The sequence below is a fragment of the Tilletiopsis washingtonensis genome (assembly GCF_003144115.1).
Source record: "Tilletiopsis washingtonensis strain MCA 4186 unplaced genomic scaffold FA09scaffold_3, whole genome shotgun sequence".
Classification (NCBI taxonomy): Eukaryota; Fungi; Basidiomycota; class Exobasidiomycetes; order Entylomatales; genus Tilletiopsis; species Tilletiopsis washingtonensis.
Genome location: NW_020312000.1, coordinates 7,616 through 120,045, shown reverse-complemented (window position 1 = coordinate 120,045; position 112,430 = coordinate 7,616). Strand labels below are relative to the sequence as shown.

Genomic DNA, 112,430 nt, shown 5'->3' with positions numbered 1-112,430 from the left:
GTTGTTGTGGTAGTCGCTGAGGATGGCGTCGAGGAGCGATGGGATGAGGTTCGAGTTGACCTGCTCCAGGTCCTCGGCGCGCTTGACGTACGTCTCGACGAGACGCAGAATGTCCTTTTTGATGGTGCGCAGGCCGCGCACCAGCGGCGTCTTGGTCGCCACGAGGCCGTCGGAGTCGACCTTGGCGCTGATGACGCCGCTCACGCTGCGGTACAGCGCCAGCATGTCGAGGTAGATGCGGCCGATCTGCGGCAGGAAGAAGGTGCCGACAGAGGAGCACGCCGAGACGTTCGTCTTGAGCACGTTGGAGAGAATCTTGATGTTCTCCGGGTTGCCGAGCACGTCGACGTTGCTGTGTGCCTGCGCCATGAGCGAGTCCCACGCGTTGTTCGGCAGCTCCATGAGCTTGGCGATGAGGCGCTCCTGCGTCGGCTTGTTGGGCTGCGCGGCGATCATGTAGCCGATGGCCTCGTAGAACGTGTGCACCTGCAGCGGCGACAGGTCGACGGTGATGCGGTGCAGCGTGCGCAGGATCTCGTCGATGAAGGGCTCCTGCTCGCCCGACTGCTGCATGACAAAGTGTCGCCGGCACTTTTGTGCAATCTTGATGAAGGTGTCGCATGCCATGTCTTGCACGCCTGTGGAGCGAGTCGGGTCAGTAGCTGCGTGCTCGGACGCACGCTGTCTCCACTCACCCTCGTGGGTCTCGTGCATGAACTCGAAATTCTTGTTGACGACCGTCTTGAGGAACTTCCAGTGCGCCTTGAGGAAGCGCGGGTACTGGCCGACGATGTACATGATGTTGCTCGCCACGACCGCCTTGTTGTCCTTGCCGCGCTTCATCTCGCACAGGCCCAGCAGATCCTTGATGACGGTGACCAGGAAGCGCTTCTCCGTCTCCTCGCCTGGAGATAGCTGTCAGCCGCCTTTGCGCGCATGGCACAGCCACAGCAGCACTCACTCATAGCACCCGAGATGCTGCCAATCGCCCAGCACAGCGTGTTCAGGTTCGCCCAGCTCCACTCGCTGCCGTCGACCTGTTTTGAGAGCTTCTCCGTCATGATCGTCTCCGTGTCGGCGACGTCGAGGTGCGTGAGGTACACGAGCACCTCGCGCATCGACTTGTACAGCACGATGGTGTCGCTCTCCTTCATGAACTCGCGCACAATCTCGCCCTCGTCGTTCTCCACGATCAGCACCTCCTCGGGCTTGACCATGCGCTCGATCATGACGAGACGCAGGTTGCTGAGGATGTCGGCGTACGTGTGCTTGCGCAGGTTCATCGCGTTTGCGCCTTGCCCTGCGCCGTTGCCGAGGTTGAGACCGAGCAACGGGTTCATCTCTGGCATCGGCAGCTGCTGGATCTCCTCGTACAGCTGGGACACACACCACCGCATCAGCATGCAGCGAATCGCACGTTCGCACGCAGCAGACTCACCTCGGCCACCAGCTTGCTCCAGTACTCCAAGCAGATCTTGAACACTTCCCGCTCCGGCACCTGCGACACCTTGATGAGGTAGAGGTGGGCGTTCAGCAGCACGTCGCGGTGCTCGGTGTGCTCGACGAGCTTGAGGTGCGCCTGCAAGAAGTTGCAGAGGAAGAGCGCCAGGTTGAGCACCAGCTCCTGGTCCGAGTCCGACGACGACTCGTACGCGGCAGCGATGTCTGGCAGCGCCCGCGTCAGCCCTGACCGCACCAAGTGCAGCGCGCCCACTCACTCGTGCTCGGCGGCACCATGCGGTTCACCGCCGTCATGACCATGTTGAAGAGCACGACGAACTTGGCGTCGTACTCGGGCCCGACGTTCAGGCCCGCAATCTCCGACAGGCACTTGAGCGTCACGTTGCGGAACTCGGGCACCTCGAGGAACTGGCGGCAGGGCGTCAGCGTGGGCCGAAACGTCTGCGGCAGCGGGAGCTTTGCCAGCCCGGACCTGCCTGTTGCGCGAGCTCGGCGGCAGCCCATGAGCACCCAGCGCGCAGAGCATGCGCGACACAGCTCTGCCCGTCCCGTCACATATTCTCCGACCTTTGCCCTTCCCTCGCCACACTCGCCACGCTACTCACCCGCCCGATGAGGTGGTCAATCACGCTCGTCTCGAAGATGTAGCCCAGCGGGATCCAGTTCAGGAAGCGCAGCATCGTCTCGAGCGTGGCCTTGATGAGGCTGGGCTTCTGTGCCTTCTCCAGCACCTCGATGCAGAGCTGGAACACATCGGCAAACTCGCCGCAGATCTGGTTCTTCAGGTTCTTCGTCTTGGCCTGCGTCATGGCCTCGGCCGAGTAGTCGAAGATCTCCTCGGAGAGCAGGCGCAGAATCGCCATGTTGTTCTCGCAGATGGAGAGCGAGGTGCGCGACGACGAGACAATGTCGCTGATGAACGTCGGCCAGCGGTGCGGCCACTCCTGCTTCAGGATCTGCAGCGGGCTGTCAGCACGAGGCGCCGGCAGCCATCAGCCTACTGCTGCACGCACCTGCACGAGCGTCACATCGAGCTTGTTGATGTACGTCTTCTGCGTGCGCAGCGCCGCCTCGTCGGACGAGACGCTGATGATCGTCTCGACGATGAAGTTGCGGATGCCCTGCTGCTGGTCGACGGGCAGCACCTTCCAGCGCGTCGTGATGAGCTTGTCGAGGATCTGCAGCGCAATGTACTGCAGACAGCGGCAGTCAGCGCAGCGCTCGCTGAGAGGCACTGAGGGCAACATCAAGCCGTCGGTGCGCTTTGGGCTAGCTGAGCCCGACCACGCTTTGTAGGGCACAGCGGGTCGGGTTGCTGCGCCTGCGCGCGTGCTGCCTCGCTCGCGGGACCTTGCTCGGCCGCTGCCACTCACCTTGGTCTGTGCGCTGGAGCTCTGCTGCAGAATGGCGGGCACGCGCTGCCACGCCTCTGGGTGCTCCTGGAACTGCGCCAGCACCTGCTGCGCCGTCCTTTGCTGCAGATCGCGAAGGGGCCGTGCGTCAGTGCTGCGCTGTGCGTGCAAGAGGTGGCAAGCGGCAGCAGTGCACTCACGTCTGCGCCGACGGAGGTGTACATGGCACCCACGACACGGTCCATCAGACCGATGTCGAGGTCTCGACTGAAGTCAAGAATGCCCTGTCGAGCGCGAGAGGGATCAGCGTGGCACGAGCGCAGAGGAGCTGACGCGGCACACTCACGTCCATCGTGGCGGAGCCGCGGGCAGGAGGAGACGCTCAAAGGCAGCGAGATGCCAGCCGACTGAAAAGCAGCGGCGGCGAGCAAGCAGCGAGGCTGCGACGAGAGCTGCGCCCGTGTGGCGTGTGCGCAAAGGCACGAGCAGCAGGCGAGGGCGGACGCGCCAGCTTCAGCCAGAGCGCGGACGACGCGGAGTGGCGGCGCAGCGGCAGGCGATGCCGGCGGATGCGTCGGTGGGCGCGCGAGGGTATGTGCGAGCACAGGCAAGAGTGAGCACTGAGCTGGCGAGGAGGAGAGCGAGGGAGGTGGTGGAGATGACGTGCACCTCGCGCGCGCGGCCCGACGCTCTGCTTGCGGCTTGCGCTTGATGCCCGTGCTGCGCGGCGCGACGGCCAGGCACGACGCACCGCGCCGCGGAATGCACTCGCGACAGCGGCACAGGAGCAGTCGAGCGGCACACGCGTCCAATCGGCTGGCCTGGCTCGCCCACTCCTCGTCCCAGCACCAGTGTATGCTGCCCAAAATGCAGCGGTAGCAGAGAGCTTCCTCTGTGCGGCTTCCTGGCTGAGACGGACGTGCGAGCAGGCCAAGCCGGGCGGCACGCCCCCCTCAAGCCGCGGCCGAGCGATGCGCGTTGTGGTCGGACCCGAGATGCTGGAACGCCAGCCGCCCAATTACTGCCCTCGGAGGAACATCGAGAGCGTCCTGGCATCCTTAGCTCCAGTTTGTTCACTCTACTGCAGCACCCTGTGAAGCTCTCGACGTCAGCCAGGCAGATCCCAGGCATCTCGGCATCGTCGGCACGGCGCGCTCAGGCCAGCATGCGGGAGGGTTGCTCTCTTGGACCCCGAGGCGGCGCTTAGTCAGCAGGGCGCATGTCGCGGCTTGATGGCGGAGCCGCGCCGGAGCTGGGCAGCGTGGGAGCTCGCGCACGTTCGCTGTGTCCGAGCCAAAAGCGCGCGTCCGAGAGAGAGCTCGGCGAGAGCGCCGTGGTGCGCATCTCTCTCGCCGCGCATGCAGAGCGACGTATGGGCGGGTGCAGACGGAGCGGCAGAAGACGGTGGATGAAAGAAGCGCAGCGTCTGCGCGGCGAGGAGCTGGCCAGGAAGCGTGAACGGCGCCGGCGTGCGGGCGAGCGCGGCGCTCCTGGCCCACCCGCCGCCGCGCGGTGCCTGTGCGCGCCCAAAGCTGCACCTGGCTCACGGCGCTGCTCGGCGGCGGCGGCCTTCTTCCAGACCGCCATCGCCGCCGCCTCGCCTCTCCCTCCGCACCGTGCTCCCTCCGCACCGGCGCACCGCTGCGTCGTCTGCTGCGCCGCGACAAGTTCCTGTCGAGCCCACGAGCCGCGCTGCCCGGCGCCTCCACGCTCCTTGCCGCGCGCCCACGCTCTCCGCTGCGCCTGCGTCTCGCCGGCCGCTCGCGCGTCTCGCGCCGCAGCTGCCCCGCGCAGCCGAGCCGAGGCCAGCACAGCAGGCACTGCTCCGTCTAGCGGCGCCCTTGGCGCTCGCTCGAGGCCGCCGCCATGAAGGTGCGCCGCCCGGCCTGGCGTGCCGTCGAAGCGCCGAGTGCTGATGCGCTGCGTCGGCCCGCCGGCACCCACAGTTCGGCAAGCAGATCCTCTCGCAGCAGATCTCGGGATGGGGCTCGTACTACCTGGACTACAAGAGGTGAGCTGGACTGCTGAGCAAAGTGATCGGAGCCAACGCTGATGCCTCGGCGCCTTTCCAGCCTGAAGAAGGTACGCCTGCTGCGATGCGATGCTGCTCCTCTATGTGTGCTATGGCCCACACCACCCTCCACACCAGATCATCAACTCGCTCGAAAAGGGCCGGCTAGGTGATGCGGCACTCTTTGCCTCGGGACTGCGGCCGAGCTTCTCCAGCTCCTCGTCGGCGAGCGACGTGGCCGCGCACCCGCTGGATGATGCCAGTGCTCAGCAGCAGGCCATCTCCACGCTCACTGCCGGCGGCGAGCCGGCGGCCATGAACGGCGTCGGCACCAATGCGCAGATTCTCGCGCCTAGCGCCAACGGCCGCAGCGGCGGCGCTCGGCATGGCGAGATGGGTGACGAGCTGCGCATTCACAAGGCGGCCTTCTTCTTCAAGCTGGAGCGCGAGCTGGAGAAGGTGCGCCTGCTAGATTAAGAAGGCCGCGCCGAGCTTGCGCTGATAGCATTCGCACAGATCAACGCCTTCTACCTCTCCAAGGAGGCCGAGCTCAAGGTGCGCCTGCGCACGCTCGTCGACAAGCGTCAGGTGCTTCTGGCGCGGCGCGGCGGCGCGGCGAAGATGACGAAGGAGTCGCCGAGCTTCTATGCGCTGTACGAGGGCTTCCGCTACTTTGAGAAGGACCTCAGCAAGCTGCAGGTGAGTGGTGTGCGGGTCGGGCGGAAGCGGCGCTGCAGCTGGCGCGTCTCGGCGTGTCTCCTAGCTCACACCCGCCGCAGCAATTCATCGAGATCAACGCGACGGGCTTCCGCAAGATCCTGAAAAAGTGGGACAAGCGTTCGAAGAGCCAGACGAAGGAGCTCTACCTGGCTCGGCAGGTGGAGGTGCAGCGTGAGCAGCTGCCGAGCGGCACTATCCCGGCGCGGCCAGGCTGACGTGCTTCTCTGCAGCCTGCTTCAACCGCGAGTTCATCGCCGAGCTCAGCGATATCGCCGCGGCCAACCTGCTCGAGCTGGAGCACATCTCGGAGCGCGGCGTCTCGCGCGGGCCCGACGGCATCTCGCCGAGCGGGCTGATGCGCGACGACCTCTCGTCGGAGAAGCGTCTCGACTTTGCCGCGGCGCGCAGCCAGGAGGTGGACGTGCTCTCGGACCTCGAGGAGAACCTGCTGCAGGCGGTGCGCTCCGGGCGCACCGCCGCCGCACGCGAGATGGCCACAGCGGCGTGCCAGAGCGAGGATGCAACCAGCGTGGCGCGCATCGTCTGGCGCGCACTGCTCGACGCGCCGCCAGCAGCAGTGCAGGCGGCGATGAACAGCGGCCTGCCCGATTACGCCTTCGTCGACGACATCAACTCGCGCACGTCGCTGCACGAGACGGCGCTGGCGGGCAACCTGCAGCTCGTGTGCGCATGCGTGCAGAGCGGCATCGACGTGCGGCGCCGCGACATCTACGGGCGCACGGCGCTCTCGTATGCCGCCATGAGCGGCCACGCAGACGTCTGCACCTATCTGCTCTCCCTCGACGCCGTCGATGCCTCGAGCGCAGATCTGGACGGCTTCTCGCCGCTTGTGCTCGCCGTCATGAGCGGGCAGGTCGAGGTCGTCCGCATCTTGCTGGCGCACGGCGTCAGCGTCGAGGCGGCAGGCACGTCGGATCTCATTCCGCTCTGCCTGGCGTCGCAAGGCGGCCATGCCGAGATCACGCAGATGCTGCTGCAGCGCGGCGCCAAGCTGGCTGTCGCGAATCCGGAGGGCCTCACGCCGCAGGCACTCGCGGCACGGGAAGGGCACGCCGAGTGTCTCTCGCTGCTCATGAGCGCCGGCGCCGACCGCGATGCGCTCGAGAAGGGCACGCTCTGGACGCCCCTCTTCTTTGCCGCCGAGAGTGGCCACGCGTCGTGCGTGCGCATCTTGCTTGACGCCGGCGCGCGTGTCGACGCGAGCGATGAGAAGAGCCGCACAGCAGCGTTCTATGCGGCATGGCGGGGGCAGATCGACTGCTTGCTGCTCCTCCTGGATGCAGGCCGCAAGGCTGCCGAGGCTGCAGCGGCGGCCGCAGCGGCGGCTGGCTCCAAGTCTCGGGGCCGCGATGAGCTGTCGCCCAAGGCGGCGCGCAAGAAGAGCCGGGAGTCCGAGGAGCTGGAGCAGCTTGATCTCGACATGGAGATGGACGGCATCCCGTCGCTCTCGCTGCCGCCGCCCATCATCCCGTTCCGCACGTACGGCCACAACTACCTGGACAAGCGCGCGCTCGTCACGGTGAGCCTGACGAACTCGTCGGTGAAGCTGTACAAGCTGCAGGACCCAAACCGGCCAGAGCAGTTCTCGACGTCGTCGCTCAAGCTCGTCATGACGTCGCGCCCCGACGCCTCGACGACGACGATTCCGCACACCATCTTCCTTCCCCTGGCCGACGACCGCGAGGTGTTCAGCTTCCAGGTGGACGGCCTGGAGCGCTTCTACCTCGAGTGGGAGCTCATGCCGACGTTTGGCTCCAAGGTCATCGGCAAGGCCGTGGCGCTGCCGAGCTCGTTTGACGGCATGACGGACCGCAAGCGCTTCACGCTGCCGCTGCAGGACGTGTACCTCAAGATCGTGGGCGAGGTCAGCTTCGAGCTCGACTTTGTCAAGCCCTTTGACGGCGTGCAGCTCGAGATTGGCGGACGCGTCGAGACATACTGGAAGAGCACGCTGCCGACGTCGGCGGCCGCCGCTGCTGCCGCCGCGATGGACTCTGCGACGCCGAGCGGCAGCCGGCAAACACCCACGTCGCTGTCTGCCAGCACGAGCGATGCGCCCGTGGCCGTCTCTGCCGGCGGCGCCGCCGCCAATGCCCTGGCGGCCGAGTCGTACGTCACTGCCTCGTCGCTCTCGGGCCAGCACCTGCGTGTGGCGGTGCAGGTGACCAAGGACGGCGTGGCGGTCGTGTACCCGGCGTTCACGCTGCCTGTGCAAGAACTCGACGTCTACGTCGGCTCCGTCACGGGCGCGCAGTTTGCCAGCTTGGCCAAAAGCACGGGCCGCGCACTGCAGGTGCCGCCAGAGCGGCGCGACTCGCTCTCGCTGCAGGAGTGGAAGACGGCGCTGCAGCGGTCCATGGTCACGCTCGACGAGCTTCTGGAGGTGAGTCCGCCGGCCGCAGCACGTTTCCTGTATATCTGACCGGCCCGCTCGCAGATGCTGCCCGTCTCCGTCGGCATCGACCTCGACGTGCTCTACCCGTCGTCGGCCGACGTACGCGGCAACCCGAGTCTGCCGAAGATCGAGGTGAACCACTTTGTCGATGCCATCCTGCACGCCGTCTACCGCGCCGGCACGCAGAATCGGCAGCAGAGCCGCAAGATTCTCTTCTCGAGCCGCAGCCCGACGGTGTGCACGGCGCTCAACTGGAAGCAGCCGAACTGTGCGTGCCGTTGTGCTCCGCTCTGCAGCCACCTCGCTGACACGTCCCTCGGCACTGCAGACGCCGTCTTCTTTGCCTCGTACTGCGGCCTGGCACGCACGAGCGACAGCGACACGCTGCTTGCGCCGTGCGACCGCGGCGAGCCGGACCCGCGGCGGCAGAGCGTGGCCGAGGCGGTGCGCTTTGCCAAGAGCAACAATCTGCTGGGCATCATGGTCGACGCCGTCATCCTGGTGAGTGCCCGCCAGTCTCGCCGCATCTGCAGCATAGGCACTGACTCGCCGGCGCAGAACCACGTGCCGCAACTGATCCACAGCATCAAGGCCGCCGGCCTGCTCCTCATCACCATCGGCCAGCTCGACGCCGCCCTGCTGCCCACTGCCGGCGACAGCGCAGCGGCGCGGCATACGGCCGACGCCCCGACAGACGCGCCGTCGCCCGACGCCAGCGTCGATGGCGCCGTGCAGGACGGCATCGTGTCGTGCTGAGCTGCCGGGACGGGCCGCACACGCACACACACACACCACCTGGAGGAGACGCATGGCCCCCTACCACCTTGGACCCACCGATGCTGCGACGCTCCCAAGAGCGCGCGCACTTTCACCATTGACGAATGCATATACACCCTTCACACCCGGCTTCCGATGGACGAAGACGTCCGGGTCATCGACAGGATGGCGCCGCAGGCCGCAAGGCTGGCGCAACGCATGGCACGCCATGTTCCGACGCCTCTGCACCGCCCTCGCCAATCGCCTGCTGGTGCCGCAGAGGCGCTGGCGACGCTCTGCTGCGCGCCTCGCCGAGCAATCACACGACTTGCCGCATGTCGCGCGTGCGCAAGCGGTTTTCTTCCAGAACATCACCGGTAGTCCTCACGAAGGAAGGCGAGGCCAGCTAGCGTCGATTGCGTACACGAGACGCAAGAGGCAGGACGGCAGACGCCGCACGCTGCGTCGGCGCGCATGACGCCGGCGGCCCGCACGGCAGATCATCCCGCGCTGCAGCAGCGACAGGTGCCCCGAGAGGCTCAGCCTGGCCGCGCAGCGTCAGCGCCAGCAGCACGGCGCTTGCAGCGGCACCGAGTGCGGGAGCGATGCGGCGTGCGGCGGCCGTCGCTGTGCCCAGCGTGCGGCGCTGGCCCCGTCTGACGGGCCGTGGCGCTGCTCCCACGCTAGACGCGCCGGGCCTTGCTGTCCTGCCGGCGCCCGCCGCGGGTCCTGGCGCCGCCAGATCTTCTCTCCTCATCACCGTCTCCACTCTCACCTGCCGGCGCGCAGCCCGCAGCGCCGCCCGCCCTGCCTCTCTCGGCCATGTCAAGTCTGCCACACGCCGCAGCGATGTGCCCGAAGGCGGCGCGCTGCCTGCCGCCCGGCCAGCTCGCGGCGGGTGCGCGCCGCGCGCCACCGCGCGCCGTGACGCGCGGGCCGTTGGGCTGGGCACGCGCGGCCTTGCGCACCCTGATCTGCCATCTCCACCGCCGGCATCCGCCATCTCCCTCGCCCGAGTCATGCGCCGCAGATCCCGCAACGGCTGCGCTGCGCCACGAGCGCCGAAGCATCGGCCGTGCGCACACCTTGCGCTGCCTGCGCATGCGCCGTTGTGCGCCGCCGCCCTCGACGCCGGCTGCCGTGTGCGCTGCCTCACCGCCTCTCGCGCCCATCACACGCCGCCACCACACGGCCCTCTGTCCGCGTGACCGCAGCCTGCAACGGCCGCCTGCGCGCCAGCGGCAGTGTGGCCGCGCGCGCTGCACCAGAAGCCTGCGCTGCCGGCGCCCGTCCTTTCTTCGCACCGCAGGCCGCTCAACGGCCACGCGGCCCTCGGCCCAGCTGCGCGTGGCCGAGTGGAGCAGGCGAGGCATCGCGATGGCGCGCACTCGGCCTATAAGATGCTCGGCCTGCGTCTCGCCTCCCTCTGCCTCTCTATCCAAGCACCACTCCCCTCCCCTCTCCCCACTTCCCAGGTCCCCTCTACGACGCAACACTAACGACCTCAAGCCTCGACGCTCCACCCACGCCCACACCGCACTCCACTCACCTAACGAACGTCTCCACAACTCCACTCCACACTCCACCCACTAGTCTCCAGCCATGCGTGTCTCCTCTTCCTTCGTCGCCCTCGCGCTCGGCGCCGGCTCGCCCATCCTCTCCTCGGGCTTCTTTGCCGCCGCGGCGCCGCTCAGCGCCACCGCCGACGCCAGCCCGGCCGCCAGCCCGAACCCGGCCGGCAGTAGCGAGGGCTTTGCCGCGCCCGAGGCCATCTCGCAGCGCGGCCTGCTGGGTCTCGGCCTGAACAACGAGTGAGTCGCAGTTGCACACGCTCTAGGCGGCGACCAGTGCGCTGACACCCTGGCGCAGCGCCTCGGCGCCGCTGCTCACCGGCGAGCTCGGCCAGAACACGAGCAAGGGCGACGTCATCGACGCCGACCTCAACCTCTGCGGCCTGCTCGGCATCGGCTGCGACAAGTCGGCCACCGCCGGCGGCAAGGTGAACAGCAACGCCATTCCCAAGAAGACCAAGTCGACGTCGAAGCCCAAGAAGGTCGTCCAGCAGTCGCTGCCCAAGCAGTTCAAGCCGCGCCCCAACAACATCGGCAGCGGCAAGAAGTCGTCGTCGACCAAGAAGGTCGGCGCGCACAAGGTGCAGATCAACGACAAGCACGACTCGCACGGCGGCTCGGCCACCGGCGGCAACGGCGGCCACGCCGAGGGCGGCGCCGCCGACTGCTCGACGAGCGGCAGCCTCATCGGCGTCAATGCGCTCAACTTCAACTCCTGCAACGGCGGCGCCGGCGGCGAGGCCAACGGCGGCATTGCCACGGGCGGCCGCGGCGGCGACTCGCTCAACAGCCTGCTTTCGCGCGACGGTGCCGCGCACGTGGATGCCAACTCGGCCACGGCGCAGCTGAGCCAGCGCGACGGTGCCGCCCACATCGACGCCCAGTCTGCCACGGCGCAATTCCAGCAGCGCGGTGTCGCTGCGGCGGCCAAGCCCGAGGGCATCGTCGCCAGCGCCGACGACGTCGAGACCAACGTGCGCCGCGGCGTCGCCCACATTGCCGTCGTGCCGGCGTCGCAGGCCAAGCTGCTGCCCGCGCGCCGCGACATCAACGCCGCCACGACGCCCGAGGGGATCCAGACCTTTGCCGCCACGCACGAGCCGGCGGCACCGGCGGCGCCCGCTGCGCCCGAGGCGCCCGAGGCGCCCGCTGCTCCGGCCGCTCCCGGCCAGGCCATGCCCAAGCGCGACCTCGACGCCACGGCGTCGCAGCAGCAGGTGCAGGCAGCCCTCTCGCACGCCGAGCGTGGCCTGCCCGAGGCGACGATCCCCACGGACTTCAACGCCAAGGCCGCCGAGCTCGCTGCTGGTGCTCCTGCCGCCGCCAAGGTGCCCTCCGCCAAGGCCCCTGCTGCTCCCAAGGCGCCGGCTGCTGCGAAGCTCCCGGCTGCGGCCAAGGCGCCCGCTGCGGCCAAGGTGCCCGTCGACGCCCCTGCTGCCGCCAAGGCACCCGCGGCGCCGGCCGTGCCCGCCTCGACGACGCCCTTTGGCAGCATGCTGCGCCGTGCCCTCACGGCGGCCACGAGCCCGAGCAGTGTGCAGGCGCAGGCCAGCAAGTTCAACCCGCGCGGCACGACCGACTACGCCGTGCCTGCCGATGAGGCCGTGTCGCACTCGGTGCTGGTCCAGCGCGACGTCGACGCCACGGCGGCGCCCGAGAGTGTCGACGCCGTGCTGAGCCGCCGCGCCAAGGGCGGCAACGCAAAGTCGGGCAACGGCGGCTCGGCCAACGGCGGCAAGTCCGACTCGAGCATCACCGACTCGCTCATCGCCGTCAACGCGCTCAACTTTGGCAGCAACAACGGCGGCGCAGGCGGCCTCGCCAACTCGGGCAAGGCGGCCGGCGGCCGTGCGGGCAAGTTTGTTAACAAGGCCGAGACGCACCACGCCAAGCTCTCGACGGCCAAGAAGCTCACGGGCCGCGACAGCGACGCCTCGGCCGACCCGAGCGAGTTCCAGGACGAGGACGGCGAGGACCTCGACGAGCGCGACGTGCTCGTCGAGTATGTGCCGGCCTCGCTGCCCACGGAGCGCGACGTGCTCGTTGAGTACGTGCCCGCGTCGATTCCGACTGAGCGCGACGTGCTCGTCGAGTACGTCCCCGCCGGCCTGCCCACGCGCGACCTCAACATCGAGTACGTGCCGGCCTCGATCCCCACCGAGCGCGATGTCGACGTCGTCTACGGCGCCGCCGCTCCGGAGGCTCCCGCCGCGCCAGCCGCGCCGGCGACGTCGGACGTGCACCAGCGCGCCACCAACGTGGCCTACGACGCGCAGCAGCAGCAGCTCCAGGCCGTCAACAGCGCCACGGACTCGGCGGCCGAGGTGCAGCGCCGCAGCAGCAACAGCGCGCAGATTCACGCCGGCAAGGCCGACCACGGCCGCGTCACCGTCGCCAACGCCGGCAACGGCGGCGATGCGACGTCGGGCAACGGCGGCCAGGCGAACGGCCACTCGAACAGCCACTCGAACAACCACGGCTCGGCGCACGCCGACAGCAGCCGTGCCAGCGGCAGCTCGTCGCAGCAGCGCGCCAAGAGCTTCGCCACCAAGGCCTCGAGCGCCAAGCCGCTCACGGCCGCCGTGGCGAGCGAGCACAACCTCGTCGAGATCGACCTCGAGATGCTCTCGCAGCTGCTCACGACGGACCAGTGGGACTTTCTCTCGTCGTCGCGCAAGACGTACCACAAGGCGCAGAGCCACGCCGTCAAGTTCAACAAGCTCGCCGGCGGCAACAACAAGAGCAGCCTCGGCAGCGGCCTCGGCCGCGGCAACTCGGGCGGCGGCAACGGCGGCTCGGCCAACTCGGGCAACGCCACGGGCGGCCGCGGCGGCGACGCCATTGTGAATGAGCACTGAGGGAGTGCTGCTCTCTGTCCGCTCGTCACCCTTTCTCCTTCTCCCTGCTCCGTCTTTCCCAGGCCTAGTTTACGTGTCCGCTCTAGCTCTCCTCTGCACGACTTCCCGATCCGTAATGACACTTCTCTCACTGGCTGCATTACTCGCCGAGCATGCCGCGCACCTTGCCCAGCACCTCGCTCCGCCGCAGCTTGCGCACCTGTGCGTTCTCCTCTCCGGCCTGGCGCTTGCCCGACGCTGTCTGCAGGCGCGCCTGCCACGCCGGACGCCCCTCCACGTCTGTCGCCAGGTATGCGCAGAAGGCGCGATGCTCGGCACGCACATCGAGCGAGCGCCCGGGCGACGCCGTGAAGCTCCAGAGGCCCAGGCGCCGGCCGCAGCAGTCGCAGCTGAGCAGGGTGCTGTCGAGTGCGGTCGGCGCAGTCTTGCCGCCGAGGTGCCAGCCGAAGAGGGCCAGCGCTGTGAGAGATGCGGAGAACGGCAGCGCCAGTGGCTCCAGCGGCGGGTGCACGACGGAGAGCTGCTCGATGTTGGGTATTTGGGAGAGCGCCGTAGCCTGCGCAGTGAGCTCGGCGAGCAGTTCCGTTCGTGATGGCGACGGCAGGGCGTACATGTCGGCTGCAGCTGTCTCAGCTGCAGAAGGGCCATACTGGCGCTCTCGACTCACCGTCGCAGCCCCTCACGCGCCACGGGCACCACTCCTTGTGCTCGCGCTCGTCGCTCTGCCGCGTCCACGACGCCTGGCACGCCTGGCAGCGCACTGCGTCGCCGTGCCAGTCCCACCCAGCCCGTGCCGATGCGACCGTCTCGTCTGGTGGCGTGTGCGCAGCGAGGGCACAGACGCGGCGGCGCAGCTCGCTCCGGGAAAAGGGCGTGTACGCCGGCGAGGCCTGCTCCTTGGCCCTGGGCGCATCCTCACGACTCTCATGCCGCCGCCGCTCCTTCTGGAAGGCACCGAGGCGCACGCCGGCAAGAGCACGGAAGGTGCGCGACGTCTGTGCCGGCGTCCGTGGCGAGCTGCTGCGGGGAGCGGGCGGGTCGAGGGCGCGCAGCAGCGGCGCGAACGAGGACGCCTTTAGATGGGCGTACGACGGCCCAGCGCTGGACGAGGAGGCGGACGGGTCGGACATGGCGTGAGGTGGTGGTGGGACGCTGAGAGCGGCCGCGGGCCGGGTGCGTGATCCACGTGGAGGGTGCGGGGCAAAAGGAGGCTCTGAACCGGGCCGCTGGGGGGCAAAAGAACTGACCACAGGCGGGCTCGAACCGCCGGCTTTGGAGTAATACACAGGAATGCCTTATATTAGCTCCACACTCTGGCCAACTGAGTTATGCGGCCCTGGGATGGTGTGGGCAGCAGCACATGTGTACATACGGGGTGTGCACGCATGGCAGGACTGCTGCTGCCATGCCTGGCACTGCCACGGCGCAGGCATGCACATCTGCTGCCGGCAGCAGAGCTTGTGCCTCTCACTGGCAGCATGCCACTGCGCCTGCACGGCTGGGTGCAGCAGCACAGCCCACTCCTGTCACACATGCTTGAGGCGCTGCTGCCTGATGCGTACATCACTGTGCTGTACAATGGCATTGCATTCTAGGGCAAGAGCTCTCTGCACTTGCGCTGCACCGCAACATGGCCGACAGAGGCAACCAGCTCCCAGGCAGCTGCACCCTTTGCATGCAGCTGTGGCAGGGCCTGGAGAGCAAGGGCTGCATGAATGAGTCAAGCAGCACTGGCAGCAGCAGCACTGCCTGATGCTGACCTCCTGCCCAGGACCAGGCCAAGGAGGGACAGAGGCTGGCGCTAGCAGATGCTGATGCACCCTACAAGCGCAACATGCACAAGCAGAAGGTGCAGCTGCAGGATTGGTACACTGGCAGGCTGCTGGCTAGGCCAAGAAGGAGCCATTGAGCCCTGAGGGGTCAAGCCAAGCCTGAAGCACAGGCTCTGACTTGAAATTGAGCCTCAGCCTATTTTTAGTGAGCGCGCCTGAGACAGGCGTGTGACTGTCTTGTGGCGCGCACGAGCCTCACAAGCACGCGCCCCGCTCCTTCCCCGAGCCCCACCACTCCCTCGCGCGGCCGCAGCCATGTCGTCTCGGGCGCGCCTCGTCACCACATACGTGCCGCAGCGGCCCGACGGCGTGCACGCGCAGCGCAGTGCGCCGCCGCACGCGCGCCGCCTGGCCACGCTCAGCTGGCGCCGCACGGCCGCGGCGTGCGTGCGCGACGACGATGGACGGGACGCTGCGGTGGTGAGTGGGACGAACGAGGGCGGCCATCGGCGCACTCTTACCTCCGCCAGAACGTCGTCCGCTGCGCGCTGCTGCTGCTGCACGCCAAGCTCTCGTCGCGGCGCCGGCAGCTGTCGCCGATCTCGCCGCTGCTGCTGCTGCTGCTCTTCCAGCCGCGCACGCGGCGCCTGGCGCTGCGCCGCCTGCTCGTCTTCTCCGAGGCGCTGGCAGGCGTGCGCCGTGCGCTGCTGATCATGCGGTGGGCGGCCGTGCCGGTCGCAGCGCACGACGACGACCCGAAGGCCGAGGCGCCCGAGGGCGACGATGCCGAGGAGGGCCAGCAGCAGGCCATCGACTCGTGGCGCCAGACAATGGCGGCGCGGCTCGACGACGTGGCGGCGGCGCTGGGCACAACGGCCGACGCTGCCGAGCTCGCAGCCTTTGCTGGCGGCACGTCGGTGGCATGGCGGCTGCGCGCAGGCATACGAGGCCGCAGCCGGCTGGGCCTGGAGCGGATAGGCGTCATGTGAGTCGCGCCCTTTTGCCCATTCTTGCCCCCACTGATCACATGCCCAGCCTCTCGCTGATCGCGCAGGTCATCACCCTAGTGCGGCTGCAGCTATGCATGCGGCTGTGTCGCGCACAGCTCTCGCGAGCGAACCGGCGGCTCATCGCTGCGACGGACATGCTCGACGTGAGCGGGCCCGCGGCGTCTGCGGGCCTGCTGCGCGGGCGCCGCCTGAGCGTGTTCGAGGCGATGGGCAAGCAGCCGCTGCCCGACAGTGCCAGCTCGTCGCGCAGCGCGTCGCCCGACTCGGTCTCGTCCTCGTGCTCCTCGGCCACGGCCAAGGGCGCGCCTCGCTCGCGCGCCGAGCCGCTGCTGCGCGCCGCCGAGGCCGACATCGGCCGGCTGCGCCGCGAGATGCGCCAGCTGCGCCTCGAGCGGCTCTCGGTCCTGCCCGAGACCGTCTTTGCCGCGCTCGAGATCTTCGGGCGCGGGCAGGACTGGACCGTCATGGAGGGCTGGTGCGGCGTGCTGAGCTCGCTGGCGACGCTCGCACGCGTGGGCGCCGCGGCAGAGGGGCACTAGATACCCGGAATGCATTTTGTCAATACCCGCCAGACGGCGTGCGCGGAGCAGCATACAGGAGAGCCGCAGAGCAGCGCACAGAGGCAGGCGTCGAGCAGCCCTTGTGCGGGCGCGCGCTAAGACGCAGCAGGATGTCTGCACGATGCAGAGTGAAGAGATAGTAACCTGATCTGGGGACGCCCTTCACCCCTTCTCGGGCGCCAGGATCGGCAGCAGCTCGGCGTGGCCAATCGTGTGGCAGCCCCGGGCACGCGCCTTCAGCCGCAGGTTGCGGTCGAGCGTGACGAGCACGGCGCGTGCCTTGTCCGGCGTGACATCCTCCATCGGTGCGGCGAGCAGCGCGCGGCGGTCGACAAAGTGCGCCTCCTGCCACTCGACGGCGCGCAGGATGATCTCGTCGAGGCTGCGCGCCGCCGCAGTGGCATCGTCGGCGGGCGCGCCAAAGTCGATCTCCTCGGTGCGGAAGCTGAGGTCGGGCAGGTAGTTGCCGCGGCTCGTCTGGATCTTGAGGCACTTGGCGTGCGTGGGCAGGCGCGTCTCGAGATACTCGATGGCCCGCGCAGCGTCGGCGCCTAGAGGCGTCGCGTTGCGCTTGAGTCCGTCCAGCTCAGTCACGACGCACAGCGGCACGACCACGGTCCAGCGCGCCGAGTCGACGAGCTGCTCCAGCACACTCCCGGCGGTGAGCACAATGTTGGTGTCGAGCACGAGAATCGTGTAGCCGGGCAGCAGCGGGACGGGAGCACGGCGAGCAGGTGCCGACGTCTTGCGGCGCGAGGGCGTGGCCGGCGAGCGCGTGTGCGAGCGTGCGGCTCGGAGGATCGCCTTGAGCTTGCGCCGACGCGCCTTGAGCTCGACAATCTCGGGCGAGTCGTTGGCGTCGTCGGGCTCCTCCTCGCTGAGCGAGTCGTCGTCCTCTTCGCCATCGTCGACGGCCTCGCTCGGCAGAGCCTGCAGCTGCGCACGCTTGCTGGCTTCGCGCGCCTCGAGGTCCTCGGCCAGCCAGGTGGAGCACTTGGCGCTCAGCGGGTCGACGAGCACGAGCGCGCCGCGTCCACCTGCAGCATCGGCATCAAAGTCAAGGCCCGGCACCGTCTTGGCAAGCACCGTCAGGGCGTAAGCCGCACGCCGCCAGCGCAGCGTGGCCAGGCTCGGCTCAGCCTCGTCCTCATCCGCCTCAAAGTCGCGCGACAGCACGTCGACCTCGGACTCGAAGCACAGCGCCGGGCGGGCGCCGCGCGACTTCCAGAAGCCACGCTCGTACACTCGCCGGCCGACCCAAGCCATGCCACGCAGACACCAGTCCTCGGGCAGCGGCATGTCGGTGCTGATCTTGCTGGCGATCTCGCAGCGCGGGTCGATGGTCTCGGGCGCGCGCGACGCCAGCGCCACGAGCGCCGCCCACGGAATGGCGCGCTCGAGGAGGCGCAGCGAGTGCGGCTGCTTGAGTGTCGAAGCGAGAAAGGTCAGGAGCATCGTGACGTAGGCGCTCGGCGCAGCATCCAGCGAGAGGGCGATCTCGAGGATGGCAAACGTGAGGCGGATCGCGTGCTGCAGCACCAGCGGCGGCTCCTCGCTATCGACCGGCAGCGGCTTGGCTGGCTCGGCAGGCGGGCTGCCTTTGCCGTCCTGCTGCGCGGCCTTGTTCTCCGGCGGCGCAAGCAATGCGTCTTCCGCGCCATACTGCAGCAGCGCAGCGATGTTGATGGCCGCCAGCTGCATCCAGCACGCCGGCGTGCGGCTGGCGGCATGCGCGCGCAGTGCCTCGGTAAAGCGCTCGAACGTCGCATCCCAGTCATCAAGCTGCACGCGCGTGATGAGCATGCCGTGGAGGTGCACGAACAGGTTCGAGGCGCTGGCGTCGGGCTGCACGCGGCGCCGCTGGTGCGCGCCGTCGAACATCGGCAACAGGCTCTCGCGCGTGGCGACGTGCGCGTGGGCGCTCGTGAGGCTCTTGCAGAGGTGGTGCAGCGTGCGCAGCTCGTCGGGCCGCGCCAGCACGCCGAGGTGGTGGTGCAGCCGGCCCGTGCCGGGCGTCTCGGCCAGACCCTTGGCGTACCAGTCGCGTGCCGTCACGCGCCACGTCTCGACCTCGGACAGCTCCCAATCGCCCAGCGCGGCCGTGCCAATGCTGGCCTGCTCGGCCCGCGCGTCGGGCCGGCTCTTGTCCGCGTCGTCGTCGTCGATGCGCGCAAAGCTGACCTGTGGGCGCGGCTCGGCGTTGCTGCGCGACGCTGCGAGCCCGGCGACCGCCATGCGGTAGCGCGCCAGGTCGCCCAGATTCTCGATCCACGCGCCGCGGAACGTGCGGAACGTCTCGGCCTCGAGTAGGTTCGAGTAGAAGGCATACGCAAAGTAGATGAACTCGGTGAGGTGGTCCAGCAGCGCCGCGTGGGTCGCGGCAGCGGCAGGCGCCGAGGGCAGCGCGTGGCGCAGCCGCTCGAGCATCACGTGGAAGCCCGTGGCCCATAGCCGGCTCGGAATACTGTACTGCTGCGGCAGCGAGTGCAGCGACGAAGGAAGGCCGGGCCGCAGCGCCATCTCCATGAACGCGGCATGTGTCTCGGCGAGCCTGCAGAAAGTGTCAGCAGCGAATGCGCCTGGGCATGCGCGCCACTCACTGGCGATGCTGGCTGGTCAGACGCAGCCAGAACTCATGCTCCAGGCTGCCGTCTGCCTTTCGGCCTGCCGCACGCTGCTCGCGTTCGTCCGTCTGGTGCTCCTCCTTGAGCTTCGTCTCGAGCGTTGTAATCTCGCGGTACGTGCGCTTCAGCTCCAGCACGTAGCTGTTCGTGTCGCTCTGCGGCTTGCGCGCCTCGGCATCGGCGTCGGACGTGTCCGACTGCGCAGCGCCGCGGCGGCGCCGGCGCTCGCGCGACGCCTCGGACGAAGTCACCGACGGCGGCGGCGCAGTCGAGGCGGCGCTGCTGCGCGCCTCTGACGCAGACGCCAGACTGCCGCCGGCACTCGTAGTGGAGCCGTGCGTGCTGGACATGCCCGGCTTGGCGACGCCCGGCGCGCGCTTGGCCAGCGCGGCGAAGCGCACCGGGTCGTCGCGACGTGGGTCGAAGAGCTGGCCACCGCCGGCACCGCTGCGGCTGCCGCTGTGCTGGCTGTCGGACTCGCGCGCCACATGTCCGCCTGCATCATCGTCGCCGCGCCGGCTGCCCTTGCGCGGGGCCGGCCGGTCCTTCTTGGGCCCCTCGAGCACGCGCACTCGCAGCTCCTGGCGCTTCTGCTTCTCCTCGAGCTGGGCGCGGTCGCGGTCGCGCCGCTCGCGTGCCCGCGCCTCGTCGTCAGCAGCGCGCGGGATGTCGTCCCGCTCGGGGTCGAAGAGGCGCACAGCGCCGCCGCTGCCGGCCGGGCCGCGTACGACGGCGCGCAGCGCGCCATCACGGCCCGTGGCGGGGCGGGAGGCGCTGCGCTCGCGGGCGGCATCAGCAGCCTCCTGCTCGCGCTCGCGCTCCCGCACACGTCCGCCGCCGGGCCGCCGCGGCGCGCTGCCTGCCTCGCCACTGTTGGCGGCACGCGCCTGCTTGCGCTGGTAGGCAATCATCAGGCTGGCGGCATCGCCTGCGGGTGCGCCGCCGGCAGCGGCAGCTGCGGCGGCCATGGCGGTGCGCGACGGGCGCGAGGGCTTGGGCGGCGACGTGCTGGCGGGCTGCGCAGGCGGCGGCACGGCGAGCACGGCGCTGCCAGAGGGCGCGGCCGACGCGTGCATCGGCGGCATGCGGCAGAGCAGCGGCGTCGCAGAGCTCAGGGCGAGAGGGAGGCTGCAGCGGCAGCAGCGCAGCGAGAGGCTCGGTGCGTCGGCAGCGGGGCATGCATCGTCGCAGCGCGCCGAGAGCGAGGAGTCCGGGTGTGGCGGCGCGGCCGGGAACGCAGCAGGGGTACGTGGGCAAGCGTCGGGTAGGCGTGGGGGCAGAGCAGCGGGCGGGAACGGGTATGAGTGGTGGTGGCGACACAGCGGGAAGTGCTGCGCGATGTGGACGGGAGAGAAGGAGCAAGGCTGCGCTCGAGAGGAGAAGGAGGCGGCCCCGGCGGGTGCGCAGTGGGCTCGGGGAGCGTGGGAGCAGCGGCGCAGCAGCGCGCAGCACCGTGCGTCATGCGCCATCATGCCACCTTGGCCTTGCTGCGCATCCCGGCGGGCCGCAGCTGCGCATACATGCGAGTGTCGTCCGACAGCGGGCACCCCGCAAGGACTCTCCGTGACATCGCTGGGAATATGTGAGGCAGGCACGCTGCGACGGTCGCAGGCCGGCCATGGTCCGCTTGCACCGGCGGGCGGTGGCACCGACGCTGCTCCACACGGCGCCGCGCCACGCGCCGCGCCGGCGCCCTCTGGCCCTCACCGAAACGTCTCGCTCGCCGTGCGCAACAAGCAGAATGATTCGTGATTCAGTACAAGTGGCGAAGTCAACTACATCAGCCGGGCCACGCAGGCATCTAGGCGCGCAGGGGGATGAGGGCCATGAGCGGGCATCTACGGCGCACGGCGATGGTGAGGGGCCGCGCCGGCGTCGAGCCGCATGATCCGCCCATCGCTTCCGTCCGCTCGGCCTGCCCGCTCCATCCACAACGCCGATCCCCAAGCGTCTTCCTCCGCGCTCCTCCCTCCATCCCCTCGCTGCGCACACACACACACGTCTAGCTGCGGATGCGGATGCCGCGGTCCTGCACCGCCGTCGTGAGGCGGCCCGTCTTGAACGCGCGATCGATGTGGTCGAGGCCGAGCACGTCGTCGGGCTGGTACTTGTGCTCGTAGCTGCGGGGCGAGAGGTCAGCCTTTGCAGAAGAGACAGAGCGGTCACAGCGCAGGAGAGGTCATGTGCCGCGCAAGACTGGCATGTCATCGATGACAGGTGCAGCGCAGCACTACACATGCTGCTCCGCTGGTCTGCGTCGCATAAGAACGACGGCGCCAGCAGGGGGCCAAGCCCGCACCTCGCCGCTTTGACTTGCTCTCCTCAGCACCGCCTCTCTGGCACACTCACATGACGTCCGAGTCCTCCAGGTACGACGGCTGCTTGTACCCGCTCGACTGCACGAGGGCGAAGCGGAACTTGGCAAAGTCCTTGTCCGCCACGGCGAGGCGCGCCTGTATCCGCTTTTTTGTCTCGGTGAACGGCTCGTTGGGGCGCACGACGAACTTGAACGGCACGCCGTGGGTGCGGTGCGCTTCCTTGGAGAAGTGGAAGACGTTGATGATCTTGTCCTCCTCGCCCGCGTGCAGCTCGTCCAGCGGCACCTCCTCGCCGAACAGCTCGACGGACTCGGACACGTTGCCGATCATGTCCGTGCCGCTCATGGCGCGCTGCTGCCGCCCGCCGGCGACGACCTCGAAGATGCGGATCGTGCGCGAGCCGCCCTCGTCGAGCGTCACGAGCTTTGCCAGCTGCTCCGACACGTCGTTGAACGACGTCGTCTTGGGCAGCAGGAACGAGTGCGCGGCCTGGCAAGACACGTCAGCCCAGTGTGCAAGCCACACGCCCGCACGCAAACTCACCTCCTCCTTGTTGTGCGCGCCCGTCCACCAGATCTTGAGGCTCCGTTTTGTCTCGAGCTCCACGATGCTCACGTCGAGCTTCTCGTAGTAGAGCAGCGAGGCCTGGCCCTGGATGTAGCTCGGCGACACGATCTCGTTGACCGTCTGGTTGGCGGTGCGCTTGAGCACCGTCTTGGGCGTGCCGTTGGGCCCGTTGGCCGTCGTGAAGCGCAGCTTCAGCGGGTCGTGCTTCAGCCGCTCGGCGAACTTGGCCGCCATCTGCAGCGGGAGTCAGCACGAGACAGCGCGCAGCCTCGCATCGCGGTCACGCACCATGTCGTACGTCATCTTCTTGCTGAGCGTAATCTCAAACTCGCCCTTGTAGTCGTACTCGTCGGAGCGCGGCTTGAAGAGCACCTTGATCTGGTTCTGCAGGAAGTCGTAGAACTGGATCGGGTTCGAGTAGAGCGACTGCGCCTCGTAGTCGTGTGCGCTGTGAGAGGCGCCGTGTCAGCCAAGCGCGCATCGTCTGCCTCTCCATGCACACTCACTCCTTGTCCGACATCTCGGACTGGAAGCAGATGACGTCGCCATCCTGGATCTCCGACTGCTGGAACGTCGCCTTGGGCTTCATCTGCTCGATCATGCCCGGCTTGATCTCCTCGTAGAGGCGCACCTGCACCGTCGGCGGCCAGCGCATGAGCTGGTTGATCGTGGGCACGAGCTCCGAGACCTTCATGCTGCGCTGCACGTAGACGCGCCCCTGGCCCGTGAGCGTCTGGCGCGTCACGTCAAAGTACTTGAGGAAGATCATCAGCGGCGGGCTGGCTGTGTCGTTGTAATTCACGTCGGGCGAGAGCACCTCGAGGTAGAGGCGCAGGTCGTTCTGCCGCGACGCCATGCGGTCGCGCACCGTCTCGAGCGTGAGGTTGGGGTCCGTCTCGGGGATCACCGTGTCGGGCCGCACCGTCTTGTTCTGCCGGTTCACGAGCACCCAGAGGCGCATCTGGTCCTCGGAGAGGTTGTACTGCTGCGCCAGCCGGGCCTTGAAGTTGAGGTACAGGTCGCTCTTCAGCACGCGGAACGACGGCAGCTCCGACGCGGGCAGGTTGCGCTCCTCAAACGTCGCCAGATCGAAGCCCTGGTGGCCCTTGAACGTGTCCTCGGTGATGAGCTGGAGGACGTGTCAGCGCGTCTGTGCAACGGCAAGCCTCTCTCACCCGCTTACCTTGACCGTCAGGTACAGGTGCTGCTCCTCGCGCTCGCGCTTGCGCGCCTCGAGCTGCAGGCGCTCCTCCTCGAGGCGCTCGCGCAGGTGCGCCGGCGTGTCCTCGATGGTGAAGGGCTTCAGGACCTCGGGCGCCGACGTGTCGCGCACATACACCAGCATGTAGGCGTTGGTGAAGCGCTTCATGGCGCGCACGGGCGCGCGCGCGCCAATCTGGCCGCCGAGGTGGCCGTTGGGGATCTCGCCGCCGTAGTTGTCCTCCAGCACCTCCTTGTCCGTCACGGGCGTGACGCGGTCGTCGTCAAACTTGAACCAGCGCCCGTCGCGCTCGGGCTTGAGGAGCGCAAAGTAGTGGCCGCCGTGCAGGTCGCCGCTGTGCACGAGCACGCCGTGCAGCGAGTAGCGCCAGTCCTCGCCCTTGACGGGCGAGTCGCGGTCGAGGAACTCGGCCAGGTCGATCTCGAGCGGGAACTCGTGCCGGTCGTTGATCTTGACCATGGCGTCCTTCTCAATGTCGTACTCGAAGCGCTTCAGCTGCAGGTGCAGCACGGGCGGGAAGCGCTCGAAGATGACGCCCTTGCGCGCATCCTGCAGCCCGTGGCCCTCGGCCTGGTATCGGTTCTCGCCCTCGAGCGTCTCGACCTGGATGTAGTCCTTGAACGACTCGCGCAGGTTTGCCATGCCCTTGACGTTGAGCTGGATGTCGTAGAAGTCCTCGGAGCGCGCGCTCTCGTAGTCGACGTTGACGCAGCGCAGGTAGCTCTTCATGCGGCCGACAAAGAGCCGCGTGATGGCGCCGTCGGCGTCGGTGCCCTGTGAGCGCGCAGAGCGTCAGCTAAGTCGCCGCGCGCGCTGCACGCCGGTGCGCACCTTCATCTTGCCCTCGAGCTTCTCCTGCAGCACGCGGTTGAACTCCTGCACGTCGTGCTGCATGAACGAGTCGAGGCTCTTCCAGCCGAAGCTTTTGGTGAGCTCGTTGGTGCCCACGGGCTGGTCCGAGCTCTGCAGCAGGTAGAAGACGCGCTGCAGCGCCAGCGCCACGCTCTCCGACGGCACGTCGTTCTCTGTCGGGATTTGATACACGGCCTGCAGAGGTGTCAGCACGGCGCCTGTCGCCACGGCCTGCGAGCGCGCTCACCCTTCGGAAGTAGTGCGTGCAGAAGAGGGACTGCAGCAGCGAGTTCATGTAGCACGTCGCGCCCTGGTTCTTGAGGCCCACGTAGCCCGTCTCCTTCTTCGAGTCGTAGCTGCGAGGGGCCAGGCGTCAGCTTGGCGGCAGTCTCGCACCTGGCGCGCAACGCACTTGATGAAGTTGTGCCACAGCACGCCCGTCGGGTCCTTCAGCACGCGCACAAACGCAGTGATGCGCGCGCCGTCGGCCTCGATGATCGGGTGCTGGCGCCCATCGCCCGGCGAGATGAGCTTGCGCAGCTCGTTGAAGCGCGTGAAGCCCCAGTCCATCTCCTCGGCCGTGAAGCGGTGGTGCGCCTCTGCAGACGCAAGGCACGCCGTCAGTGTGCGTCAAGAGCAGTGCGGCAGCCGGCGTCACTCACGCGAGGTCGAGGCAATGGTCGGGTCGTGTAGATTGGAGATCACGAGTGCGAACTGCGCGCACACGTGCCAGCCCTCAGGCCGGTCCTTCGGGTTGGCGTAGTCAAGGTACACCGAGACCATGTCGTTTGGCTGGCCGTTCGAGTTGCCGAACGGGAACAGCAGGATGCGCCTGCAGCAGAGAGACAGCATCAGGGCTGAACCGCTCACTGACGCACGCTCGCGATACGCACCATCGGTGCCCTCCACACTCGAACTCTGGGCCCGTCAGGCGCTTCTCGAGCGAGCGCCAGCTCTTGACCTCCCAGTGGCAGACCTCAAACGCATCCTCCTCTTGCCCGAGATCTGCCAGGTGCTTGGCCGCAAATGCCCGGTCTGAAGGCACGCAAAGGAGAGACTCGGTCAGCTCGGTGGCTTCGGCAGCGCAGCAGCAGCGGCAGGCACGCACGATCAAGGACCGACACCGGCTCGTCGATCTCCATCGGCGCCAGTGCGCCGTTCTCGTCGACGCCACCGGGCGCGGCCGCGGCATTTTGGTCGTGAGACGGGTCCTGCGCAAAGACATGGCACGCGTCAGCAGCGCACACGCCCAGCCGTGCCACCTCGCAGAAGACGTACCATTGTGGCAAGCGGGTGGAGCAGCCGACTCTCGGCGCGCACGGACGGCACGCGAAGGTCAGGTGTCTGCGGCCTGCGGTTGCCAGCAGAGGCGGTCTATGCGCGAGGCTCGGACGCTCTTGTCGCTAGGCTCGCTGCAGCTCTGCCCTCGGGTAGGCGGGGCGCTGCAGTCGCAAAGCGTGTGACGTCGCCGCAAAGAGGCGCTGTCGCAGCTGAGTCGGCCTGCGGATCAGCGCGCGCGCGGCAGTGGCTGCGTGCGAAGATGCGCACCGATGTGCAACGCAGCCTCTCTGGGTGTGACGGACGTGCGGGCGCAGGCGTGCGAGACGGGCGGGTGCCGGGTGCTGCAAGCGAGACCTCGAGGCGGTGCGGCTGTGCCGTGCGCGCCAGAGACGCAGTGACGATCTGCCGTCGAGGCGTGCGACGGTGCTCGGACCTGGGCGCAGCAACGGCGAAGATGCAGAGCGAGAGCGAGGTGCGAGGCGGGAAGCAGGAGTGCACGGACGCCGGAGGGTTGTGAGCAGGAAGGAAGCGTAGAGCCGCACCGGGAGGAGCAGCAGCGCGCACAGAGCAGGCGTCGCAGCGCAGCGGCAGCGGCGGCCGAGAGCCCTTCGACGGCAGCGGGCCGGCCGGCGGCGGGCCAGCGGCACAGGCGCCGCGCCCGCCGCGTGCGACAGCGACGGCTGGCAGGCGCGTCTCGTGCGGGAGCAGCAGAGAGGCGGCGTGCCTGCTCTGCCGCTGCTTCGCCCCGCCCGCCCTCGCGTGGCAGGAGCGCAGCAGCAGGGCAGCAGCCACACAGCAGCAGAGCCGTGAGCCACGCCGTCTCGACTCGACGCCGAGCTCTCGACATTTCGCGGCGCCAAAAGGCATCAGCTACAGCATCGCTCGCTCTGGCTGCGCGGTGAGAGAGCTCGCGAGACAGTGAGGCCCAGCCACGCCCTGCCGGACGGCGGGCGGCGTCTGCCCACGCTTCTGCTCGCGCTGCCGCGTGTCTGTCTTGGCCATCCGCAACGAAGCTCCACACAGATGGACGCCGCCCTCTTCGCAGCGATCTCCGCAATCGCAGCGAAAGTCGCATTCGCTGCGAGGCTCGGCAGCATCATGCACGGAACAAATACAGATTGCAGACCAGGGTGGCCGATGCACGGCCGAGGTGAAAGCAGGGTATACGGGCAAGCCACGGCGAGACAGCGCATCCCCTCCCTTAGGCCTGCGTGGCGGCAGCCGCGTGCTGCTGCCGCTCCGCGTCCTCCAGCGACGGCACGGCGACGTACGCTGGCGCGTGTGGCGGGCGGCGATGCAGCGAGCAGAGCGCATCGCTCGCCATCTCGGCCACGGCGGCGGCGGCAGGCAGGCCCGGCAGCGCTCGCCGCGTGGGTCTCAGCGCCGCCTGGATGGCCTCCTTGACGACGTCGTCCGTCGCGAGGCCGCCGATCTGTCGGCCGAGCGGCGGCAGGGACAGCTTGGCCAGCACACTCTCGACGCTCGGACTGCCGCGCCCGCCGGCGTCGTATGCCGTGGTGGGGATGTAGCAGCCGCACCAGCGCTCCGGCCGCTGCGAGCCGCTCGAGACGCGGCCGCTGGAGATGCGTGCTTGTCGGCTGCTTGGAGAGCCTCGTGGTGGTGAAGCTGCGTCGGCGATTGCTACAGCCTGTGCTACGGCAGACGATTCGGCTCCTGCACCGGAGCTTCGTGTGGGACACGCGCAAGAGCCCGCGTCGGGTCTCGCGCTCGCAGAGAGGTCCTCCGGCTCGGCAAAGCACGCGCCGCTGAGCCAGTCTGCACGCTCGGCCGCTGTGTGCGAGGTGCGGACGCCCGTGTGCCAGCGGCGCACCTCCCACGCGCCGGGCGGCATCGTCTGCAGCGCCCGCGCCGCCTGGAGCATCTTGCGCAGCGTCTTGCGGTCGTTGCCGTCGCGCACGCTCAGCACCGTCGTCGCCGGCATGAAGGGCGTGATGGACAGCAGCGCCGGCAGGAAGAAGTCGAGCGCGGGCAGCGTGCTGAGCACGAGCTGCACTGCCGTCGGTCCTCGCGTGGAGCCAGGTCCGTCTGCTGCACCAGCGGCGGCAAGCAGGCTCTGCCATGCTGCCGGCTGGCTCCACACGCAGTGGCAGCCATAGATGGTGAGCGCCTCGGGCGCGAAGAGCCGCAGGACCTGCGGCTGCACCGCGTCTGCGCCGGAGAGCGCCAGGTGCTGCAGCGGGCAGGGCGAGGCCACCTCGGCCGAGAGCACCGAGGCCGGGCTCGGTGCCTCAGGGAACGTCGTCAGCAGACGCACGAGCGCTGTGCTGGAGAGCGCTAGCGAGCGCAGCTGCCCGCGCGCTGCCAGACGGCGCAGCAGCGCGGCAAAGGCGAGCCAGGCGGCGCACTGCTTGCGCTCCTCGACGGTGCCGCGCTCCAGCACGTCGGGCGCCGGCGCGTCGCTCCACGAGGCCAGGCCGCCGCGCGAGCGGTCCTCGAGCGCGAGCTCGCGTACCAGCGGCTCGAGGCTGGCGTTGCCCGCGAGCGAGCGCAGGAAGAGCGCCACGCCGTCGCCGTGCACGAGGTGCACGCGCCCATAGAGCGCCGGCAGCGCGGCCCGCCGCACGCGCCGCGAGACGCGCGTCAGCAGCAGCGCCTGCTGCCGGTCGGCGGCGGCAGCGTGCGCCACAACCTCGAGCTGCAGCTCCGTCGGCAGCTGCGCCAGGCCGAGCATGGCGGGCTGGCGTGCGGGACGGCGATGCGCCGGCCAGTCGCGATAGGCGGACAAAGGAGGGGGCCGAGCGGCCGGCCTGGCTGGCGTGCTCGAGCTGCCAGGCGACGAGGGCCGTGAGAGCGGTGCAGCGCGAGTCTGTGCCGACGGCGTCCGCGTGCGAGTGTGTGTGGTTGAGGAGGTGGCCGGAGATGCTTGTGGTGCGGAGACAAGCGTCGCAGCCGGGGGAAGCGCGCGTGTTGCAGCCCGCACGCGTTGCTCCACCTGCTCCCACGCCCGTCACGCCTGTTGGACCCGCGTTTCGCGCCGCGAAGGAGCACCCGGCCGGCGAGAGCAGGTCGCCTCTCACACTTCGATGCATGATGCTTCAGCAAGCCAGACTCATGGTGACAGCGATGCCATTGACCTAGTCCCATCGCCGCCCTAGTCCCTCGTCGCGGCACGCTCCTGCTGCGGGCTGGCGCTGCGGCGCTCGGCCACCGTCTTGGCCTGAGCACGAGTCGTGACGCCCTCGTCGAGCTCCACCTTCTCGGGCGGCGCCGATGCCTCCTGCGCCTTAGACGCCGCAGCGTCGTCTGCCTCTGTCTCCTGCTCCGTCGGTGCAGCGGTCGCGCCTGCCTCTGCCTCCTGCTCCGCCGGCGCAGCACCGTCGGCTTGCTCTTCTGCCTCCTCGCCGGCCTCGAAGTACTCGGGCGCCAGGCGCTCGTACACGTCTCTGTCCTTCTTGCTGAACGTGCAGAACACGACGAGCTCCGTCTGCCGTGACACAGGGCCAGTCAGCAGCGACGCTTTGCAGCAGTCAGAGCAAGGAGTGACGCACCTCCGCGCCCTCAGAAGCAGTCAGCCACTCGCCGACGACGCGCAGCGCCACGCGCGTGGCGTCCTCGATGGGGTAGCCGTACACGCCCGTGCTGATGCTCGGGAAAGCCTGGAGTCGTGGAGAGAGGTGAGCATGCAGTCAGGAACCGCTCTGACGGCCAACGCACCACGCTCCGCGCGCCCACGGCCGCTGCCTCCTCGAGGGAGCGGCGATACGCCGAGCGCAGCTGTGCCTCGCTCTGCTCCGGCTTCGTCTTGCTGTCTGTGGGTCGATTCAGCATGGAAGCAGCGGGCCAAGCGCACGTCGCCGACACTCACAGACCGGCCCGACGGTGTGCACAATGTGCTTGCTTGGCAGCTTGAACGCGCCCGTCGTCTTGGCGTCGCCCGTATCGCAGCCGTCGAGCTCGCGGCAGGCCTCAAGCAGCTCCTTTCCCGCGGCGCGGTGGATCGCTCCGTCCACTGAGCGGGCAAGGTGAGCTGCGTGTGTGACAAGAGCTCCTGGCCGACAGCCACGACGCACCTCCTCCACCGCCGAGCAGCGAGCGGTTCGCGGCGTTCACGATGGCATCGACACGCACTGGACTGCGTGTCAGTGAGGCTGCAGGGGCACTGCAAGCACTTTGGCTCACGAGTGGTAATGTCGCTGCCAGACGCAGAGGGCGTCAGCCATGCCCCACTGGCGCGCTGGGGGCGGCACCGAGCTGTTCGCCACCACACCTGCCACGCAGCACTCACGCCTGCAGCAGGCCGACTCGGTCTGCACACGCGAACTTGGCTGCCTTGCCCTGGCTGCCCTCGGCGGCGTCGGACGCCGGCGAGCGGGCACGGGCGCCACGCAGCACGGCCGCTAGGCGCGGGATCTGCGCGAGCGCCACGACGGCGCTGCCAGCGGCGGACGAGGGGGGCGACGGCATTGCTGCAGCGGACGGAGTGTCGGCCAGACTAGGTGGCAGCAGGTGTGCAGAGTGGGTATGCTAGACACGAGGGGCGCAAGGAGCAGCTGGTTGGGAGGCAGGAAGGAATGGACGCGCGGCAGCGTGCACGGACGCGCGCTGAAGTCAGAGTGGAGGGGCTGCTCCGCGCCCAACCCCTCACCGTGACCTGCCTCTGCCTCAGCGGCTCTGGCCATGCGCCCGCCTCACAGCCCCGGGTCATGGATGGCATCCCTCAGCACAGCTCCTGCAGAGCGGAACAGTAGGCACAGGCATCTGCATTGCTATGTGCCCTGCCCCTCGGCGCCCTCTGCGGCAGGCTGCGGCTCCTCGGGCAGCTCGCGCACCTTGCGCCAGTTGGCCTGCAGGAAGCGCCGCGGCAGCTTCTGTCCCGTCTTGCGGTTGAAGCCCTCCTGGTGCACCGCCTCGATGCTGCCCTCGAGGCCCGCCAGCTCCGCCAGGCGGGCTGCAGGGGGCGAGTCAGTGCAGTGTAAGGGTGTGCGCGGCGCAGAGTCACTGACCGAGGTCGTGGGCACGGAAGTATGTGGTGAAGGTGTTGTCGCCTGGTGGAGAGGTCAGCACGGCCCTGGCAGCAGCTCCTCTCACAAAGCAGCAGCAATGTCTTCCACAACCCAGCAGCCACGTCCCCCACGCCATGACAGCACCGCTCTCCGCCGTGACAACCGCGCCCTTCCTGACGTGACAGCAGGCGTTGCACGCACCTCGCCGGTACAGCGCCGCCATGTCGCCCTCCTCGTCGCGCAGCAGGCTCGGCTCCTCCCACGTCTTGTCCTTGCGCATGTGGTAGCGCAGCTGGCTGAGGTCGCCGTGCGCAAAGTCGCGGAAGATGAGGCTGCCGCCGAGCGGCAGGCAGCGCGCCAGCTCCTGCATGACGTGCGCGTGCTGCCGTGGCGGGATGGCCGAGAGGACGAAGATGAGCGAGACGACGGTCGGCCGTCCGAAGGGGTGCGCTGCCAGCGTCGACGCTAGCGGGTAGCTCGTGAGGTCGGCGACGAAGGCATGCATGCGTGCTGGGTCGTATGTCGGGTGCTCCTGCGCTGGGGTGAGCGGAGCAGCACGGCAGCAGGCACGGCGCACGCACCAGCACGAGCTCGATGGCCTTGCTGGAGAAGTCGCAGGCATGGGCTCGCATCTTCGGGCGCTTGCGCAGGGCCTAGAGGGCAAGGAGGGGTTGGCAATTCTGCATGTCTGTGCTCTCTCAGTCCCGGCACTCACTGGGAACAGCATTGCCCCCGGCCCGCAGCCCACCTGCGGGACAGCACAGCCTGATCAGCGCTGCCTCGCGCTGCCCATACCGCTGTGCTCACCTCCAGCAGCACTGTATTCTCATCCGATGCCCCTGCTGCCTCGTCGAGCTGCGCCTCGGCTGCTGCCGTCTCGTCGGCGCCGTCCTGCTTGGCCCCTGCTGGTGCGGCTGCCGGCGTGGATGGCCCTGCGGCATCGCTGCCTGACGCGCGCAGCTGCTCGAACTCGCGGTCCGTCCAATTCTTCGGCCGGAAGAACTTGTCTGCGCGCAGCATCAGCGTCAGTGCTGCGCCATGCTTGCCCTGATCGCGCCCGCTGCGCACCGCGGTTGTTGGTGTAGAAGCGGTCCCAGTTGCGCGCCGCCTCGCGCTCGCAGCGCGCCACCATGAATGCGCTCGCGACGCGCCGGTTCTGCTGCAGCACGGCGGCGTCGGCGTCGCTCATGGCGGGCGCGGGCAGCGGGTGCAGCGTGCGGTCGATGGCGGGCTCGGACATGGTGCGGGGAGAGGGGGCAAGGTGGTGGTGGTGTCACGTGAAGAGGCCCAAAAGCTGGCAGCGGCCGGCACTCGGCCTTCCTGCCCATCGCCATGCGCGCCGCCAAGCTGTGGCGCGCCGATGACGCGTTAACGCCGGCCGATCCCGGCCACTCGCCGGACTTACGCCATGCTCCTGTCGAGGCCTCGTCGCGGCATCGCACGCCCGCAGCACGATGGAAGCATGCGCATGACTGTGAGCGACGGGACGACCCTCCGGCAGCTGGTCTGCTTACGGGCGCAAGCGGCGCGGCGCTGCGGGCGTGCTGAGTGTCTGCTGCGGTCGAGCGCAAGCTTGGTGGAGGAGACGGCAACGCGCGCATGGCGGAGCAACGTGCTCGGCGTTTCGCGCGCGAAGCTTCATAAGCGGCACCGTGCCCGCTCTTTCCCTCCTTCTCCACCACGTCCTCAACCACCGCACATCCAACACACAACCCAACATGTCGCAGTCTCCCCAGCGCGTCCTCGTCTTCCTCGCCACCGGCAAGCAGGGCCGCGGCGTCGTCTCGGCGCTCTCCGCCGCCGGCGGCTACACAGTGCTGGCGCAGACGCGCTCGGCCAAGTCGGGCGCCGCAAAGGCGCTCGCCAAGCTGCCCGGCGTGCAGCTCGTCGAGGCGCCGTACGACGTGGCGCAGGTGTTCGACAAGGCCGCGCAGCTCGGCCTCACCACGGGCGACGCCGTCTTCTCGTGAGTGTGCTGTACTGTGTCGTGGCGCAGTGCGATGCTGTGTGATGCGCGCGGGGCGGCGGAGCTGTGTGTTGTGCGGCATGCGAGCTGTGTGCGATGTGCCATCTGTCGCCGTTCTCCCGCCTCGCTTATGCCGCGCTGTGTGCGTCTCGCCGCTGCATCGCTGACACATCCATCCACACAGCGTGCAGAAGTCGTTCGACAACCCCGAGAAGGGCCTCGAGGGCGAGGTGGCGCAGGGCAAGGCCATCGCCGACGCCGCCGCCGAGCGCGGCCTGCACCTCGTCTACTCGTCCGTCGGCATGGGCTCCGGCTCGCCCGAGGCGCGCGCCAGCGCCGAGCGCGTGCCGCACTTTGAGAGCAAGATGCGCATCGAGGCGCACATCGACGAGCTGCGCAAGAGCCACGCCGACTGGAAGGTCACCGTGCTGCGCCCCGCCGCCTTCTACGACAACTTCGCCCAGGACCAGGGCTTCATGGGCCGCCTCTCGCTGAGCGCCTTCGCCGGCAGCGTGCACAAGCCGCTGCAGCTCATTGCCTGGTGAGTAGTGCTGCATATGCTCTGGCGCGCGCAAGTGCAGTGCATGCTTCGCGCAGGCAGATTGCACCCTTTCGCTCTCTGACACCTCCCACGCAGCTCCGACATCGGCGGCTTTGTGCGCCTGGCGCTGCAGGCGCCGCAGGAGTACGACGGCCTCGAGATTGCCGGCGACGAGCTCACGATGGAGCAGCTGCAGGAGCAGTTCAAGGACGTCAAGCACCGCGGCGCGCCGATGAGCTTCGGCTTCCTCGGCTGGGCGCTGGCCAAGGGCGTCAAGGAGATGCGCGAGATGATCCGCTTCTTCAACGAGGTGCGTGCTGGTGGTGCGAGTGTGGCGTGCAGGTGCTGACGTCTCGCTCCACAGACGGGTTACGCGGCCGACATCGCGGCGCTGCGCCAGAAGAACCCGGAGCTCAAGACGTGGAAGCAGTGGCTCGAGCAGGAGTACGAGGCGGAGCACTCAGCCTGAGCGTGCTTGGCCCGTGCGTCGTGTGCATCCCGTCTATACCTCTGCGCATGCCTCCTGAATGCGCACCAGCTCGAATGAGATGACCTCCACTCTGCTCGAGCGTGAGTTGGCGAAGGCGGAGGGCTTTGAGGGGTGCGCATCGGCGGCCCTATCGCGGCGCACGGAGGCCCTATCGCGGCGCACGGAGGCCGAGTCCCGAGGCGCGAGCCCGTGCGCCGGCGATGCGCCTCCGAGCCACCCCTCCCTCCTTCCTTCCACCACCACCGCCGCCTCTTCGTCAGCTCAGTCGCGGCTGTTTCCTCCTGCGCCATGCAGCCCCTCGCGCTCACGCTGCACGCGCAGCAGCACGCTGTGCCGCCCGCGCACCACGTCCTCTCGCGCTCGGCACTGCTGCCGCACTGGCGGCCCGTGCCCGTCGCAACTCCAGGCCCATCCATTGCACAAGAGGGGGCAAGCGAGGGCAGCAGCAGTAGCAGCGGCAGCGGCGGCGGCGGCGGCGGCGGCGGCGGCGGCGGCGGCACCCTTGTGCGCACCGGCTTCCGCAACCCGTGGCCCAGCTGGCACACGCCGACGCTGCGCGAGATCTGGGACGGCCTCTCGTGGCGCGCCGACGAGACGCAGAGCAGCAGCGCGGCTCCAGGCGACGCAGAGGAGCAGCTGCATGCGGCAGCCGCCGACGATGACAAGCAGGCCGCGGCAGAGCTGGCGCCGCTGCGCGTGCTCGCGCCCGACTTCCACGCCCCGGCGACGCAGAAGCGGCGCGTTGGCGCCACCTGGCTCGGCCACGCCGGCGTGCTGCTGCAGCTGCCGTCGTTGCGCAGTGGTGCGGCCGACGCTGGTGAGGACGACTGTGTGCGGCTGGTGTGCGATCCGATCTTCAGCGACCGGTGAGTGTGCCGACGGCGCGGCGTGCGCGGGACGAAGGGGCAAGAGCATGCGCGCTGCGGCACCCTGGCGCTGGCCGCACTGCCGCGAGCTGCGCGCACGTCGCAGCTCCGCGTTCTCGCCGCTGCCCGCTGCTACCGCACTGACGCCCGCTGCGCTCAGCTGCTCGCCGTCGCAGTACTTCGGCCCGCTGCGCAGCTATCCGGCGCCATGTGCGCCCGCCGCACTGCCGCCCGTGCACGGCTGCCTGATCAGCCACTCGCACTACGACCACCTCGACGTGGCGTCGCTGAGCGCGCTGTGGACGGCCAACGCGGAGCACCTGCGCTTCTTTGTGCCGCTCGGCCTGCGCGCCTGGTTCGGCGAGCTGGGCCTCGGCATCCCTGAGGAGCGTGTCACGGAGATGGACTGGTGGGACGAGGTGCGGCTGTATGCACCAGACGCGGACAAGGACGACGCAGATGCGCCGTATCTGCGCATTGTGTGCACGCCGGCACAGCATGGCTCAGGTCAGTCGACTTCGCGAGCCGACGAGATGGTCTGTTGACATAGCTGTGGCAGGGCGGTGCGGACTCGACTCGGGCGTCTCGCTGTGGAGCAGCTGGTACATGCAGCACGTGCCGCGGCCTGCGCCGCCTGCTGCGTCCCAGCGCTTCTCCGCCTTCTTCGGCGGCGACACGGGCTTCCAGTTCCACGGCGCGCGCGAGGAGGAGGAGGCCAACGCCGCGCTCTCGTCGGCCGCGACGCCGCTGCTGCCGCCGTCGCGCGCCGCGTACCCGATCTGCCCGCTCTTTGCGCAGGTGCGGCGGCGCCTCGGCGTGCCGGACCTGCTGCTGCTGCCCATCAGCGTCGGCGCCACGCTCTCCTTTCTCAAGAGCTACGAGCCGCCGCTGCCCGTGGCGCTGAAGCTCTTTCCCAGCATCAGCGACGGCCTCACGGGCGCCAACCACATGGGGCCCCGCGATGCCGTGCGCGCCATGCGCATCATGACGGACGCGCAGCACGGCGAGGCCGACGAGGCGGCCGACGAGGCCGGCGTGCCCGACGACTGGCAGGCGCTCGACGCGACGCCGCCGGCCGTGCGCGCGCCCCGGGCGCCGCTGGCGCTGGCGGTGCACTGGGGCACGTTTGTCGCCGACGCCGCCGAGGCCGAGGCGTCGATGCGGCAGCTGCGCGAGGCGTGCGACGCCACGGGCACCGGCGGCGTGCGCTTCTGCCGCGGCGCCGCCCAGACGCAGGCGTGGCTTGGCAGCCGCAGCGAGGCCGACGGCGGGGCGTTCGCAGCGCTCGACCACGGCGAGACGGTGTGGCTGTGAGGCGTGTGCGCGCTGGTGTGATACCCTGCCTGGAATGCAGCATCTGCCTGGACGATGCGCCCAGAGACGTCTGTGAATGCTCTGCGACGCAGCCTCTTGATGCCATGTCGTGTGAACGGTGCGGAGGCTAGAGGGTGCCGGTGCCGGCGGCTCTGCTATCGCGGCGCCGCTGTGGCTGAGCGGCTGCCCGGCGCTCGGCGAGCGCGGCACGGGCGCGGACGCGGACGCGGGCCCAGACCAGCGCAGCACCGCCGCCGCGCGCTCGCCGCTCGGCCATCTCCTCCACTCCACGCCGCCTCGCGCTTCCTTCCTGTCCACGCCTCGCACCGCCGTCAAGCTCGCTCCTGTCTCTGCCCTTTGCAGGCCGCACGTTCGCCGTCTTGTCTCCAGCGCAGCTGCGTCGCAAGACCTCCACGCACCGCCCAGCATGCCGCGTGCGTCGCCCACTCGCCGCTCACGCTGCGCACACACTCACCCGGCCACACAGGCATCACGCTCGTCAACGAGACACAGCTGCCGCTGCACCTCTCGCTGCGCCACATCTCGCCGCTGCACTATGCCAACAGCGTGCGCGCCGGCGAGAGCGCGCAGCTCAACTGCGGCCGCGTCTGGTTCACAGTCGAGGCCCGCGGTGAGTGCGCGCAGCGGGCTGGGGGAGGGAGATGCGGCGTGGATGAGCGTGCAGATGGAAGGGCCAAGCAAGGAGATGCGGCATACATCTGCAGCGCTGTCCTGCTCTGGCAGCAGGAGCATTGCGACAGCGCATCATACACTGGCGCAGCAGTGGCTGACCTACCGCCGCAGTCGACCGCGGCGACGGCAACGGCTACACCAAGATCGACACCTTCGCTGCGCCGGTGGCCGTGACGCTGACGGCGCTCTCGCTCGGCGCTGGCGCCATCTACGTCGCCGGCGCGGCGTCGGCGGCGGGCGGCATGTCGGCGGCCGTGGCGGCCATCTCGGCGCGCGTCGGCGCAACGGCGGCGGCTCAGGCGCCCACGGCGCGGCGGCTGTACAAGTACGCACGCAAGGGCCAGCGTGTGGTGCAGATCGGCCAGGTGCTCGGCATCGGCGGCGGCGCGCTCGCCGGCAAGGCGCTGGCGGGCAAGGGCGAGGCCGGCGAGGCGCCGCAGGGCCACACCGAGGTGACGAGCAAGGTGGGCGATGGCAGCGCCAAGGGCATCCTCGGCGGCCTGCTTGACTGGAACGAGAACAAGCGCGTGAAGGAAGCCAAGAAGACACTTAAGAACCTGCTCGAGGGCAGCGTCGTCAGGTGCGTTCCAGCACGTCCTCCCATGTTCCCCTCTGCTCACTCCTCTGGCGCACAGCTCGCCGGGCTGGTACATGTCGCGCGACCGCACGCTGCGCATCCGCGGCGGACCGCGCGCAACCGAGCTCGACGGCGTGCTCGTCATCGAGACGGATACGCTGCAGCCGTTCGAGGTCGTCGCCGACGAGCCGGAGGTCAAGGACGGCGAGCTCGCGTCGGGCGGCAATGAGCTCGGCGATGACACGCACTCCGCCGGCGAGGGGCTCAAGAAGTGGCTCAGCTTCGGCCGCGCGAGCGGCAAGGGCAAGAACAAGGAGGCAGCAGCTGCCGCCACGGGCGCTTCGGCAGACGAGACCAGCGAGACGGCGTCGCACCGCCCGGCCTCGCTGCACAGCAAGGTCTCGGCTGACCGCGTGGTGTCGCCGCCGCTCAGCCCGCGCTCCTCCGACGTCTCGTCGCCCGTCTCGCGCACGTCTTCGCCGTTCCCGCCGGGTCCGGACTTCCACAAGGCCGGCGCGCCGCCGGAGGTGCCCGAGATGCGGCGCAACCAGTCGGGCGAGTCGCTGTACGCGCGCATGCGCAAGGCTCGCGCCGACCGCGCCGAGCAGATGGGCGCCCTCTCGGCGTCCGTGTCGCGCGCATCGCTCGCCGGCAGCTCGACGCCCGCGGCGACGTCGCCGCCGCTGCCAAAGGATGTGCGCGAGCTGCGCCAGTCGATGAGCGACGACGAGACACCGCTGTCTGCCGACGAACGCGCCGCGGTCGCCGCCAGTCCGATGCCGCCGCCGGACGACGACCCGCAGCACCCGCCGAGCGTCGAGGCCGTGCTCACGGACATGGGCTTCAGCGCCGAGCAGGTCAGCGCGGCGCTGCAGGCCGTCGGCACCCCAGACGCGCGCCCGTCCGAGGCCGTCGGCTCGTCAGAGGCCGCCGAGGTGGCGCGTGCCGAGCGCGAGGGCACCATCGAGGCGGCGATCCGCTGGCTCTTTGAGCATGCCGACCAGCAGGTGCCGTACGTCAAGAGCGAGACGGCAAAGATGGGCCACCTTGCGCCTTCGGACGCCAGCACGTCGGGCGCGCCGAGCATCGCAACGCCGTACAAGAACTCGCCAGCCGCGTCCAAGCAGCCCTCGCCGCAGGCCTCGGGTCGCAGCTCGCCGGCACCGCCGCTGCCGACCGAGCAGAAGACCATCACGCCTGCCGCTGGCAGCGAGAGCGCTGCTGCCTCCTCGTCGGCGCCCATGAAGGTCGTCGGCGCCGAGAGCGTGACAAAGCCGCACTGGACGGAGCGCGCCAAGCAGGCGGCCGACGCGAGCGGCGCCACGAAGCTCGTGACGATGGGCTCGGACCTCGTCATGGGCCACGGGCACAAGTGGCTCACCGGCGACGCCAAGGACAAGCCGGCGGCGAAGAAGTAGATGCAGCGGCCACATTCTGCCTGCACCTCTGCTCTACCATTGCTCCAGTCCCCGCTTCCGATCGCTTGTCGCCGTGCACATACCTCCTGTCCCGTATCCGGCGCAACCATAGATCAGCACGACGTCCGGATCTGCGAGTGACTGCGTATTCGGCATCAAGGCCCCCTCTCAGTGCTGCGAGGGTTTTGTGTACAGAGGGATGTGGTGGGAGAGATGTGTGTGTGTGTGGTGTGCGTGGAGTGGCTTGGCATAGCGACGCACGGCGCGCCAGAGGCTGCACACGGCCCTCGAGGCGAGCACGTGTGCGCCCGGGATCATGGGCAATGAAAGGCGAGCGGAACAACGGAATGAATGACGGAAGAGCGCGATTAGATTCCGTCGGCGTCCTGAGCGAGCAGGGTGTCAGGACGAGCGGTCTCCATCATGGCCGGCCCTGATGCAGTCCGGCTTATCTCTCCTGCCACTCTGCCGTCCGCTCCGCTTCTCCCTCTGCTCTCTTTACACTACTCACCTTGAACATGAACGTGACGTCCTTGCCCGTGAGCTTGCGGTACACGGACGAGAAGCTGTCGAGCTTGTACTCGAGGCTCGTGGCGTCCTTGGAGTCAAGGAAGCACTTGACGAGCTTGCTGCCGTCGGTGGCGACGCGCACGCGCTTGCCGGTGATCTCGGTGGGGAACACGAGGTCCTCGAGAATCGAGTCGTGCACGGCCGTGAGGGTGCGCGAGCGCGGGCGCGGCTGCTGCACGCGCGAGCGGCGGCTCGGCTTGCCGAGGATGCGGCGCTGGGCGATGAACAGCACGTGGCGGTCCGAGAACTTCTTCTCGAGCTCGCGCGTGAGCCTGCGGCGCCAGGTGTGAGCATGAGTCGCCGCACAGCATGGTGCCCAGCTGCCTGGTCCCGACGGCCGCTGCGCATGCTCCACCTGTCCGCCCTGCACTGCAACCTCTAGCGCTCTCCTGCTCTGCTGCACCACTCACCGCTGCTGGATCTTGTGGTAAGCCTTCAGCTGCGGCACGGGCACGAAGACCACAATGGCCTTCTTGCCGCCCTTCACGTCGACCTCGCGCGCGGCGCTGAACTGCAGCGGCCGCAGCTCGGCCTTGAGCTCGGGCACGTTGGCCTCGAGGTCAAGCAGAGCCTGAGCAACGGTCGTCTCAATCTCAGACGGCGCACCCGTCGGGGCGTTGGCGGTGCGGAAGATCTTGGCGCTGACAGAGGCCATGATGTCTGCAGGGTGCGTGCGTCAGCATGCGTGTGCGAGAGGAGCATGGCGTGCCAGCCCCGCGCAGTCTCGCCGGTACCGCTCTGCGACGTCTGCATCGGCACACGTCTGGCGCAAGTCGCTGCGGCAAGCACCGCCGCCTGCGCGAGCTCGCCGCTCGGGCACCCCGTTTGGCAGCATGCCTGCAGTGCCTGCGCGAGTTGCAGCGCAGTAGCTACGCAAGCCGTCTGTGCGTCCGATGTTGCGCAAGCAGCCATCGCAGTGCATCGCGCATCCTCGAGCCATTGCACAGGCGACGCCGCAGCATGGTCGCCGAGGGGCCGAGCGCGGACTTCCTCAGCCGCCGCCATGCCAACATGCGGGCGTGCTGCGCTCTGTTCGGCTGGACGTGTCTCTCGACGTATCGCCTCCAAGCGGCAGCACATCGCCGGCCGGGCGCGTGTGGCAGCGCACGCAGCGCTCGGAGCGCGTCGAGGCCGCCGCAAGAGGGCAGAAGCGCTGCCAGGCCGCACGGTGCGCTGCGGCAGCCCGGAACGCAGGTGCAGCACGACGGCTGCAGCAGTCGACGACGCCGGCGGCGGAGCGGAATGCGGCTGCGGGCAGGACTAATCACCTTGAGGCGTGGGGTGCGACGGGACGGGATGGGTGGGAGGCGGGAGGCTGGAGACGGCGCGCCAGTGCGAAGGTCGCGCGCGGCGCCGCCGTCGACGACAGCTGCTGCACGGCAGGGGAGTCGCACGCGCGTCGTTCGTTCTCCTCCAGCGGCGGCGCTGCAGCTCTCTGTGCCGCGCGGCGCCGCAGCCGCAGCGTGCGCAGGGCGGCCACGTGCACGTGACACACGTCTCTGTTCCCACGCGTGTCACATCGGATGGCAGACGAGCATCATGCATTTGGCGGCCCGGGTCACAGGCGGGGGTATGTGTGCGAGAGGCGCGGCGGTGCAGTGCATGGGGGAAGAGGGACGGGGGTGTGCTATCGTCGCGCAGCCGACGAGGCGGAGCGCTGCGTCGGCGCCATGCTCGACGGCGTCGTCGGCCGGCTCACGGACGCGCTCGCGCCCGCCAGCGTGCCAGGTGCGGCGCCGGGCCCGCGCCCGCGCCCAATGCCGGCCTGGCGCACGAGCTTCGACGCATTGCGCGAGAGCGAGCGCAGCGAGCCTTCCTTGAGCTTGACCGAGAGGGCGCTGCGGAGGGGCCGAGAGTCAGTGCTGTGGACAGGCCGCTGCGCCGCGCCATCACGGCTCACCATTCAATGACGTGCTGCACCGAGAGCTGCGAGTGCGGGCCCGGGTGCAGCAGCAGCTGCAGCGCCTCGCCGTGGCCGGGCACGGCGCGTGCATCCATCAGCGAGTCGCGCACGATGCGCACAATCGCCAGCGCCGTGCGCAGGATGAACGGCGGGCCCTCAAAGAAGAAGACGTCCCACACGCGCAGCGTCGTGCCCCACGGCAGGATGCGGCAGAAGAGCCTGGAGGGAGGATCGGCGTGAGCGTTGGCAAGCAGGGGCAGTACGCATGTGCACGGCACTCACGGGAGGAACCAGTTGGGCGTAAAGGAGATGGGCTCGATGTCGAGGTCCATGAGGCGCTCGGCGAGCGGCGCGTCCATGGACTGCAGCAGCTGCCCAAACACGATGCCGTCGACGTGCAGCTGCTTCAGGTTGTTCGAGTAGTAGCCCTCCATGTGCACGTCGCGCAGCATGGCGCACAGCAGCCAGAAGGCGTCCTCGGCGGGCATGAGGATCAGCATGAAGCCGGCGATGAGATTCATGCCCTGCGTGTAGCCGATGATGGGGTCTGGGCGGCAGGAGTCAGGGCGCTGCGCTGCGGGCAATGAGCGGCGCGACTCACTGTAGTGCACGTAGGCCTTGAGGATCGCCTCGAGATCGGCACGGCCGGTGCTGCCCTCGCCGCGGAAAAGCTTGTGGTCCGGGTAGCTGCGGTCGATGTCCTTCTCGATGGCCTCGTACAGCGCCTCCTTGCCCTTCATCAGCTTCTTGTCGCGGCTCTGCTTGCACAGCTGCTCGAAGAGGCCCGCGCGGCGCCGGTGGTAGCTGTTCGCGAGAAAGAGCCACACCTTGGCGCGCTGCGAATGCGGCACGCCCGCCTGGATCATCTTCTTGACCTTGCGGCTCTTCTTCGCCGCCGCGACGTCGTTCTCGGCAAGCAGCTTCTGCCACTCCTTGACGGCCTCCGGGTCGTCGCGCGGGATGATGGCGCCCGGCGCGTCAGGCGTCATGACGAAGCCCAGCGCGTCGTACGCAACGGGCCGCCCATCGTCAACAGGAGGTCCAGCCGACATCGGCGAGAGCTGCGGTCGTTCACCGACGGGCGAGCGGGCACTGCCGCCGCTGTTGGCCGAGTTGATCGAGAGCGGGCTCGGGCTGCGCGAGGGACCGGGAGCGCCGAGCAGGCCGGGCGCCAGGCTGCTCATGCCCAGCGGCATGCCGCCATGCGTGCCCGGCCCGGGGTTGCTCGGATTCTTCTTCAGCAGGCCGCTGCCCACGCGCTCACGCACGCTGGAGCGGTCGGACGAGGAGCGCACGGGCCCAAATGACGGGCTCTGGCGCATCCCTTGCGGCGGCTCGCCCCCGGGCGAGACGTCATACGGAGATCTCGAGCCAGTGCTGCGGCCGGATGCAGGCCCAGGAGGACCGACGAGGCCCTGGGCTGCGGCCACGTCGATGTTGGACACGGACTGCGAGCGCCTGCGGTTGTCGCTGTAGCTCGCAGGCATCTGCAGGCGCGGCTGCGGCCCACCCGGTGCGGCGCCCGGCGGACCTGAGCCTGTCTGCGGCGCACCGCTGACGGAGCGCGGCGCCGCGAAGGCGTCAGCGCGGTAGCCAAGCGGCGGCGACATCGGCCCGCCGGCGTGTGCAGGGCTCGTTGCGTCGAACGAGTGGTTGCGAGTCATCATCTCCTGAGGGCCGCCGCGAGGACCGTTCTGTCGCGCACCAGGCGGTGGCATGGCGCCTCCCGAGGGTCGCCGAGCTGGATCGAAGGCCGCAACACCCGGCGGCGCGCTGCGCGGGTTGACCGGAGAGACGCCCGCTCGCGGCGGCGAAGCCATCAGCGGCGGAGTGTTGCTCGACGCGGCGTTCGCCTCGACCTTGCGCCGAATGCTGCTTGCCATGTTGTTGCCGCCCGGGCCGGGGTTCGCGCGCGGATCTGGCGCGGCACTCGGCCGCCGGCCAGAGGGCGAGCGCAGGGCCAGCGACTGTGCGCTTGCCTGAGACGGGTCCGGCAGCAGCTGCGGATGACGGTCGACCGGCGTGCGCGGCTCTGGCGTCGTAGAATTCGAGCGCGCGTCGCTGCCGCCGCCGGGCGCGAGCGAGTCAACAGAGCGGCTCGCCGGGAGCGAGCGGTTGCTCTCGCCGCGCGGCATGCCAGCACCGAGGCGGCCGTTCGCTTCGGTGTAGTTGAAGTTGGGGAACGCCACAGAGTCACGCCCGTACACGTCGTAGATGCTGAACGTCTGGTCGCGGCGCCGCGTCGCCTCGTCGTCGCCATCGCCCGAGTCCGACGTGGCCGAGGTCTCCAAAGACGAAGCAGTGGAGAGGTGCCCGCGCCCTGCGCGTGACTGCGGCGGAGTCTTTCCCGAGCCCATGATGCGCTGCTGCTGCTCTGTCGGCCTGCTTGTGAGAGGGGACTCCTGCGATGAGATGGGAGATGGCGGCAGATGGCTGCCCAGCTGCTGCTTGACGCCGTTGTGCCTCTGAGCAGCAGGCCGCTCGTAGATGTGCTGCGCGCTCTCCTGCGCCTTTGGGGCGCCGTCTTTGCTGGCACGCGCCCAGGGCAGCATCGTCTCGCTCTCGTCCGACTGGTCAGATGTGTATCCGCCGGCAGCGCGATTGCGCGCGTGCGTCTCGTCAGACAGTGGCGGCGTCGAGACGCCGAATGCACGCGCCCGCGAGGTCGAGCCGCTGGCCAGGCCACTGGCTGCCGGTGCGTTGCTGCTGGACAGGCGTGGTCAGCAAGTCCTGCCGCCAGTATGCTTCACGAGGCGCTCACCGAGAGGTTGAAGGCCCCTTGGCCGGCGGCGCACGAGCGTGCGAGCTGCCCGAGCCGCCCTCGCTCGTCCTCCTGCTGCCGTCCATGCTGAGCGTGGACGTGCGCGCGGTCAGGCGGCTCATGCTCGATGCCTCTTCGCCGTCAGAGTCGACCGCTGACACGGGCATGCCCGGCGGCACCTGCGAGGCATGCAGTGTCGCAGCTTCTGACTTGCTCATCGGGCGCGTGCTCGACTCGCGAATGCTGCCAGCACCGCTGCGGCGCATTAGCACGGGCTTCTTGAGCTTGCCGTGGAACTGCACATGGCCGCCCTTGAAGCGCCCGACGACGCCCTCGCAGTAGCCCTGGAGCAACGCAGCGGTCAGCAGCGGGCCTGACTGGACGCGCCAGCCTGGGGAGGTCGAGCGTGCTGCCTGCACAGCCCGAGGCTGCGACGCCCTCTCCATCGCCACGCCTGTGCAACTCACCAGGAACCACGTGTCTGCGTCTCCATGCCCGCTCTTGCGCTTCGCAGCACCGCTGCCCTCTGCGCCGCCCTCTTCGTCGAGGCGGCGCAGCACGACGATCTTCTCGCCCGTCATGAACATCAGATCCTCCGGCTCCGTCGCCGGATTGTCGATGAGGGCCGTGCAGCTGCCAATGCCGCCCTTCTGCAGCGCGAAGCGCGTCCACGCATTGAGCGTGTGTGCGTCCATGGCGATGCAGCGCTTCTCAAGCTAGCTCTGCTGTCGTCTCATGTCAGTGACCTACGCGGAAAGCGCCCCGCGAGCGCCGGGAGCGTGGCGATCGTCGCGGCACTGCGCGCCGCCGAAGCGCAAGACACTCACTGTGCTGGTTGCGCAGCTACGAAGCCTCTCGAACGTCTGCCGCGCGCGGCAGGCAGTCCCAGGCGAGGCTACGTGCGCGGACAGATAGTACTACGCGCGAGAAGAGGTGACGCGAGCGCGGCCAGGTGGGATCTGCGATGCGAGGTGGTGTTAGTGACGATGGAGCGGATCGCGGCCGGAATCGATCTTGGCTTGCTTGTGCCGTTCGTGCCGTCAGGGCACAAGCTGATGCCGCGCGCGGCATGTCACACCGCTGTCCTGGCCCGTCAAAGTAGAGTGCGCCACTACGGCGCGCTCTGCTAGGTGCTGAGCCCTGGCTGCGGACGCCTCCTCGCGCACCTCATGAGGCAGTCCTCGGTGCAGCATTGCTTCGGGAAGCTGACCCTCTCGCGGAGTGGACGCAGACGCGACGTGGCGAGCTCTTGCACCGCAGTCGAAGTCTATCGCGATTTCAGCCGGCGGCGGCGCGCGAGAGGCCCGAGGCACGCTCTGTGTTGGTGTCTGCAGCGCCACACGGGAGGAGCCCCTGACGCTCCCGCATCTAGACGCCGGCGAGCCGATGCGGCCAAGACGACGCCGCGCCAGCGCCAGCTTCCTCTCGAGCGCCCCTGGTGCTGCCTGCGTCTTCTGCTGTTGTCCGAGGCGAGCTGCGGTGCGCAGCGCCTGGCACTCACCGGTGCTGTGTGCAATGCGGGCTGCTTCCAAGGCTTTCGCCGAGGCACGTCCGGCGGCGTGCTGCTGCGGCTGCTCGTGCAAGGCGAGGCAAGGGCGACAGCCTGGTGCGACTCGGAGGCGCGGCGAGGTGAGGAGCTGTGGATGGAGCAGCAGGTGGGGTGTGGTGAAAGGAGACGCAGAGCGGGCCGCTGCACCTGCACATGCTATGTGTGTGTCGATCGGCCGCCCCGAGACGCGCGCGCGGCGACACACGCGCGGCGCAGGCGCAGCGCCAGCCCCCCATCAGCCCCAGCAACGGCCTCGCCGCGCCGCGCCGTGCTTTCGCGCCCCGACACGGCGCGGCGACAGCGGCCGCGCAGCGAAGGATGCGCCTGCAGCGTCTGAACGCTGCCATGCAACACGAGCCGCACGCACGCAGCAGCCCGGGTGCACCCCAGACGCAGACGCAGCACCCTCCCGCTCGCTGCTTTCCTTCATCATCACGATGCGTGCGGTCGCCGCGAGCGAGCCTCAGACGACGTGCGGCCTTCTCTGCACGCGCGAGCGCACCCCATGGCGCAGATGGGAATCTCCTCATCAGCATCGCGAGGCCCTCCAGACGAGATGAGCTGCGGCTCGCGGTCACCGCCGTGTGCCAGAGATGCAGCACGTGGATCCCGCTCAGCATCAGCAGGCGGCGCCTGCGAGACGAAGCGGCGGCGCAGCTGATCCCGACCGGCGGCCGGGACGCGCGGGTCTGCCAAGCACGCCGCAGCACCGTCAGAGAGAGCAGCGTTTGCCGGGCCACTTGCCCCGTCGAGGGCGCCAATTCGATTGCACGAAGACGCCTGCCTCGTCGGGGTGCTCCAGCGTGCCTCTGTTGCTCGAGGCGGTGGCCAAGCTGCCCGCCGGGCGTGCTTCGTTGCCAGCGTCCGTCGCGCCGGCGGGAAGGCGGTGCGCGCCGGCGGGCAGGCGCCAAGCACCGCGGCCGCCTCGAGGATCGCGGCCCTCGGCCGGCGATGCAGCAGCGCAGATGCAGATCTGCCGTCTGCATCTGGCGGCGCAGACATGCTTCACACGCAGGTACAGCCGCCAGCGTGCAGCGGTGCTGGTGCTTCCGGTGGCAGATGAAGCCGCTCGGTACCGCACCGCCCTCGCCGTCTCGCTGCGTGCTCTAGGCTGCGCTGCGAAGCGGTTGCGCCGCGCCGACAAAGGGACGATCTCGGCTGCTGCGTGCTGCGCCTCGCGGCGCGCGGAGCACGCCCGGCGCGGTGACGCAGCGCGTCGGAGGGGCTCGCGGCGTGCCGGCGCCCGCGCCTCGCTCCCACGGGCCGCGCCTTGGCAGCGCCGCCGCCCGCTCCCGCTCACGGCACCCGGGAGCACACCGGCAAGGGCCGGCGCACGGCTCGCTCCAGCGGGCCCATCGACGCGACCATCACACCCAGGGGTGGCGAAGGCGTCGGGGCCATGCTCGCAGCTGCTCATCAGCGCTCCCAACTTGTGCGTTCGGGCCTCTTGAGGGCCGCTAGACCCCGGGAGGATACGCTCGGCTGAGGTCGTGTGATCGCCCTGACCCTGGCTCTGGCGGCCCGAGCGCGAGCCAGATCGTTCTGTGGTCTGGCGCTGCGCCCACTTCGCCTTCACGTCTTCATCGAGATGCATTCTTCGGCCGGCTTTCGGCCACCCAGCGCAGCCCGATGGGCCCCTTGGCAAAGCTGACGTCGTCGAGCGTCTGCAGCGTCTTGGAGCCCTGCACGAGCTCGACGCGCCCAGCCGGCGCCGAGTCGAACGGCGCGGCGGCCGTGTGGGCACACAGCTCCGGCGCAAGAATGACGAGCCGGCGGGCGGCTCGGCGCACACGCTCACGCAGCCCGGGCGCCGAATGCAGCGCCGTGTAGAGGGGATGGCCGTTAGGCTGATCCTTCTCGCCGCCGTCTCCCTCGGAAGCTTGGGTCTCGGCGGGCCAGTGCGGACGGCCTTCCTCCAACAGGCGTCGCTCCACGTCCTCACACGTGGGCGCGACCTTGACGCCGTTGCCGTCGTGCGCCACCGCGAGGACGGCGAGCTCGGTCCAGCACTCGACGTCGGTGCTGCACGTCTCCGCCTCTTCGTTCCTCTCCGAGCTGCGCGCCAGTGCAGTTGCCAGCGGCGGCTCCTCGGGTCCGCATGACCAGCGTGTGCGTCGGCCGGGACGCTGAGACCGGCAGCCGTCGGAGCAGAGCTTGATCTCGCTCCAGTTCTTCGCCCACTTGGCTCGCGGCGTGATCACGCGGCCGCACGTCTGGCAGAGCGGCGGGTCAGTGGTGGAAGAGTGGAGGTGCACACTCTCCGTCTCACATGGCACGGCTTGGGAGAGAGGGATGCTACCGATGGCCCTTCTGCCGTAGCGGATGAGGATGAAGCGCGGGGCATGCCTGCACACAGAGATACTTGAGGTGCTCGCGGTGATTTGACCCAGGAAGCTCGGGCTGAGCGAGGGCGCTGAAGGGCAAAAAGTGGAGGACGGGAGACGCAGGTGAAGAAGTGCTGACGAACCAAGCACGCGCGCATCACCCGGGCCTCGGTCTTGTGGCGCTTCGAGAGTGGCAAATCCAATGCAGAGGAGCTATTGCAGGATTTTTGCAGCAATACGAAGAGCGAGCCGTCGACGCCGGGCCGAGTTGGTGAGAGTGAGGTGAGAGGACAAGGCCGGGCGGCGCGCGTAAGCACAGCCGGAGGCGGAGCGGCGCAGCTGCTGCACGGACCCGCGCCGTGCCCGAGACCCGAGACGCCGCGCCTCGCACCGCTGCTCACCTCCACGACACCTCCGGTCCCACCCTTCTCAGCCCTGCCGCACGGGCGTGCCCGCGCACATGCCGCTCTCACACCCCACGCTCGAGTGGACGTCGCTGCAGGATGTCTTCTACCGCCGGCAGGACGTGTACGAGCTGCCGTGGGCGCTCGACAACCTCGGCGAGCACCTCGTCGCCGTCGCGCCGAACAGCGGCCTCGTCGCCCTCGTGCGCGACCCCGCACGCCTCGTGGCGCTCGGCCGCGCCGCGCTGCTCAAGCCCAAGATCCAGATCTTCACCGCCGCCGGCGTGCTGCTCGATGCCGTGCCGGTGAGTGTCTGTGCCGATCATGGACGCCTCTGCAACACGCTGAGAGACGATGCCGCAGTGGGACGCCTCGAACCGCATCGTTGCGCTCGGCTTCACCGCACAGGAGCGCCTCGCCGTGGTGATGGAGGAAGGTGTAGTGCGCCTCTACACATTCCTATCGCCGTGCCCGGCGTCGGCGCCGCAAGGCAGCAGCGACAAGGACGCGCCAACGCCCGTCGAGGCCGGCCCGACGAGCTACTACGTGCAGTACACACTGGGCAGCGAGGCGGCGGACACGGGCGTGCTTGACGCGCGCATCTGGAGCGAAGGCCTCGTGGCGCTCACCGGCGGCAACCGCTTTGTCGAGTGGTCCTTCCCCAGCCGCGAGGTCGAAGAGAGCAGCTGGTCGAGCCCGCCCGTCGTGTCTGCTCCGACTCTGCTGCCTCCTGCGGTGATCTCGGGGCCGGGACCAAGCATGCGGCCGGCGAACGGGAGTGCAGCACCTACAAGCGAGACACATCCCGTCGGCCCGCCTAGCACATGGGCGGTCCGGCCGCCGCACATGTCTGCCTCTGGGCTGCTCGAGATTCTCGTCTCGCCCGCAAGCGACGGCGGCGGCACGCTGCTTTCGATCGACTCGCTCAGCGGCTGCACCGACCTGCGCCTGACGCGCGGGCCCTTCCACGCCGTGCGGCCGAGCCCCAACGGCAAGCTGCTGGCACTGTTGACCTACGACGCCAAGCTCTGGGTCGTGAGCGCGGACCTGCAGCGCAGTCTGTCCGAATTCGATGTGGCAGACGCGGACGCATTCGAGGAGAACCGCGGGCGCGGCCTTGGTGGGACTGGCGTCGAGGCCGTCGAGTGGTGCGGCGACAATTCGGTCGTGCTGAGCTCCGAGTCCGAGGTGCTGATGTTTGGGCCGTTCGGTGACGTGCTTCGGTGAGTGGCGATCGACGCCGGGCGAGGCCTCTGTTGCTCATCCCAAGTGCTGCAGCTTCCCGTACGCCGGCTCCGTGGTGCTGGCGCCCGAGCTAGATGGCGTGCGGATACTGAGCGCCGACCGGCACGAGTTCCTGCAGAAGGTGCCCGACGCCTCGAGCGCCGTCTTCCGGCCTGGCAGCACCGACCCCGCGGCGCTGCTGTTCGATGCCTCGGAGTGCTTCGCGCAACGCAGTGCCAAGGCAGACGAGGGCATTCGCGCGATCAAAGCCCAGCTCGCGAGCGCCGTAGACACCTGTATCGAGGCTGCAGGTCACGAGTGGGACCCCGCCTGGCAGCGCAAGCTGCTGAAGGTGAGTTCTGCCGGTGCTGCCAACTGCGGCGCGTGGCGCTGATGCCGTCTTCACGCTTAGGCTGCTTCGTTTGGCAAGGCCTTCATCGACTCGTACGACCCGACGATGTTCGTCAACATGGCCCGCAGCCTGCGCGTGCTGAATGCGGCGCGGCAGGCCGAGATCGGCGTGCCGATCACCTTCGAGGAGTGAGTAAGATGAAGACACAACTTGACGGCACTCGCGCTGACCCGTCCACTCCAGGTACGAGCGCATCGGTGCCGCAGAGCTCATCGCCCGCCTCACAGCGCGCAACCATCACCTCTTGTGCCTGCGCATGTCCGAGCACCTCAATCTCCGGCCTGACGCGATCCTCAAGCACTGGGCGCGCGCCAAGATCGCTCGCTCACGGCCGCCGCCGGGCAACACCTCGGCGCAGGTCAGCGCGCAGACGGACGACGACATCTGCCGGGCCATTGTGGCCAAGTTTGAGAGCCAGCCGGCCGTCAGCTACGCGGAGATCGCACGCACGGCGTGGAATCAGGGACGCACGCGCCTTGCGACCAAGGTGAGCAGCCGTAACTGCCGACACATGATCTCCATCACTCACAGAGGCACCGCAGCTGCTGGACTACGAGCCGCGTGCGGTCGACCAAGTGCCACTGCTTCTCAACATGCACGAAGACAAGCTTGCGCTCGTCAAGGCGATTGAGAGTGGAGACACTGACCTCGGTGAGCGTGGCCGCAGTCGACTGCCCGTGCACACAGGCTCATCACGACTGCATCAGTGTACCACGTTCTTCTGCGCCTCAAGTCGCAGCTGTCGCGCGGCGAGTTCTTCCGCATCGTCCAGGCGCCGGCCATCGAGGCGACGGCAGCGTCCGTGCGCGAAGGGGCGGCACGACCGGGCAGCCACATCTACCTCGCCGCAAACCTGCTGGAGGTGTATGCACGCGCGGAGGACCGCGAGCTGCTGCGCGACTTCTACTACCAGGACGACCGGCGCACGGAGAGCGCCGTGCTGAGTCTGGAGGAGGCATCACGAGAAGTCGAGCTCACAGATCGCATTGCCAAGATCAAGCAAGCGCAGCGCCTCTTCTCGGAGGACACTGACCGGAGTCTCGAGGCTAAGGTACGTCTAGCGCTAGCCGCGTTTCGCTTGATGGCGCTGAGACCTTCCTGCGTTGCAGATGACCGAGGAGCAGGTGCGCCTGCTGGGTTTCCAGGCCGCTCTTGAGAAGGAGGAGGGCGGGCGGCCTGGCATGGTCGGCCTGAGCCTCAACGAGACGATCCGCCAGTGCTTCATCAGGGGCAACGTCAAGAAGGCCGAAAAGCTGCGCGGCGACTGGAAGGTGCCCGACAAGCGCTACTGGAGGTGCGCAGGCGTCCGCAGCCACATGCATGCTTTGCCTGCACTGACACGCGCTTGCGCCCACAGCATCCGGATATCAGCGCTGATCGCTACGCGAGACTGGGAGGGCCTGTGGACGTTTGCCGGGTCCAAGAAGAGCCCGGTCGGCTACACGGACTTTGTGTCGCGCCTCGTCGCTGCGGGACAGACGAAGGAGGCGCTGCGCTACGTACAGAAGTGCGCGAGCGACAAGGCCGACCGTGCGCGGCTAAGGTGAGCACGTCTGCGCTGCGAGACGAGCTGCGGTCGCTGACGCCCTATGATCCGTGCCGCAGCGCCTTGATACACAGGCTGCCGGCAGCGCAGTCGCAGCCCTTGGCCGAGAAGCTCGAGGAGGTGGTTGGATGATGGAGTTGCTGTCTGAGGCCACTGCAATTGAGACATGTCACCCAGGCGTCGACCGGCCCGATTCGTCGGAGCGCAGCCAGCTGGCGACCACGCGGTCCACGCCGAAGCCGTCGCGCCAGATCTCCACTCGCTCGCTGAAGGGCTCGACGAGCAGCTGCACCGCCGGTGCTTGGCCCTTGCCCACCTCCAGCACGATGCTGGGACATTGGCGCGGCGCGTGCGGGCGACGCAGCAGCCTGCCCTCGGCCAGAAGCGCGGCGATGCGCCTGTAGAAGATCAGTCCGTCTGGCGCATCGGCGTCAGCGCCAGCGCCCGCGGGAAGCTCGCCGATGAGGGCCAGCCGATCCTCGAACAGGCGCACGCTGGCGTCGAGCGATGCGTGATCGCGCGCGGGAATGTATGGCGGGTTGCACACGAGCAGGTCGAATGGCCCGTTGCGCACGAGCCCTGCCATGTCTCCGTCGTCGAAGATGTCCGCCCGCACGACAGAGGGCTGAGCGAAGCTCGGCAGCGTATGCATGTTCTCCGCTGCGAGTGCCAGAGCCGACGGCGAGACGTCGGCTGCCACCACGCGAGTCGCGGCTGCGCCCGGCGCTTTGCTCAACGTATGGGCCAAGAGCATAGCCAAGCAGCTGGAAGTAGATGGAGGTCAGCAGCATGCTTCACCAGGCGGCCAGGCGGTCTTGCTCACCCGCTGCCGGTGCAGAGGTCGAGCACCCGGATGCCCCTCTCGCGCTCTGGCAGTGTCGCAAGCCAGCTGCGGGCGAGGTCCGCCACGCGCAGGCCCCACTCTTCCGTCTCGGGCCGAGGGATGAGTGTGGGCGCGCGACACTTGAGCAGCAGGCCGGCGAAGGGCTGCGTGCCCAGCACGTACGCCAGTGGCTCGCCCTGAGCAAGGCGCGCGACGTCGGCGATCAGGCGCCGGCGTGCGGCGCGGCCGTCGAGCGGCCCGTAGTCGCCGTCCTGCAGGAGCCAGCGAACATGCTGCGACGCCTCGCCAGGCTCCTGCGTGCGCGCCAGGCGGGCGGTGAGGCGCTGTCGCAGCAGCTGCGGCGAGCGCAAGAAGGCACAGCCCCGGCCGACTGACGACGTCAGAGCGGCCATGGGAAGGCCAGCGGTAGGAGACACGGCGGCTTGTGCGCGGCCCGAGTGACACGCTCCCCCCTGCGACACGCGACTGGCTGCCGGTGCGATCCACGCCGTGTCCAGGCTGCGCCAGCGCGATCTTGAGGAGGCCCCTTGAGCGGTGTGGTGGAAAAGGAGGAAGCGGCGGGCGCCGCGGCGCACGTGAGCGGCGCTCGCGGCGGACTGCCGGCCGCGGCCTCGCGGCCGCACGGCACGGCACAGCGGCGCAGAGGAGCCGGGCCGCTTCCCCGCACCGCACGCACCGCTGCACCGCGGCCAGCGCTGGCCTTGGCTTCCCCCACGCGCGCGCGCCAAGGACGTGCGCCTCGCAGGGCTGCACCACCACCACCATCCACACGCCATGCTCCGCACACTCGCCCGTCTGCCACGCACGGGACCGCAGCCGCTGCTGCGCCGCGGCATCAGCCGCAGCGCCGCCCGCGCCGCCGCTCGCCCGAGCAAGACGCACCTGCCCGGCCACCCCGAGTCGCCGTACGTCGCGCGCCTCGACGCCGCCTTCCTCGACGGCCGGCCGGCGGGCATCCCCACGTATCGCCTCACCGACGGCCATGGCACGCTGCTCGAGGGGGTTGATGAGGCGTCGCTCAACGTAAGTCGTGCGCCGGCGGCCGCGTGTGCTGCTGAGCTCACCTTGTGCGCCGCAGCTCGGGCAGGAGGAGGCCGTGGCCATGTACCGCACCATGCAGCTGCTGCCCGCCCTCGACCTCATCCTCTACGCCTCGCAGCGGCAGGGCCGCGTCAGCTTCTGGATGACGAGCTCGGGCGAGGAGGCGGCCATCGTCGGCTCGGCCGCCGGCCTGCGTGCCACGGACGAGGTCTTTGCGCAGTACCGCGAGCTCGGCGTGCTGCTCTGGCGCGGCTATGGGCTGGACGAAGTCATGAACCAGGTGCGTGCGGCGGGCATGTGTCCGTGGTAGTGGCTCATGTGTGCGCGCTTGCAGGTGTTCGGTACCGCCGTCGACCACGGCAAGGCGCGCCAGATGCCCGTGCACTTCGGCTCCACGAAGCACCACTTCCACACCATCTCCTCGCCCCTGGCCACGCAGATCCCGCAGGCCGCCGGCGCTGCTTACGCGCTCAAGCGCAGTCCGGGCCGCGAGGAGGATGTGGCGGTGTGCTACTTTGGCGAGGGCGCGGCGTCCGAAGGCGACGCACACGCAGGCATGAACATTGCTGCCACGCTCAGATGTCCGGTGCTGTGAGTCTGCTGTGATGAGCAGCCACGGGCGAGCGGCTTAGATGTGCATCGCGCAGCTTCATCGTGCGCAACAACGGCTTCGCCATCTCTACGCCCTCTGCAGAGCAGTACTGCGGCGACGGCATCGCGTCGCGAGGGCCTGGCTACGGCATCCCGACGATCCGCGTCGATGGCAACGATGCGCTTGCGGTTGTGCGTCTTGTCACTGCTGCTGCTGCTGCTGCTGCTGGCGCTAGCTGACCGCCCGCAACCTCACAGCGCTCTGCCGTGCAGACGGCGCGCGCCCGTGCCATCGCAGAGCACCGGCCAATGCTCATCGAGTGCATGACGTACCGCGTGGGGCACCACTCGACGTCGGACGACTCGTCGGCGTACCGCTCCGCCTCGGACGTGGACCGGCGGCGCTCGGCCGACAACCCGCTGCACCGCATGGCCGAGTACCTCAAGGCGCGCGGCTGGTGGAACGACAAGCAGGAGGAGGAGATCAAGAAGAGCTACCGCCGCGACATCGTCGCCGCCATGTCAAAGGCCGAGAAGCTCAAGCGCCCGAGCCTCAGCAGCATGTTCGACGACACGTACGTCGACATGCCGGAGAATCTCAAGGTGAGTAGCCGCGCCGAGGCGCGCCCTGTCGCCGCACATTGCTCACGCAGCAGCTGTCAGGACCAACGGGCCGAGCTGGCGCGTCTCGTCGAGCTGTACGGCGAGACGGACGAGTGGAAGAAGGAGCTGCAGAAGCACGAGTTCGAGGGCAAGGACCTGGCAGAGCACCGTCGGCGGTGATGCCGGCCGCTTCGCAATGCAGACACAGTCACAGGCTCGCGTGCGCGTGCGCGTCTGCCCTGTCCTTCGCTCGTCACCCGAGACAGGCCGCCGCGTCAGAGCAGTGTTGGCATTGCACAGTTGTGAAGGCTCGCGCGCTTGTGTTCTCTCCACCTCGGGTCCGCAGGCAACGGCCTACGCCCGCTCAGGGGTCAAGCGAGTGCGGGAACCGGCCCTCGTCGCGCTGCTCGTCCCACTTGGCGATCTGCAGAGCGCCAAGATGCGTCAGTCTGTGCGGTCTGAAAATGCGCCAGGCCGCAGTCCAGCTTGTCTCTCTCCCTCCGAGCCTGCCCCTCATGTCCAGGGAGCTCCATACTCGTCCGCAGACCCTCCGCAACGCACGCGCAACGCCAACGCCTGGGCCACTCGAGCACTCGCTACGAGTTGGACGAGTGCACAGCGCTGCTCTAGGCCACGCCCTCACGAGCCTGAACGCTGCGCTGCAGGTCGCGGGTCCTAACTTCCAGCTGCGAGCAGATTCGCGACCGCTTCTTCCACGGAATGTGGCGCTGGAGCAGGTGCCGCCCAACTTCGCCTGCTTCGCCTTCCACGCCTTCACATCCACCCCACCCTTACTCGGCCTCCTGCCTGCGCCGATGCGAGCATCCTTCGACGCGTCTGACACGACTTCCGCTGAGCGGGTCGCAGACGGGCGGCGCTCGTCTGACTCGGGCCGTCGAGGCGTGGACCTTTCCCATGCTCCCTTCCGTTCGACGCGTGTCCAGAAACCGCCACAGCCCCGATATGGCGGCCTCAAATCTGATGTCAACTTACCCATTCGTCTGCAGAAGAGCGTCAGCATGAGCGCCGCTACACGCAAGCACGGCTGGCGACTCACTGGGGCAGAGCGAGTGGTAGGCGCGGAAGAACTGCTTGCACGGCGCAAAGTCCTCGCCCTTGGCGTTGACGCACTTGAAGTAGTCGACGTAGCTGTGTGCCAGATGGCGGTCAGCCGGGCAAGAAGCACGTCTTGACTGTGTGCGCCTCACTTCTGCCAGCTGCGGAGAGGACAAGGGTCAGCCGGTGCGCGTCAGGGTCTTCGTGGCAGCGTGCACGCACCAGTGCTTCGTTTGGTTCTAGCGGTGCGAGGTTCGGCCGTCAGCAGCAGCCACGCTGGCCCAGCGCAACAGAGGCACGCACCTGGTTGGGGAAGCGGGCGTCGAAGGACGCAGCTGCAGCGAGGGAACGTCAGCATGGCTCGGCGCCGTGCGTGGCCGGGCACGCCGCGGCAGCGGCACTGGTCGCCTGCTGCTGCCGCCGGGCGCGCTGCGATGGCACGCTGCGTGCACGTACTCTGCAGCGTGAAGGTGCGGCCCTCGTCGGACATGCTGGCGGTGCTCGGAGGGGAGGGGCGTGTGGGGATGTGGGAGGAGGAAGGCGGAGGCGCGCGAAGGAGCGCCGTGTGCAACGTGCCGCCGCCGCGCCGAGCTGCTGGCGCTGCTGACGACGGCCGGCGCACCGCGGCCAGCCCGCGAGCGGGATTGGCCGGCCCCGGCGGCACGGGCGCACGTGACGCGCGCCCAGCCCGCGCTGCCCTTTTCTAATCGCCCTTATCCGCCAAAAAAGATAATCCTCGGCCGCGCTGAGCGGGGATCCTCGACATTCGAGGCGCCGCCTTCTTCCCGCCGCTCCAGCAGCTCCTGCTCCCGCTCCTCCGGCCCCGTCACCGCTCCACACTCCTGGCACTCAGCGCCAGCTCGTCGCCCGCCGCTGCACCGCATCACCCGCGTGTCCAGCTCCGCGCCGCCGCGACCATGGCGTCTCTCTCGGGCGGCATCAAGGTCTTTGCCGGCACGTCGCACCCCGAGCTCGCGCAGCTCGTGGCCAAGCGGTGAGTCGCCATGGGCGAGGCGTCGGGCGGCGTGTCGTCCACAAAGCGCACTGAGCTGCGGGCGGTGCGCTGCCGTACGGCGCAAGGCACGTCAGCCGCAGTGCAAGCTCCAGCTCGGCCTGTGCTGCGAGAGGGCGCGCAGGCCTCTGCTGCAGAGCTGCGTCACAGCTACCCGCTGCACGCAAGCCTCTGTCGTGGAGCTGCGCTGCGAGCAGCGTAGGACGCAGAGGTGTCTGCCGCAGAGCTGTGCTGCAAGCTGGTCTACACCCTGCTGCTCAGCCTGACGCTCTGCTGCAGCCTTGGACAGCCGCTCGGCCGTGCGACGGTGACGCGCAACGATGCGGGCGAGTCGATTGTGCGCATTGCCGAGTCGGTGCGCGAGCACGACGTCTACATCATCAACACGTCGTGCGTGTCGCCGACGCCATCGGGCTCGGCGGCGTCGCCCAACACGTCGCTCATGGAGCTGCTCATCATGATCCACGCCTGCAAGACGGCGAGCGCCAAGCGCATCACCGCCGTCATCCCGCACTTCTTCTACGCGCGCCAGGACAAGAAGGACAAGAGCCGCGCGCCCATCACCGCCAAGCTTATTGCCAACATGATCGAGAACGCCGGCTGCGACCACGTCATTGTGAGCAGGCAGTGCGGCATGAGGGGTGCAGAGAGAGGCTGCCCTGGCGGCGAGAGCGGGAAGCAGAGCTAGCGAGGCGCTTCAGAGCAGCGAAGAGCGCATAGCCACGAGCGACCTGGTGCAGCCAACACTGATGCCCGTGCTCGGCGTAGACGATGGACCTGCACGCGTCGCAGATCCAGGGCTTCTTCAATGTGCCCGTCGACAAGTGAGTGGGGCCGCATAGCTCTCTGTCTGCGCCTCCTGACCGCTGGTCTTCTCGTGCCTTTTCACGTCGGTCCCAGCGTAAGTTGCTGATGTGCAATCCATGTCTTCGCGGTGCTCACAATCTTCGCAGCTCTACGCGGAGCCGACCGCACTGCAGTGGATCCGCGAGTACGTGGACTGCACGAAGGTCGTCATTGTGTCTCCGGACGCAGGAGGAGCGAAGCGCGCCACGTCGCTGGCCGACCGGCTGGAGGTCGACTTTGCGCTCTTCCACAAGGAGCGCAAGAAGGCCAACGAGGTCTCGCGCATGGTGCTGGTCGGCGACGTGCAGGGCAAGGTTGCCATCCTCGTCGACGACATGGCCGACACGTGCGGCACGCTGGACCTTGCCGCCCAGCGCCTGGCAGAGAGCGGCGCCGAGCGCGTCCTGGCCATTGTCACGCACGGCCTCTTCAGCACGCCGGCAACGACCAGGCTGAATGCCTCGCGGTTGGAGAAGATCGTCGTGACGAACACGCTGCCGCAGGCCGCGAATCGCGCGCTGTGCCCGAAGATTGAGGAGGTGAGCAGCACCATGCGCGCCGCAGACCTGACCGCCTTGCTCACGCCTCGCCCAGATGGACATTTCTGGGATGCTTTCCGAAGCGATCCGCCGGTCGCACTTTGGCGAGTCGATCTCGTCGCTCTTTGACCACGGCTTCGACACCACGCAGCCCTACCGCTCGCTCGCACAACGGCAGGGCGGCGCCGGCGCCAGCAGCAGCGGGCCCGGCCCGACGAGCTCGTACACCAAGCCCGACCCGCCGTCGCCGGCCAACTTCTTCGCGCCGCTGCCGGTGCCGTCAACAGAAGGCGGCCTGCCGCAGAAGAGCCCCTCGCGGGAAAAGGGCCCGAGCCCGCTGGCGAACCAGGTGTAGGAGGCCGAGTGCACGCAGGAGCGGAAGCAAATGTGATGGATGAGCGTGCGGTGACGGTGAGATTACATGAGAGGAGGCAGCGGGCTAGGCGACGGCGTGCAGGCGGAAAGCAGGCGGAGGGAGTCCAGAGGGAGTCGTGGAGACGATGTAGTGCGAGAGGGACAGAACCAGGAGGATGAGGATCCGTGCGCCGCAAGAGAAGAGCAGCTGCGGTGCGGCTACAGAATGGGCAGGAAGTTGGCCACGACGAGCGACGGCTGTGGGCACGGGTCGGTCAGCCACGCCAGCCGACGGCACTGCGACGCCAAGAACTCACGAGGTCGAAGACATCGCGCTTGATGCTGAAGCACGCGGCGCACTTGACGAGATTGCCGCTGCCGCCCACGAGCGAGACGGGCATCATGATGCTCTGCGCAGACGCCTCGAAGGCGTGCAGCGCAAACGCCTCCCAGTACTCGAGCGTGCTCGCCTTATCCAGGAACTGCAGATAGGACGCGCAGCGCAATGCAGCGGTCAGTGGCCACTCGTCGACATTCGAGGCGGCGCCGGCTCACCTCGTAGATGTACTTGCCGAGCAAACTCTCGCGCGTGCGCTGCGTGAGCATGCAGAACTCCATGCCGACGACGGCGATCTCGCACGTGCGGCGCCAGACGACCGTCGGCGTGCCCGAGAATGAGATGAGCTTCTCGAGCTCCTGCAGGGGCGAGCGGTGTCAGCGCGGGCTGGAAGCAGGATGAGGGATGTACGCACCAGGACGGTGCGCAAGATGCATCGCTCAACGAAGACCTCGTCGTCCTCGGTCAGCGGCATCTGCAGTGCGATGAGACTGGGCCGGAAGATTGCGAGGGCGCGCACGATGCGGAGCACTTCCTGCTTCTCGAATCTGCGACAGGGCGTGTCAGGGCGCAGTCTGGCATCGCAGGCGCAGGAGCACTCACTTCGCCGTGACGTGCTTGAGCAGGAAATGGTAGCCCTCGGTGTAGGGGAAGGGCTTGCAGCGATCCGAGTACACGTGCTTGACCCGCTCCTTCCACACTGCATCTTGGTCCATCGTCTTGCGCACAGCGGCGACATCGTGCGGGCTCGACGGACTGCCTAGCATCGGCTCTGGTGCCAGCGTTGCAGCTGCGGAGCTGGGCACGCTGCCGGCGGGCGAGGGCACCTCCAACGCGCCGTAGCCGCCTTCGCTCGAGCCGCCTGCGCCGCTCGAGGTCGAAGCATGCCGGACCGCGCCTTCCATGGCGTGGATCGTGCGCACGCCGCCTCCTTCGCTGCCGTATCCCACAGTTGCGGGTCGTGAGACGGAGCTGCTGCTGCTGTACAAGTGCGGCGCATGAAGCTGCACGCTGCTCGAGTAAGGCTGTTGCGGCGGCGGCATTGCCTGGTGCTGCTGTTGCAGGTGCTGCTGTTGCTGCGGCGTCTGTTGGTGGCCCGTGGCGTGCTGCAGCGGCATGCTTTGCGGTTCCGCATAGCCGGCCTGCCACGCCGGCACCTCGCCCTCCCAACGCCAGCCTGGCAGGCTGTCGTTGCCCATCTGCAAGTGAGGCAAATTTGCGCTCGGTCCGCTGTTCGTGTTCGAGGTCGCATCCGTGTCTGGCGTTGCCCGCAGCAGGTGCGGATCGATGCTGTGCAGCATCGAGCTGAGGAAGCTGTACTCCAGACTTGTGGTCTCTGAGCCGAACTCGATCGGGCCCTGATAGACGTCTCCCGTACCGCCGCCGTACGGATCGGAGCCAAAAGCCGAGCCAGAGCCATTGACACCGTCGCCAATGCCAGGCGAATACGCGCTCATGCCGGCGAAGTAGTCAGGCGATTGCTCGCCGGCGCCGCTCGCCATTCCGGTTGCGGCGTCTGCAGTGCTTCCAAACATTCCCGCAGGCATGTGCGAAATGACGCTCTCTGCTGGCGGTGTGAGAGCGCGCTCCGTGGACTCGCTGCGCAGGCACCACTCACGCTGATCGAAAGCGCTCTCAGTTCCCCATTCCGAATGCATCTCCTCCTCCACCTCGTCCCCGCCGGCGACTCCATCGGGCATGATGTTGACTGTGCCCGATGTGTGGCTGTCTGAGCGCATTGGCCCATTCGGCGGCAGGACAGAGCGGCGCTCCGTCTTGACCTTCTTCCGCTCCTCCTTCTCTCGCTTCAGGGCCACTAGAGGGTCGCACCGAATGCATCAGCGCTCGGCTCGCGGACGGGCGCCCAACGCCAAGACTCACAGACCTCCTCCTCGTCGAGCAGGTACTTGGCCTTTTTGCGGGCGCCGTCTGTGCACGAGTCCTGCAGTCCCTTCTTCACGCAGCGCTGACAAGGGCGCGCTAGAAGGGAAAGGGACGTGAGCGGCTGCGATGGACCCGCATCTCGACGCAGCAGCAGATCATCTGCGTGCCATGAGCCCCGACAGGCGCGACACTCACCGTCGTCACATGTCAGGTGCGCCTTCTGGCACGCGCTGCACGCCCGATTCGCCTTTCTGCGTTTCTCGGCCTTCTCGGCCTTGGCGGTCGCCTTGTCTGCCAGGGCTTTTTCAGAGGCTGGCGAGGGCTTGGGTGCCTGTGCCGCCTTGACGGGCGCTGCAGTTGCGCCTGGCACAATCGCTGGCCGCGGCGCGCTCGGCAGCGCAGCGCCGGCCGGCCTATTCTTGAGCGCCGAGCCGCTTGCAACTGCGTTGTGGCCCGCAGCGCCAACGACCGCACCGAGCGGACGCGGTCGATCTGTGGCGGCCTCTCCGGCGGCCAGCTTCTTCGCGGGCGCTGCGCCTGCTGCAGCCGGTAGCCGCGCTGCGTTCGACGGACCGGCAGCTGCAGATGGCGAGGGCTTTGCTGCCGGCGCGACGGGCCGGGCCTGCGGCGCCGAGGAGGCGGCCGACGCCAGCGCCTGCAGCGTGGACGCTGCGGTGTGCGAGGGCGTGCGTACAAGGCCAGGCTTTGCGGCCGACGAGGCGGCGGCGGCCGGCAGCGGCGGGCGCGGCTCGCTGCCCAGCGGCCGTGAGGGCGCAGCGGGCGCCGCAATGGAGGTGGGCCGCGGCTTGACGACGGCTGGCCGCGCCGCAGCGCTCTGCAGGGCTGTGGCTGCTGCGGCGGGCGCCGGCGGCGGCTTGATGTCGGAACGTAGAGGTGCGGCTGCGGCAGGCGCCGGCGCAGAGGTCGAGGCGGCGGACGGCGTCATCGTGCCGGCCGGCGTGGCAGGTGGACGGGACACGGCGGCGCTGGAGGGGGTGGTGGAAGGAAGCGAAGCTGGCGGCGGCGGCCGCGAGGGCGGTGAGCGGCGAGGCGCATCCATCGCCATGGCGAGCGAGGATGCAGAGCAGGTGCAGCGGCGGCGCAAACGCCGGGCAGCGCAGCGGAGGAGGGAGGTGAGGCGGGCGGAGTACAGGCAGAAGGCGGCACCGCGTCGCAGATGCAGGCAAAACGCAGCGCCGCCCCACCGTCGTCCGCCGCGCGTGCAGAGCGCGCCACGCCTCAGCGCCGCACTCCGACTCAGACCGCGGAGAGAGAGGACCTCGCCTGCGCATCCCTGGCGCTGCGCGGGCCCTCGCTGCCTCTGCATGCTGCCTCGGCCTGCAGCTGCAGCTGCACCTTCCAGGTCCCCGCACCATGCCGCCGGCCTGCGCTGCGGCGGCGTCTCTGCGGTCAGCCGCCAGCGGGCAGCCGCCAGCTCAGAGCGCAGCGTGTGGGACCCAGTAAGAGTCGTACGGGAGCCGCGTACGGGAGCGCAGCCCCACAGACGCAGCATCAGCATCAACGCCGACGGACCGTGGAGGGGAATGCAGCTGCAGGGTGCTTGCATCCACCAGCAACGCAGCGTCTTGCACATCCGGCCAGCACCCCACCGCGGGCAAACGCATAGAGGCCGGGGTGCTGCGCTGGCAAGCGGGCCGCAGCGTGCAGGAGCGGGTCCCTCGAGTGAGAGGCCGTGCCAGCGGCATGCTGTGCTCCGCCAAGCAGCAGCGCAGGCGACCACGCTGCATGATGCTGGCGCGGTAGCCTGGCCAGCGCCATGCTCTGCCAGCTCAGCACCCAGCCAGATGCAGCTGCGCCAGGGCGCAGTCTCAAGTGCTCGGCAAGAAGAGCGGCGCGCTTGCCAGCCGCAGTGGTCGGCGCGCCAGCATACACCGGTGCAGCCACCGTGCAGACGCGAGAGGCAGGTACCGCAGCGAGCACGAGGGTCTGGCCGCTCGCCGGCACGCGGACCGGCGCAGGGAAGCACATGCGCATGCATCTGGCGCGGCCCCAGACGCGGCCGCAGACTCCGCCGGGCCCAAGGATTAGCCCGCCTGCCCAGGGCGCCAGAAGCCGAGCGCAGCGCTGCACCACGGCGCACCCTCTCAGCGCAGCCCTCGGAGCGCTCGCGGGTGCAGATGCAGCACCACTGCCAGGTGCAGAGAGGCGGCTAGCAAGAGCTTGTTGGCGAGCTGTGTGAGCCGCTGATATGGGCCTTCACGCCTGCACGCTGCGACGCTGCAGCGCTGCGACTGCCGGCTGCCGCTGCCGTGTCGCAGCTGCCGCTGCTGCGGTGCGGCGTCCCGCTCACGCGAGCGACCGCATCCCGCGCACCACACTCCGCAGCCCAGCCACGCTAGCCTTGCTGCCCGACTTCCCGGCACAGCAAGCAGCGCTCGGCTTGCGGTGCAGAAGCGGCCTCAGGCAAGGGCAGCGAGGGTCTGCTGCAGGCTGCTGTAGGGCTGCCTTCGTGGCGCCGTGGGGGTGCTGGCCGGGCTGCGCTGGCGTGGGACCACCGCAAGCGCTGCATCCCGCCAGGCTCCCGCTGCATGTGGGGCACGGCGCCGTCCGCGTGCCGCAGCAGCTTGAGGCTGCGGGGAGGCTCCCGCCTGCGTGCCTCGTAGCCCGCTGGCACTTGAGATGCGTATGCGCGCAGCCCAAAAGGACACGACAACGCAAGCTGTCGGTCAAGCAGAGATGCAGCAGCGGCCGTGCCAGCGCAGGTGCGGAGCAGAGCTGCAGACATTCCTGTGTCTGCAGCACAAGAAGTCTAGTTCGAGCCTGAGTCCCTCGTCACGACCTTTTTGACTGCGATGCTGCTGCACCCGGACGGACTCCAAACAACTCGCCAGACGGTGGGAACGCAGCGACAACACATGCCGGCGATTTTGAGCTCACGGATCCCTCCTAAGTCTTAGTTGAATCGTGCGGGCAACGGCAGCAGGCTGAGGGCCGCGTTTTGAGGAGCGCACGCCGGAGCGCTCAAGCGCCGTCGCCAGCTGCATCGCCGAGGCCGCCGGCCCAGCCAACCCGTGCAGGTACTGACATGATATTACTGGGCTGTTGCTTGACGCTGCCTGCCGCCTGCCCGCTTCCTTCTTCCTAGCAGCATACCGCCGTCGGCCAGCGACAAATAAGAATTGGCTGCGCGATGGGGAGAGATGATCGAGGAGGCCGCGGCGCGACCGGGAGTCGGCCTTCTCGCGGCGCGGCGCCGCGGCGTGCGCTCAGGCCACTTTGTTCGCGGCCCGAGCTCCTCCCTCATCAGCGGCGCGAGCGCTTGTCCTCCATCCACGCGGCGCACTCCTCCCACCACGAGCATCCCTTGCCGCACACACTCTGCCAGCTGCACGCACAGGCCGCGCTGCCGACCTCGCCTCTCCCCGCCGCTCCTGAGCATCGCAACCTCACCGCCCGCCCAGCATGTCGTCTGCGCCCGTCGCCGACGGCACGTCGCTCGTCGCCAACCTCTTCGTCGCCTTCCTCGTCGCCCTCGGCATCGGCCTCGGCAACTATGCGCTGCACGGCACGGGCGCGTCGGGCAAGATGCGCTTCATCGCCATCTGGCTCTCCTTCGACGCCATCTGCCACCTCACCCTCGAGGCCAGCTTCCTCTTCCACTCGCTCTACGACGGCGGCGTCAAGAACGCCGTGCACTACTCGCCGCTCGCCAAGCTGTGGATGGACTATGCCAAGGCCGACGCGCGCTGGGCCACCGACGATCCGACGGTCGTCGCTATTGAGATCCTCACCGTGCTCGGCGCCGGGCCCATCGCCGCCTACTGTGTCTGGCTCATCTCGCGCAACTCGCCAGCGTGAGTGGCTGCGTGCCCGTGGGCGCAGACGGGAGGTGCGCTTGCTGATCGTGCAATCGCAGGTACCACTACTGGGTCATTGTGCTCTGCACTGGGTGAGTGACGCGACCGGCACCCGCAGCGGCTCTTTCTGACCCTCCTCAAGCGAGATCTACGGCGGCGGCATGACGTTCCTGCCCGAGTGGACGACGGGCAACAAGAACCTGGCGGGATCGGGCTTCGTGCACTTCTGGATCGAGCTTGGTGCGTTTCGCGCGTCGGCCTCGTCTGGCTGCGTCGCAAAGGGCTACGCGCCCTGACACTGATCCACCTCCCCGGCAGTGTTCATGAATCTCGCCTGGGTCTTCATTCCTGGATGGTCAGTCTGGCGTCTTCGCCGCGATAGCACACTGCTCACGACATCCTTGCGCTGCGCAGGCTCATGTACGAGTCGTGGGCTGCAATCAGCTCTGGTGAGTGCATGTGGCCGGCCTCTATCCTGAGCCCCTGCTTCCAGCAATCGAGAAGTGATGGCAGGGCTGACACGACCCTCTCAACAGCACTGCAGATCTCTGGCGCCGGCCTGCCGCTGCCCAAGGGCGCTGCTGCGAGCCAGCGCGCAGTCAAGAACGTGCCGAAGCGCGCCAAGGCGAACTGATCGGCCAGCACACGCGTGCCAGAGCGACCGTCGCCGTCACTCGCGGAACGAGCTGACTCGGGCGAGATTGCCTTCGTCCGGCCGCTCGTGCCGCCACATCATGTCCATTACGCCTTGCATGCTCCGAGCGCCAAGCGTCGTGAGCTAAATCCATACGTTTTTATCGCTGATCCAGCCGCGGTCATCGGGGCGAGAACGGCAGATGGCCCGATGCTCCAGCCCAGGTCCGCGCACTGCGTGCCCATCGACGCGTCTACATGCGCTGCAGCGCTGCAGGGCAGAATCGACGTCAGCGCTTGTCCTGCGCGAGACCCCGCTATAGACTTACGCTGGATGGTGAGCAGGCGCATGGCTGCGCTGAGCACGTCCTTCGAGCAGCGGAAGAGGAACAGACGCGCGAGAGCCAGGTCCTTCTCCTGCTTGCGGACGATGAGGATCTCCCACGCACTGCTGAGCGCGTGGCAGAGACGGAAGCAGAAGTGCACAATCGTCGACGGCTGCAGATCCTTGAGGTTGGCCCGCACCGTCTCCGGCCACGCGGCCAGGAGCATGATGACCTCGCGCGCCTTGGGCTCGGCGAGCAGTTCCAGGCGCAGCGAGGACGGGTCGAGCACGGCGGGGAGCGCGACGCCGTCCAGGTCAGCCACGCGGCGCTCGACGGAGCACAGCCGCACGTGGTTGTACTGCATGTACGGGCCCGTGTCGCCCTCGAACGACAGCATGCGGCTCCAGTCAAACTGGTAGTTGTTGATGCGCTTGGCGCCCATGTCCTGCACCTTGACGGCCGTCATGCCGAGCACGTCGGCCGTGAGCTCGGGGTTCTCGACCTGCGCGTACTTGTCCTCGTTGGAGCGCATGACGTTGTGCATGTTCTCCTTGGCCTCATCGAGAATGTGCTCGAGGAAAACGGCCGTGCCCTTGCGCGTCGACATGCCAAGCACCATGCCGAAGTTGATGTGCAGCAGGCGCTGCGCCGCGGGCTGCGCCCACTCGTAGCCGATGAGCTCGAGCACCTTGAAGAACTGCGCCAGATGCAGGTCCTGCTGCGAGGCGACAACGTAGATCATCTTGTCGAAGCCCAGGCCGTCGCCGCGCTGCTCCACGAAGCGGTCCCAGCGCTGCTTGGCCTCGCCAATGTCGCGGGTGATGTAGAGCGGCGTGCCGTCCTTGCGCTCGATGACCGCCTTCTCGAGCTTGTACTTGCTCAGATCGATCAGCAGCGCGCCGTTCTCGGCCTTCTCGACGTAGTCGGAGGCGCGAATGTGCTCCAGGGCGGTGGCGATGTTCTGCTTGGACACCTGCGACTCGCCCGAGTACACGTCGAAGTGAACGTTGAGACGGGCATACGTCTCCTTGTACTTCTCAATCGAGAGGTCGCGGAACTTCTTCCAGAGGCCGAGCGCGTGCTCGTCGTCGTCCTCCATGGCCTTGAAGTAGGCACGCGCAGCGTCGTGGATCTCTGGCTCTGCCTCGGCCGTCTTGTTGATGTGCACGTACACGTCGTACAGGTGCTTGACAGCGTCCTCCTTCAGCAGCGCCTCGTCGCCGTACTTCTCCCATCCCACGGCCAGGAGACCTGACGAGAGCGCACAGCCTGAGCATCGCTGCAGCCAGATCGCAAGCGCAGAACTCACCGAACTGCTTGCCCCAGTCGCCGAGGTAGTTCCACCGCTCGACCTTCCAGCCGTTGGCTTCGTACAGGTTGGCGATGAAGGCGCCGATGATGGTGCTGCGCAGGTGTCCGGCGTGGAATGGCTTGGCGATGTTGGGACTGGAGAACTCGACGATCATCTGCTTGCCTGCGCCCGACGCGTTCGTGCCGTACAGCCCTGAGCTCTCCGCCAGATCCTCGCCGGCCCACGAGCCGCTCGAGCGGCCGCGCGAGAGCTCGTGGATCGTGCCGAGCGTGAGCGCAGTGAGTGTCGGGGTGTGGCAGGTGATCCACACGAAGCCCTTCTCGTTCGTCGCCGACTCGAGGTAGGCATTGGGCTTGAACTGATGGGGACACGAAGTTCAGCAGGCTGGAAGGCCGGCCAGCAGCCGCACAATTAAGACCGGACGAGCGCAGCGGCAGGCGCGGCGCAAGCTATCACACCACGGCCTGCACTCACCGCATCAACCACCTTCTGCGCCACGTCTGCGGGCTTGCCGGGCAGACGGAAGCGCGGCACGGTGACGATGATGTCTGCGCCCTTGGAGTGCAGCTGCGTGCCCTGCCACGCCTTGTCGAAGTCGATGTCGAGCGCGGCGGCGACCTGCTCGGCGGCCGCGAGCAGGAAGGCGTCGAGCGGATGCCGCGCCGGGTCGGCCGACGGGTGCGACGGCAGCGCCGGCAGGTTCAGTGCGGCATGTATGCCCTTGAACGAGGCCGTGTGGATGCCCTGCGGCGAGCTGCTCGGCGCGGTGGCCATGGTGCGCAGCGGGACGCGCGCGACGTGGCGGGGTACGACGAGGGTGGGCCGTGCGACGAGCTGTCGAGCGGGACGAAGAAGGGTGCGGGCGAACAGGATGGCGAAGGCCCTGTGCTGGCTGTGGACAGGTGGCTGTGGAGCGGAGAAGGTGCCAGGTTGGTGGTGGAAGCAGGCAAGCCTGGGCTCGAGGTGAGAGAGAGGCACAGGCTGGCTTTTGGGCCGGCGCTCCCGTACGGGTCGGCGGCGCGCGCTAGGATTTTTGCCTGGGCGCGGGCGCGGGCGCGGGCGCAACCGACTCCCGCACCGCCGGCGCGCCTCAGCCTCGGGAGGCACAAAGGTCGCGCCGCGCGCACCCTGTCCGGCCTGCCTCTCCACCCCAGCCGCCCCCGCCTCGCCCTGCATGTCCGTCTACAAGTCGCTCTTGGCGCCCGTCTACCTGCCCGGGCAGGAGCCGCAGCTCGAGGGCGCGTCGCCCGAGGAGCGCGACCAGGCCATGCAGATGGCAAAGTGGACCAAGTTTGCATCGTCGGCCATGGAGTCGTGTCCCGTCAAGGTCGTCCTCTCCGGCACGGCCGGCTTCGCGCTCGGCGGCTTCTTCTCGCTGCTCAGCTCCTCGTTCGCCATCGACGACCCGCTGCGCAAGTCGAACCAGATGGCCGCCGAGCTCGCGGCGCGCACGCCCGGCGCGCCGCCGCCACCCGAGCTCACGACGAGCCAGCAGACGAAGCTCTTCTTCAAGGAGACGGGCAAGGGCATGTACCGCAGTGCCAAGGGCTTCGGCAAGGTCGGCGCCCTCTACTCGGGCATCGAGTGCTGCATTGAAGGCGTGAGTGTGGCGGTACAAGCGGATCACGTCGGCGCAGAGGGAGGTGCTGCTTCATTGTGGTGCTGAGCAGCGACGCTGTTCCGGCCATCGCTGTTGCCGCTAGAGCTGGCGCTCGAGCTGCAGCTGTCTCGCGCGGGGATCCCTATGGCCTGCTGCGGTCGCGGGTACCTGCGCTGTGAGGTGTTCCAAGGTCCCCACGCGTGCGGCGAGCAGGCCTCCCCGAGCTTGCAGCTATAGAGCTGCGGGAATGCTCCTCCTGGCCCCAAAGCAGACTGGCATGTGGCGCTGCTCAACGTCTCTGCGACATGTCAGCGCAATCGAGCTGTGCTCTCTTTGCATCTCGTGGCCCCCGACCTGCGCTGATCACTGATGCCCCCACAGTACCGCGCCAAGAACGACCTGACCAACCCCATCGCGGCTGGCTTCGTTGCCGGCGCGATCCTGGCACGGACGTCTGGGCCAAAAGCCATGCTCTTCGGCGGCGGCGCCTTTGCGGCGTTCAGCGGCGCGATCGACATGTACTTCCGGCGCGAGGCGGCCGACGAGCCGTAGCTGCGTAGCCACGCGGCGCACCACGGGACCTGTGCGCAGAGCACACATCACCACTCAGGCCCGGGCTCGGGCTTTGTATTTGTACCACGATCTCAATTTCACCATCGCCACGACGCACAGAAGGAACCATCACCGCGCAGAGGTCTGCGCGGCTCAGCAGGCTCACTTGTCCGCCCCGCCTCGGCCATCACGCCCGACAGCGTAGAGGACCTCCGTCCGCACGACCCACTTCGCGCCCTGGCCGACGCCGCTGCCTTCGTGCAGGAGACTGCCGTCGGCGTTGCCGTGCGGGAATACGGCCGCGCCGCCTGTTGTCGGGCGCAGCGGATATGCCAGCACGCCCTGGGTGTCGGTGGCTGGGAGGAAGTAGGTCGTGTGCCCGCCGGTGAAGCCGTCGCTGGATGAGGAGCAGGGCTGGTCAGGCATGCCTCACGACAGCGCATGTGCGGGCACCTACTTCAAATAGAGGAGCAGGGTGAGCCGGCTGTACAGCAGCGGGTCCGAGTCGTACACGTAGCTGGCGGCGCCAGACGCGCCCGATGCCGGGTAGGACACCGAAGATGCGGGCCAGGCACCATCCACATGCGGCCGGTAGAGCGCGCCTGGGCGGTATCTGAGGAATGATCGGAGTCGGTGCAGCAAAGCTCTGGTGTCAGCGTGACCGTCGCTTGCACGACGAGTCCGCGGTGGAGCGAGGAAACACGCACCTGTAGATGCGCCACCGCCTGTTGATCCCCGCGAGCTTGCTGCCCGCCAGCTCTGCCGGCAGCAGGTGGGCAATGCGCGCATAGAATGCCGAGTGATAGTCTTCGGGAATAATCCTGAGCGAGAGCAGATGAGCAAGGGTGCACTCAGACTGCATTGGGGCCGGCGGCGCGTTGACGCACCAGACGAGGTTGTGCGCAAGCGTGCTGGCTCCGCCTTCCCTGCCGAGCGGCTCGTCGGGCTCGAGGCCCCTGGCCTCGGCCATCTTGATGATCGTGTGCGCCTCGGTCGGCGAGAGCACGTTCTCGAGCAGGCTGAGGCCCGGAACGAAAGGATGCGGAGCGCCAGTCGCCGGCTCGGCAGGAGTGGGCAGGGAGATGAGAGGATGTTGAACGGGCGAGTGGTAGAGGATGCACGGATAAGCGTTCGGCGGCTTGCGCGCGGCGCCCGGCACGGTCTCGAGGACCTGAAACGGCGCGCGGAGCTCCTCCAGGCTCTCGTTGGCTGCCAGGGAGTGAGCGATGCACGGGCAAGCGTGAGCCGCGGCAGACTCACACAGCAAGGACCCGTTCTGAAGCTCCTCCCAGAGGTCTCGCTGCTCCCTAGCCTTCTTGCTGCCCCACTCTTTCATGCGCCGCACGCCTTTCCTGTTCTGCACGATCTCCTCTTCTCCAGTCTGGCGGTCGACGGAGGGGTCGACTGTGCGCATGATCTCCTCGAGTGTCTTCCAGACCTCCTCTTCCTCTCCCTCCTGCTTTCCGCCCGCGGCGGCGTCGCACTCTCTCACCCAGCGCTGCAGTGCTCCAAGCCTGGGCTTCTGTCCGCGCAGGCGCATCTCGACAAGAGCCACGCGCGCATCTAGCCATCTGCCAGAGCCCAGCGCGGAGGAGATGCGCGAGGGCAGCGAGGTGGAGAGTCCAGTGGCGAGAGAGTGAGCCGTGTGGAACTGGTGCAGTGCGCTCTGCAGAGTATGGATGAGCCCGAGCGAGAGGTCCGGCGCGCGCGGAAAGGGCACCTACACGGAACGCTCGAAAGTCCCGGCCCGCGATGCGGTCGGCGCAGCCGACGAGGCGCAGCAGCGTCTCGGTCGTCGTCTCGAGCTCCTCGACGAGCACGCCGCCGGGCAGCTCCTGCTCCTCGCCGTCGATGCCGCTCTGCGCCTCCTCGGCCTGCTGTGCGAGCACCTCGTGGCCGAGCTCGAGCTCGTTGGTGGCGCCCGCCTTGACCTCCCTGGCGCGCTCCTGCACCTCGCCGACCTCCTGGCGCGCGCGCTTGGCACTCGGCAGCGGCGGCAGTGCGCGCTTCTTGGAGCCCGATGGCGCCGCGCCGTTGGAGGAGTGCAGGCCCAGGGCCGCCTGCCGCGACTTGCTCTTGTTGCGGGCCATGTGGGTGCGAGGCGGGCGCGAGGGTGGAGGTGGGAAGGCAGGACGGAGCAAGCTACTCTGCGGCTGTGCACATTTCTCGCGGCGCCGGCGCGGCACGTGCCTGCATTTGTCTCTCTTGCTGAGTGCCGCCGCCGCGGCCGTGTCCGTGCGGGGAAGCCGGCTTGCCGCGTTCTTCCTCACCTCCACAGCCTCCTCCTCCTCAGGTCCGCAGCGATGTCCGCCCTCGCCAATCCACTCAACCTGGCGCTTTCGGCCATCCTCCTCTACCTCGCACGCAACCTCGTGCGCCCCTTCCTCGCGCGCACGCCGACGCTGTCCGCGGCGCGCGCGTCGCCGTCGTCGTATCTCTCGCTGCCGGCCTCGCACCCCCACAAGGTCGAATGGCGCGTCTTCACGCCACACACGCTCGCGCCCTTTGACGGCACTGCTGCCGACGCCCGCATCCTGCTCGCCATCGACGGCAGCGTGTTCGACGTCAGCCGCGGCGCCAACTTCTACGGGCCCTCGGGCCCCTACGGCAACTTCGCCGGCCGCGACGCGAGCCGCGGCATGGCGAAGCAGAGCTTCGAGATGGAGATGCTGGCGCCGCTGGACGCCCGCATCGACGACCTGCAGGACCTGACACCGGCTGAGCGGTGAGTGGCTGCCGGTCAAGCAGTGTGCCCCTGCAGCCTGCTGACGACGGTGGACAGGACAAACATGCGAGAGTGGTACCAGTGAGTCTGCGGCAGGCCAAGCACGCTGCCAAGCACCTGCTCATCGTCCCATTGCGCTCAGGCACTTCAAGAACAAGTACTTCATCTGCGGCATCCTCGTCAACACCGACGATCCACGGGCAGCCGCCGAGGCGGAGGAGTGATCGCGAGCGTCGAACGCATGCGTGCTCGCGGCGTCAGTGCGATGCATTGGGAGGGAGGAGCTGTCCGCAGCGCTCGGTTCTGCAGGCTGGCAGGGCGTCGGCGTGTCTGTGTGCGGCAATGTCACCGTCTAGACTGATCCAGAGGGCGGGAGCACATGGCCCTGCGGCCTCATCTGCGCTGTCTCCACCGCTCGCTGTCTGTGTGAAGCCCGCACTGCACGCGGTTGCGTTTCGCTACTGCAGAGCGCTCTCGCTCTGCAGTGCAGCTCACTCTCGCCGTCGCGACTGTATGCTCGGCGTCAACGGACCGCTCTGGTGGTAGGCACAGCTCGCCATCCAGCATCCTGGCTGCGCATCGTCCCGCTTCTCAGCGTCACAAGTGCCTAGTGAACTGTCGGCCGTCTGTGCCTCGCGCAGCATCCTGTCTACCGCCTTGAGCTAGCTGGTGTCCAGCATAGGCAGCTGTAGCTGTGCGCGGGCAGCTCGCGCACGGCTGGATCAGCGAAAACTCCCGCGCCCGCGCATCCTGCTGCAGATATTGGCAACGCGCTGCCGCGGCACACAGCATTCGTATTTGTGCTATCACGCGGCTGTGCGCCGTTGTCAATTGTGAAAGTTGGCGATGCGGCACTTGCGCTACACAGCCGCTGAAGCTGGGCGAGCAGACACAGAGGACCTGCACTCGCTATACATGCCTCGCAGGGGCACGCAGCCAAGCCACAGACTTGCGGGACCTACGGCGCATACATGAGCACCTGCGAGCAGTCTGGCGCCGCCGTGACGACGCAGACGATGGGCTGCAGAGGCGTGCTGCACCTGTGTGTGCGTGACAGATGCTGCACAGGCTTGGCGTGGGCGACATCCGCCTATCCTTACTAGACGTGCGTGCCGCAGGCGACGGCGCCGCCCAGTCGTCGGAGCGCTTCCGCATTGGCCTTGGCCTGCTTTGCAGGTGCCATGGCCGCCTTGACTAGGCTACAGCCGATCCCCGTCAAGCGCCCGCTTGCAGCGCGCCGCACCGCTCGCGACGCCGCTCACACGGTCAGGCTCTGCGACAGATGACATTAGGTACCGACAGGGACCTCCTCCATCTCCTCGTCCTCCTCCTCTTGCTCTGACGGTACAGCTGACTCGGGAGCGAACGGCTGTGCTGGCGGCGCGGCAGTGCCGATCGGCATGCTCTGAGTAGCATCCGCAAGAGAGCCGGCGCCAGAGATGAGCTGCTCAAGCGGTGGGGTGGTCAGGAGGTCCTGTGCCTCCTCCCGGACCGGGTCGGTTGCAGCGCCGGGAGCCGCGGCAGCCAAGGCGGCGCCCTCGACGGGCGCAGTGCCGACTCCGCACGCCTGCAGCAGCCGCAGACACTCAGCCCGCTCGTGCCTCGCCCGCGCGATGAGCTCGAGAGCCTCTTGGTTGAGCGTGGTGCGGCTACCACGGTCCTCGCCCTGCTGAGAGTCGACTGGCTCGAGGGAGAGCAGCAGCGAGAGCTTGAGCGCGTGCGACAAAAGCGTCAACGACTGCGCCGCTCGCACCTAGAGAGGGCCAGCGTTAGCAACGAGTGCGAGCTCGCCGAGCCTAGATGGACGCCGCAGCGCGGCAACGGCGCACTATATGCCTGGAGCTGTGCCCAACGAGCCGATCACAGCCTGTGCCATCTGTCCGCCAAGTGAGAGCCGAGCCGCATGCAGCGTATCGTGCGGCACACCTGACCGTGTGCGTGTGCGCCACTCACCATGACGTGCGCCCGTGCCTCAGCCTCAAGTGCCCCCTGCGCAGCAGTGTACGCATCCTTGTCGCGCACCTGCGAGCCACTGCGAGGTGAGCGGGGCAGTCGCGCGCTGGACGGACCCTGCTCACCGCTGCGAGCGCCACGATGCTCTTGAAGGCATCGATGAGCGCCTGCACCTCCGTGTCGATGGTCCGGTTCGCCTGCTCTGCCACGCTGTCGAGATGTGCAGTGGCAGAGGCAGCCTGCGCCACGCCGGCGCCGGATGCGCGTGGCTCTGGCGACATAGACATGGCCAGAGCCAGGGGAGACGAGCGTTGCTGGCGGCGGCTGTGGTGGAGAGGAGAGAAGCGCGGGGCGGCATGCGCACGCACACACACACACGAAGCGACGCGCGCCGCTCGCCGCGCGCGCGGGCAGCAGTCCCGCGGCATCCGCCATGGCCGGCCCTTGCGCGCGGCCCGAGCGTCGCCGCTCGCCGAGTCGCGCATCTTCCCGCCGGTGCCCTGCCCTTGCAAGCCACGAATCAGCACACCTGGTCCGGAGGCAGCACAAAAAATAGTTGCAGAGGTATGTCGCACGGGAGAAGCACAGGGCAGCAAAGGAGTGTAGATAGGCATGGGGGCATGGGGGCAGGGGCAGCCCTCTCAGGACAGCGCAGGCGCCACGAGCGTGGGGCGCTGCTCACCATCGGCGCCGCTCTCCTCGGCGACACCGACGTGCAGGTCGTCGAGCAGCGCCGGCACGCCCGCGGCGGGGACGCTGGCCTCCTTGCGGCTCACACGCCGGCTCGTGCGCCGCTCGGCTCGTGGGTCGCTGCTGCTGCCGTTCGGCGCGCCGTGGCCGAGCTCGCCATTTGTCCGGCGCTTGCTGGCGTACGAGCGGCTGCCAAGCGCTTCTCTGAAGTCGTCGACGCCGACGCCGCGGGGAGCGCCGATGTCAGCCTCGCTGTCGCTGCCGCCGTCCGCGCGCTCGCCAGCGAAAGGCCGCGCCGCAGCGCCGTCCAGCGACGAGCGGAAGGGCGACGCGCCAATGAGCGCTGATGGCCCAGCGTCAGCACACGAAGACGCGCCGTGCCCAGCACAACTCACAGTCGTCGACGGCAATCTGCACGCTCCAATCGCGCAGCAGCCAGTTCTGCAGCTCTTCCTCGCTGAGGCTGGTTTCGCGCTGCAGCTTGCTGCTCTGCGCCAGGGCCTGCGCAACAGTGCGCGCGTCCAGGCCGCGCTCGGACGCGGCTCCGGCACTGCCGCCCGGGAAGGGCACAAAGTCGTGCGCTGCGTCGAGCTCCGGCATGGCAGCAGGGAACGAGGTGAGGATGTTGTGGGCCTCAAGCGACTAAGACGAGAGGTCAGATACAGGCGCACTTGACGGAACGCGCAGATATCACTCACTGCCTTTGCAGAGCGCGCAAGCGAAGAGGACTCCCAGACCTCCGCCATTGTTGCCAGGGTCGCCGCGACGAAGGCGCGCGCGGCCGAGAGCCTCTGGCCCTCGACGCCTTGCGGGCTGAGGCGGCTGCCGGCCGCGCGATCCAGAGCGAGCAGGCCGGGTACCAAGCCCAGCGTCGCGGGCACGGGCAAGTAGCGCGCCATGGCGTCTGCTGCGGCAGTGAGCCCTGCGTAGTCTACCGGCTGCGCCGCCGTCTCGGGCGCAGGGCCACGCACGCCTTCGGCGTTGCTGCGGTCGAGGATGGGCAGCGCAGACAGCGGCGTCTCGCTCGCGCCCTGGGGCATAGACAGGCCGCGCGCGAGGGCGAGGACGAATGCTCCGGCGGCCCAGGCGTGGAGGAACGCCGTCGCTTCCTTTTGCTGCGCAACGCCGGCAGACGGCAGGGTGTCCGAGGCCGGTCCCGCCTCGCGCTGCAGGAAGAAGAGCACGGTTTGGTGGTACGTCAGGCGCACGCGCGGGTTCGGCGAGGCGAGCAGGGCGCAGGTCGGCGCCATCGTGTCGGGCGACATGCGCGGGCGCGCGCTCGCTCCTGCCCCGCTCTTGCGGCTGGGCACATTCGCCGAGTCGATGAGCGAGGCCAGGCAGCACAGCAGCACGCGCAGGCTCTCATCGCGGGCGCGGTCGCCCGTCTTGATGGGACGCCGCGAAGCGTTGCCGAACGAGGTCTTGGCCGCCTCCGCGACATCGGTGTCGGGCAGCAGCAGCGCCGAGATGCGAGCACAGATCTCGTCGGCGCAGTCGTTTGCCTGATCGGCGTAGTATGTGTGCGCGCCGAGCGCACCGACACAGTCGATCAGCGCCGGCAGAAGCTCGTCGTCTGGCGCCGCGTGCGTGCGGCGCACCGCGAGGCCGAGCAGGTTCGAAATCGTGTCCGAGGTGCTTAGCCCGATGAGGCTCAGCTTGCTGCGCAGGAGCGTCGAGATCATGAGCACGAGCGTGTCTGCCTTCTTTGGCTGCGCCGATGTCTCGGCCTCCACGAGGTGCTCGACGAAGAACGTCAGCACCACGAAGCGGTACGGCTGCGCAGTCCAGCTGGCCAGCGCCTCGGCGAGCCACGCGCACCATGCCGCCGAGCGCCACGCGCCGCTGGCGTCGAGGTGGGACACTACGCACGCGATGCTGGCCTGCACGTGGCTGGCGTCGCCGTGGTGGAGCAGGCTCTGCATCGTGCCCATCGCGGCGCTGGCAGCGTCACGCGGCCCGGGCGCCTTCTCGCCGCCTGCCGCGGCGGACAGGCTGGGTGCGCGGCGGACGCCGACCGGGCGGCGCTTGCTTGCGTACTCGGCGAACAGCTGCGTGCCGTCGGCTGCCTTGGCGCTCTCCGCGCGCAGGAAGGCAAGGTCGACTGCGGCCTTTTCCGTCACGTTGGCCAGCAGGGCGGGCACGATTGTGCCGACCTGCTTCGCAAAGGCAGTCGAGTACAGGGCGTCGGAGCCAACGGCGCCAGCGATGGCACCCAGTCCGATCAGACGCGCTCTGTGAAGATGTGAGTTGAGAGCAGGATAAGCCGCAAGTATTGCGCTCACCGTGTCTGCTCTTCCTCGTCGCGCCCGCCCTCGGTGGCGATGGATGCGAAGCTGCGAAGCAGGCCCGCGTAGCGCGCATCAGATGCAGAACTCTCCTTGTCCAGGTAGTTGGCCAGCGCATAGAACGTGCTCGCAGCGCGTGCAGAGACGTCGAGGTCGCGGTGGCCGGCGGCCGTGGGCTTCGCTGCCGCATCGAGCGCGGTCGAAATGATGGCCTGAGCCGCAGGCGCAAAGTAGGAGAGGTGCGAGCGGCAGTCGAGAATGAGCTGCTTGAGCACGCCGAGGGTGATCATGAGGCCGCTGTGGCAGACAAGGGTCAGACCAAGCACACACAGCGGCAGAACGCTGGATGCCGGTGCACCGCCCAGCAGGCACTCTCCGCCGCCGACGCCGCACTCTTACTCACGCCTTGCTCTTGTCCGCCGCGGCGCCGCTGCCGCCGAGGCCGCGGGCGCTCGCCGTCGCCTTGGCCTGCAGCACGGTGAGCACCTTTGTGAGCTTGGCCGGCTTGGCATTGGCGTAGTAGGCGAGGCGGCTGAGCTCGTTGCTGTTGGGCTTGAAGTCGGGTGCGGCGGCGGCGAGCTGCTTCGGCGGCGGGTAGCACTCGTCGATGAGGCGCCGGTGGTTGGCCTTGGGCACGCACATTGCGGAGAGGCGCGCGCAGGTGAAGGAGAAAGAGTTGGTGGAGCTAAGCACGGGGACGGCGGCGAGAAGCGAAGGTGTGGTGGGCGAGAAGACTGGCGGCGGCCAGACGTTGAATGCGGGAGCGGCACTCTGTGTGCGACGCACCAGGCACGGGAGCAGTCAGAGTGTTGCGTCGCCGGTCAGGCACGAATGCGGGGCGCGCGCCAGCCAAGCGCGAAGCGGGACGCTGAAAGCGGCGCACGTCCGCATCGTCCTGACTCCACACGTGCAGCCTCTCTGGCTTGTCTTGTTGTCACTCACGACACCTAGCGCCGGAGCTCTGCTCGGTGCATCCGCGCCAGCCACGAATATTGAACCCTTGGCAGATGCGACGGCCAGCTGCTGCAGCACTGAAGCCGACGCTGGCAGCACCCGGACGCTTGTGCGGCAGACGCTGCGAGAGCTGCGAGAGCGACGTCACGCTGCCGGCCGGCCGCGCGGCGGCCGCGCTCGCCCGGGCCGAGCGCCGAGCGCGATCGGCGCCGGCGCCGGCCCTGCATGGAGCCTCTCGAGCTGCTGCCTTTGGTGCGCACCGCGTGTTGCTCTGCCTCCCGCCCTCACCATCCCCTCGTCCGCCGCCATGTCGCTCCCGCCGCTGCTCGTCGACCTGCCGCGCTCGCCCATCTTCGCCGTCGGCCTGCCGCTCGCGGCTAGCTTCGCGACGGGCCTGCTCACGCGCAACGCCCAGCACGGCCCGCGCGGCACGGTGAGTGTGCGCCGCAGCGGCGGGCGCAGTGCTGGCCGGTGCTGGCACACGGTGTGCGGCATTGGCTGTCCTGTGCCGACTGCTTGGACATGCTGGGCAGAGCCTTCCGTAGTGCAAGCCAGGGGCGCTGCGCGCCTCGCCCTCGCTGCCACGATCTCTGCACCGGGCAGCACTGCCCTTCACCCAGCTGACGCCGTGCTGCGCGCACACAGTGGTACAAGTCGCTGCAGAAGCCGGCGCTCGACCCGCCCGCGTGGTCGTTTGGCGTCGTGTGGCCGGCGCTGTACGCGTGCATGGGCTGGGCGAGCTTCCTGACCGTCAAGGCGCTGGACCGCACGCCGCCGGGCCTGGGCCGCAACCGCGCGTACCTCGCGCTCAAGCTGTACTATGCGCAGCTTGCTCTGGTGCGTTCACGTGCTCTGCATTTGCTGCGAGTCCTGCTCACCTCTCCGCGCAGAACCAGTGCGTCCTGGCCAGGCTCATCTAGCGGCTCTTGCTGACCCTCTGCAGGCTGTGGACGCCTCTGTGCTTCGGCGGAGGTGCGTCGCGCGCTCGTGCGTCGCCCGGACCGTTTCTCACACGCCGCTCTCAGGCTACCTTGGCGCTGCATTCATCGACCTCACCGCGCTTACGGGCACGGTCGGCTACTGGTTCTGGCTGCTGCGCACCGAGGTGTCGCGCGAGGCCAGCTGGTACGTGCTGCCGTACGTCGGTGAGTCGCACCGCAGCATCGGCAGCCCAGACCTGTGCTGACTCGAGCTGGCAGCATGGACCACGTACGCCACGTACCTCAACGGCTCGCTCTGGTGGTGAGCTCCTTCTCGAGTCCTCGGCAGCGCGCTCTGTCTGACCCGTCTGTCTGCCTCAGGAACAACTCGGGCAAGCGCATGTTCGAGAACCTCAAGAAGAAGGACTAGGCGTGCAGCAGGGCACGGGGCGCTGGGCACACGAAGCTGTGCAGGAATGTCGGGTGCGGAATCACATCAGTCTCAGCACAGCGCCGCAGGAGTGTCTCTTCATCTTGCGCGCACAGTCCGCCCGGGAGGGGGAGGGAGACGTGCGGAGCCGCCGTGTTCTGCTTGGTTGACAGCGCGAGCGGGCAGCCGCTGCTGATGCCCAGGCCTGAGCTTTACCGCTTCGGCGTGTGTCTCGTTGCTTGCTGCCTGTCAGTAGCACAGCTGAGCGCAGTCCGCTTAAGATGTCGTCCTCATCACGTCTAAATCTTGGATGCGCGTAGAGCCCGCCGCCCGCTCACACAGAAACGTGCCCTCTCACGCAGGGTATGTAAGAAGCATCGCGGGCGGAAGTGCTCAGAACGTCTCTCGCTCGCATGGCGCCCATCAGGTGAGCGCCCCTGCGTCTGGGAGCGAGCGAGCACCGATCAGTGGCTACAGCGCGCTCTCGTCTGCGACAGCGGCCGCTCACACTAGCTCGTGCGCCACATACTGCACGTTCCCATGTCTTCTAGGGTCCAGCGGTCCGAGCAGCACACCCTCCCGGCGGTCAGCGCCAGTAGCGGCACGAGGGAGAGCGGCACAGGCGGTGTGCAAAAAGGGGGGCATAAGTCAAGCAGGCAGAGAGCAAAAAGATTCCCGATACGGGAATCGAACCCGTGCCGCCCGCGACAAAACGCTTGCAATGAAAAGCGGGTATACTGACCACTGTACTAATCGGGACTCGACGTTAGAGCAGACCACAGAAACGTATGTGAATCATGCACAGGAGAGATGCGTGTCCCCGCGGCTTTCACCGATTGCTCGCCGCGGCCAACACCAAACACGCGCCGCGCCCTGCCGACGCGTGAGGCGCTTGCGCTCTCACCACCACCTCGTTGCGCTTGGCACTCTCGCTCTTACCGTCACACTCGGCACTCTCACCGTCGCCGCGCTTGGCATTCTCACCGTCGCTGCGCTTGGCATTTCACTCAGCCATGGCGTCGCGCCCCACCACGCCGCTGCGACGCGTGTCGCGCGGCAGCATCTCGTCGCTGCGCCTCTCGCGCTCCGGCGCCGGCTCGGCCCCGACTGCACGCAGCGCCGGCGCCACGCCGCTGGCGTTCCTCGACGCCGCGCTCGCCGACCTCGGCGACGAGACGGCCGTGCTGCAGGCCAACCTCGAGGCGGTGTCGGGCATCGCGGCGGCGCTGCGCACCTTCGACGAGAGCTTCAGCATGTTCCTCTACGGGCTGCGCATGAACGCGTTCTGCACCGAGTGGGCCGAGGTGAGTGCGGGCGTGCGGCGACGTGACAGGAGTGCGATAGGGCGTGCGGCGAGAGAGGGAGGCTCCAGCCAGAACGGCGCCCAGCGAGGAGGCAGCGCTGCAGTACGCGGCGGGCTTAGCACCCGCACTCCGAGGGAGAGCTGCTGCGTCGCGATGATCCTCGGAATGGTAGCTCGCGACGTACCGTCGCGGGGGTCGTTGCGTGCACCAGGATGGAGCGCCGAGCTGCAGCCTGCGATGTTCGCCGAAGAGCCGCGCAAAGAGCCCCCGCCATGTGTTGCTGTGCCGCGCAGGGCGGCGAAGATGCTGCCGGGCTGTGCTCTGCGTCGCGCCGCAATGCTCGCTCCACTGGTCCGCACGGCTTACATCTGCACTGCAGGCACCGGCCGAGGACAACTTTGAGCGCGCAGGCGAGCGCGGCGGTGAGTCGCGCGCGAGCCGCACTGCAGACCCCTCTGACACACACACAGCCAAGCTGCAGTCCGAGCTCCTGGCCCGCTCGGCCCTGCGCACGTCGGGCGGCCCCGGCGCCTCGACGGCAGCCGGCTACTCGTCGCCGCCCGACGACGGCGGCAACGTCGGCGACCAGACGTACATGACCTCCGACGACGTCTCGTTTGGGCCGCCGACGCCCAAGGCCGCACCGGCACTCAAGCCGGCGCTCAAGAAGCCCGCCGCGGCAGGTGCGCGGCCGGCCGCAGCGGCGCCCGCCGGCGCCAAGAAGGCGGCGCCCAAGGGCAAGATCTCGCTGGCGCTGCGCAAGAAGCGCACCGAGGCCGCCGCACAGATCATCGACACGCTGCCGCTCGAGTACCGCGGCGCAGACCCGGTGCGTGCCCGCGTGCGGAGGCCTGGCAGTGCGACGGCTGACGCTGTGCGCAGAAACCACGGGCGCTCGCGGAGAATGTGCTCCTGGCGCTGATGGCCGGCGGCGACGACGGCGTGCGCAGTGAGTCGCCTGTGTCTCGCTTGCTCTTCCCTCTCTCACGCTCGCCTGCAGTCGCCGACATGCTGGCGCCGCCCGAGATGACACAGGCGCGCATCAACAAGACGCTCATCGCGCTCGTGGCCGCCAAGCACGTCGTCAAGACGAGCAACAACGTGAGTGGCACTGCGGCGCGCAGCGACGCCCGGCTCACGCGCCTGGCAGGGCATCGTGTACCACCTCGACCCGGCGCGGCATCCCAGCATTCCGTAGATCGCGTGCGGCCCGCCTCTCTCTGCTCTGTACTTCTATGGCGCGTCACCCTCTGCCAATGTATCACCTGGTCTAGCAAGCTGTGTTGCGGTGGGTGCGCACGGCATCGTGCCGCGCGGCTTTCGATCAAATACAGGCGCTGGTGCAGGTGCGCACGGACGCAAACGAGATGCGCCGTGACGCAAACACTGCGAGACGCGGAGGAGTGGTGGTGGAGCTGAGGAGCCAAGGTCCAGAGGTGCGAGTGGTGGCTGAGGCGGCGGAGGGAAGAGGTGCGCGAGCGGCGGCTCATGCCGGCGCCGGCACGCCGACTGCTGGCCCGGCGGACACGGCGCCGCCGCCAGGCATTGTTTGTGCGTCCGGACTGAGCGGCGGTCAGCACCGGGAGGCAGCGCAGCTCCCGCGCGCACTCACATGATCGGAGCGACGGGCTTGTTCCCCTCGGCCATGAACCGCTGCATCAAGACACCCACACCTGACGCCGCGCACGTCAGCCCGGCGCCGCAAAGGTGCGTCGCGCACCGCATACGCACCTTCGAACACGCCCAACAAGATGCCGCACATGATGCCCGAGCCGACCGCCGTCTTCGGCCCAGCTGCAAAGGTCTGCGTCAGCGTGGCACAGGGCTGGGCATTGGGCGACCGGGATGAGGCGCTTCGCCGCCATCGGCTGCAGGAAAAGTCGCAAAGCCACGAACCGCAAGGCGGCACAGAGCCTCAGGCGCTAGCCTTCCGGAACTCCGCACCGCCGCCTGCATTCACCACCGGCTACGTCCGTGCCGCGACTCACAGCGGATTGCCAGACTGCCGCCCGTCATGAAGCCGGCGATGATGGCGTTCCACGCGTCCTCCTTCTGCCGGATGCCCTTGACAGTGCAGTCGTACGTGCTGAACATGCCGCCCCAGACGCCAAAGTTGCCGCCGAGGACCGGCGCGCGCGCCTTGATGGCGGCCATGGCGCCCGGCAGCCGGTAGCCCTGGTGCAGGAGAAGTCAGCATTGTGCGGCAAGGCAGAGCGGTGGGTCAGACGTTGTCAAGCAGAGGCGATCAAGCTCAACACCGGCCCGCGCCCGGCGCGGTATGCGCTGCGCGCGCTGCGCGGCGCAGACGAGGATAGCTTGGCCGGCCGCGGCAGCTCATGCACGAGCGCAAGCCCGAGCGCACAAGGCTCTCGAATGCGACTGCGAGAGGTGCCCTTCCGAATGTGCCAAAGCATGTGCTCTGCACGCTGCCTGCGCTGCCCAAGCACCATTGCTGCTCGCATCCTGCCCTCGTCGCCGGCTGCTGCTGCCTGGCGCCACTTGCGCAGGCACAGCTCTCCCGCACCTGCTCGCTGTCCGCGCGCCACTCACGCGCGGGCTGTTGCGGCTGCCCTTGATGCCGTGCCAGATGGTGCCGCCGACGGCGCCCATGGCAAAGGCGCCGCCAAAGTCGTTGAGGATGACATAGGGGCACGGGTCGCGCGTGTGATCGGCGTGCGCCATGGCGGCGCGGGCGGGGGCGCGGGGGCAGCGGGGTGCGGCGAGCGAAGGTGGTGGGCGGCGGGTGTGTGAGAGACACGAGCTGCAGCAGGCGCAAGAGTTGCAAGAGAGGAGCGGGTGGCAGGTGACGGTGGCCAGGAAGCAGGACGGCGGCGCCTTGACAAAGGACCAAAGCGCGCGCGCGCGAGCCGCGGCTCAGCCAGGCTCAGCCAGAAATCGCAGGCCGTGGCACGTGACGCGCCCGCGCACCGCCCCGACGCTGCCTTCTCCACGCTTCGCCCTCCACTTCCACCACCACCACCGCACCACACACGCACCATGCCACCAAAGGGCGGCAAGGCCAAGGGCGGCGCTGCACAGAAGGCCGAGGCCGCCGCGTCCAAGGCCGCTGCCGAGGCCGCCGCCGCCGAGGCCGCCGAGGCCGCTGCGTGGGACAAGGGCGCAAAGGGCAAGTCGGCCGCCGACGCCAAGGCCGAAAAGGCGGCCGAGGCGGCGCGCAAGAAGGCCGAGAAGGAGCGCCTGCTCGCCGAGGAGGAGGCCAGCCTGCCGAGCAAGCCGCTCAAGAAGGAGAGCAAGAAGGCCGTGCAGAAGGAGAAGGCCTACGTGCCGCCGCCGGGCACCGGACTCGACGACGCGGTCAAGAGCTTCGGCGCCGACAACATCGACGACATGATCGACGCGTGAGTGCGGCTGAGGAGGCGGCAGAGGCTGTGAGACTGACGCCGCCCGTAGCATGTCGCTGGCCACGGAGCGCACCGACAAGGCCGCCGTCGGCTCCAAGGCCGGCGCCATCGAGCGGCACCCGGAGCGGCGCTACAAGGTGAGCACCGCGGCGATGCGCCCTCGCTGTACTGACACCCCTCGCAGGCGGCGTTTGAGGCCTTCAAGGAACGCGAGATGCCGCGCATCAAGGCCGAGCGCCCGGGTCTGCGCAACAACCAGTACGAGAACGAGCTGCACGACGAGTTCAAGAAGCACCCGGACAACCCGTTCAAGTGCGTGTCAGAGCAGAGCCTGCACAGCGGCCGCTGCAGTTGCTGACTCTCACCTAGCCAACTGACCGTCGCGTACGATGCCACCAAGGAGGAGAAGCTCGAGGCGCTGGCAGCCAAGAAGGCCGAGAAGGAGAAGCGCCTGCTGGCTTGATGGGCGCCCTGCTGGGCGGCCGGCCCGCTTGCTGCCAGGACTGGGCTTGCCGCAGCGATTCGACGTCCGCTGTGCTGTGGGCGCCGGGCCTAGCCCGGCATTAATAGATGCTCGCTGCCTCCAGCATCTGTGGTGAGCGTGGGGCTGGCCCGACATGGAACGAGTCTTCCGTGCCGGTCGTGCACAACACCAGCACACACCGCCAGCTGCTCTCCGGCCGGGCCAGGTGAATGTAGTTCATTCCAAATAGTCGTAATCGTGCGCCTCGTCGTCTAGTTGCTCCTCGTCGCTGCTGCCCAGGTCGAGCGCCTCCATCCGTTCTGGCGGCAGCCTCGGCGGTTGCGTCGCACTCTCTTGTGGCTCCGGCGGCGCCGCCTCATCGTCCTCCTCCAGATCCCACTGCAGCACCTCGCACTGAACGCCGAAGCGCGCGTCGATCACCTGCGCTTGCTCTCGTTCCTCGTACACGAGTTCAGACTCGCGCGCCTCGGGTGCCTCTGCATCGCACGAGTCGAAGCTGGACAGGCCTTGCGCACAGCGCGCGAAGAACCACTCCTCGAGCGCCTGCAGACTTGGATCTGCGTGCTGCGGGGCGTTCAGCGCCACAGATGCTTGCGCGTCGCGCGTTCGGCCAGCGCTAGCTGAGCCTTGTGCCGCCTGTTGCTGCAAGCGCCTGCCGACAGCCGAGCGGACAGTGACGAGACGCACTTGCACCGCGCCCGCTCCTTTTCGCCTTGTCAGCGTCTGCAGTCTGCCCTCGAGACCGCCTCGATAGCCCGTCGTGCCCTTCGTCTCGTGCGCGACGATCGTCACGCTGCGCAGCGAGGCGCTCTGCAGCAGCACGCCCACGTCGACGTCTCGGCGCGGCAGGAAGAGCGTTACCTCAGCCAGCTGCGGCTGTGCCGCCAGCAGGCGGAGAGTGGCGGCTGGCAGGTAGAGGCGCGGCCCGAGCAGTGTGAGGCGGCGCAGCGGCGTCGGTCGCGAGAAGAGCAGTGGCAGCACGTCGGAGCCGTACACGCTGCCCGTGCACGTCAGCTCCGCCAGGGACGGAGGGACATGCGTCAGAAGCGCGCGCGGCGGCGCAGCGAGCACGAGGCTCTGCAGCGCGACGAGCTGGCCGAGGAGACTGGCGAGCGGCGCAGCGATCTGCGACGCAAACGCTTGGGCGGACGAGGAGGCAGCGAACAGGCCGGCATGGCGGTCGCCGCCATGCGCGGCCTGCTGCTGCGCCGAAGAGACGACGAGCCGGCGTGTGCCGCGGGCGGCCTCTCGATAGATTGCCTTGCGCATAACTCGCTCCAAGCCTTCGACTGCGCCGGTACCACGCAGATGTGGCGTGCGTAGCAGTGTCGAGAGCACGAGAGCCAGGGCGGCCCGCTCGGCGAGGGCCAGCGAGAGGATGGCGTGGTGGCGCGCAGGCGAGGGCGGCGCCGCGAGGAGCTCGGCGAGGGCGGCGGCGACGATGAGCAGGCGCAGCTCCGCCGGCAGACGCGGCGGCGACAGCACAAGCGGCGTGGCTGCGGCAGACACGGCAGACTGCAAGCGAGGTGGCAGCGGTGCCGAGGACCCGGGGCCGCTCGCGGCTGCGCCGCCGATGACCTCGATGTGCTGCACCAGCGCCGTGCGTCGCCGCGGCTTGGCCTGGTCAGCAGCCGGCAGGGGCGCAGATGCTGGCGGCGCAAAGAAGGAGCGCAGCGCCTGCATCGCGCTTGGCCAGGCCGCGCCGCGCAGGGAAGATCAGGGCGCAGGGGTGTGGTGGTCGGGAGCGAGGCCCCAGAGCGTGCCGCTGCGCGGTGTGGAGGCGCCGACGCGCGCAAGACCCGCTCCCACGCCGCGCCTCCGTTGAACGCGCGCAGTGAGGCGGCACCAGCAACGCCCGCTGCCATCTGTCTGGACACCCAATGCCTCGTGCCTCGCTTTGCTGCACACCACTCTCTCTTCGGCTCGGCACGTTAGAAGTATAGCCATTCAGTCCTGCTTGAGGCGACTGCACAAGTGCGGATGTGTTGCGGCCGTGCCGGTGCAGGGGGGTTTCTCGCACGTCGTCTTCCCGTCTCAGCCCTCCCCATCCGCGCCCCTGTCCCGCTACCCTCACTCCGGCACCACCCACTGCTGCACCTCGCAAATCATTTCGAAATGGTCGTCTATCTTTTGCGCATGTGCGGCGCGCGTCGCCGCGTCGGCATCACAGTCATCGCCGTCGAGCTCGAGAATGAAGGGCTGCGCAGGCGCCTCGAGCCGGCCGTGGTCAAGACCGGCGCACCACGGATCAGCAGTAAAAATTCGCCCGTCGCAAGCGTTTGACGTCGGAGCGAAGAAGCGCAGGCCGTCGGCACAGCATGCCAGGGTCCACTCGAAGATCGAGCGCTCATCGGCCTCCCAGGTGGACATGTCCGTGGCTGGATCCACACCGGTCACTCGTCGCAGCCGCTCGGAGAGGTCCTCGCGCTCCTGCGTGAGCGCCTGACCCAGCTCTTCATCGACGTGTCGGCCGCGCGTGTTCTCGCGCGATACCGAAAGGCGGCAGACGACGAAGCAGATCTCCAGCTGCTGCCCTTGAATCCTGAGCCGTCTCAACATCAACTCGATCCACACAATACTCGAGTCGGGAACGGCCGAGCGGACAGGCACTACGATGGTGACCTTGCGGAGCGTCGCGCTGTCCCACAGAAATGCGGGGTCGAAATCGTCTACTGGGCCTCCCGGCAGAAACAGCACAAGTTCCTGCAACATAGGTTGCGCGGCGATGCGCTGGCACAGCGGCCACGACAAGTGCAGGCCCGGCCCGAGGAGCGTCAGGCGGCGCAGAGACGTTTCGCCAGCGAGAAGCGCCGATGGGGAGCCAGGTTGCTCACTATCGAGATTGATGCACAGGCAGGTGAGCGCGCTCAGAGCCGGTGGCCAGTGGTGCTCCAGCGCTCGCGGCGAGTCGAAGACCGTGAGCGAGGCGAGATGTGGGAAGCGTGCGAGCAGCGAGGCCAGGAGCGCGTCGTCGGCCAGCTCGACGTCTGCCAGACTGAGCTCTAAGCGGTCGAGGTGTGTATCAAACACCGGATAGGTGTCGAAGCGACTGACGAGCAGACGGCGAGTGCGGTGAGCAGCGCTGAGGAAGGGCTCGGCGCGCATCTGAGCGTCGAGATTGCGCACGGCAGCCTCGCTGGCCAGGCGCGGCGCACGCAGCAGCACGCAGAGCACTGGCCAAACGGTGGCTCGCTCGACAAGAGCCAGCGCCAGCGCGCCGCCCGGACGCGGCCAGGGCATGGCAAGGAGGGCGTTGAGAGCATGCGCGACGATGAGCAGGCGCAGCTCGACGGGCAGCCGCGGCGCCGTCCAGGCGAGTGACGCTGGGGCCGAGGCGGAAGGCGGCAGCGGCAGGCGCAGCGCCGCAGCCGGTGCGTCGGGTGCTGGCGCGACGGAGGCGCACGAGACTGCAGAGACGACGGACGAGGCGGACGCGGCGGCGGTGGAAGGCGGTGAGGGCGCAGTGGCGGACATAGCGGCGACGCTGCGACGCGGCGAGGCGGCGGCGGGCGTGCTGGAGGCGGGCGGTGTGGTGGAGCAGAGGCAAGCAGCCGCGCCCGCAGCGCACGCATTCCTACACCACAGCGCTAATCAGCGCCAGCAGCAGCGTATAGAGCGCAGCTTCCTCCGCCGTGTTGCGTTGTGCGGCGAGCTGCAAGCGGCAAGTGCAGAACGCAGCGCATGCGACGGCGTGATGGCGCCCCCACTGCCAGATGCCTCATCGGGCACGGCGCGCCCTGTTCCCACGCCACGCGCGCCGCCGCACATCAACCTCGGGGCGCGACGTCACCTCGCCTCTGCCGCCGTGCGCCTGCTGCTTGCGCTGCCCTCCACGCGCATCCAGCGTCGCAACCACCACACCCGCCGCCGCGCTCCCGCCCGCCATGTCCGCGCCGCCGCTCTCGCGCTCCAACAGCACCATCAGCGACTACTCCGACAGCGGCGGCGGCGGCTATGCCTCGTCGGCCTCGCACTCGACGCGCTCGTCGCGCCGCTCGTCGCTCGAGCTCGACGGCGTCGACATCACCGCCGCCATGACGCCCAGCGCCGCCATGCCGCTCGGCGATCTGTTCGAGACGTGAGTGGCGCGGCGGCGGGCGTCTGCTGCGTGGCAGCGCGTCGGTGGCGCGAGGCAGGGCCGAGTGAGGTGCCGGCCGCCTCTGACGCAGCGCGAGCATGGCGGATGATGCACCGCAGCGGCTGTGCTTTTGGCGGGAAGCACACAACACATCACCGCGCTGCCATGCTCTTTTGCAGCAAGGGTGCTGTCCAAGCGCCTGTAGCACTTCTCTTCTGAGGCACCTTGCGGGCCTCTCGTTCGCCGCAGAGGCGCAGCTGCAGGCTCGTCGCACCTCGTCGTTGCGCTCTCGCTGCGTCGCGTCGCCCGCCTTCGCTGCTCTCCTTACACCTTCTGCCTGCAGCTACTTTGCGCCGCGCCTCGACCTCGCGAACCGCAAGCTGCGCAAGGTCGGCGCCGACCTGCGGCGCAAGGCGCGCGTCGAGGAGCTGCGCCGCCGCGTGCGCGCCAGCAGCGATGGGCGCGTGGGCAGCGACGAGGAGATGCACGGCCTGCAGGAGGAGCTGCGGCGGGTGCGCGGACGTGTGAGTGTGCGGATGGAAGGCTGTCAAAGTAGGCACAGCTGGCGATGACGGTCGAGGCCGGGCGCGAGGAGCAGCAGAGAGAACGAGCGCAACGTCTAGCATCACGCGTATTGATCGCTGCATGCTTGGCGCGCCGGGCCCTCAGCCTTGCGCTTGCTTGTGCGGCTCTCAACGAGCGGCCCCGCATGCGCCACTTTCTGCTCGCTCTTGCTGTGTCTGCCCGCTAGGGCTAGGACTGGCGTACTTCAGGGTAGAGAGAGGCCGCTCTCCACGTCGGGATCCCTTTTCCGCATTTCGGCGTCTGCTCTCACCGCGCATCTTCTCACACTGCACACACAGGTCGTCCAGCGCGTCGACAAGCTGCGCACGCGCTGGGCCGACGCCAAGACGGTGCGCCTGCGCGACAAGATCTGCTTCGTCGTCGGCGTCATGAACCTCGTCATCACGTCGCTCATCTTTGCGCTGCGCCCGCACTGGATCCCGCTGCTGTACAGCGTGCAGACGCTCTACTTTCTGCCGCTGCGCGTGTGGACGTACACGCGGAGGAAGTGGCACTACTTCCTGTAAGCTGCAATGGCGAGAAGTGCGAGACCGTCGCTGATACGATCGGCGCTGCACAGGTTCGACTTTTGTGAGCGCCTCTGTGCTCTGATGCGCTCATCTGCTGCTGACTCACTCTGCCTCCCCGCCCCAGGCTACTATGCAAAGTGAGACCCGTTTGCGCACCTGTACCGTCTGTCAGCTGACACAGCTCTCTGAATCACCCAGCGTCCTCAACCTGCTCTATCTCTGGGTCTTTCCCAGCTCCAAGTTCCTCTTCACCGTCTGCTACTGCGCCGCGCACGGGCCCCTGGCGTTCAGCATCGCCACGTGGCGCAACTCGCTCGTGCCGATGGACATCGAGAAGATGGCCTCGCTCTTCATCCACATCTTCCCGCCGCTTGTCTTTATGACCATCCGGTGCGCCTGCTTGTCTGCACTGCCATCCGCCGCACTGATAATTCGCACAGGCACTACATTCCCAATGCAGAGCAGACGTACCCAGCGCTCAAGGGCCTCGACCGGCTTGACGGCTACACGAGCTTCTGGATGAACCTCGGCGTCTACATCGTGTGGCAGGGCCTGTACTACGAGGTGCGTGAATCGGCGCCCGAGCTAGTGCGACGCTGACACGGATCACGCAGTTCATCGTCCTTCGCAAGGCAGCCAAGGTCAAGTCTGGCGAACGCATCAACGTGCGCCGCTTCCCGCGCGCTCGCGATTCGCTCTTCCCTCCACTGACCTCCGCTTCTTGCGCGGCCCACAGTCCTACTCGACGCTCTCGTCGGGCAAGGGCGCCGTCGCAAACCTGCTGTCGAAGGCGAGCGAGCCGAGGAGAGAGTGGGCCTTCATGCTGCTGCAGGTGAGCTGTCGCACGCTCTTGCACGCACCCCTTCGCCTCGCCTGCCTCGGACCGCCCAGCGGCTTTGCTCACATCCTCGTGCCACAGTTCGTGTACACCATCGTCTGCACGCTTCCTGCGCCGCTGCTCTTCTACCAGTCCGCCACTGCCTCGGCCACCTTCCTGTGCGTCCTGCTGGCGCCGCGGCTCGGCGCTTTGTTGACCTGTACCTTTCGCCGCTACAGACTCGGTCTGCTGACGCTGTCCATCTGGAACGGCGCCTCGTACCTCGTCGAGGTGACCTTCCGCCGCTTCGAGCGCGATCTCATCAAGCTGCAGCGCGAAGTGCAGACGGCGCAGGAGATGGCGCAGCTCCTCGATCCTGACGCGACGCCCGACGCCGAGGATGCGGCGCAGGAGGCGCAGCTGGAGAAGGACGAGGAGAAGAAGGATATCTAGAATGCCATGAGTATTACGCGAGAGGTCAAGAACTACGGCGTCCAGAGGCGAGCATCGCCGTCCGCGCCAGCGGTCAGCAGCCACGGCTGGCTGGGGTGCCACTTGGCATCGAGGATGCCCAAGCCCTGCTCGACGCGGTGCCCGCGCAGCACCTTGAGCGGCACCAGGAGCGGCGGCGTGGCGAGGTCGTTGTACACGCTGCCGTGCAGCACGTGCGCCTCGCCGTCGTCGGAGACACTCGCGAAGAGCGGATAGGAGGCGTGGAACGCAACGGCGCGCAGCGCGCGGGCGTGGTAGCGCAGCGTCTTGTACGGCCGCGCCGAGAGCTCGAGGTCGAACCACACGAGACGCCGGTCGTACGACGCCACGAGCAGGTGCTCGCCGCGCGGGTGCACCGAGAGGCCCGAGATGTACCGCACGCCGGGCTGCAGAGTGCGCAGCAGGGACTGCGCGGAGAGGTCGTACACCCGCACGAGGCGCTGCGTGGCGACGAAGAGATGCGGGCGCAGCGGGTGGAAGAGCACGGCCTGCACGGCGCTGCCCTTGCCTGCCCGGCTGAACGGCGCCTGCGTGCGTTGCCGTGAGATCTGGTGGATCAGCACGGCGGCGCCCGAGCGTGCGTCGGGCGCGACCGTGGCAATGTAGTCGCCCTTGGAGTGCCATGCAACGCTCTTGGCCGTGCCAGGCAGCGCGACGATGCTCGCGACGCCCAGTGCGCGCTGTCCGTCCGAGGGACGCGTCCACTTGGCCGGCGGCGCCTTGCCCGCCGTGTTGGCCGCGCCCTCGGGCGTGTAGCCGGCAGTGGCAAAGAGGAAGCTGGGCGACGCAGTGGCGCCTCCCTCGCCCGCGCTGCACTGAGCCGGCGCAATAAGCACCAGCTTCTCCGTCGTGACGGCGGCGATGATGGCGTGTGCCCGGTTCGGCGACCACTCCAGCGCATACACCGGCGTCCGGTCCGCGGCCGGAGCGCCGGCCCAGAGGTCCCACACGGCAGCGCAGCGGCCCAGCGCGAGATCCCACAACCGCACGCGACCGTCCTCGGCGCCCGTCGCAAGCCAAGCGCCGCTCGGATCGATGCCGAGGCAGCGCACGCGCGTTGCGCGCGGGTGAGCGTACACGACGGCGGCCGTGCTCGGGAATGGCCGCAGCTCGCGCGGCGCCGGCAGCTTGGGAAGCAGCGCCTCTGCGTCGGGAATGTCGAGGCGCTTGCGCAGCACGCGCGGCGCCATGTAGAGGTCGAGGCAGCGCTCGAAGCGCTCCTTGAGCGACTGCTGGTACGCCGGCACCAGACGCAGCGCGCCGTGCTTGGCGGGCATGTAGTTCGTCTTGCGCTCCGACGCCTCGGCCTCCTCCCAGGCGGCGCGCTCGTCGGTGGAGAAGAGATACTCGGCCGGCGGGTTGTACGATTCGCCGTGCCCCGGCAGCGCCTCCTTCGGCGCAGGCATGTGCATCGCATGCGGCGCACGCGGCTGGTCCGAGTCGTTCCAGATGTTGTAGAACTCGGGACGGGCGGCAGCTGGCGCCCGCGGCGTGATGCGTCCTTGCCGGATGGCGCGCACAATCTTCATCACCTGCGAGACAAGAGATCAGCGAAGCTCTCGGAGCACCCTCAGCGCTGCGTCTTACCTTCTTGTGCTCCCACTTCGACGGCACGAAGCGACTCTTGGGCTCGGGCCGGTTGGAGAGCGGCATGACGAGCTCCTTGCCCTTGCCCGTGTACCAGTCGTCCCACGGCGCGTACGGGTCGTAGGCGCCGTCGGGAATCTCGGCATTCTGCAGGCGCCGGATGATGTCGAGCTCCTCGTCGGTGAGCTTGACGTCCTGCCCCGTGAGGCGGTCCTGCGCCGACATCCACGCGTCGGGGTCCTCGACGGTGGCGAGGAACTTGTCGAGCTCGTCCTTGGTCGCCGGGCGCATCACCTTGCGGCCCTCGACGTCGTAGCCAATGTGCGGCAGGTCGTCGTACCACTCCATCGGCACGTTGCCGACGCGGTTCGGCGCGTCCTCGGTGCTGCTGTCCGAGTCGTAGTCGGCCTCGATGGCGGGGTAGACGCGCTTCGCCTTGCCCGTCACCTCGGACACCTGGAAGATGCCGCGCGCAGCGCCGTCGGCATGCCGTGTGCGTGCGTCAAAGTGCGCGGGCGCCGCCTCGAGCGTCGAGAGGCCGAGCTTGTTGTACGTCGGCGCCGACTCGTCGGGCTTGACGGTGTGCCGCGCGACGAGGTAGTCGAGCTTCTGCGCCACGCTCGTCTCCGTCTCCGAGTCGGCCGCAAGCTCGTCGGCGAGCGCTGCCGCACCGCGTCAGTGGCTGCAGACGCGCCTGCTGCAGAGCCGCCGGAACTCACCGTCCTCCTCGTCCTCGTCCCAGTTGTCAATGTCCTCCGAGTCGTAGCGCTCGCTCTCGTCGCTCTCTGCGCTCTCTGGGCCCTCGCTGCCCGCCGCACTGCTGGCATCGTCGATCTCCGGGAACGCGTCTGCCTCCTCGTCGTCGTCGTCCGCCTCGTCGTCGCCGCTCACGCCTGCCTCGTCGTCGCTGCTGAGCTCGAGCTGCGCATCGGCAGCCGCGCCGGCGACGGTGGCTGCGACGCTGTCCACGGGCGCGTCGCTGGCGGCGTCGGCACCGGCAGCCGAGGCGCGCTTGCGCTTCGGCACGGCGCTCGAGGGCCCTGCGTGTGCGCGTGGCGGCATGCTGTGGAGTGGGCCCGACGGGAGTGGAGTGTGGTGGGGTGGAAGAGGCAGCGGCAGGCGCGCGCGTGCGAAGATCCCGATGGGCCGGCCACCTGCACGGCGCGCGCAACTTTTTTTGAGCAGCCGAGCAATATGACGGGCGTGGGCGCGGAATACAAACCCGCGCCGGCGCGCGCCGTTATTGTAGTGTGGCGGCAGGCGGGCAGTGAGCGCGCCATTGGCCTCTCGCACGGCAGAGCGACGCTGCCGCGCCAGGCGCCAGGCCCATGGCCAGCAGCTGCTGCCTCTGCCCCGCTCCGGCTCAGCGGCGCTCCACCACCTCCTCGACACCGCCGCGCACAGCCACCGCAGCCCGCACCCCGCGCATCGCCGCACCCCACACGCAGCCATGGCCAAGAAGAAGAAGGCGCCCGTGCTCGACGCCTGGTGCTGGTACTGCGAGTGAGTCGCCCGCGCGGCCAGGCGCCGCACGCACACACGCCCCTCACACTCGCCCCGCCGCGCAGCCGCGAGTTCGAGGACGAAAAGGTGCTGCTGCAGCACCAGAAGGCCAAGCACTACCGCTGCCCGCAGTGCCCGCGCCGCCTCAACACCGCCGGCGGCCTCACCGTGCACCTGGCGCAGGTGCACAAGGCCGAGCCGGGCAAGTGCGTGGCCGCGCGTGGATGCTGCACGTCCGCACACTGACGCCCTCCTCGCAGGATCGAGAATGCGCTGCCCGGCCGCGAGTCGTTCGACATTGAGATCTACGGCATGGTCGGCATCCCGCCCGCCGACCTGGCCGAGTGGCAGAGCCGCCGCGGGGCGGGCGCCGCGCAGGGCGGCGGCGGCGCCGGCGGCCAGCCGAGCGCCAAGCGCCAGAAGGTCGAGAAGGTGGCGCTGAGCGCCGAGCAGCTCAAGGCACAGCTTGAGGCGCACAAGGCGCTCATGAGCGGCAAGTCGGCGGCGCCCGCCGCGGTGCCGCCGCCCGTGGCACCGCCGGCGATGCCGACGCAGTTCGCGCCGCCGATGAACTACGCGGGACCGCCGCCCGGCTTTGCTCCTCCGTGCGTGCCTCTCTTGATCGTATGTGTGAAGCTGCATGCTAACACTCGCCGCCGCAGCTTCTCGCCGTATGCTACGTACTCCGGACCGCCGCCGTCCTTCCCGCCTCCCGCCGCGGCCGCCGCTGCGCCTGCACCGGCGCCCGCCAAGCCGCACCCGCACACCGCCGCGCTTGCGTCCGGCGCAAAGAGCCGCATGGTGTACGTCGACGAGACGCTCTCGCCTGAGGAGAAGCTGGCGCTGCAGCCCAAGTACCGCTTCCCGCCCGCGGGTCCCTCCTCGGCGCCCGACGTCAAGCCAGCAGCGGCGGCGCCAGCGCCCGCCGCTGTGGCATACCCGTCCGCTGCGTCGCCCGCCTTCCCGCCACCTGGCTTCGCCGCACCGCCGCCCGGCTTCTCTGGCCCGCCGCCGGGCTTTGCCTCACCAGCAGCAGCAGCAGGCTTTGCCTCGCCGCCGCCCGGCTTCGCAGCCAGTCCTCCGCCGGGCTTCGCCGTGCCGCCGCCGGGCATGCCGCCGCCGGGCTTCGGCAGCCCTGCGGGCTACGGCACGCCGCCGCAGTTCGGTGGTCCGCCGCCGGGCTTCGGGCAGGGCTTGCCGCCTGGCTTCACACGCTGAGTCGGTCAGGGACCTGCCGGGGGAGATGGGACGGGCGTGCGTGCAGGGCGGCAGGAAGCGCAGCAGATGAGCAGAGAGTGAGAGTCGGCGGTCGTCTACATAGCAATCTGACTTTCGTGTCCCCCACGCGCGCGACACGGCTTGAGTGCGTCGTGAGTCTTTCTTGCCTGCTGTGCCTCTGACCTGCTCTCCTTGCGCGTCAAGGCTGTGCAAGCGACGGCGAGCGGCGCAGCAAGACAATGACGGCTCGAGCGGCGGTCCAGCCAGTGAGTGTGTCTCGAGCCACCAGCGGGCAAGCGATGTGCAGCACGGGAGCTGGCTTGTGGCAGAGACTGCATGCGCGAGCCGGGGCCACAGGTGCGCGATGAGGGTCTTGCCTACACGCCAAGGGCCCGAGCAATGGAGCCGATCCCGCCGACATGAGTGACAGCGCGAAAGCATCGATTGCCGCGGAGCGAGACGCAGCGCGAGGGCGAAGAGCAGGCAAGGGTAGTGCGGACGGTGTATAGCAAGGGCGATGTGGTAGCAGCAAAGCGCCGGCGGCCGGCGAAGGGCAGAGCCCGGCGTGCGCCTCTTCCGGTGCGGCAGAGCATCATGCGGCGCCGTTCGGCGCCTGGTCGAACACGACACGCGCGCCCGCAAAGACGTAGGGGTAGGCGAACTGATACGTGTTGACGACGGTGCGGCGGCCGGCGATGCTCGGCGTCGTCGCCCAGCTGCCGCCGAGCAGGACGTTGTGCTTGCCGTCGAAGAAGTCCTGTGGCAAACGTGTCAGTGAGGCGCAGACGACAGGCAGAAACGGCACGCACGGCGCTGTAGGCGGGGTACAGGGCGCTGGGACGGAAGCCGTCGTAGCCGTCGAACTTGCTCGACGTCCACTCCCACACGCCGCCGTTGTGTCCCGGCAGCGTGTCGCCATCGTGGTCGGTGCGCGGCAGCTGCGCCGGCACGGGCGTCCAGTTGCGGAAGCCGACGTTTGCGCCCGGGCGGTCGGTGCAGTTGGCGCCGCCGTGCTCTCCTGACGAGGCATCGAGGAAGCGCCGCAGCTCGACGTGCGTCGGCAGGCGGCCGCCCTTCCAGGCGCAGTACGCCGCCAGCTCCTTGCCCGAGGCCTGCACGGGCCACAGATGCGCCACGCTCATCTGCACCGCGCCGTACAGCGTGCGCACGCGGGCCTCGTCCACGTCTGCACCGGCGGGCAGCACCCACGATGCGGGCACGGCGGAGGAGCGAGTCGCCTGGAGGAAGGCGAGGTACTGGCCATTCGAGATCGGCGCGGCCGAGATGGCGAAGGCATCGCACTGGGTGGCTGGTCGCTGCGTCTCGTTGTCCCAGCCGAACTCTGGCCGACCGAGCTGCTCGTTGAGATCAGCAACGTCGCTGGACGCGCGGCTAGCCTTCACGTCGAAGTCCTTCGCATCGTCGTCGACATGTCCCAGCACGACTCGTGCGGGCCCGAATGACACCAGCTGCTCGCGAGCGCGCTGGCCGCCCTGGCGCGCATCGGCGGCGTCCCAGTCGCGCTGCAGCGTGGCCCAGTCGGGCGGCATGAAGCCGGCGGGCGGCAGCGTCTTGTCGCTCTGCAGCAGCATGTACAGCAGCGTCTCCATGTGCAGCGCCTTGTGCTCCAGCGTCATCCACAGTGTGCGTGCCAGGCGTCGGTCGAGCGTGCGCCGGCCGGAGGCAATGTCATCGTAGATCGCATCGACGCGCGCCACCACCTTGGCCTTGTACGCGCTGCGCAGGGCATGCAGTCAGCAATTTGGCGGCAGCAAGCCAGCGATGGCCTCACAGGAGCTCCTGCAGCGTCGGCCAGTCCTCGTCCTTGTCGGGCACCTTGCTGTGCGCGTGGCAGTAGACCTGCTTGCCGTTGATCTCGATGGTGTCGACATTGGCGGGCGCCGCCGGGCTGCCCTCCTCCTCGCCGTCGTCCATGTGCGGGTCGACGCCGCGCTCGAAGATGAGCGAGTATGGCTCGTGCGTGTGCGGCTCGTTGAGGTTGCGGCTCAGCGTGAGGTCAAGGAACTGGACACGCAATGTCAGCGGCTGTCTGGGCATGTTGCTAGCACCGGCACTCACTGCAGGGATATGGCCGATGTAGAAGATGCACTTGTCTGCAGGACAGCTCAGCACACTGCGACGGCAAGAAAGCCGCACCGCACTCACGACGGAGGTCGATCGGCTTCTCGTGCAGCATCTCGCTGGGGATCATCGTGAGCGTGACGATGTCCCACGCCTTCCACGTGCGCGTCCAGTCCTCGCGTGTCGGCAGGCCCCACGATGACGCCTGCAGCGTGGGCTCCTTGATGAGGCCCGTCGGCTGCGTGCTGAGAAAGTGCACCGCCGGACGCTCGACGAGCCAGACGTCGTAGCGCTGCGCCTTGTCCGTCCAGCGCTGCACGACGCGCAGGCCGGCATAGTCGAACGTGTCGAGCGTCTCGCGCTCGCTGAACTTGTACGAGCTCTCGCAGTGGATCAGCTCGCCGGCGTCTATCTCAGTCGGCTCCTCGCCGGGCACCTCGATGCGCTGCGCGACAGTCGAGCGATAGTACGACTCGTGTCGGCCCTGGGAGATGGTCAGCATCCCGGAAGCGCTTCTTGGCGCCAAGGGCCCTCACCTCGATGGCATTGTAACGGTCGTGATACTCGAACTTGCTCACGTCGAGGACGCCTCCGCCGAGCACCTGGTCGGCGTGGCGGAGGCCCTCGAGGATGAACTCGCGCGTCTTGCCGTTGGCGTCGTTGTACGCAGCCGCCACCTCCTCAGGCTTGTTGCGCCGGTCAATCGAGATGAGCATCGTGTCGCCCGGACGCAGCGCGGACTGAGCCGCATCTTTGAGGAAGTCTGCCGCGCCGCGACGGTCGAAGTTGCCGATGCTCGAGCCGAGCCAGAGCAGGCAGCGCGGTCCGTCGCTGGGCAGGCCGCCAGCGCCGATGTGCGCCAGGCCTGCAGCAGGGTCAGCTTCTCGCGTCGGGACTGGCTCGTGGTCCACGCACCTTGGTCGTACGTCGCGTGCATGCCGTTGATGCCGACCTTGCCGCCGCACACAGTCCACTGCGCCGTGTCAGGGCCGTCGGCTGCCGCCTCCTGGCGGTGCAGGTCCTCGAGCGTGCGCACGAGCTCCGCGCGGTCCAGGTCGAGCGCATAGTACTGCACCGCCGGCTTGCCGGCCTCGGCACTCTCGGGCAGGTGCTGCAGCGCACGCACGAGGTGTGCCGTCTGCACCAAGTTGCATGAGCGCTGAGGGTATGCCACGGCGGCAAGACGCTTACCTTGCGCAATGAGCCAGCGCCGAGCTCGACGAGTGACGCGCACCCGACGGTGCGCTTGCCGTCCAGGCCCTCTTCGCCATTCACGCCGCCATTGTGCTTGCCCACGCGCTGGTCGCCCCACTTTTCCTTGGCGCGGACCAGCGGCAGCGGATAGCCGTTCTTGCGACCGTTGCGCTCCTGCTCGTGCTGCGGCTCGTCCGGCGGCGGCTGCGAGGCGGCTGCGGCCAGGCCCTTGGGCTGCGTGTAGCGCGAGCAGAGCTTGCTCGTGCCTGGCGTGGCGTGGCCAAAGGCCCGCAGCGCGATCTCGGGTGCGTATGTGGAGAGAATCTCGAGCTCGGCGCTCCAGAGGTAGTACTCGGGCTCCTCGACGAGCTGTGCTGCTGCGTGAGCTCGATGCGCTGGCACGGCGCGGCAGGGCCCCTGAGCGGCCGGCGCTTACCCGATCGTAGAGCTGCAGGCCCTTCTCGCTGTACATGACGGTCGTGGGCATGGTGCTGCGTGCACGTGGTCAGCAACAGGGCAGGGGCATGACTCGCGGCGGCGGCAGCTGCACACGCACCGGCGGAAGGCGTATGCGCGGTCGGCGTCGGTGCGGCCGGGCGTCGTGAGCTGCGGCTGCGCACGCAGGCCGGCGACGATGGCGGCGCGCAGCTCGGCGTCGCCGTCGCCGCCGCCGGGTGCCGCGGCATGCGAGTAGAGCTGCACGAGCGGCGGGAGTGCGCTGCGCGGCGGCGATGCAGCGGTGCTGGTGGCGGTGGGTGTCATGGCGGGCGGCGGTGGTGGTGTGAGGGAGCGAGAGGGCGAGGCGGGCAGCGGGGCCCGATGTGGAGCGAGGCAGCAGCGCAAGGCAAGGCAAGATGCCGCTCGCTTCGCAGGGTGCAAGCGCACGGACGCAGCAGCTGCTGCTTGATGGCGCCACACCGCAGCACACAGACACCGCCGCGCCCGGCGCCCGAGCGGCATCAGACGCCGATCAGCCGCGCGGGGTCCGGACTTTAGCCTGACAGGCGCGTGGGAGCGCCGCACATGGCGATGCAGCAGGCAGCATCGCAGCATCAGCGCGCCCGCTTGCATGCGCTGCTGATCGATTGGGCTCGCATCCTCACGCCATCTTCGACGCACAGGCCAGGCTGCAGGCGTCAGAGACGCCTCTGCGTCTGCGTCTGGCTCGTGCGCCCGTGCTCGACAGCAGCCTCGCTCGGCGGCGCTGTGCCGACTACTCCTGGGCTGACTGGGTCGTGCGGCACACGGCGCAGCGCAAGCCATGCGGTCCCGTGCTCTTTGATGCCGCGCTCACACTGAGCAGCGCTAGCACCTTGACTCTGAACACTAAGGCTGCATCATTCACCTGCAACGAGCAGAAACGCGCTCTGGACATCGGAGATATCGAGGCTGGGGCATTTGGGCTGAAGAGATGCTCCATCCCGGCCAACACACGCTCCGTGCGAGTTGCGGAGCTGGCGATGCGGGCCTCGAGCGACGCTGAGGTAGCACCAAGGTGCGGCTCAGAATATTGGACGCAACCTGCGGCAGTACCGAGCGAGAGGCGGCGGCCGTGTCGGCGGGCCGAGGAGGGGAGCTGGTCGGCGACGAGGAGCGGCGGGCGGGGCGCGTCACGTGCGCGCCGCGGGGCAGCGCTGGGCGGCAGACGGCGACGAGGCGCGCGAGACCTTCGAGCTTCACTTCTCTCGCCCACCTCCACCACCTCTCTCCCCCCTCTGCGCCGCGCCGCCGCGCCTCTCTCACAATGGGCCGCAAAGCCGAGGTGCAGCGCATGCAGCTCGAGAAGCTCATGGGCCCCGAGGGTGCGCCGCGCGCGTGCTGCCCCGCTGCCGCCGACTGACCTCGCGCTCCGCACAGCGATGGGCACGGCGACGACGACGCTGCACTTCACCGACGACAAGGTGTGCCGCAACTTCCTCTGCGGCACGTGCCCGCACGATCTGTTCAGCAACACGGTGCGTGGGCCGTGTGTGTGCGCTGCGCTGTGGCAGGCCGGCTGACCGGAATCCGCTGCGCTCTTTCCCTGCAGAAAGTCGACCTCGGCACATGTCCCAAGTCGCATACTGCACGCCTCAAGGACGAGTACGACGCCGCCGTCGCCAAGGGCGAGGCCTTTCCCGCCTTCGAGGTCGAGCACGAGGACTCGATCCGCACCTTCATGGCCGACATCGACCGCAAGATCGCCGCCAACAAGCGCCGCATCGACATCTCGCCCGAGGAGACGGCCAAGTTCACGACGCTGCTGCGCGACATCCAGGACGTCGACGCGGCCGTCGCGGCGGCGGAGAAGGAGGTGGAGCGCCTCGGCGAGGCGGGCCAGATCGACGAGTCGCTCGCCGAGCTGCAAAAGGTCGAGGCGCTCAAGCAGGAGAAGGCCGACCGCGAGCGCGAGCTGCAGGTGCTCAGCGACTCGGCCGGCGCGTCGGGCCACCAGAAGCTGCGCGTGTGCGACGTGTGCGGCGCCTACCTCTCCATCCTCGACTCCGACCGGCGTCTCGCGGACCACTTCGGCGGCCGCGTGAGTGAGAGAGACGGGCGCATCGCTGGCATATCACTGACGCATGCGCCGCGCAGATGCACCTGGGCTACCTCAAGCTGCGCGAGGTCATCACGGCCTTCGACGAGCGCCGCGCGGCGGGCAAGGACCCGCGCCTGGCGCTGGCGGCACAGCGCTCCAACGGCGCGCCGCCGCCGATGAACGGGCACGGCGGCCCGCCGGGCGGCGGTGGCTACGGCGCCCCGCCGCCGCCACAGGCCGGCGGCTATGGCTACCGGCCACCGCCGCAGCACCACGCCGACTATGCGCCGCCCGCCGACTCGGGCTACGCGCGGAGGGGCCCGCCGGCCGGACCAGGCATGGATCGGGATCGGAGACGGTGAGTTGTGCCGACGAGGAGTGGCCGCGGCGCTTGCATGCATCGTTGCCTCTTGGCCTCTGTGCTCGGCCTGCAGCTGACACGCCGTGCCGCAGGGAACGGTCGCCGCCGCCGCGTTCATCGGGCTACCGCGACGACAGAGACCGCGACCGCGGCGGCTATCGGCGGTAGCGCGAGGTGAGGCGCGTAGAGATACGGGCCTGGGTCAGCGTCTGGAGGGCGGCGCAAATGCGACGTGTCTGCAACGGCAAGCGACGGCGCGTCGTCGAGAGAAGTGGAGAGCGTGACATTGATGGGGATGCGGGCCGGGATGATGTGGGTGTCCATTGCGCGGCCCGCTCGGGCAGCCGGTCAGGCGCACGGCTGGTTGTTTTGGCGACGCTGCGTCTCGAGAGAGCGAGAGTCATCGGCGAGGGCGCAGGTGCGCACAGCGCGACACTCGGGGCGCCTGGTCCGTCATCAATGCGAGCACATGGCGCCGCTCGCAGCCAAAAGCGCTGCGCCGGGCAGCTCGTGCCCGCGGTGAGGGCGCTTGTGTGCCGCGAGGTTGCCGACGCGGCAGGGGCGCTGGTCTGGCGCGCGAGGCAGCCAAGCCGGAGTAGGCGTAGCGCCTGGTTGAGATGCATGTCCTAGCTTCAAGACTCCATCGCCTTACCATTGGCGCTGATGCGGCGCCATTGCTTTGTTGCCCTGCGTCTGGCGCGGAAGTCGGCGTAGTCGCCCTTGCGCTGCAGCCGCACGTGCTCGCGCAGCTCGTGTGCATCGCGGCGCTGCTGGGTCCGGCGCCACGGGCTGTCTTCCTCATCGTCGTCGTCATCGTCGTTGTCGTCGTCAAACGCATCCTCGCTGGGCGGCAGCAGCTTGCTCAGGGCAGTGAAGTGTGGGTCGGCGATCGGCGGCAGCCCCTCGGCGTGCCGGGCAGCGTTGAGCGCGGCGTGCTGCTCGCGCTCGCGCTTGACCTGCTTCTTGTGCTTCATGCGCTTCTTGACGCGCGCCGACTCCTGGCCCTTGGCGAGGATCGAGTCGTCGAGCCAGAGCAGCTCCTCGAGGTGGCGGCTCATCTTGCGCAGCGCCAGGGCGCGGTTGCGCGCCTGGCTGCGCTCGGCCTCCATCGTGATGCGCTCGCCGCTGGGCACGTGCAGCAGCGACACGGCCGTGCTGACCTTGTTGACGTGCTGCCCGCCGGGCCCCGACGAGCGCACAAACGTCTCCTTGAGCGACGCGGCCGGCACGCTCAGCGGCACACGCGTGCCCGAGCCGCACACGTACAGCTCGGGATCGTACCACGCCGGCGGGTCAAAGACGGGCGGCTTGAGGCCCTTGGCGATGGCTTTGAGGCGCGCCTCGCGCCACTCGTGGTGCTCGGGCGTGGTCGCCAGCCGCGCGCGCTCGTATAGCTGCCGGCGAGTGGGCCCCTTCTGCTCCTTGCGGCGGCCCGGGTCTGGGTCTGCGCTGGCGTGTCGACCCCCCGCGTCAGCAGTGCACGGCTGCGGCACCAAGACACAGCGGGTACTTACTCACAGACTCGTCTCGTCCTCCGTCCAGTACACGGCGCGCAGCGCGCCCTTGTCCGAGTTGGGCCAGTGCGCGCGCTTCAGCTCCTCGCCGGCGTCCAGATAGTCCTGCTCGACCTCCTCGAGCCAGTGCAGCTCGTCTGCCGCAGAGACCTCGTGCTCCCATGCCACGCGGATCGGGAATGTCGGCTCAAAGTCGAACTCGTCGAGCGCGCTGCCGCCGACGTCGCCCAGCAGGCCGTCGGCCTCTGCACGCGCCAGACTGAGTGGGGGCGCGACGAGCACGAGGCCGGCGACGCCGTGGCTGGAGACGTACGTCTGCGCCGCCAGACACGCCGCCTCACGCGCTGCGAGGAGGACGGGCGGCAGGCCGAGCTGCTTGACGATGTACTGCAGCTCTGCGGCGCGGGAGCACGTCAGCCGCCGGGCACACGGCGCAGGGCGCACCCACTCACCGGCGGCGCACCACTCGTGCACACGGAGGCCGGGCGCGGGCCTGGGCACGAGCGCGAGGTCGAGCTCGACGTCGACGACGTCGAAGCCGTGGCGCGCAAAGGACGCGGCCCACGCGGCGTCGAAGGCGCCGGGCGGCGGCGGCGGCGGGGCGTGCGGCGGCGCCTCGGCGGGCACACGCACGACGCGGCTGCGCGCCGCGGGCACCTTGAGCTCGAGCTGGCGCTGCGCGTGCGCCGCAAGCTCGGACGGCGGCAGGGCGTGCAGCGCGGCGGCGGCGTCGCGCGCACGCTGCGGCCAGCCGGCGTCCCAGTGCGGCACGGCGAGGAGGACGAGGGGCGTGGGCACGCGGCGCTCGGCCGTGCGCCCGGCGGCGTGCACGCGCACCGAGTGCAGCGCACGCCGGCCGGCCGGACTCTGGCGGGCGAGCGCCAGGCGCGCGCGGACTGCCGCGAGCATTGTGGGTGGAGATGGTGCGGAGCAGCGGACTCGGGCTGCGCGCGCGCTGCTCCCACGCAAAGTCACGCGCGCGCAGGAGGCTAAGCGCGCCGCTGCCGGCATTCTGGCGCCGGGAGCACGTTCGCCGCTCGCCTCTGCCCCCCATCACCCCGCGGCCCCGATGCTGCACGACGACGACGACGACGAGCGAAAGGTGCGGCCCGGCGCGGCACTGCACCTGCACCCGCACGCCGCCGCGGCTGCGGCTGCGAGTCGCGGCCGCACGGCGCCCGATGCGCCGCTGCGCTCCGCCACGCCGTCGCCCACGCCGCGCTCGGTGCGCCGTCCGCTGCGCCGCCGCGGCTGGGCCGCACTCTGCCCGCGCCCGGCGCTGCTGCTTCTGCTCCTCATCACCAGCATCCTCGTCACCGCCGCACCGCCGCTGCACACGCGCGCCGCCCACGCCGCCATGCGCCCTGCCGCTGCGCTCCTCGCTCCGCTGCTCGCCGCCGTGCAGGTCGCGGCGCTGCGCCTCGTGCCCGCCGCGCCCGCCGAGCTCGCGACGCCGCAGCCGCTGGGCGGCATCGATGCGGCGCTGCTGCGCCACGCCGCCGACTGGTCGCGCGACGTGCAGCCGCTGCCCGTGCACTCGCACAACGACTACTGGCGCGGCGTGCCCGTGCTCGACGCCCTCGCGCGCGGCGTGCGCAGCGTCGAGAGCGACGTCTGGCTGCACCCGCGCACGCGCGAGCTTTTCGTCGGCCACGACCCCTACTCGCTCTCGCGCGCACGCACCTTTGCGCGCCTCACGCTGGCGCCGCTGCGCGCTGCGCTCGAGCAGGCCAACGCCGCCAACGCGCGCTACAGCGACTCGAGCGACGCGCGCTTCTTTGCGCCGCTGCAGCAGGGCGCGCCGCGCGCCTGGAACGGCTTCTACACGGCGGGGCCCGGCAACGCGGCGCCGCTGCAGCTGCTCGTCGACCTCAAGACCGACGGCGCCGCGACGCTGCGTGCCGTCGAGGAGGCGCTGGTGCCGCTGCACGCCGACGGCTACCTCAGCGACTACGCCGACGGCCGCCTGCGCCCCGGCCCGCTCATCGTCATCGGCACGGGCAACACGCGTGCCGAGGACCTGGCGGCGCGGCCGGCGCGCAACGTCTTTCTCGACTGTCCGCTCGGCCGGCTGAGCGAGACATTCGTCGTCGACGGCGTCAGCTTCGCGTACAACTCGACGCTGGTGAGTGTGCTGCGCTCTGCGCGCCGAAGCCGCGCTGACACGGCGTTCAGTGCGGCGTCGCCTCGACGAACCTGGCCACGCTCGTGCCCGGCTGGGAGGGCCTCGAGGAGCCGAGCGACGCGCAGGTGGCGAACCTGACGCGCGCCATCGACGAGGCCCATGCACTTGGCATCAAGACGCGGGTGTGGGACACGCGTGAGTAGAGCGTGCCTGCCCGCTGCTACGCAGCTGACCCCGCCCTAGCTGTGTGGCCGTCCTATGCGCGCGACCGCGTCAACACGCTGCTGCTGCGTCTCGGCAGCGACTGGATCAACGCCGACGATCTTGGTGCGTCGCGGCGCTGTGCTGCGTCGTGCGTGGCTGACGCGCTCGCCCTGCCGCAGAGGCGATCAAAGCCTTCTAGCCCCGCACACACGGACTGCTCCTCTTAGTATACCGCCTTACGATTAATCTATCTGCGCGGCGCGCACCCTTGCCCCGCCCTGCCGAGCACCTCACTGCGCACTGCTCGACGTAGCGGCCGTGGCCGGCGCAGCCTCCTGCGTCGGCAGCGGCTTGTTGGCCGGGAACGCCTGGAGAGCGGGCACGCGTCAGCAGCAGCGCGAGGACGCCGCACTGCAGCGCACTCACCAGCACCTCCTTGATGCTGTTCGAGTCCGTCAGGAACATGACTAGCCGGTCGATGCCCATGCCCCAGCCGCCCGTCGGCGGCAGGCCGTGCTCGAGCGCGTCGACGAAGACGTGGTCGATGCCCTGCGCCTCGTCGTCGCCGGCGTCCTTCTGGCGCGTCTGCTCCTCGAAGCGCTCGCGCTGGTCGAAGGGGTCGTTGCTGCATGGGGTGGTGTCAGTCCGGCGCGGCGCACGCGGCAGCAGCACGCCACACGCACAGCTCCGTGTAGGCGTTGCAGATCTCCTTGGTGGCGACAAAGACCTCGAAGCGCTCGCAGAGGCCGGGAATGTCGCGGTGGCGCTTCGCCAGCGGCGACATGACCTGCGGGTGGCCGACGATGAAGCTCGGGTTCACGCACTGCACCTCGATGATGTCGCCGACGAGCTTGTCGATGAGGCGCGCGCACGTGCGCGGCTCGCTGCAGTCGACGTTGTGCTTGGCGGCGAGGTCGGAGAGGAAGACGCGCGCCTCCTCGGTGTGCAGCGTGTCGGCGGCGGGCAGCGTGACGCCGAGCTTCGCCTCGAGCTCCTTGATCATGTCGAAGCGCTTCCACGGCGTGCTGAAGTCGATCTCAAACTCGCGCCCGCCGGGCACGTCCTTGCCGTCGGGGTGGTACTTGACCTTGTAGCCGCCCGTGACGCTCTTGACGAGGCCCGAGATGAGGCTCTCGGTCATCTCCATGAGGTCGTGCATGTCGGCGTACGCCATGTAGAACTCGCAGATGCTGAACTCGGGGTTGTGCGTCTGGTCGATGGACTCGTTGCGGAACACGCGCCCAATCTCGTACACGCGGTCCAGGCCGCCGACGACGAGCTCCTTGAGGTACAGCTCGGGCGCGACGCGCAGGAAGAGGTCGAGCTTGAGGTCGTTGTGGTGCGTCACGAACGGCTTGGCCGTGGCGCCGCCGGCAATCATGTTCATCATCGGCGTCTCGACCTCGAGGAAGCCGAGGTTGTCGAGGTAGCGGCGCACGTAGTTGATGATCTTGGCGCGCTTGACAAAGATGTCGCGCACGTGCGGGTTCATGATCAGGTCGAGGTAGCGCTTGCGGTAGCGCTGCTCCTGGTCCGTGAAGCCGCCGCGCGCCGCGGCGCCGGCGGGCGCCTTGGGCAGCATGCGCAGGTTCGGCGCCAGGAGCGTGATCGACGAGGGAAAGATGGAGAGCTCGCCCTTGTTCGTCTTGCCGGGGAAGCCCTTGACGCCGACGATGTCGCCGCGGCGCAGCAGGTCGTGCGCGGCGAAGAAGTCGCCGTCGGTGTGGTTCCTGGGCGTGCCGTTCAGGGTCATGCTGCATCACTGCACACGGCACCACTCACTGGATCTGCGCGGTGATCTGCACCTTGACGCCCTCGCCGTGCAGGTCGTAGAAGCGGATCTTGCTGCCGCCGGAGCGCATGTTGTGGATGCGGCCCGCCAGGCTCACGACCTCGCCCTCGATGTGCTCGCCGGCCTTGGTCTGGCCCTCCCAGCGCTCGATGAAGTCGGTGATGGACGACGAGACGTGGAACTTGTGCGGGTACGGGTCCGGGTCGCGCGTCTCGCGCAGGCGCAGGATCTCGCGCGCGCGGCGCTCGTAGAACTGCGACGGCGTCAGCTCCTCGTCGTCGGCCTTGGCGGCAGCCTTGGCGGCGCCGGCGGGCTTGTCGGCGGGCGCGGGTGCGGCGGCGGCCTTTGCGGCCTTCTCGGCGTCCTTGCTGCGCTTCTTCTGGCGCGCCTTGAGCTCGCTGCGAGGGGGGCCAGGCGTCGGCGCGTGCGGCGGGTGAGCACAGCGGGACACTCACTTCTTCGAGACCATGTCGCCCGTCACCTCGTCGAGCAGCAGCTTCGGCGCCGCGGCCGGCGCAGCGTCAGACATGGCGGAGCGGAGGAGCGGAGGGGCGCGGGCGAGGAGCAGCGGGCGCGGCGCGGCACGGAGCAGCGGCGGCGGCGCAGCAAAGGCGGCGCGGCGAGCGAGGAGCGAGGTGAGACGGGCACTCTGCAGCGGCAGCAGTGGCATGCAACGGCGCGGCGTGCGGCAGTTGCTGGGGTGGGGGATGGGCGTCGAGAGGCACTCGCAGTGGGCAGCAGACGGCGAGCAGCGAGCTTCGCGCGAGCGCGGCCGCGGCGGCGGCGCTTTCTTTCCTGGCGCGAGGCGGTTCCCACGCTCGCGTCACGTGCACGCGTGCCGCTGCGCTCGGGCCTCCTGAGCCCGCCGCGAGGCGTCGGCGTTGCCTCTTGACCCTCACCACCCCGCGCCTGCGCCGCTGCACACAGGCCCCAGCCGCTGCTGGACGGCACGCTCTCGCACCCAGCGCTGCGCAGTCCCGCCGCACCGCGCACGGCCGCGAGCGCCGGCTGCAGCGTCGCGTCGCGGCTGCTGCCTGGGCGCCGCTGCGGCTGCTGCTGCGTCGCTGCGCCATCCTCCGTCTCCGCTGCATCTCCACCCTGCCGCACCTGCCGTCCATGGCTCCGCCGCCGCCGCACCCGCTCGTGCGCCGGCCGTCGGCGCCGGCACCTGCGGGCGCATCCGCAGCCACGCCGCCGCCGCACCCGCAGCTCGCGCCCGGCTCCATCGCGGCAGCCAGCGGCGCCGCGAGCGCCCCGGCGCCCTCGTCGCCCGACTTTGCCGCGGCGGCGAGCAGCTTCGGCAGCGCCCTCTTCCCGCCGGGCCCGGGCCTCAGCGCCGCGGCACTGCCGAGCCCCGGCCTCACGCCGTCGGCGGCGCCGCGCGGCGACGACGCCGTGCGCGAGCTGCTGGCGCGCCGCATCGCCGCCGTCGCGTACCTCAAGCGCACGCTGCTGGGGTGCGTTGCTGATGCGCTGCCGTGCTGTGCAGGTGCTCATCGCCCTTGCGCCGTGCAGAAAGAACGTGTGGCTCGGCACGCTGCGGCTCACGCGCCGCGACGTCGAGAGCATCTACGAGCCGGAGCGCATGCGCAAGCGGTGCGTTGCGCCTCGCAAAGCCGCATGGTCTGGCCATCCGCTCACCTTGCTTGGCTGCAGCACGCAGCGCGCGCTTCTGCTCGGTCTCTCGCTGGCGCCGCTGCTCGAGCTCTCCAGCCTGCCCGACTTTGCTCGCGCCGTGCTCGCCGTCGTGGCTGAGCTCGACGTCATGCCTGATTCGGCGGCCTCGGGCTTCAGCAGCCTCGGCGGCGGCGGCGGCAAGGGCGCACATGGCGTGGTAAGTCGTGCTGCACCACTGACCTCACAGAGCGGGTACCACCGAGACTGCAGCTGAGCGCAGCACCGCAGCGCAACTTCTTCAAGACGGGCACAGTGCGCAAGCGCGGCCTCACGAGCGCCTCGTCGCTCGGCCCCGGAGTCGAGTCTGCCGGCGCAGATGCGTCGGCCTCCGTCCTGGGCCAGAGCGCTGGCGAGGGCAGCTGGATCGTGCACGCCCATGTGGTGAGCAGCATTGGTCTCAGAGACCACGCCTGTGCTGACGTGCATGACAGCCCTTCGCTCCGGACTTCACGCAGACCTTCCTGACGCTGCTCGACATCTTCTCCGAGGTCTACCACCACCTGCTCTCCTTCACCTCGCAGCCGAGCGGCGGCGCATCAGGCCTGCCCGGCGCATCGACGCCGAGCGGCATGGGCTTCCCAGGCAGTGCGTCCGGCGGCTTCTTCGCCGGGCACTTCGATGAGGCCGGCGGCGTTTCGGCTCCAGCAAGCAGCAGCCTGAGCGCGCAGAATCTGGACCTCATCACCAAGGTCGACGTCAAGCTCAAGGTGAGTCTGCACTCGGTGTCTGTCTTGTGCGTCCGCTCACTGGCCAACGAGTAGAAGACGCTGCTGCAGGTGTCAAAGGAGATCGACGGCCTGGCCCGGCATCTCAGCAAGGCGGAGCTCGATGCGCTAGATCCACTCATACGCGACGCACCTGCACCCGAGGCGGCTGCGCCGGGCTACGCCGGCAGCATTGCGTCGGGCACCAGCGGCAGCACGCTGGTCGGCAGCGTCGGCGACCGCGACTGGCACGGCTCGGGCACCGCCAAGGCGGCCGGCAGCGCGGGCGAGTTTGGAGAGGGCAAGTGGTAGCAGGCTCCCGCACGTCACCGGACCGGCGCGCAGTGTCACACTGTATTCTGTCTCTCTCGAAACAATGGTATTATATCGCGGCCAGCTCCTCGCGGATCTTCTCGCGCACCTCGCGCAGCTCGCGGCCCTCCAGACAGGCCCACTCGCGCCCACCCACGCTGCTGAGGCCCAGGAAGCCGGGCGCCAGGTCGCGCAGCATGTCGAGCGCCTCGCGCGCCTCTGCTCGCGACAGCGCCACCGGCGAGCTCTTGGTGACGCTGCCAAGCACGTCGGCTAGAGGCAGCATACCGCTGCGTGCTCCGCCATACGTGCCGGCCGCCGGGAGCGAAGAGGTGAAGAGCAGATACACGCCCTCGGCGATGGCCGAGAGGCGCGACAGCGTGGAGCGCCGCTTGAAGCCGGCCATCGTGCTGCGCTTCGCGTCGCTGACGTAGGAAGCACTCGGCCCGCCGACTCGTGAGCGCGCCGGCAGGACTGGCCGGGCGCCCTTGCGTGCAGCCTCCTTGGCGCGGATGCGCTCTTCGAGCGTGAGTGCCTTGACCGGTGGCGCGGGTCCAGGCACGAGCGTGCTGCCGCTTGCAGCTTCTTCGTCCGCCAGCGGATCCTGAGCGACCTTGCGGGCTGGCGCGGGCTGGACGATCGTAGTGCTGGGCAGCAGTGCTGGCAGCTCGCTGGCGGGAATCGGCGGCACGAGCTCGAGCGGAAAGGACGCGTGCCAGGCCGCGAGCTCTTCGTGCGGAGCTGGGCGTGTCCATCCAGCGGACGCGCTCTTCTCCGCTGCTGTCGCGCTCGGTTCCGTGCCAAAGCCGAGGTCCACGATGCGCGAGGCACGCTTGTTGCCCTCGCCTTCGCGCGTGGCGCCCGGGGTGAGCAGACCGCCAGGTCCCTCGACGACCGGTCTAGGCTCCGGCGTGCTCGGCCGGCTCTGCGGCTGCTTGCGAGGCTCGTCCTGCGGTGCAAAGCCCTGCTGTTCCAGCCACGCCTCGTGCGCCTTGCCCGTCCAGCCCAACAGCTTCTCGCGCACGGCCGCCTTGCGCGCCTCGAGGCCCGTGTTCCAGAGCGCCACGACGCTCATGCCCTCGCGCGCGGCCTCGCCCGCTCGCTCGTCGCCGCCGCCGCGTCCGGGCGTCGTGGGCGCCTTGACGGCGCCAAAGAAGGCCGAGAGCGGAGGCGTGACCTCGCGTCGGCGCCGCAGCAGGCGCACGCGGATGCCGACGGCCCAGTCCTGGCTCTTGCGCCCGCGCGAGTCGAGCGCACGCACGCGCGAGAGGGTGAGGCCGATGCCATCGTCTGCGTCGGGCCCGCCCCAGAGCGTGAGCAGCCGCGCAAGCTCGCCTGGCCCGAGGCGCCGCCCGGACGCTCGCTCTACCAGCGGCCGGAGCGTCGCGTAGGGCAGGAGCGAGTGCATCGACACGGTGCGGTCTTGCGTGCCGGCCGGCGAGATGGGCGACGCGGGCGCGAGCGAGCCTCCGGGCCCCTGCACGGCCAGGTGTGCGATCAAGGCGTGCTCGAGCGCCGAGTGCAGCGCGAGCAGCGTGGCGTAGTCCGGCGGCAGCGGCAGAGTGGCAGCCAAGCGGTAGTGCGGCGCTGCTCCGAACGGCAGCAGCGCGGGCGCCGGCAAGCTGGAGGACGGCGCGAACGCCGAAGGCGGCAGAGGTGCACGAGGCCGCACGAGCGCTCGCGGGCCGGATGACGGTGTCATAAAGTGAGCCGTGTGAGGCGCTGCAGGAGCCAGCGGCAGTCCTCGAGGTCTGCGCGGCGTCAGCATGGGCGCGTTCTACTGGCGCCAGGGGCGTCAACTCACCGCTCGCGCACGTCTCGCGGCGTGATGATGTCGTCGTCGGCCGTCATTACTACCTGCTCCTGCGAGGGCGGAGCGGTCAGGAGGCTGCGGCAGCCGCCAGCAGACGAGACTCTCTGCCGCTTGCCGGCCGCATGCAGCGGCTCGTCCTCGTCGTCGTCGAAGGCGCCGTGAGACCAGGCATGGCGCTCGCGCTGCCGGTCCGCCAGCGTCTCGGCATCGCGGCGCCGCTTGGCGGCCGCGCGCGGCGAGACGAGGAGGAACATCTTGCCCGAGTCGGGATCGGTGCGCACGCCGAGCGGCGAGCGCGTCGGCGCGCCGAGTAGCGACGGCGACGCCTGTGCGCGTGCGGACGGCGGCGGCGTGCTCGGACGGGCGTTGCGCGAGGCCGACGGCGGCGGTGTGCTGGGCCGCAGGGACGGCGGCGGCGGCGTGGATGGCCGGCCGTGCTTGCGCGGCGAGGACGCCTCTGCGGCAGGCACAGCATGCTGCTGCGGCGTGTCTGGTGCTGGCACAGCGGCCGCCGCTGCGCGCGTGCGCGAGGCGAGGCGGCTGGAGCGGGCGGACGGCGGCGCTGGCGCCTCGCGCACCCGCGACGCCGGCGCCGCCTCGCCGTGCCGCGCTGGCTGCGTCTCCGCCTCCGCCCGGCCCTTGCCCTTGTGCGCCGCCGGCACCTTGATGCCGAGGCCGAGCAGCGCCTCCTGTGCGGCCGGGCCGGCGGCCTTTGCGCGCGGCGTGAAGGCGTGCGCCAGACCGGGCAGCGCCGGCGGCGCACGCGGGTTGGCCGCAGCACGGCGGCGCGGCGGCATGGCGCGGGTGGAGATGGAAGGGTGCGGTGGCGGATGGAGGTCGCAGAGAGAAGAAGAGGCGCAGGTGTCGCAGAGAGAGGTGCGCGGTGGAGCAGCGAAGGATGCGCGGCGCAGAGAGTCGGGCGGTTGGATGGAGAACAAAGGACGCGAGAATGCCGGCGGGCACGGCCAGCGTGGGGCGCAGGCGGCGAGGCAGAAGTGAAAGGCAGACGAGGGGTGTGGCCGGCGCAGCGGCGAGATGGAGCAGGGATGGTGTGGCGAGGAGCGAAGCGGGTGCAGCGCGGCGACGAGCGTGCCGGGCGCCGTCAGCAGCAGCAGTCCGATTAGGCAGGTGCGCCCGGAAGAAGCACGGCCACGCAAGCGCCGCCCTGCATCGCTGACCATGACAGCCGCCGCCGGGCAGGACAGCAGCCTCGCCTCGCTGCTCCTCCACCGCCTCGGCGCCTGCCCCCGGCCGGCAGGCGTGGGAGCGTAGATGTTGGCCGCATGCATGCGCCGCGCACGCGTCGCGTGTGCCGCACGTGTAGAGTGCCAGCGTGCGACTGCGCCGCGCCCGACTGCCCGAGTGCCGCGCGCGGCGACAAGGGCGCGGCGCGGCGGCTCGTGCGCCGCCTGAGCTCTCTGCTGCTGCGCACGCCTGCCTCTCACCACCACGCGCTTCCACTCCTGCCGCCGCCCACGCTCACCCAGCCCCACACTCGCTCCACTCTCACTTAGCGTGCGCAACTGCTGCCGCACCTGCTTGCACCGCTCGCTGACCCGCAGCGCCGCGCCCTGTCAGCCCGATGTTCTCTGCTCTCCGCTCCGCTGTGCCGGCGCGCCGCGCTGCCGTGCGCGTGAGTGGTGCGCGCCTCGCATGCCACAGCCCGGCTCACGCGTGCTTGACAGGCCCTCTCAACGTCTGCGCCGCGCGCCGACGTGGCACGCATGCAGCTCCTCGGCCGCCTCGTCGCCGACCCCGAGACGCGCCAGACGCGCGCGGGCAAGGACTACGTGCGCTACGTCGTCGCCACGACGGACCCGCTCGGCCCGCCGGGCGAGGAGGGCGGCGGTGCGTGCACTGTGCAGCGGTGCGGTGAGCAGTGTGGCTGATGCACGTGTTCTTGCAGAGCGGCCCGAGCCCACCACGTCGTACCACAACATCTTTGCGTTCGGCGAGTCGGCCGTGCAGCGCCTGTCCACCATCGGCAAGGGGTGAGGCGCGCCGGGCTGCATCGCTG

General features: G+C 68.9%; 48 protein-coding genes and 2 non-coding genes across 50 annotated transcripts in view; 20 read left to right on the top strand and 30 right to left on the bottom strand.

Annotated features, from left to right (window-relative positions):
• Nucleotides 1-3,473, bottom strand: part of FA09DRAFT_314942 (putative CRM1-nuclear export factor, exportin) — a 4,736-nt gene extending 1,263 nt beyond the window's left edge. Inside the window, exons 1-10 of the mRNA XM_025740791.1 lie at nt 3,160-3,473; nt 3,014-3,097; nt 2,835-2,936; nt 2,475-2,654; nt 2,067-2,417; nt 1,719-1,869; nt 1,439-1,665; nt 962-1,376; nt 696-905; nt 1-638 (exon numbers count right to left, since the gene is read on the bottom strand). The exon at nt 1-638 is cut by the window's left edge and continues 109 nt beyond it. Of these exons, the coding sequence (XP_025600596.1) occupies nt 1-638; nt 696-905; nt 962-1,376; nt 1,439-1,665; nt 1,719-1,869; nt 2,067-2,417; nt 2,475-2,654; nt 2,835-2,936; nt 3,014-3,097; nt 3,160-3,165 (2,364 nt within the window). The 5' untranslated portion in view covers nt 3,166-3,473. The remainder of the gene's footprint in view (nt 639-695; nt 906-961; nt 1,377-1,438; nt 1,666-1,718; nt 1,870-2,066; nt 2,418-2,474; nt 2,655-2,834; nt 2,937-3,013; nt 3,098-3,159) is intronic.
• Nucleotides 3,474-10,318: 6,845 nt separating this feature from the next.
• On the top strand, nt 10,319-13,145 carry FA09DRAFT_336463 (hypothetical protein; the record flags this gene model as incomplete). Its single annotated transcript, XM_025743888.1, has 2 exons — nt 10,319-10,527; nt 10,586-13,145. 2 exons carry the CDS (start codon nt 10,319-10,321, stop codon nt 13,143-13,145), a joined length of 2,769 nt encoding a protein of 922 aa, XP_025600595.1.
• Nucleotides 13,146-13,258: 113 nt separating this feature from the next.
• FA09DRAFT_327771 (hypothetical protein) lies at nt 13,259-14,143 on the bottom strand. The gene has a single exon (XM_025741519.1). It carries the CDS (start codon nt 13,756-13,758, stop codon nt 13,285-13,287), a length of 474 nt encoding a protein of 157 aa, XP_025600594.1. The 5' UTR covers nt 13,759-14,143; the 3' UTR covers nt 13,259-13,284.
• A 245-nt stretch (nt 14,144-14,388) lies between these two features.
• Nucleotides 14,389-14,481, bottom strand: FA09DRAFT_t11. Its single transcript has one exon. It is a non-coding gene; the product is annotated as a tRNA-Ile (tRNA).
• A 1,331-nt stretch (nt 14,482-15,812) lies between these two features.
• On the top strand, nt 15,813-16,824 carry FA09DRAFT_182113 (hypothetical protein). Its single transcript, XM_025739337.1, has one exon. It carries the CDS (start codon nt 15,998-16,000, stop codon nt 16,625-16,627), a length of 630 nt encoding a protein of 209 aa, XP_025600593.1. The 5' UTR covers nt 15,813-15,997; the 3' UTR covers nt 16,628-16,824.
• FA09DRAFT_336460 (hypothetical protein) lies at nt 16,650-20,196 on the bottom strand (the record flags this gene model as incomplete). The annotated part of the gene is made up of 2 exons (XM_025743887.1): nt 16,650-19,038; nt 19,088-20,196. The coding sequence occupies 2 exons, from the start codon at nt 20,194-20,196 to the stop codon at nt 16,650-16,652; spliced, it is 3,498 nt and encodes a 1,165-aa protein (XP_025600592.1).
• Nucleotides 20,197-21,227: 1,031 nt separating this feature from the next.
• On the bottom strand, nt 21,228-25,453 carry FA09DRAFT_182086 (putative ubiquitin-specific processing protease 21). Its single transcript, XM_025739336.1, has 11 exons — nt 25,349-25,453; nt 24,964-25,281; nt 24,733-24,902; nt 24,483-24,669; nt 24,318-24,426; nt 24,050-24,265; nt 23,180-23,992; nt 22,503-23,125; nt 22,285-22,444; nt 21,973-22,230; nt 21,228-21,918 (listed from the first exon to the last, which is right to left on the bottom strand). The coding sequence occupies exons 2-11, from the start codon at nt 25,260-25,262 to the stop codon at nt 21,457-21,459; spliced, it is 3,297 nt and encodes a 1,098-aa protein (XP_025600591.1). The 5' UTR covers nt 25,263-25,281; nt 25,349-25,453; the 3' UTR covers nt 21,228-21,456.
• Nucleotides 25,454-26,450: 997 nt separating this feature from the next.
• Nucleotides 26,451-28,236, bottom strand: FA09DRAFT_327770 (hypothetical protein). The gene has a single exon (XM_025741518.1). It carries the CDS (start codon nt 28,041-28,043, stop codon nt 26,553-26,555), a length of 1,491 nt encoding a protein of 496 aa, XP_025600590.1. The 5' UTR covers nt 28,044-28,236; the 3' UTR covers nt 26,451-26,552.
• Nucleotides 28,237-28,422: 186 nt separating this feature from the next.
• FA09DRAFT_327769 (A1pp-domain-containing protein) lies at nt 28,423-29,865 on the bottom strand. Its single transcript, XM_025741517.1, has 7 exons — nt 29,598-29,865; nt 29,492-29,505; nt 29,383-29,439; nt 29,178-29,321; nt 29,027-29,121; nt 28,861-28,968; nt 28,423-28,796 (listed from the first exon to the last, which is right to left on the bottom strand). The coding sequence occupies exons 1-7, from the start codon at nt 29,774-29,776 to the stop codon at nt 28,464-28,466; spliced, it is 930 nt and encodes a 309-aa protein (XP_025600589.1). The 5' UTR covers nt 29,777-29,865; the 3' UTR covers nt 28,423-28,463.
• Nucleotides 29,866-30,056: 191 nt separating this feature from the next.
• Nucleotides 30,057-31,586, bottom strand: FA09DRAFT_327768 (S-adenosyl-L-methionine-dependent methyltransferase). The gene is made up of 7 exons (XM_025741516.1): nt 31,384-31,586; nt 31,123-31,322; nt 31,031-31,063; nt 30,897-30,968; nt 30,517-30,847; nt 30,316-30,357; nt 30,057-30,260 (listed from the first exon to the last, which is right to left on the bottom strand). Exons 1-7 carry the CDS (start codon nt 31,553-31,555, stop codon nt 30,079-30,081), a joined length of 1,032 nt encoding a protein of 343 aa, XP_025600588.1. The 5' UTR covers nt 31,556-31,586; the 3' UTR covers nt 30,057-30,078.
• A 269-nt stretch (nt 31,587-31,855) lies between these two features.
• Nucleotides 31,856-33,385, top strand: FA09DRAFT_327767 (NAD(P)-binding protein). The gene is made up of 4 exons (XM_025741515.1): nt 31,856-32,281; nt 32,466-32,822; nt 32,919-33,132; nt 33,187-33,385. Exons 1-4 carry the CDS (start codon nt 32,034-32,036, stop codon nt 33,289-33,291), a joined length of 924 nt encoding a protein of 307 aa, XP_025600587.1. The 5' UTR covers nt 31,856-32,033; the 3' UTR covers nt 33,292-33,385.
• Nucleotides 33,386-34,570: 1,185 nt separating this feature from the next.
• On the top strand, nt 34,571-35,604 carry FA09DRAFT_327766 (hypothetical protein). Its single transcript, XM_025741514.1, has one exon. It carries the CDS (start codon nt 34,677-34,679, stop codon nt 35,490-35,492), a length of 816 nt encoding a protein of 271 aa, XP_025600586.1. The 5' UTR covers nt 34,571-34,676; the 3' UTR covers nt 35,493-35,604.
• A 158-nt stretch (nt 35,605-35,762) lies between these two features.
• On the bottom strand, nt 35,763-38,573 carry FA09DRAFT_181906 (hypothetical protein). The gene has a single exon (XM_025739335.1). It carries the CDS (start codon nt 38,288-38,290, stop codon nt 36,047-36,049), a length of 2,244 nt encoding a protein of 747 aa, XP_025600585.1. The 5' UTR covers nt 38,291-38,573; the 3' UTR covers nt 35,763-36,046.
• Nucleotides 38,269-39,405, bottom strand: FA09DRAFT_304379 (putative 40S ribosomal protein S7; the record flags this gene model as incomplete). Its single annotated transcript, XM_025740467.1, has 3 exons — nt 38,269-38,566; nt 38,692-39,022; nt 39,161-39,405. The coding sequence occupies 3 exons, from the start codon at nt 39,403-39,405 to the stop codon at nt 38,549-38,551; spliced, it is 594 nt and encodes a 197-aa protein (XP_025600584.1). The 3' UTR covers nt 38,269-38,548.
• An 874-nt stretch (nt 39,406-40,279) lies between these two features.
• FA09DRAFT_181866 (TBC-domain-containing protein) lies at nt 40,280-44,364 on the bottom strand. The gene is made up of 7 exons (XM_025739334.1): nt 44,242-44,364; nt 43,882-44,136; nt 43,415-43,758; nt 41,255-43,359; nt 40,936-41,200; nt 40,651-40,872; nt 40,280-40,588 (listed from the first exon to the last, which is right to left on the bottom strand). Exons 2-7 carry the CDS (start codon nt 44,107-44,109, stop codon nt 40,378-40,380), a joined length of 3,375 nt encoding a protein of 1,124 aa, XP_025600583.1. The 5' UTR covers nt 44,110-44,136; nt 44,242-44,364; the 3' UTR covers nt 40,280-40,377.
• A 2,088-nt stretch (nt 44,365-46,452) lies between these two features.
• On the bottom strand, nt 46,453-47,580 carry FA09DRAFT_358404 (hypothetical protein). The gene is made up of 2 exons (XM_025744955.1): nt 47,233-47,580; nt 46,453-47,176 (listed from the first exon to the last, which is right to left on the bottom strand). The coding sequence occupies exons 1-2, from the start codon at nt 47,443-47,445 to the stop codon at nt 46,544-46,546; spliced, it is 846 nt and encodes a 281-aa protein (XP_025600582.1). The 5' UTR covers nt 47,446-47,580; the 3' UTR covers nt 46,453-46,543.
• Nucleotides 47,581-47,696: 116 nt separating this feature from the next.
• On the top strand, nt 47,697-50,874 carry FA09DRAFT_314924 (hypothetical protein; the record flags this gene model as incomplete). The annotated part of the gene is made up of 9 exons (XM_025740790.1): nt 47,697-47,996; nt 48,055-48,914; nt 48,970-49,267; nt 49,328-49,455; nt 49,511-49,814; nt 49,870-49,978; nt 50,035-50,378; nt 50,437-50,621; nt 50,685-50,874. Exons 1-9 carry the CDS (start codon nt 47,748-47,750, stop codon nt 50,872-50,874), a joined length of 2,667 nt encoding a protein of 888 aa, XP_025600581.1. The 5' UTR covers nt 47,697-47,747.
• Nucleotides 50,875-51,042: 168 nt separating this feature from the next.
• FA09DRAFT_336449 (modification methylase HemK) lies at nt 51,043-52,109 on the bottom strand (the record flags this gene model as incomplete). The annotated part of the gene is made up of 2 exons (XM_025743886.1): nt 51,043-51,637; nt 51,697-52,109. The coding sequence occupies 2 exons, from the start codon at nt 52,107-52,109 to the stop codon at nt 51,043-51,045; spliced, it is 1,008 nt and encodes a 335-aa protein (XP_025600580.1).
• Nucleotides 52,110-52,491: 382 nt separating this feature from the next.
• Nucleotides 52,492-54,132, top strand: FA09DRAFT_293914 (putative 2-oxoisovalerate dehydrogenase alpha subunit mitochondrial precursor; the record flags this gene model as incomplete). Its single annotated transcript, XM_025740064.1, has 6 exons — nt 52,492-52,740; nt 52,796-53,038; nt 53,093-53,349; nt 53,406-53,541; nt 53,608-53,952; nt 54,013-54,132. 6 exons carry the CDS (start codon nt 52,492-52,494, stop codon nt 54,130-54,132), a joined length of 1,350 nt encoding a protein of 449 aa, XP_025600579.1.
• Nucleotides 54,133-54,316: 184 nt separating this feature from the next.
• FA09DRAFT_336447 (cytochrome c oxidase subunit VIb) lies at nt 54,317-55,498 on the bottom strand (the record flags this gene model as incomplete). Its single annotated transcript, XM_025743885.1, has 7 exons — nt 54,317-54,376; nt 54,946-54,953; nt 55,010-55,101; nt 55,161-55,169; nt 55,231-55,247; nt 55,312-55,343; nt 55,465-55,498. The coding sequence occupies 7 exons, from the start codon at nt 55,496-55,498 to the stop codon at nt 54,317-54,319; spliced, it is 252 nt and encodes an 83-aa protein (XP_025600578.1).
• Nucleotides 55,499-55,925: 427 nt separating this feature from the next.
• Nucleotides 55,926-57,760, top strand: FA09DRAFT_342352 (phosphoribosyl pyrophosphokinase; the record flags this gene model as incomplete). Its single annotated transcript, XM_025744543.1, has 5 exons — nt 55,926-56,002; nt 56,300-56,636; nt 56,789-56,836; nt 56,974-57,405; nt 57,461-57,760. The coding sequence occupies 5 exons, from the start codon at nt 55,926-55,928 to the stop codon at nt 57,758-57,760; spliced, it is 1,194 nt and encodes a 397-aa protein (XP_025600577.1).
• Nucleotides 57,761-57,790: 30 nt separating this feature from the next.
• On the bottom strand, nt 57,791-61,121 carry FA09DRAFT_358398 (hypothetical protein). The gene is made up of 8 exons (XM_025744954.1): nt 60,176-61,121; nt 59,978-60,076; nt 59,715-59,912; nt 58,700-59,660; nt 58,512-58,644; nt 58,315-58,455; nt 58,077-58,241; nt 57,791-58,017 (listed from the first exon to the last, which is right to left on the bottom strand). Exons 1-8 carry the CDS (start codon nt 61,044-61,046, stop codon nt 57,979-57,981), a joined length of 2,607 nt encoding a protein of 868 aa, XP_025600576.1. The 5' UTR covers nt 61,047-61,121; the 3' UTR covers nt 57,791-57,978.
• A 148-nt stretch (nt 61,122-61,269) lies between these two features.
• Nucleotides 61,270-62,245, top strand: FA09DRAFT_181470 (hypothetical protein). Its single transcript, XM_025739331.1, has one exon. The coding sequence runs from the start codon at nt 61,306-61,308 to the stop codon at nt 62,152-62,154; it is 849 nt and encodes a 282-aa protein (XP_025600575.1). The 5' UTR covers nt 61,270-61,305; the 3' UTR covers nt 62,155-62,245.
• FA09DRAFT_181471 (hypothetical protein) lies at nt 62,246-62,844 on the bottom strand. The gene has a single exon (XM_025739332.1). It carries the CDS (start codon nt 62,724-62,726, stop codon nt 62,337-62,339), a length of 390 nt encoding a protein of 129 aa, XP_025600574.1. The 5' UTR covers nt 62,727-62,844; the 3' UTR covers nt 62,246-62,336.
• A 430-nt stretch (nt 62,845-63,274) lies between these two features.
• On the top strand, nt 63,275-64,602 carry FA09DRAFT_327755 (Emopamil-binding protein). Its single transcript, XM_025741513.1, has 6 exons — nt 63,275-63,795; nt 63,858-63,890; nt 63,941-64,038; nt 64,117-64,153; nt 64,213-64,247; nt 64,335-64,602. The coding sequence occupies exons 1-6, from the start codon at nt 63,404-63,406 to the stop codon at nt 64,430-64,432; spliced, it is 693 nt and encodes a 230-aa protein (XP_025600573.1). The 5' UTR covers nt 63,275-63,403; the 3' UTR covers nt 64,433-64,602.
• Nucleotides 64,464-67,024, bottom strand: FA09DRAFT_342351 (arginyl-tRNA synthetase). The gene is made up of 4 exons (XM_025744542.1): nt 66,544-67,024; nt 66,067-66,427; nt 64,761-66,008; nt 64,464-64,702 (listed from the first exon to the last, which is right to left on the bottom strand). Exons 1-4 carry the CDS (start codon nt 66,841-66,843, stop codon nt 64,686-64,688), a joined length of 1,926 nt encoding a protein of 641 aa, XP_025600572.1. The 5' UTR covers nt 66,844-67,024; the 3' UTR covers nt 64,464-64,685.
• A 190-nt stretch (nt 67,025-67,214) lies between these two features.
• Nucleotides 67,215-68,339, top strand: FA09DRAFT_327754 (Tim17-domain-containing protein). Its single transcript, XM_025741512.1, has 2 exons — nt 67,215-67,669; nt 68,051-68,339. The coding sequence occupies exons 1-2, from the start codon at nt 67,244-67,246 to the stop codon at nt 68,219-68,221; spliced, it is 597 nt and encodes a 198-aa protein (XP_025600571.1). The 5' UTR covers nt 67,215-67,243; the 3' UTR covers nt 68,222-68,339.
• Nucleotides 68,303-70,335, bottom strand: FA09DRAFT_327752 (hypothetical protein). Its single transcript, XM_025741511.1, has 6 exons — nt 69,946-70,335; nt 69,482-69,887; nt 69,109-69,430; nt 68,929-69,042; nt 68,679-68,834; nt 68,303-68,618 (listed from the first exon to the last, which is right to left on the bottom strand). The coding sequence occupies exons 1-6, from the start codon at nt 70,309-70,311 to the stop codon at nt 68,384-68,386; spliced, it is 1,599 nt and encodes a 532-aa protein (XP_025600570.1). The 5' UTR covers nt 70,312-70,335; the 3' UTR covers nt 68,303-68,383.
• A 161-nt stretch (nt 70,336-70,496) lies between these two features.
• FA09DRAFT_314899 (cytochrome b5) lies at nt 70,497-71,227 on the top strand. The gene is made up of 3 exons (XM_025740789.1): nt 70,497-70,946; nt 71,004-71,027; nt 71,089-71,227. The coding sequence occupies exons 1-3, from the start codon at nt 70,525-70,527 to the stop codon at nt 71,168-71,170; spliced, it is 528 nt and encodes a 175-aa protein (XP_025600569.1). The 5' UTR covers nt 70,497-70,524; the 3' UTR covers nt 71,171-71,227.
• A 1,007-nt stretch (nt 71,228-72,234) lies between these two features.
• FA09DRAFT_358392 (hypothetical protein) lies at nt 72,235-73,210 on the bottom strand (the record flags this gene model as incomplete). The annotated part of the gene is made up of 3 exons (XM_025744953.1): nt 73,025-73,210; nt 72,900-72,968; nt 72,235-72,699 (listed from the first exon to the last, which is right to left on the bottom strand). Exons 1-3 carry the CDS (start codon nt 73,184-73,186, stop codon nt 72,235-72,237), a joined length of 696 nt encoding a protein of 231 aa, XP_025600568.1. The 5' UTR covers nt 73,187-73,210.
• A 226-nt stretch (nt 73,211-73,436) lies between these two features.
• On the bottom strand, nt 73,437-76,675 carry FA09DRAFT_314898 (hypothetical protein). The gene is made up of 5 exons (XM_025740788.1): nt 76,278-76,675; nt 75,872-76,171; nt 74,288-75,821; nt 73,985-74,231; nt 73,437-73,932 (listed from the first exon to the last, which is right to left on the bottom strand). The coding sequence occupies exons 1-5, from the start codon at nt 76,514-76,516 to the stop codon at nt 73,541-73,543; spliced, it is 2,712 nt and encodes a 903-aa protein (XP_025600567.1). The 5' UTR covers nt 76,517-76,675; the 3' UTR covers nt 73,437-73,540.
• Nucleotides 76,676-77,135: 460 nt separating this feature from the next.
• Nucleotides 77,136-78,074, top strand: FA09DRAFT_314896 (TspO/MBR-related protein; the record flags this gene model as incomplete). Its single annotated transcript, XM_025740787.1, has 6 exons — nt 77,136-77,261; nt 77,474-77,665; nt 77,719-77,723; nt 77,772-77,800; nt 77,854-77,973; nt 78,028-78,074. The coding sequence occupies 6 exons, from the start codon at nt 77,136-77,138 to the stop codon at nt 78,072-78,074; spliced, it is 519 nt and encodes a 172-aa protein (XP_025600566.1).
• A 776-nt stretch (nt 78,075-78,850) lies between these two features.
• Nucleotides 78,851-78,937, bottom strand: FA09DRAFT_t10. The gene has a single exon. It is a non-coding gene; the product is annotated as a tRNA-Glu (tRNA).
• Nucleotides 78,938-79,079: 142 nt separating this feature from the next.
• FA09DRAFT_358389 (hypothetical protein) lies at nt 79,080-80,761 on the top strand. The gene is made up of 6 exons (XM_025744952.1): nt 79,080-79,482; nt 79,862-79,904; nt 79,953-80,311; nt 80,365-80,431; nt 80,483-80,583; nt 80,633-80,761. Exons 1-6 carry the CDS (start codon nt 79,192-79,194, stop codon nt 80,678-80,680), a joined length of 909 nt encoding a protein of 302 aa, XP_025600565.1. The 5' UTR covers nt 79,080-79,191; the 3' UTR covers nt 80,681-80,761.
• Nucleotides 80,762-81,090: 329 nt separating this feature from the next.
• FA09DRAFT_293876 (putative TIM17-mitochondrial inner membrane import translocase subunit) lies at nt 81,091-82,164 on the bottom strand (the record flags this gene model as incomplete). Its single annotated transcript, XM_025740063.1, has 4 exons — nt 81,091-81,155; nt 81,214-81,276; nt 81,471-81,657; nt 82,033-82,164. 4 exons carry the CDS (start codon nt 82,162-82,164, stop codon nt 81,091-81,093), a joined length of 447 nt encoding a protein of 148 aa, XP_025600564.1.
• Nucleotides 82,165-82,473: 309 nt separating this feature from the next.
• FA09DRAFT_327748 (DUF1014-domain-containing protein) lies at nt 82,474-83,369 on the top strand. The gene is made up of 4 exons (XM_025741510.1): nt 82,474-82,841; nt 82,894-82,981; nt 83,029-83,156; nt 83,214-83,369. Exons 1-4 carry the CDS (start codon nt 82,480-82,482, stop codon nt 83,305-83,307), a joined length of 672 nt encoding a protein of 223 aa, XP_025600563.1. The 5' UTR covers nt 82,474-82,479; the 3' UTR covers nt 83,308-83,369.
• An 80-nt stretch (nt 83,370-83,449) lies between these two features.
• On the bottom strand, nt 83,450-85,049 carry FA09DRAFT_327747 (hypothetical protein). Its single transcript, XM_025741509.1, has one exon. It carries the CDS (start codon nt 85,009-85,011, stop codon nt 83,545-83,547), a length of 1,467 nt encoding a protein of 488 aa, XP_025600562.1. The 5' UTR covers nt 85,012-85,049; the 3' UTR covers nt 83,450-83,544.
• A 340-nt stretch (nt 85,050-85,389) lies between these two features.
• FA09DRAFT_358385 (hypothetical protein) lies at nt 85,390-86,802 on the bottom strand (the record flags this gene model as incomplete). The annotated part of the gene is made up of 1 exon (XM_025744951.1): nt 85,390-86,802. The coding sequence occupies one exon, from the start codon at nt 86,800-86,802 to the stop codon at nt 85,399-85,401; it is 1,404 nt and encodes a 467-aa protein (XP_025600561.1). The 3' UTR covers nt 85,390-85,398.
• A 377-nt stretch (nt 86,803-87,179) lies between these two features.
• On the top strand, nt 87,180-89,797 carry FA09DRAFT_314887 (hypothetical protein). Its single transcript, XM_025740786.1, has 11 exons — nt 87,180-87,406; nt 87,750-87,930; nt 88,270-88,493; nt 88,551-88,561; nt 88,625-88,637; nt 88,699-88,890; nt 88,941-89,064; nt 89,115-89,165; nt 89,237-89,332; nt 89,420-89,496; nt 89,557-89,797. Exons 1-11 carry the CDS (start codon nt 87,213-87,215, stop codon nt 89,768-89,770), a joined length of 1,377 nt encoding a protein of 458 aa, XP_025600560.1. The 5' UTR covers nt 87,180-87,212; the 3' UTR covers nt 89,771-89,797.
• On the bottom strand, nt 89,758-92,489 carry FA09DRAFT_327744 (BOP1NT-domain-containing protein). The gene is made up of 3 exons (XM_025741508.1): nt 92,116-92,489; nt 91,397-92,058; nt 89,758-91,341 (listed from the first exon to the last, which is right to left on the bottom strand). Exons 1-3 carry the CDS (start codon nt 92,456-92,458, stop codon nt 89,803-89,805), a joined length of 2,544 nt encoding a protein of 847 aa, XP_025600559.1. The 5' UTR covers nt 92,459-92,489; the 3' UTR covers nt 89,758-89,802.
• Nucleotides 92,490-92,761: 272 nt separating this feature from the next.
• Nucleotides 92,762-94,574, top strand: FA09DRAFT_314881 (hypothetical protein). Its single transcript, XM_025740785.1, has 4 exons — nt 92,762-92,899; nt 92,965-93,105; nt 93,160-93,504; nt 93,562-94,574. The coding sequence occupies exons 1-4, from the start codon at nt 92,847-92,849 to the stop codon at nt 94,115-94,117; spliced, it is 1,095 nt and encodes a 364-aa protein (XP_025600558.1). The 5' UTR covers nt 92,762-92,846; the 3' UTR covers nt 94,118-94,574.
• On the bottom strand, nt 94,235-98,164 carry FA09DRAFT_327742 (hypothetical protein). The gene is made up of 10 exons (XM_025741507.1): nt 97,950-98,164; nt 97,830-97,884; nt 97,391-97,762; nt 97,115-97,337; nt 96,736-97,064; nt 96,284-96,683; nt 96,197-96,231; nt 95,910-96,142; nt 94,927-95,854; nt 94,235-94,874 (listed from the first exon to the last, which is right to left on the bottom strand). The coding sequence occupies exons 1-10, from the start codon at nt 98,153-98,155 to the stop codon at nt 94,710-94,712; spliced, it is 2,946 nt and encodes a 981-aa protein (XP_025600556.1). The 5' UTR covers nt 98,156-98,164; the 3' UTR covers nt 94,235-94,709.
• FA09DRAFT_304330 (hypothetical protein) lies at nt 94,236-95,020 on the bottom strand (the record flags this gene model as incomplete). Its single annotated transcript, XM_025740466.1, has 1 exon — nt 94,236-95,020. A coding segment is annotated over exon 1 (321 nt), but the record flags the coding sequence as incomplete, so codon positions are not given.
• Nucleotides 98,165-99,091: 927 nt separating the features above from the next.
• Nucleotides 99,092-100,821, top strand: FA09DRAFT_327741 (LUC7-domain-containing protein). Its single transcript, XM_025741506.1, has 5 exons — nt 99,092-99,195; nt 99,251-99,348; nt 99,423-99,911; nt 99,968-100,269; nt 100,365-100,821. Exons 1-5 carry the CDS (start codon nt 99,138-99,140, stop codon nt 100,438-100,440), a joined length of 1,023 nt encoding a protein of 340 aa, XP_025600555.1. The 5' UTR covers nt 99,092-99,137; the 3' UTR covers nt 100,441-100,821.
• Nucleotides 100,822-100,904: 83 nt separating this feature from the next.
• FA09DRAFT_336426 (hypothetical protein) lies at nt 100,905-102,695 on the bottom strand (the record flags this gene model as incomplete). The annotated part of the gene is made up of 3 exons (XM_025743884.1): nt 100,905-101,721; nt 101,791-102,181; nt 102,239-102,695. The coding sequence occupies 3 exons, from the start codon at nt 102,693-102,695 to the stop codon at nt 100,905-100,907; spliced, it is 1,665 nt and encodes a 554-aa protein (XP_025600554.1).
• Nucleotides 102,696-103,136: 441 nt separating this feature from the next.
• FA09DRAFT_327739 (hypothetical protein) lies at nt 103,137-104,394 on the top strand. Its single transcript, XM_025741505.1, has 3 exons — nt 103,137-103,911; nt 103,962-104,106; nt 104,155-104,394. Exons 1-3 carry the CDS (start codon nt 103,144-103,146, stop codon nt 104,340-104,342), a joined length of 1,101 nt encoding a protein of 366 aa, XP_025600553.1. The 5' UTR covers nt 103,137-103,143; the 3' UTR covers nt 104,343-104,394.
• Nucleotides 104,336-106,642, bottom strand: FA09DRAFT_327738 (lysyl-tRNA synthetase). The gene is made up of 5 exons (XM_025741504.1): nt 106,363-106,642; nt 105,898-106,305; nt 104,799-105,845; nt 104,542-104,740; nt 104,336-104,483 (listed from the first exon to the last, which is right to left on the bottom strand). Exons 1-5 carry the CDS (start codon nt 106,575-106,577, stop codon nt 104,406-104,408), a joined length of 1,947 nt encoding a protein of 648 aa, XP_025600552.1. The 5' UTR covers nt 106,578-106,642; the 3' UTR covers nt 104,336-104,405.
• Nucleotides 106,643-106,827: 185 nt separating this feature from the next.
• Nucleotides 106,828-108,683, top strand: FA09DRAFT_358376 (hypothetical protein). Its single transcript, XM_025744950.1, has 6 exons — nt 106,828-107,364; nt 107,423-107,503; nt 107,564-107,741; nt 107,813-107,965; nt 108,016-108,291; nt 108,346-108,683. The coding sequence occupies exons 1-6, from the start codon at nt 107,024-107,026 to the stop codon at nt 108,598-108,600; spliced, it is 1,284 nt and encodes a 427-aa protein (XP_025600551.1). The 5' UTR covers nt 106,828-107,023; the 3' UTR covers nt 108,601-108,683.
• FA09DRAFT_180588 (hypothetical protein) lies at nt 108,466-110,603 on the bottom strand. The gene has a single exon (XM_025739330.1). It carries the CDS (start codon nt 110,366-110,368, stop codon nt 108,671-108,673), a length of 1,698 nt encoding a protein of 565 aa, XP_025600550.1. The 5' UTR covers nt 110,369-110,603; the 3' UTR covers nt 108,466-108,670.
• A 1,288-nt stretch (nt 110,604-111,891) lies between these two features.
• The window catches only part of FA09DRAFT_314866 (hypothetical protein), an 884-nt gene continuing 345 nt past the window's right edge, over nt 111,892-112,430 (top strand). The window contains exons 1-4 of the mRNA XM_025740784.1: nt 111,892-111,928; nt 111,992-112,046; nt 112,099-112,261; nt 112,320-112,404. Coding sequence (XP_025600549.1) covers nt 111,996-112,046; nt 112,099-112,261; nt 112,320-112,404 — 299 coding nt within the window. The 5' untranslated portion in view covers nt 111,892-111,928; nt 111,992-111,995. The remainder of the gene's footprint in view (nt 111,929-111,991; nt 112,047-112,098; nt 112,262-112,319; nt 112,405-112,430) is intronic.

Coding starts and splice junctions, on each gene's coding strand:
- FA09DRAFT_358389 (XM_025744952.1), top strand. CDS start 79,192: ATGGCGTCGCGCCCCACCACGCCGCTGCGACGCGTGTCGCGCGGCAGC. Junction 80,312..80,364: donor AGTACCGCGGCGCAGACCCG/GTGCGTGCCCGC, acceptor CGCTGTGCGCAG/AAACCACGGGCGCTCGCGGA. Junction 80,432..80,482: donor CGGCGACGACGGCGTGCGCA/GTGAGTCGCCTG, acceptor GCTCGCCTGCAG/TCGCCGACATGCTGGCGCCG.
- FA09DRAFT_327767 (XM_025741515.1), top strand. CDS start 32,034: ATGTCGCAGTCTCCCCAGCGCGTCCTCGTCTTCCTCGCCACCGGCAAG. Junction 32,282..32,465: donor ACGGGCGACGCCGTCTTCTC/GTGAGTGTGCTG, acceptor CCATCCACACAG/CGTGCAGAAGTCGTTCGACA. Junction 32,823..32,918: donor CCGCTGCAGCTCATTGCCTG/GTGAGTAGTGCT, acceptor CCTCCCACGCAG/CTCCGACATCGGCGGCTTTG.
- FA09DRAFT_181471 (XM_025739332.1), bottom strand. CDS start 62,726: ATGTCTGCAGCTCTGCTCCGCACCTGCGCTGGCACGGCCGCTGCTGCA.
- FA09DRAFT_180588 (XM_025739330.1), bottom strand. CDS start 110,368: ATGCTGACGCCGCGCAGACCTCGAGGACTGCCGCTGGCTCCTGCAGCG.
- FA09DRAFT_327741 (XM_025741506.1), top strand. CDS start 99,138: ATGGGCCGCAAAGCCGAGGTGCAGCGCATGCAGCTCGAGAAGCTCATG. Junction 99,349..99,422: donor ACGATCTGTTCAGCAACACG/GTGCGTGGGCCG, acceptor CTTTCCCTGCAG/AAAGTCGACCTCGGCACATG. Junction 100,270..100,364: donor ATGGATCGGGATCGGAGACG/GTGAGTTGTGCC, acceptor GCCGTGCCGCAG/GGAACGGTCGCCGCCGCCGC.
- FA09DRAFT_314887 (XM_025740786.1), top strand. CDS start 87,213: ATGTCCGCGCCGCCGCTCTCGCGCTCCAACAGCACCATCAGCGACTAC. Junction 87,931..88,269: donor TGCGGCGGGTGCGCGGACGT/GTGAGTGTGCGG, acceptor CTGCACACACAG/GTCGTCCAGCGCGTCGACAA. Junction 89,065..89,114: donor GGCAGGGCCTGTACTACGAG/GTGCGTGAATCG, acceptor CGGATCACGCAG/TTCATCGTCCTTCGCAAGGC.
- FA09DRAFT_342351 (XM_025744542.1), bottom strand. CDS start 66,843: ATGGCCACCGCGCCGAGCAGCTCGCCGCAGGGCATCCACACGGCCTCG. Junction 66,428..66,543: donor CGCAGAAGGTGGTTGATGCG/GTGAGTGCAGGC, acceptor TGTCCCCATCAG/TTCAAGCCCAATGCCTACCT. Junction 66,009..66,066: donor CGACTGGGGCAAGCAGTTCG/GTGAGTTCTGCG, acceptor CGCTCTCGTCAG/GTCTCCTGGCCGTGGGATGG.
- FA09DRAFT_327755 (XM_025741513.1), top strand. CDS start 63,404: ATGTCGTCTGCGCCCGTCGCCGACGGCACGTCGCTCGTCGCCAACCTC. Junction 63,891..63,940: donor GTCATTGTGCTCTGCACTGG/GTGAGTGACGCG, acceptor ACCCTCCTCAAG/CGAGATCTACGGCGGCGGCA. Junction 64,154..64,212: donor TGGGTCTTCATTCCTGGATG/GTCAGTCTGGCG, acceptor TGCGCTGCGCAG/GCTCATGTACGAGTCGTGGG.
- FA09DRAFT_327771 (XM_025741519.1), bottom strand. CDS start 13,758: ATGTACGCCCTGCCGTCGCCATCACGAACGGAACTGCTCGCCGAGCTC.
- FA09DRAFT_327754 (XM_025741512.1), top strand. CDS start 67,244: ATGTCCGTCTACAAGTCGCTCTTGGCGCCCGTCTACCTGCCCGGGCAG. Junction 67,670..68,050: donor TCGAGTGCTGCATTGAAGGC/GTGAGTGTGGCG, acceptor ATGCCCCCACAG/TACCGCGCCAAGAACGACCT.
- FA09DRAFT_327748 (XM_025741510.1), top strand. CDS start 82,480: ATGCCACCAAAGGGCGGCAAGGCCAAGGGCGGCGCTGCACAGAAGGCC. Junction 82,842..82,893: donor ATCGACGACATGATCGACGC/GTGAGTGCGGCT, acceptor CGCCGCCCGTAG/CATGTCGCTGGCCACGGAGC. Junction 83,157..83,213: donor CACCCGGACAACCCGTTCAA/GTGCGTGTCAGA, acceptor ACTCTCACCTAG/CCAACTGACCGTCGCGTACG.
- FA09DRAFT_327742 (XM_025741507.1), bottom strand. CDS start 98,155: ATGACACCCACCGCCACCAGCACCGCTGCATCGCCGCCGCGCAGCGCA. Junction 97,338..97,390: donor GCGCTGGCTCATTGCGCAAG/GTAAGCGTCTTG, acceptor AACTTGGTGCAG/ACGGCACACCTCGTGCGTGC. Junction 96,232..96,283: donor GAAGCCGATCGACCTCCGTC/GTGAGTGCGGTG, acceptor GCTGTCCTGCAG/ACAAGTGCATCTTCTACATC.
- FA09DRAFT_181906 (XM_025739335.1), bottom strand. CDS start 38,290: ATGGTTGCGCCGGATACGGGACAGGAGGTATGTGCACGGCGACAAGCG.
- FA09DRAFT_314899 (XM_025740789.1), top strand. CDS start 70,525: ATGTCCGCCCTCGCCAATCCACTCAACCTGGCGCTTTCGGCCATCCTC. Junction 70,947..71,003: donor GACCTGACACCGGCTGAGCG/GTGAGTGGCTGC, acceptor GACGGTGGACAG/GACAAACATGCGAGAGTGGT. Junction 71,028..71,088: donor AACATGCGAGAGTGGTACCA/GTGAGTCTGCGG, acceptor CATTGCGCTCAG/GCACTTCAAGAACAAGTACT.
- FA09DRAFT_314881 (XM_025740785.1), top strand. CDS start 92,847: ATGGCCAAGAAGAAGAAGGCGCCCGTGCTCGACGCCTGGTGCTGGTAC. Junction 92,900..92,964: donor GCCTGGTGCTGGTACTGCGA/GTGAGTCGCCCG, acceptor CCCGCCGCGCAG/CCGCGAGTTCGAGGACGAAA. Junction 93,106..93,159: donor CACAAGGCCGAGCCGGGCAA/GTGCGTGGCCGC, acceptor CCCTCCTCGCAG/GATCGAGAATGCGCTGCCCG.
- FA09DRAFT_327738 (XM_025741504.1), bottom strand. CDS start 106,577: ATGCCACTGCTGCCGCTGCAGAGTGCCCGTCTCACCTCGCTCCTCGCT. Junction 106,306..106,362: donor GGCGACATGGTCTCGAAGAA/GTGAGTGTCCCG, acceptor CCCCCCTCGCAG/CGAGCTCAAGGCGCGCCAGA. Junction 104,484..104,541: donor ACAGCATCAAGGAGGTGCTG/GTGAGTGCGCTG, acceptor CCCGCTCTCCAG/GCGTTCCCGGCCAACAAGCC.
- FA09DRAFT_327739 (XM_025741505.1), top strand. CDS start 103,144: ATGCGCCCTGCCGCTGCGCTCCTCGCTCCGCTGCTCGCCGCCGTGCAG. Junction 103,912..103,961: donor TCGCGTACAACTCGACGCTG/GTGAGTGTGCTG, acceptor CACGGCGTTCAG/TGCGGCGTCGCCTCGACGAA. Junction 104,107..104,154: donor GACGCGGGTGTGGGACACGC/GTGAGTAGAGCG, acceptor ACCCCGCCCTAG/CTGTGTGGCCGTCCTATGCG.
- FA09DRAFT_327770 (XM_025741518.1), bottom strand. CDS start 28,043: ATGCTCGGCCTGGCGCAGCTGCCGACGGAGCTGCAGCTCGAGGTTGTG.
- FA09DRAFT_181866 (XM_025739334.1), bottom strand. CDS start 44,109: ATGGACGCACACACGCTCAATGCGTGGACGCGCTTCGCGCTGCAGAAG. Junction 43,759..43,881: donor ACGCAGACACGTGGTTCCTG/GTGAGTTGCACA, acceptor GCGTTGCTCCAG/GGCTACTGCGAGGGCGTCGT. Junction 43,360..43,414: donor AAGGGGCCTTCAACCTCTCG/GTGAGCGCCTCG, acceptor ACGCCTGTCCAG/CAGCAACGCACCGGCAGCCA.
- FA09DRAFT_327752 (XM_025741511.1), bottom strand. CDS start 70,311: ATGGCCCGCAACAAGAGCAAGTCGCGGCAGGCGGCCCTGGGCCTGCAC. Junction 69,043..69,108: donor CTTGCGCACAACCTCGTCTG/GTGCGTCAACGC, acceptor GCTCTCGCTCAG/GATTATTCCCGAAGACTATC. Junction 68,619..68,678: donor ACCCTGCTCCTCTATTTGAA/GTAGGTGCCCGC, acceptor CTCCTCATCCAG/CGACGGCTTCACCGGCGGGC.
- FA09DRAFT_182113 (XM_025739337.1), top strand. CDS start 15,998: ATGCATGCGGCTGTGTCGCGCACAGCTCTCGCGAGCGAACCGGCGGCT.
- FA09DRAFT_314898 (XM_025740788.1), bottom strand. CDS start 76,516: ATGTGCGTGCCCAAGGCCAACCACCGGCGCCTCATCGACGAGTGCTAC. Junction 75,822..75,871: donor GACGAGGAAGAGCAGACACG/GTGAGCGCAATA, acceptor ACATCTTCACAG/AGCGCGTCTGATCGGACTGG. Junction 73,933..73,984: donor GCAGATTGCCGTCGACGACT/GTGAGTTGTGCT, acceptor CTGGGCCATCAG/CGCTCATTGGCGCGTCGCCC.
- FA09DRAFT_327747 (XM_025741509.1), bottom strand. CDS start 85,011: ATGCAGGCGCTGCGCTCCTTCTTTGCGCCGCCAGCATCTGCGCCCCTG.
- FA09DRAFT_182086 (XM_025739336.1), bottom strand. CDS start 25,262: ATGCCGCGGCCGCGCCCGGTGGCGTCGACGAGAACGGCGCACTGGCGC. Junction 22,445..22,502: donor TCCGAGATGTCGGACAAGGA/GTGAGTGTGCAT, acceptor CGCCTCTCACAG/CGCACACGACTACGAGGCGC. Junction 22,231..22,284: donor AGAAGATGACGTACGACATG/GTGCGTGACCGC, acceptor CTCCCGCTGCAG/ATGGCGGCCAAGTTCGCCGA.
- FA09DRAFT_358398 (XM_025744954.1), bottom strand. CDS start 61,046: ATGGCGATGGATGCGCCTCGCCGCTCACCGCCCTCGCGGCCGCCGCCG. Junction 60,077..60,175: donor GCACCTGACATGTGACGACG/GTGAGTGTCGCG, acceptor TTTCCCTTCTAG/CGCGCCCTTGTCAGCGCTGC. Junction 58,242..58,314: donor TCGGCAAGTACATCTACGAG/GTGAGCCGGCGC, acceptor TCCTATCTGCAG/TTCCTGGATAAGGCGAGCAC.
- FA09DRAFT_358376 (XM_025744950.1), top strand. CDS start 107,024: ATGGCTCCGCCGCCGCCGCACCCGCTCGTGCGCCGGCCGTCGGCGCCG. Junction 107,365..107,422: donor CTCAAGCGCACGCTGCTGGG/GTGCGTTGCTGA, acceptor TGCGCCGTGCAG/AAAGAACGTGTGGCTCGGCA. Junction 107,966..108,015: donor GGATCGTGCACGCCCATGTG/GTGAGCAGCATT, acceptor CGTGCATGACAG/CCCTTCGCTCCGGACTTCAC.
- FA09DRAFT_327744 (XM_025741508.1), bottom strand. CDS start 92,458: ATGCCGCCACGCGCACACGCAGGGCCCTCGAGCGCCGTGCCGAAGCGC. Junction 92,059..92,115: donor GGACGAGGACGAGGAGGACG/GTGAGTTCCGGC, acceptor GCGGTGCGGCAG/CGCTCGCCGACGAGCTTGCG. Junction 91,342..91,396: donor CGAAGTGGGAGCACAAGAAG/GTAAGACGCAGC, acceptor CTTGTCTCGCAG/GTGATGAAGATTGTGCGCGC.
- FA09DRAFT_327769 (XM_025741517.1), bottom strand. CDS start 29,776: ATGCCGTCGCCCCCCTCGTCCGCCGCTGGCAGCGCCGTCGTGGCGCTC. Junction 28,969..29,026: donor CCGTGGGCGCGCGGAGCGTG/GTGCGTTGGCCG, acceptor CCACGACTCCAG/GCTTTCCCGAGCATCAGCAC. Junction 28,797..28,860: donor CTGCTTCTGAGGGCGCGGAG/GTGCGTCACTCC, acceptor GTGTCACGGCAG/ACGGAGCTCGTCGTGTTCTG.
- FA09DRAFT_181470 (XM_025739331.1), top strand. CDS start 61,306: ATGCTGCCTCGGCCTGCAGCTGCAGCTGCACCTTCCAGGTCCCCGCAC.
- FA09DRAFT_327768 (XM_025741516.1), bottom strand. CDS start 31,555: ATGTCCGAGCCCGCCATCGACCGCACGCTGCACCCGCTGCCCGCGCCC. Junction 31,064..31,122: donor AGAATACAGTGCTGCTGGAG/GTGAGCACAGCG, acceptor GCTGTCCCGCAG/GTGGGCTGCGGGCCGGGGGC. Junction 30,848..30,896: donor AGGCCATCGAGCTCGTGCTG/GTGCGTGCGCCG, acceptor ACCCCAGCGCAG/GAGCACCCGACATACGACCC.
- FA09DRAFT_327766 (XM_025741514.1), top strand. CDS start 34,677: ATGGCTCAGGTCAGTCGACTTCGCGAGCCGACGAGATGGTCTGTTGAC.
- FA09DRAFT_358404 (XM_025744955.1), bottom strand. CDS start 47,445: ATGCGCGCGTGCTTGGTTCGTCAGCACTTCTTCACCTGCGTCTCCCGT. Junction 47,177..47,232: donor TCTCTCCCAAGCCGTGCCAT/GTGAGACGGAGA, acceptor CCGCTCTGCCAG/ACGTGCGGCCGCGTGATCAC.